Here is a 144,179-nt window from a genome sequence, read left to right as displayed (position 1 = left end):
AAGAGAGAGTTACAAACGAATAACACTACTAACTTTAAAGCTGCGGACAGGTACTCTTACATTCTTGGTTAAAACCCTCAATAGCATTTATTGGTCCAACCGAGGACTCAAATCCGGGTCTTCATGCGCCACTAGACCAACGAGGAACTTAATATAGACGTAACGTTGTAAGGTTAATGTAAAACAAACGACTCGCGGAACGCTTTTGTAATTTATTTTCAAATGGCACGACACGACACGATTTAGCCGTCACGACACAATAAGTATAGAAATGAGAAATGCATTGTATGAGAATTCTTTTATTGCTCTGACGACGATAACGTCCTGATGTCCACGCCATCAGTATGCTCCGTTATGATATTACTCCCAGGCTCCTTGTCGTATAGTCGTGGAAATGTGAAACGCCCGAACGCGTTAATCGTGTAACCAAAGTCCTTATGACGACTTTTGCTAGCGATTATATTATAATCATTTTTAAAAATATATTTTTTTTTTTTTCAATGAATCATAATCCAACTTATTATGATCAGTATATTTAATGTTAAAAATGAATAAATACATCTTATGAATGAAGATAAAATTAATCTCCTAATACTTCTACAAAACGTAGCGGCGGTGGTTGATGTATTTGTTTTAGTTTTTTATATGAAATTATAATTTAACTACGTTTAAAAAAGTATCGTAATATGTTTCTTAGATTGGATAAATATAGATGTGTTCGTTCTAGCATTTCTTCGCCTCGGTATAAAAAAATTGCGTTAACGTCCACGATATGTAAATCATAAAAGCACTCCCTGGTGCGACATATCGCTGATGTCCGTCAGTGTCGCGCCGTAAATTTTCCGTAGGTATTTTAAAAATAGCAAATAACCTAAGTTTTACTGTCATAATGATAATATTAACTACATATATTTATTCTTTGCACGTGTTTTACATACATTTGTGATTGTTCTACATTTAGATATATCCTTTTAAGTTTGTTTTTTTTTGTAAGGACAATTCTAGCAGTAAAAGCCTTCCATTGATTTCCATTCGGTTTTTAGCTTGTCTTTTCCACGTATTATCGAGAATGTCATCGTTCCACGTGTGGATCGCCTTGTCGTCTCTCCTTTTTTATATAATAGGTAGGCGCAGGTGGGCCACAGAAATATTAACCATTCCTTACATCGCCAATGCGCCACTATCCTCCGGAACTAAGATGTTATCTCCCTTGTGCCTGTAGTTACACTTACCCTTCAAACTTAATAATACTTAGTATCGCTGTTTGGCGGTAGAATAGTTGATGAGTGGTAGTTCAACCCAGACGGGCTTGCACAAAGGGCTACCACCAAATAAAAGTATTAAAGTACCTTGTATGTATCGGATTCAATTTGTGACTGTTTCGGACAATCAGTCTGTAGTTATATATTTGATTGAGAAGGTGTCATGTAATTCTGTTATTGATTCTATTTAACTCGAACTAATTGTACGCAATTTAACAACTTTTATTTTAACAAAATTCCCTTAAGATGCAATCAAATCGGATTTTCCTCAAAATATTTTTTTATCACCATCTATAATCGTAAGCGTGTTAATTTGTCGTAATTAAAATTGTTATTTTATAGCTACACATAGACCCGTTTGTTATATTACAAACGTGGCGACAGCAAATATATTAAAAATAAAAAATATGTAATTCTTGTAAAAACATTTTAATATGGTAATAAAGCAACATATTTCTTTCTCGCTTTAATTATATATTTACTCACAAAAAATGCAAATTTTAATAGAAACGACGTTTATTACAATATTATTTTAATACCGGTCTCGCCTACGACGCCATGAAAAATACTTCTTTACGGATTATGACTTCAAATTTATTAAGTCAAGAAACAAAATAGCAAGTGGAACGCGGTTCGGAGCGTTCAGCAAATTGGTTAATAAATTAAAAGCGGCAGTCTCAGTGCCGTCGCCGACAGATGGCGCTTGAAATACGACAGGTATTTAGCATGTTGCAACACGGTCCACGATCCAAATTTTAATTTTATGCTTTACGGGCAATTTTTATATCAATTTTTCCGCGGCGTACTTTACATAATTCGAGCGCCGCTCGCGACTGCTCAATCCTCGAGGTCGATGAAGCAATTTTCGGCGAGTACATACGTGCTTTGATAGGCATGTGCCGGAGTTGTTGTGAAAGGAAATTGCTGATATTTATGTCAAACTAGAGGTTATTCGGCTTCTCCGTTGTTAATCAAATTTTCGATAATATTTTATCTTTGAATAATGTAAAAGTACCATGAATACTTGTATATCATATTAAGTTATAAAATTATTTAAGTTGATGTTATCTTTATCTATTCTCAGAATATTTTATATACAAATAGACATTATTTCATCACGTGGTTCCACTCCAACCTTAGAATTCTAAGAATTGTATATATATATATTTTTATAAATAAATCATATTTTTCTTCTCTCCGACTCCACAGGTAACTGATTGGGTATTGTAAACAATTAATTATAATTATTATTAACTAATTTATATGTCGCAGGCAACTAGCTTAACTAGCCTTCCAATTAAACGCCTAGCCATTTTACTAAACTAGTCTGTTCAACCATCGGCCTGAATGATATGACTCCTAAGTAAATAAAAATATTCATATTGATAGTTTAGATCTGACCCCTAACCTAAAATGCGCGATTCGTGAGATATTGGCAAAATGAATATTGTAATTCTAATCTTAAAATAAGGTTGTTTATCAACAATTTCCAAACTATGTAAGTAGCCTTCGGCGTTACAGGATGCGCAGCACAGTCGCCTTGTGGTATACGCTGATTTTTTTTATTAGGTTTTTTTTTAAGATATTTTAAATGTTCTAAAATCGTTTTTAATTTAATAATTTGTGTAAAAAAATAACGATTATTTGTACAAGCCAAAATAAATATACTGTTGTACATTTTATAATAACGCTAAAAAATTTATATATTATATTTTTTAAGTATGAATTAATTACAGTGAGTTGTTTCACACAGTTTCATGATAAGACACGCCAGGATTTATCGTTGAATGTACACCCAGATAGCCTTAGGATGTACGTGATGAGCAAAACCGGAGATACAAGAAAACTGTAAATGATAAAGTGCAAACTCCTCAAATATAAAGTTAATTTCATATGCTATAGGGCTCATTTTCGTCTGGACACTTGAATTGATTTTTTTCTTAAATATTTAAAGAACATTGTATTATATTACATTTTACAAACTTTCATTTTAACGTTGCCGGAAAATCATACTCAATATTTTAAAAATAATTATATTATTATGTTAAAAAGTATCTTTTGTATTGTTACTTATAAAAAGTCAATGTATTGTTAATAGAGATTGAAAATTTAAGGTAAATAAATTTAATCCTACCTATAATTTTTATTGCAAGAGTGACTTTTGTTTGTTTGTTACGCTTTTATGCCCTAACTACTAAAACGATCACCGTGAATATTTTCATACACATTCATAATATTTTTACACATGCCATAAAATATTTTTTTATTTTTTTTCTAGACAACAATTTTTTCGGTTACTAAGCTATTACTTATGTCAAGTCTGATCATATGTTTCTGAAAAGAATATTTATATATTTAAAATCTCGAAACTGAATTATGATTGATTTCCCTCCCATTAATATATATAATAAAAACTCACATAACTTTAACTATGATGAAAGAAATATTCTATATGCTTCCTTTTTGTAACATACATGGTTATTGGTAATTCGACGAATTTCCGTTAGGAGGTGATAGGGGTAACTATTTGCAATAATTTTAACCCCATATGCATAATGCAAAAGTGAACCATTTTTGAATTATCACGTTTTTAGATTTTTTCAAAATAAGTCAAAAATGCAACTTCAAAATTTTATTTAAAAAAATGTATCAATTAAAATCTTTTTTTTCTTCTGATTTATAAAAACGAATAACACTAGTTATTTGTTAATATTAAAATAATAATTATCGGTCCAAATTTAAAAATGCGAGACGGAAAAAGATATTATTTCAATATTTTTTTGATTTTTTTTCCACAAACATGCCTTAAAAACAAAAAAAATCGTTATTAAACTTGTCCTGCTGATTATTTTAAAAACATAACCGTTTTATCAGCTCTCCAAAAATGTATAACAACTAGGAACTTATTTCAAAACAACCGAAAAAAAATGACCACCAAGGACGCTGGTGGAAATTCGTATTCGACCAAAACTTAAATTCGCTCTTTGAATGTCTCGCAAATAAGTTATGTATTAAGACCTAACCAATGCAAGATTATTCACGTCAGACGTTCAGAGACGACAAATTAATGTCGAAAGATTCCCAGTCCATGTTGTTAATTACTGAGAGGATAAGAATTTATCGATGAACCATTCGAACCATTTCGACAAACACCTTTTTTTGACTTATTTTGAAAAAATCTAAAAAACCTGATAACTCAAAAATGGTTCACTTTTGCATTATGCATATGGGGGTTAAAATTATTGCAAATAGTTGCCCCTATTACCTCCTAACGGGAATACGTCGAATTACCAATAACCCTGTATATTATTTATAATAAATATACCTTGATGTATACATAAATAATAAAAATATATATAAAAATAAACGGAAAATAACCGAGACTTTAGGTTCTATGGGGGGCGCTGTCACGTAGTGTTTTGTCACGTTTTTGGTTGACACATCGATCGTGACAACATAGGACGCGACGTCACGTGCTTTCTGATTTATGAAAGAATAGGTGACCCCGATGTGATCGCTTGTAGAATGTTACGCGTGATAGCTCTCGGAGAGTTGACGGACCCCAACGACAAATGGACGACCCGCTTCTATTTTGTTACTTTCAAGTAATCGAACAGTTTTTGCGAGTGATGATGATGATGACAGACTGATTTTAGTACTGTGATATTTAAGTTATTTACATAATGAGACGGTTCAGTGATTAGAAGACGAGTATCATAATCGATGATTGCGAGTTCGAACCTGGTTGTGCACCACTAAAATTTGATGTGTTTAATCCGTTTCCATAATAATTAATCTCGTGAAAATAACATGTAGGTACCCCTCATTCGTTAATACGTATAATAATTTTCTCTTCCATAGTAAAACTTTAGCCCAGCAATTGGCTATTTACAGAATGTGACGATGTATGAGATAAGGAATTAGGTTTATTGTAATCATTTTGATCTTCCCAAATTCGTAATGACGTGGTTTAATTAGATTTGTAGCGAAATAAGCTTATAATTAGAGAATGAAGAAACCTACAAAGGGAGGGCATTAGTGAAGCTTACCACTTAATCAAGATCAGACAAGACGTTCCCGCACCGGAAAAACAATTTATGCTGTTAATGACAAAAGAACCTCAGCTTTATGCAAAGGGAAATTGTCAATGTATTTAAGATAATTTTGTTGCGATTTGGGAGGAATCGCCTTTCTTCAGGGCGCATCGAATTGTAAGCGAGTGAATCGAAAACGTTCTGAATACGTCGCTACAGTTTGTACAGCTAAGCTCTGTGATTTATTAAAAACTAGCAACCCGCCCGGCTTCGCAAAGGTGCAATGCTGATACTAAATATGTAGTATATTTAGTATCAGAATGTCTTTATATACAACGTTCACAACTTTTTGTCATTAGACAATACAAAACGCTATTAAGTACCATAAATACATTGTGCATTTCATATAAATCAATATTGCCCTTTACAGCATGTAATTTAAACGGATATTTTCAAAGATATTACCGATTTAAAATGCAGGGACAAAGCGGTTTTTTATCGTCTAATGACAAAAAATCTGTGAACGTTGTATATAAACACATTCTATAGTATATTTAGTATAAGCATTGCACACGTGCGAAGCCGGGGCGGGTCGCTAGTGTCTAATATAAAGGCCATCACATAAAGCACCATTCGCACAAAGAGTACTAGATAACATTCAATATATTTTCCGATCAAACTAAAAAAGTTTAATTTCAATGTATAAAATAATATTATTTCAAACGTTACTAAGATTTCTTTGTTTCGAATAAATGGAATGAGGAAAAATGGAGTTCTTTTCCACATTGTGATTGTTCTATTCACACTGGACTGAGATTAACATTCAGCAGCGCGCTGGTGACGCTCTTTAATGGCTTCAATTGTGAAGAAAATTTTATTGCATTGAATGGGGCTGCGGAGAAATTTGCTACGAATGAAACCTTTTAAACCGCACCTCTCTATTGATTTTGTGGCCGCATATTATAACACTTTACGTCTATTTCTTTGCGAATACAGAACATTTCGTTTTTAATATATATATTATATTTAGTTTTGTTATAAAAAAGTATTATTATAAATGCGATTGTGTGTTTGTTTGTTTGTATGCTTTTATGTATATTATTAGAGTGCCCAAAACCCCCTCTTCACTCCATGTAGGTGAAGTCGAGTGCTGGACCTAGTTATGAATAAATGTTTGTCTTGCTCAAAAGCAAATATATTGCAAAAAGCTTAATTTGTATTTAGACAGCGAAGGCAATATAACTTGTCCAATTACCGGATATACACAACAGTTACTTTACTTTTAATTAAAGCTGCCGAAGATAGGATAGCCAATATCACTCCTAGTTTCAAATTCCTAAGGACATCTGTTTATTTTAATTTATTTGCTTACAACGGAATTGCTATTGCATTAATGTAATTCAATTTTAAATATCGAACTCTACGTGAGTTCGTCATTCAAAATACCACTAAATAGGAGAACGTTTTTTTAATCTGTTAATAAATACAGATAAAAAATATTTTATATTATGTATGTAATAAATTCTATCACGGTAGTTATAAAATTGAAAAACTGAATCAATTAACGTTTATAAACTAAATATAAAAGACAGTTTCCTTTAGCCCATTTCCCGTGTTTTGTTCCGTTGTTCTAAAGTTTTAATTGTTTTAAACTAAACATAAAGCTTAAGCACTGAACACTGAGACAAAACTACAAGCCGTTTGAAATTCCTACGCAGCGACTGCCCGGAAGCATTTCACTATTACTAAAGGCACGTTAATGAGGCTTGGACTCGCTCTTGGATTTTTTTTCTCCGCTCCTTAGCATCAAAAGTTTCCCTTTGCAAAATGCTAATGAGAATTCCTATGTTAATTGCCTCGCGCTGTTGGAATATATAATTGCATATATTGTTTCCCTCGTTTTAACGACGGGAAGTGGGACGAGATTTCGTGATAATTTGTGTTCCAATTAGTGTTCAAATAAGATGTCAAATCGTGAACAAAGCAAATAATAAGATATGTTTGTTACGACTATACGTAACAAACATATATAAGCACTTGATACATTATACGAAACTATTTCATATTTATATTAGACTTGAGGTAGGGCTTTGTACAAGCCCGTCTGGGTAGGTACCACGAACCTGTCACATATTCTACCACCAAACAACAATACTTAGTATTGTTGTGTTCCAGTCGAAAGGGCGAGTAAGCCAGTGTAACTGCAGGCACATGCGACATAACATATTATATCCAAGGATAGTGGTGCATTCGTGATCTAACTGATGGTTAATATTTTTATATCAGTTGACCCAGTCTGTCTATTTAATAGCAATAAAACATGTATTATGTATTTGTACGTTAATTCTAACTAAGCAATACTGATCTCTCCTCGATTCTTCTTGGATGTTCTGATTTATAATTTGTTATTATAAACACACATTATAACTTGTGCTTATGAACATATGAGAACTAGCCAAGTCAGACCTTAGGCCACAGTATACTCTCCTAAGTTATAAAAAGAAATGATATTTTATGTAGTTATAAATAAAATTCAGGACTAACCATTGAACTTGGCACCCATTTAAATCTCACTTCTTTTGTCGTTGAAGTCAACAACCAAGGCCTTCATCATAATATTGAACTTGGCTCTCATTTCACTTTTATGTTTTGATTGGATATCATTACTTTTTGTACATAAATTATTAGAAAGTACTTATTTATAACAACATTAATACCAAATGTTTTTTGTTAAATATTGTATTTTCCTACGTTTACGGGGTATAATTATTGTCTTTTTTGTGTTCCATACTTGCCAACATTGCAGTATTAAACTGGGTACATATACTTTGAGTGGGAAATAAAAATCTTGTATCATCGTACAGCAGTCTAAAATAAGATATGATTTCTTTAAGCCGTTCCTTTTTATTCTTAGTGGTTAAATTGAGGAGTCGATTAGATAAAATACAACTGCCTTGACTTGTTAGTATACCCATTCTAAAACGATTCAACATTTCGCCCCACCCCGCTGCTCCGGCGTCGCATCGCGCGCCGTGTACCGAAATGCCTATTATTTAATTATTTATTATAATAATGATCTTACTCTAACGATGTGCGCTAAATATTGAAGCAATAATTAATACTAAATCCCAGTTAATAACGTAATATATACGAAAGTCGACTATACTCTTAATTATAACTACTAAATCGCAAATATTAGAATAAAAAAATTAATGATGATATTCTACTCGTTATATATTCACGTGAAGACCTTAAAATCCAAATAAAGATTGAGTGTCATAAGTTTTGATTGTTGATATACATTATTTTTTTTATACAGCTATCATAGAGATTAAGTATATAAGTGTTCCTAATAGAATCAATGAAGTAAAAAAATATAAGAAAATGATAAAAATTTACCAGTTTCAGATTTTTTCCTTTCACGTGATTACCTCTCTGCATGCCAAATTTGAAATTTCTAGGTCACCTGGAACTGGGTTAGAGTTTTGATTTATAAGTCAGTAAGTGATAAAAATGACGATTTTTGGACATTAATATCTAAATAACCGTTTGAGATTTGTTAATCAAATTTAAAGCACATATGTATCTCGCGAGTCTCAATATATGAGACAAATTTGACAAGTTTATGTGATATAGATTTTGAGTTATGAGGGGGTAAAAAGTGGCTCCAAATGGTGTCGCCAGTTCTTTTACTTGAACTTGGCTTGACTCGCTACCGTGTGTCTAGACAAGTGCTTATTGCTATGCTTTATTTATGATTATATCACATGTGATTCTACTCTACTTAAAAGTTAAAAACCAGCTATTTGTACGTTACGTTAATATGTCCGGTTTGAATGGTGAGTGAGCCCGTGTAATTACGAATCTTTATACTTTAGATATCTTGTATGACGGCTCAGTGACTGTTTAAAAAATTTACTTACTATCAGGTGACACACTCGCTCAAGAATATAAATATAAACATTAAAATATATTTTTTTATAAATCTCGAATTTAATCAAATAATTGTGGCCCTTCGATTTCCTACTGGAAATCTATTAAAATACAATAAATTAGCAAAATGTATTACATTCGATCAGTTGTCTCGGTAATTAATATTGCGGAACAGTAACAAGGCACATATTGCGCCAGATGTTTCGAGTACCAGTATCGGAACATCTAATAAAGGATATACATTGCAGTCTTACACAATACAATTGAAATTAACAAGTTAAATTGGAATTAATTGAATTGTATACCAAAGATGGTACCGACAAGCTTTAAATGTCTTTTCACTGAACAAGAACCCTGTTCTAGTTATTTGGTTTATTCTACCGTATTATTTATATAATTAATTTTGTCTTATTGCTGCGTTCCGGTTTGAAAGTTGAGTGAGCCAATGTAACTAAAAACACAAGGGATATAATATATAGTTTCCAAAGATGGCGTCGTATAGTCGATGTGATATGGTCAATATTTCTCTGAGCGCCAATGTCTATGGTGGTGGTGGTTACCATTAGGTAGCTTATTTAGCAGAGGGTACATATTTTATATAAAGGAATACAAAATTATAATAACTTTTTTTTTATTTTTTCGTTGGAATAAGATTGTTTTAATTAATTGTCTTTGAATAGAAATATTAATAACAGTAGTCTAGTGAAACTGCTAAAATTTATTTTTTCTGCCTGTTAAAATATATATTTGTTATATATTCAATTATGTAAATACATCAAGCTGTTACACTGACTCGCAAGTAGACGAACGAACGACCTATTTGTTATATTAATAAATTCACCAATGCTACGTCGTAGCATGTCGTAGCGCAAGTTGTTGTGGTGGGTAAATTTAGATGTAGGTATCATAATGAACATTTTCGCTTGCTTGGAATGTAACTCTACAACCAAAATACATAATTGTAGTGTACTATTATTACACTATTAAACGTTGAAATTATAGATAAGCTAAAATTACATCATTAATAAATTATTAATTAAATTAATAATATTTTTTTATTACTTGATATTTTTTATCCAGCCACTCAATTTATTTTATTCATAGCTTAGCATAGGCCTCTTCTAAAAGCTTCCACTTCTTCACATTCCACCAGTCAGTTTCTCCCACGCTAAGGTCACAGGTTCACTTGGGTTAGGTCACCTTTGACAAGCCGCGGTCTTTAAACATCCAGAATAAGTCACATAGAAAAGGTTAAAAAGAAAAATATTTGATTTGGATGTTCCTTTGAATTGTTACCGCTCGTGATTTATTTATTTATATATATATAAAACGATGAATATTCCAATTGACATTTTTGAATAAAAGCATAAGGTTATTTATGAAAAGGGAACCTAAATACATAAGGACGTCGTAAACAGGTGCGATGTTATAAAATATTATACTGTTTCAGATTATGTGAATAATAAGTTGAAGAGTAACACAAGGGTGGAGTTAGTAAACGTTGATTTTAGACAGGTTACCCATACTGTTACCGACTGCTGACACATTTTTCATTTGTTAGAAAATAAAATCACCTATCGGGTCCAATCTAAACTACGCAAGACCTCCTGAAAAACTGAAACTTATGTATAAATATTTAGCTGCAGATTTTGTTTGTTTTTTTATTTGTAAGCGCTTTTCTCTGGAGCAGGTGGAACCGCGTGGAGCAGCTAATATAATATATATGAAAAAAAATAAAAAATTAATATTTTTTATTCAAGTAGGCTTTTAGATGCACTTTTTACTAATCATTATTTTAGAGAACTGGGTTAAGCTACCACTGGTTCTGAACAAGTGGTAGCTTAACTAGCTTTTGCTAGTTTTTGTAGCTTTGTGGAATCCATACATTAACATTAAAGATACATTATGTCAGTTAAATACAATTAAATATATAATAAATCCTGGCTGAAAGTGAACAAGTATTAGCTGTACGCTTTTTTTTTTCATTTAAATAATCTTGTGTTAAAATTATCTGAACTTATGAATCGACAAGGTTAAAAATATCTGCGGAATTTTATCGTAGGAACAAATACTTGCCCCGAGAAGAAATTTTGCGGAATCGCGTAAACTTCGCGTATTAAGCTTATCGTGTTCAAACAATAATTATCACTGATCGTATAAAAGTGATCAACGTTACTTTAAATATAGATAACATTGTTGTAAATATATTTTGACGCGATTGTGAGTATTCCTACTTTGTTAAAAACTTCGAAGGGTGTGTCTAGCTTCAAGTTTATAAATACATCGGAGTGATCTTTTTTTAAAATAACCACAGACTCAATATCTGTAGCGTTAGCCCAAAATAATGTACTGTATGACGTCATACTATGAAAATAACCAAAATATACTAGAAGAGCGGTATCAATACCAGTTAGTTAAATCGTCATAGTTAGTTTATTTCCTGTATACTTTAAAAAATCAGTGATATATCGTCAACAAACAACACAATAACACAAATACCTTTTATATCGAAAGGAAGATCATTTATATATATGTACTAGAAATAGAAAAGACACTCACTTTTAGAACACTCCTTTTTAGCATAGATCCAGAAGAATTTATTCCATTAATGACTCTTTGACCTAAGTAAGACGTACTATTTGAGCACCGTAATATTTGATCTTATGTAATGTATGTGATGTTGTCCAATATTTATTTATTTATTTATTATTTAATAGCGTCTCATGTTCTCCACAGTCAAATGCTTTAGACAAGACACAAAATACTCCGATAGCATTCTGAATTTTTTCCCAAATAAATATTTTTGAGAAGTGCTATTGCCGCATCAGTTATCGAGTAACCTCTCGTAAAACCGAATTGCTAGCTATGAATAATAGCATTTGTACCAAAATTGACGAGAAGTAGATTTAAAATGTTTTATTCAAATATTTGACATAAAGATGGAAGATTGGAAATAGCCTATAATTACTGGGATCGCTTGTGTTTTCAGTCATAAAAGTTTACTTAATCTTAACAAGTTACGAAGCGAATCCGTGTCGAACCTCTTGTTAAAAATTAATGCTATATACGTAGTAATAACATACATAATCTAATTAATAAATGTTACAAAAATACCATATGTCATTAGTTTTTCAATATTGAGTGTGAGTGTTTTAAATACTTTTATGATATCTATTGTAGATACTGTTCCAAATGAAAAATCAATGACACGTTTAGAAACATTATTATTTAATAAACTAGCTACATCTGATAAAGATGATTTTAAATGAAATGTTATTAAAAAACTTTATTTGTAAATCCACGACGTGTGTTCAAATTGATTTCCTTTTTAGGTTTTCCGTAAACACTACTAATAACATCTAATGTGGCATTCATTGTATCCTCAATATAATATAATTTAAGATTTAGTTCTTTTTCTATAAATACTTAGCATAGATGCATACTGTTTTAAAAAAATAGGAATATTGGTTAATATATTCTAAAAAGGCTAAGTTACGATTCCAATGCTTCATACTATATATGTATATCATATAATTTGTTTCTACTTTTATTTATACAAATAGTATGTAATTGTATTTAAATAACATACCTATATAGAAGAAAACTGCCGAGTCATTTGCTTCTAGAAGCTGTTTGATATATATAGAGTAATGATCATGAGCATAGAGGGAGGGAGGGCAAGACGACGATCTAAGAAAACATGGATGGAATGTGTGAGGAGGGACATGAGAGTGATGAATGTGAACGAATGAATGATGACGAATAATAGCCGAGAATTGATGAAAAAGACATACTACGCAGAACCAAAATGGATTGGGACACGGGCGGGGAAAAGACAACTTTACGAGCTTTGTTTTCAACAAAGTCACAATTTGGTTACAATGAAAAACTGTTCCTCTCTTGTCATTTATATTACCCTCAGATACAAATTCAATATTCACTATTCAAATTATATACTTAAAAGAAATGCCAACGATTGCTTGTTTAAAATTGATATAATGACATCTTGCATTGAATTAAAAAAAAAACACATTTTCACATCAGTCAATTAGCTAGTCGCTTTTGATTTAAAACAATCCTGTGTAATGATTCAAACGTGACTCTAAAAGTCTACTTGAATATTTTGTATTTAAATTGAATTAAATAATATTTTTAAATGATAAATTTTAAAGAAACGTCTTTTAAAAAATAAATAACTTTTTTTAATATTAAAATCGAAGCCTCAAACAAGTCGTTAAACGTTGCCTAAGAAGCTTAACGCTTATCATTCAAATTTAATATTAAACATAATTTATAAATTTAGTATTTAAATAATCAAAATTTCAATAAATAATAAAACACATTCATTATTTCTCCACGACTAATAATAGTAACACCAAATAACATACGATGTAATATTTAACATGTATTATTTTATTAACATTACATCCCCTAATATATACCGTATTTCGTATAAGGTGTCTCATATGGAACGAGACTAATCTCTTTGATGCATATTTAAGCGTCACACAAACAGAAGCGAAGCATTTACGTTTTTCTTAATAAACGTTATTGTAATGGGCTTATGAGGCAATGTTTCGTAAATCCAGCGAGGGCTAAATGGCCCATTGCGGAACGAATGCGGGTTGCGACTGAATTAGTGTAACAGACCTCTCTTTTAATTTACATATAATGTAAATTTTAAATAATGTTATTTAATTTTGTTTGTGTTATATTTCGAACTGTGGCCCAGTGGCTAGGGCATGTGAATCTTAGACGAAGATTACGGTTCAAATCCCGACATGCAGTTTTAAGTTTCATTTCGTTCTTGTTATGTAGAAAGTTAGAATTAGAATCCTGCCATCTGTATTCACAAACACGTACATTAAACCTTAACTCAACAGTAGGATGAATGTCCTACTATTGAGTAAATATGACTACATGAAATCAAAACTAAAATATTATTTATTCAAATAGGCTCATAAAACTTGTCAATCGTGTTCTTACAGTGTTGAATTAAATTTAAAGCTACCACCGGTTCGGAAAGTAAATTCTAAGAAGAACCGGGAGGAACCTCAGTAGTTACTGTTTTTTACCATTTTTAATTACAGATAATACTAGATCCGTATAAACGTTTTGTTTATTTTTTATTAAATCTTAATATGCCTTGTTTATCGACGTTTTTTTTTAATTGCCAAGTTAACAAGAACACAGATTTATATTATATGATCATAATAGTTTAATTATATTCAGTAAAATAACGTCAAGTTCTAACTGTAATTAATATTGCTATGTTCCAGTTTCCAGGGCAAATGAGCGATATATTTGATTCAATGTAAGAAGCGGTTTACACTTCTTGCAGTGCTGGTGTCGAGGAGAAACTGGCCACTAACCATATGTTGACCCGTTTACTTATCAGCATCGAAGCTAAAATCATACTATTAATATTATAATAATATATGTTGTTTTTTTTTACGTAAAAACTTCTAAACATATTGATATAAAAAATTCAAATTATTTCAGCTTAGAGTTCTAGACGACATAGGCTATATCGTATGTTAACATGCTGTATATTTCTTGAGATATAGCTCATTATGACGATGTTCGGAGAGAAAATTGTCGGTCCAAGCGTTTTATAAGCGCACGTTGCCGAAACTATTACAGATACACACAATCCATATTAGTTGGCGTCTACTATGCCGAGAGAAAAGTTAGCAACCGCACATATCTATCTTTTATTAGATAATGCACAGCAACCATTTTTAGGTTTGGAAATGAAAATAAGGAAATAAAGACAATTTCACTAATAATTTAACAGCTACAAACTCCATCTTTGATTTTAGATAGCATTAATATAACGCGTTTATGTATTTTTACAGCAGTAACTTTATAAATATTACGAGGTAAGTAAACACGTTTAACATACGCGGGACGTGTTATACGTTTCAGTACCACAGTATGGACGAATTGCTTGTTGGCGAATCAGATATAACATACATATCTAATTGGTTAAAATATCACGGTTTCAATATATTTTTATGTCAGCTGTATGAAGTCAAGAAGGGTTATTAGTAAATTAATAATAATACATACTTAAACTTGGTGCGTGTACTTTTTATACGTTTTTTTTATTAAATATATAACGTAATCTTATATATCGCATGCCATTCCTAGAAAAAGCTTCAATATCGATTCACGTGACCTTTCTTTCCTGCTAGAGACAGACGTGTATAGATAATAATATGAACGTTTATGCTGACCAGATAGAAGTAGATCATTATTGTACGGGAAACGATAAAAAAATAATAACTATTTTAAATTGAGACCACAACCGGAAGTCTCAAAAACATAAACGACACGATAACTATAAGAGATCATGTTTCTTTGGATGTATGTATTTATTAATATATTTTTTTTTAATATTTAGAGGTTCTGATATGTTTTTTTTTTTAATTTATTTTACTTTTGTTCTTTGTTTGTTGTTGTACAGGTTGAGTGATTGTGTATTGTTTTAAATATTTATTTTTGTATATAATCTTACATATATATCATTATTAAATTGGTCCTAATTGTTATTAAACCTATACCAATAAATTTAAATTTGGAATCGCTGCCGTTAAACCTTGATGATCATGTGAAAGGATTTTCTTGTTCAATGGTTTTGTGTCAGTAGCCAGTATCATTAAGTTTTCTTAATATAAAAAAATGTATGTTGTGTTGATGAATAAAAGTAATACGCTCATAAAACCTGTCTAGACGCGGAGCCCAATTCTCCTGAGTACCTTCTGTGTTCAGCGCTTTTTACGAGGTGCTAGTACGATTGCGCTAACAAGCTACTAAATCATTAACTGGGCCTTAATGAGGCCTGACTGCGATACACGTCATAATACTTACGAGGGCTAATACTTGTGTAGGGTCTCGTACTAGTACGGCCATTCCTTCCCGTGTTATATCTTCATACAATTTGTGTATGAAACATAATATAAAAGTCTTTTGTTTAGTTAATAATAATGCTACAATATTAAAACGTTACTATTTATTTAAAATTGATACTACAAGATAGTCTTTTGTTTTCGGGTTTAGTAATAGAATCTTTTTTTATTTTTATTTGTGTCAACAAAAGACACGGCGTAAATTGAAATCGCTTTATTGAACTATTATTGAGCTTTATCGTCGAAGTTGCTTCAGCACGTTATAACTATAAAACATAAAGATATTTGGTTATATTTGTTTCCATGTAGCTGATACGTTTCGAATAGTCTTTTGATAAATGAGGTAACGTTAGAGACCTACGTCATAAGGCTTATTTTTTAACACAACATTACTAAGCATTGTAGGCGGTTGAATTTATTATGAGTGGGTGTCCCAGATGTCAAGATTTGTGTTAGATCAAATGCAACGTCGATAAGGACTGGTGAATAAAATACCCACGTGACAGGTGCCTAAAATAGCCCACAATTATTAATTCGAGTCGAAACATTGTGTTTATAGATCGTCGTTTTAGAACCGGTAAATAAATGAGGTTACCGAATACATATAGTACTGGCCGTACACTAGTTTCATATAATCCGTTTGGATATCTGCTGCCAAATTTCCAAGTAAACTATTCTGATCGATGTCGCCGCAATCTGCCACGGTGACATACGAGCTATTGATCGTGCGAATTAACAAGCCGACATTGCCGAATACATATGCGAGAAGAATTTATTTCATCTTTAATTCGACGAGTTATAGCATTATTTAAAAATGGAATTATTATTTATTTCGAATAACTGTCCTGTATCTTTACCGATATGGTTATATTGTTTAATGACAAATTATAATTTAATAGAAACTAAAATTAGAGTTACAATATAGGTGGATCGTTTTGTGCAAGCCTGCTGGGTAGGTACCACCCCCTCATATTCCACCGTCAAACAGTAATAATTAGTATTGTTGTTTCAGTGCTAGTCGCAAGTGTCATTAGAGGCACAGGATCCTAATATGTGTAGTATCATTGTCCCAATTTAATTTTTATTATAATATTTACATTTATATTTAATAATAGTATTTATTTTAGTTTATATATATATCACACATACACAGTACACAGTCCGCTAATTATTTATTTAATATTTATTCTATACGTAAAAATTCATTTAAACGTAAATATTTAATATTTTATAAATGTCATATTGAGTGTACGGTGTAGAATTTATTAAGGCAATATACTTTCAATTATCTTAAGATCTGATTTTCTAATATCATTGCCTACTCATCTACCCCCAAATATGTTAATTTCCGAAGTTGGTAGTACTTAGCGATGTAAGAGATCGTTAATATGTTTACAGGGCCAATATCTATGGGTGGTGACCGCTTACCATCAGGTAGCCCATTTGTTAGTCCGTCTGTTTAGTAGCAATAAAAACATGTATTATGTTTAAGAAAGTTTTTGATTACCAAGCGAAATAGATGTATACTGCTTTTCTGAAGAGGCTCAGATTATTTATGGAACTAAGGTGTTATTTATATCACTCGAGTTTATTAAATTCTTCGTATACCTTCTGTAAAGTTTAACATAAAGTCGATTTGATTATGAAATGTGTTGCCATATTAAAGAAAATACTTTTTTATAAATTATTATTTACCATATAATATAAAATTATCTTTAATTATTGCATGATTTTTCACAGTAGAACATCTTTTGCCACGGCATGAAGAAAACTTGGTTACGCGTTAAATGTGTATGTGTGAATATGTTATTGCAGTATTGCTATCTGGCAACAAACTGCAAGGTTAACGAAATACAAATGTTACCTATTATAACTGTTACGCGTTAAATCCGAATGCGTCGGGTATTCCCCGTTTGTCACAAAATTAAAAGCTCTGTCTTGGGTAAAGTGACAGACGGTCATATTGAATATTTCGTGTTTGTAGTTTAAACTTATTAATGAATCCAACCAAACAGAAGCATCGTTAAAGGTAACATAATTACTCGCGATTCATTTTGTCATTACTGTTGTATTTTTATTATTGTTTAATATTCTTGGAACTCGAGTTTGCCTTCGGGATGTTTTTAACTAAATAGCCAACCCTTACAGTTGCGTCGCAATATTATTAATATTGAAAAGTTTAAAGAATGGAAAGAGTTCATTAATTCAATACCCAAAAAAAGATACGATTTTTGCAATCTTAAAATGATACTGTCACCTGTTTGTCTATTATAAAAATAAATTGTTAAGGATTGAAAAGGGAGCATCGTATCCTCCAATCGTCTGTATACTCGTATGTATTATATATATTATATTTACTTTTTTCTGGTATGACGTTTACCGGCATAACGCTTAGTAACGATTTCGAGGCGTCTTTGTGTTGCGTTCAGTATTTCTTCGAACTGGACTGATTGAGCCATTAACGTGAAACGCTTCCCAATTTCATCGGTATTGAAATTAATTAAGTTTTCCTTTAAGCATTTATTACATAAGGATAATAAACATTAAGTCCTCACTTATATATTATTTTTTAATAATTAAGTATTAATTATTTTTTGTTTACAATCAGACAAATTGTTTGAGTCGATTATTTTTGTAAATTTATTTTTCTAAATAAGTGTTAGTAAAGCGTTCTATTCACTCCGAGGAGTTCTCAAATAAAACTATATCATAAAGGTATTTGATTTGTATCTTTGTGAAGATCTTAAGACTTGTCATACCCATATCAGCTTTGTGGAACCTTCGACAGAAAAACGAGAGTATACAAGAAAATACATTTATTTTTATTGTGAAATTGGTTTATTATTTCCTTCTACTCTGAACTTATTTCGTCTTGTATTCAAAAAAAAAATTTTTTTTATGATGTAGGTGGGCGGATGAGCAAATGGGCCACCTGATGGTCAGTGGTCACGAGAAATATTAACCATTCCTTACGTCACTAATGCGCCATCAACCTTGGAAACTAAGATGTTATGTCCCTTGTGCCTGTAGTCAAACTGGCTCCCTCAACCTTCCGGAGGATTGAAGGGTGAGTGTGTATTCCGACACAACAATACTGACTATTGCTGTTTGGCGGTAGAATATCTGATGAGTGTAAATAAAAATTGTTGATAAATCTTTCATTTTTTGTTCTTAAGCAACTGTTACTTCTGAATGCAAGATGACTTAGTAACGATATTTGTGCAAGACCTATGGGATTGGGACCACCCGTTCTTCAGATACTCTAAAGCGAAGAGCAATATCCAGCAGCAGTATTCTTTGAAGGAAGAGTGGGCACGTGTAACAACAGATCCAAGGGTAGCGCATTGAAGATGTAAGCAGTACCAATGGTGACAGTGGTGACCACTTACCTGACTAACTTACACTCTTACTGCTATTGGTACTAAACAAATTGATTACAATACGAATATATATTGGCAACTGTGAAAACCTCTCTTATCACATACAATTTTATAGTAAAGCTTTATAGCAAATTGATAAATTATACAAGAGATTTAACATCGTAATACTTTGTACGTTTGTCGATCAGACTAGACAATGAAATTGCATCCCTTTGCATAAGAATATACCGATCATTCAACAGTTTTCAACTTCATGGAATGTTTTTATTTTTCATATAATTTCTAGTTTGATTTTATTTGCGATTAGAAAAAATCTTTTGAACCAAATGAAATGTCCCACGACGTTTCTCATTTTTGTAACGAAGTTCGGTGTACAGTACGGTGAACTGGCTGAAATCGTCACGTAAGAATAAGGCGTTATGCCTCTCTTTCTTTTTTCCCCGTCTCTATCTTTAATATATGGTTTTATTTGAACGTATTATTTGTTATTATATGTTTATAACTGATTCTCTTGAAACACTTTTTAGTTGGAAACGATTAGTTAAACGGTATTATTAATTGCCCACACAATTATGATAACCATGATCAGTTTCAATAAAGGCCACCCTGGGCTTTTATATAAATATATTTTAAAATCAGTTCAGATGGCCCAGTGGTTCTACCACTTAGACCTTTAGCGATGACCGCGGGTTCCTTAATCTTAAGAATCTTTCCTTAACGTTCATTCATCTTTCATTTCATATTAAGATTTGAAAAAGGAAAATAAAAATGTTATTAAATAAAAAAGTGCCATGCTTTTGTAATATTATGTAACGGGTAAAATTAATTATACCTTTGATTATTATTTATATGATACATTTTCAAAGATGAGAACGCTTCGAAAAACTAGTCGCCGACAGTTGTCCATTAAGCACACGCACACCACTAAAGTAGTATGGCGATTGGCGAGTGTCAAGCGTAGTTATCACGCACACAGACATAATAAAGTCGGCACGTATAAACGTGATTCTCTGTTTTGTATTTTATAAACTTTTAATAGTTTTACTTTGGGTTGGAATATCTCCTGACAACACTATTCATCTCGGGTTTCGGAACCCGTGGTAGTGTTTAATTTGGCAGCAGAAGCAGCTGAAGCAAAACATATCAGTTAACTTGCATATATTGAATAAAGTCTTGATGCTTGTATAATCCACCAATTCCCGGTTGAACAGCGCGGTGCGAAAAGCTCTAAGCCTTCTCTTGAAGATAAGCCCTATTCCCTGAGGTGCGATGTGTTAAATTCATGTATTTAACTGTATCCGTTTAGCTACTTATCAAATTTTGACGGTTAGAAGTAGCTTTGCCTTAGACTCTCACGTCTCATAGACTGTGGGACTTTATATTAAATCCTACATGGCGGATACGAACTGCATTTTTACCTAAGCAAGAATAATATTAATTTCACAATTGTATCGAATTCTTTATTCAATTAAAAGTTTTCATTTAATTAAAATGTTTTTATGAATTAAAAACATAATTAGTGGAATTAATTTAATTTCACAAATTTACTGTCTACATCCGGTTTTGACTTGTAGTAGTTGGATACGGTTTAGAAGGAGTGTTGATCGCTCAACACGTTAGTCGAAGAATAAATAGTTTATAAATAGAAATGAGACTATTATTATGCTACAGACTAAAAAAAATTGTATTTTAAAATTGTTCAAAACCGAATATTACTACAGAGGGGGGGGGGGGGGGGTTGAGTCTGGTAAACGTTTAAAATAAGTGAGCACATAATTGGTCACTCCTACTTCAATAGCGAAGGTGAAAGGATCGAGCAAATACAATTCTTGCATCGGTTTTGATTACGAAATCACTTCATGGTGAATAAATTGTTTCATTGGAACAGTAGGTATGTAAAATGTTACGATTTTACATATCTAAGAACTGAAATACAAACGCAAATCTCGGTTATGCCTTAGCTGTAGAGTTGAATAAATAATTCAATGAACAGGAGTGATTACGCTGAATGAATATTTAGCCAATTCATTTAAAATTTATCCTTTGCGAGCGTTCAGAAAATTAGAAATAATCTTATTTTCATCTCGAGACGAGGCGGAGAGCACTGTGACGCAGGTAAACGTAAGGCTTTCGAATATTCGCCAAAGAGTGGATATCTCCTTTGATTTGAATACTATAATGAGAACTTGTAGTATTTCCCTATTTCATTCAGTTTTGTTCGTTTTCCTTGAAGATCATAGCGTCATGGAATTGAATGTTTTATTGAAAAAGTGTACATTATATTTCGTTGGTTTTTCGTGATATGCTATTCAAATCTAAATATATTTTATCCACTTACGCTCGCATAAACACTTTTAGATCTTTAATTTACTTTACTGATGTAAAATGTCATAAGTCAACAAAAATTGATCAAAAGTCAATTTTTTTCATAGAAAAATCGACGATGAAAATTATATTGTGTTATTTAATAGAAATAACGAATTCTAACGTTAAGATCTGTTATCATCTGCATAATCTCGCATAATTCATAAACTGAAATCTAGCTGCCTCGTTGGTCTAGTGAGGATAAGGCCAGAGATCCCCAGTAATTGAACCCATATCCTCGGTCCAATAAAAAGTTATTGTGTTTTTCTGTCGAAAAATTCTCAGAAACAGAACGGTGTCTGATCGTGGCGGATTTACCGTCCCGATTTATACCCAGATTATGATACTATTGGAATAGAGAGTGCGTCTGAGATTGCGCACAGTTGGCCACTATAATAGGGTATATTACAGTTGGCTGGTCTCCTGTGACCGAAATCGGTCAGGACGCCTTCGATACATTGATTTTGTTACTAAGGACTTGTATAATAACAGCTCTATTACTTTACTCAACACAAGACTAAATAGATGATACTTTTATATCACCGTAAAAATAGTTACATTTAAAAAATATAATTTTATGTTTTAAATGTTTGAAAAGAGTAACCACTGAGTTTCTTGCCGGTTCTTCTCGGTAGAATCTACGTTCAGAACCAGTGGTTCATTAAATTTAAGCTTGTAATATTCAAATGTGCTAGTACTTTTTTCAAGGGAGTGCCTTATTGAGTCTATTCGAAAAAGTATTTTTTTCTATTTGATTTTAAATTACACTGGCTCACTCATCTTTTACACAGAAACATATAGGTTGAACCCGGACGCAATTGAACAATCCAACGCCATGTGTAATAAATGCTTTATAAAAAAAATTGTATAACCATATAATGTTAAAATTTTCACTGGTCAAATTAATTCGAGCAACACAAATAGGGTTTGTCATTTTCGGTCCCGACAAAACAAGATTATGAGCGGAGCTGCATTGTTTTGAACATTAACTAATTGGGTTAATTACAAAAAGAACGCTGAACGATATTGCGTCCGCATTGTTTATACTTTTTTATTTAATCTCTGTATTTCAAGAAAGCAATAAAATAAAAAAAATCTATATAAATTCTTGTTCGTTAATTAATTATTGAAATTTGCATCGAATTAAATTTAATCGTAAATTGTACCAGCTTTGTTGTTATTGTTTAAAACGTTGAAACGTTTACATCTTATATTCAAATTTACAGTTAAAAATATCTATTTGCTATTGAATACACTCATAAAATTATAACTTCGTTCGGTTTCGTGTAAACCTTGTTTAAGGACCACCCTCCTGACATATATTTTACCGCTATTAAGCAGAAATATTTGCTATGTTTTGTTCTGGTTTAAAGTATGAATAATATTTCAACATGTATATGTATATTACTACTTTAAATTTACTTTTTTTATAACATAGGTAGGCGGTAAGAAATATTAAGTATTACATCACCTACCTATTAACCTGGGAAACTAAGATGTTATGTCAAACTAGAACACAACAATACTGGGACTGCTGTTTGCCGGTAGAATAACCATAAGGTAATTGGTACCTACCCAGACGGTTAGTCTGTAGTAGTAGTAGTCTGGGTCACGGGTTGTCGGCGTGTTTTCAAATCAATTAATTACTGGACGTTGACTGCGACACTACGTGCATAGGAACTGCTCAGTGTTTGTACGCTCAGTGTCGAGGGACTTATTGTGATTTGGTGTTATCTGTGACTATTCGAAAATATAGTGTTGTTCTCTTAAACTTGCCTCATGAGCGCGGTACCGACGTACATCCGCCTCACGATTTCATCCAAAGACTTAGGTTTCCATTTCAGACTTCCTAAAAATTATATATAGTAACGAATATACTCACCACGCATACGCACAGCATCAGAGAGCGGTGGCGGCGAGGGAGCGCGAGGGTGTCGAGATCGTTATACCATTTGGCGTCATGTCATATGAGTCTTGCACGGGAGTCGCGCTAAAAACCGTTTTTCAAAGATCTAATAGGTACCTGTTCACACAATTCTTTCGTTAAATGTAATATTACCTCGGGTAAGGTATTTTATTCTAAACACACAAAATAAAATCCTGTAGTATTTACAAAAAATCACCTTTAATAACAATTTATATAAATAATAAGTAAATATTGAGTCGTCTGATTTTGTTCGGCAGAATTTACGTCCAAACTCGTGTTAGTATCGCATTTCATTTATCTCGCGAGATGACGATTAATTACTTTTAAAAGGTCATTTAAACGAAGTACATTTACCCTAGAACTAGTTGGTACCCTTCTGACGATCACCGTCCTCCTGCCCTTATCCCAATTTTGCTCGGGGTCGGGGCAGCATGTCTTCTTCTTCCATACTTCTCTGTCGGACGTCATCTCACTAGTAACATTCTTTCTAACCATATCGTCTTTCACACAATCCATCCATCGTTTCTTTGGTCCCCTTCCTCTATATAATATACATACTATATATATACTGAAATAGATAAATTAATTCTAGAATACTCTGGTATTCAACTATTTTGATTTTAATGTCGATAGTGAAACTTTTGTAATTAAAAGTCGACATCACGTTTGTCGAGTCTCATAGAAAAACAATGTGGTGGGAGGCCTTAGAGTGGAATGCTATGTAGGCGGCAGACTATTGTCAAAACTTCGCCGACATCTAATGCAAAGGAAATGCTACTAAATTTCAATAAGGGTATTCTTGGTGATATATTTTACTTAATATAATATCACTTTTTTTCTTAATTTACCACGCAATAAGTTAACGATAAACAGATGAATTAAAATAAAGAAATAGTAATAGTTCAAAAGCTCTACGTACTGCAGATTAATACAGAATTCTCTTCGTATCTTAGTCGAGAAATGTTGACCACCAATTTACGATGATTAATTGCATTTGACATTTGACATTTGACACGTGTAATGTATACATTGTATATTTATTATAATCAATGTCGCATATCACATTCTGACATTTTGCAATCGTGTTTCCGACTCTACTGATTTCCGACTATATTAATGACTTTTTTTACGGCATATGTTGGAGGAGCATATGGGCCACTTGATAGTAAGTGGTCAACACCGCCCATAGAAAATGGCGCTGTAAGAAATATTAACCATTCTTTACATCGCCAATGCACCACCAACCATTGGAACTAAGATGTTATGTCCCTTGTTCCTGTAGTGTTTTTTTTTGTTAGTTACACTGGCATTCTCACCCTTTAAACCGGAACACACCAATACTGAGTACTGTTATTTGGTGGTAGAATATCTGATGAGTGGGTGGTACATTTCCAGGCGGGCTTGCACGAAGCCCTACCACCAAGTAAATTTATTAGCTATAGGTCACGTTATAAACTATTAGCTTTGAACCCGTTGTATATTGGTGTTTTGTTAAAGCGAATACACTAGAAAACAGCTCGTCCCGAAACATGACACGCAACACTCAATCCACGTGACGCTGCAATGTTGCACAATGTCTCGCAACATGTCCAGCAACATTTTATATAACGCGAAAAATGTTGCTGGCGCCCACGTGTCCCGCGCGTTACCACGCCATTTGTGACCAGGTGTAGTCATGTACGTAACATGCCTTTCTCTATCCCACGCAAAGTGGTTCCGTTTCTTTACTGCCGAAATAAGTGCACACGTAGCACTGATTAGTAATAGAAATTAGTAGTACACAATGTTCCGCGGCATTTTTATCGGGGATATTCCACGTTATTATTTGGGGGTATGTCACGCAGTACGTTGATCTATTTGTTCCTTAGTGTATCCGAGGCTTAAATATTCAAACTTCTTTCTGTCAACATAGACTTGAAAAAGACACAGAATATAAAATAAAAATTAAAAAAAAGTGTGTATCTCGGGACGTCCGACAGAAGTGATAACTTAAAAAAAACTTCGATCCGAAAGACGGCTAGCACTGTAGGTTAGAGTGAGAGAGAAGGAGCCTGTCTACCGCTGCCGGATGCGTAAGAGAAAGGGAAGCCAGACAGACTGGCGCCGTAACGCGTTACGTAACAAAGCGGCAAACCCTCCCATAAGAAATTATCACTTCAATAAAAACAGTTAATCAGAAATCCTATCGTAACACAAAATTAATGAAATAATAAATAATTAACGAACAACAAATTTACAAAACAACATGTTATAACAATAATCTGACGTTGAAAAGCAATGTGACGCAACGAACTGGCTATAATTCACCTCGATGTCGTTGAGCATGAAATATCAGCTCAGTTTTGCAGTAGCCATCAGAAGTAAAATTGGCAATTATAAAAAATACTATAATAATAAATAAAACTATAATTCCATAACAATATGTAACATTTTGGTACGTCTTATTTTGAGCGCGATGGTGTATTTGAGAAGTTTATTTTAAGTTATTTTAAAATGGTGATGTAATCGGCCATCTACCTTTGCCCAGACAAACTCAGACCTGGAAGTAGCTTTCCCTATCAACATGCCTGCAGATATTCCATTGGCGATAACACTTTGTGATTATAATTACACTGGCTCACTTATCTTTCAACGAACGCAGGAGTGAAAAATATTTATGTTTGTCTGTAGAATCGGACCGCGCCTGGCACCTATCAAACAAGTCTGCATTAAGTTTTACCACAAGCATAGAGCCACCGAACCGTACATGAAACACACCACCGGTAAAAAATCATCAATAAAATATAAAATATTCGAGATGGAACCAATTTATTTTGTTAAGCTTATTACTGTACGCACGTTTTCATGCGCACTCCCAGAAAAGGTTTTATGAGATGACTTTTATATTTCCCTGGATACGTTCGAAGAGACAATAATAGAAATCGTTACGAGGAATTGGAATGGCCTTAGGAAATCGACGTTAATGCTGGACTTAAAAGTAATAATATTGTTCTATCCTCAATACCGTTTTAAATTCTTTGAACATTCACAGTTAACTTTCCGCAGCAAATATTATAATATGTCAAATTAGGTTTCAATATTTACATTGGAAATATTTGCAGATCGACGTGTAAGAGCTGGGGTTCTTATTTAAAAATGCAAAAATGTTTAAAACCTTCTTTATTTAGTATAAAACAAACCCGGCGCCTGTGCGCTTAGATCTTTTAAACTATGCAAAGGATTTTAATGCGGGTTAGAGTAATTTATGAGTTTATATGTATAATACATGGATATTATATAAGCCGAACACTTTCCTCGCCGAAATAAAAAAAAAAAAAAATTCTTATGTTTATTTTATTTTGTGCTTCAATAAAAGTTGTATCTAGACTTTTACTATATCCATGTTAAGTCGGGGCACAGAAGAGAAAACACAACCAATTTTCAGCCTATGGACATATGACTTTAATGGCCCGATCTAGAGTTTGAACTCAGGATCAAAATCTGCGACCTTATAAGATAACCACTGCGTCAACGGTGCAGTGTTATTATTGTTATAGAAAAGTGTGATACTTCCATTTAAATTTTTACTAGTGACAACTTTACTACGTCGACGTCACGCAAAGCTTCGGATGCCCAACGTTCAGGAGGTTTTACTTACGACCGACTTGCTGCCACTTGAAGTTGTATTCATAACAATGTCCTCTTTAAAGTCACAAGCATTACAGAAAAGTTTTTAATATCAACATATTTGAATTTTCAATTTAATAATTGATCCTTCTGAAATATTGGCAAATATCTGTGGCAGCGACATCTTCGATGGGAACAGCTGAAACTTGTGACAAAACTTTAGCTCGACTTTATGCATATTTCACATCTACGTCAAAACATACTTACGAGCAAACAAGTTTTGTCATTCGAGATATTTACTGCTCTTAAATCTGCGTTCCGAGCGGAAGACGTAATATGTTGGATACGTAATTAATTAACTTGACTTTATTATTCGCTTAATTAGTAAGTCACTACGTAGTTATAATATTAATAATATTTACTTATTGTAACTGTTATCATATTTGGAGGACAATTGTGATATAGAAAGGAAAAAAAAATATAGTATAAAGTTTCCAAAGTAAAAAATATAATAACGAATAAGACGTAATTAAAGAATTAAATTTAGGTTATGATTATTTTTTACATAAAAACTGTCGATATAACAGAATTCTTAGATAAACCTTAACGGGTGAAAAAACATTTTTTAAAAGAGGTGTTAGTGAAAGTACCTGTGTAATTACCATTCCTACGATTAATACAGGGATCGTTTGAAATTCGATACTATCACCCATTCCAGCTGGAGTTCCAAATTCAAATTAACGTTAGTGAAAGCAATTATATTCCTTTGAAAAAATCAGCCATTTACCGTAGATAATAAAATAATACGGATAACCTGGAATCATATGAAAATTACATTCCTCGCGCCGAAAGCTAATAAAATTTGTTAAACGTAATTATGTATGGAAAAAGAAATATCAGTTAAATTCCTGGTAGACAGGCATAAAGCTGTTGTTAGTTTTATTTAAAAAAAAAATACATGAAATGAAGTTAATGTATATATGAACCATTCTTTATTGTTCAAGATCTGGAACTTCAGTATTGCTAAAGAATACTGTCCAGAACTTCAAGTGTTACTAAATACGCTATCAATATAGCCTAAATAACGTTGTTCAACACAATACAAATCGGCCAGGCTCATATGATTTGTATTGGATTTATATTAACGACTATATAGTTTTAGTCTCTGGTGGAAACTTTCGTCCTCCCATGCTAATCAATAATATATTTTCTCATATTTATTTTTATGGAATTTATAAACTTTAGCAAAAAATTATACACCGTGGTAACGGAATTTTTCGATTGTCGTCCTTTGGATTTCACAGGTTTGGATTATCTCTTATCAGAATGGCAAACATGCTGTAATATCTGACATGTTACATACATTTTTCATTAAAAATATTGATTGATTAATATGACATGGGAAAAGAAAATTACTTGGTAGGGCCGTCTAATTCGGTACCACATGTGGTGATGTATCCAGGTTGGTCACATTTCGTATTCTACCGTCGAAAAGTAAAACTTAGTATATTTTAATTTTGATCTGCAATGCTATTCTATAACGACCAGATATATGACTAAGGACTCACTTCATATCTCACTCGCGAAATATTGAAAATAGGCTTACAGTGATACTTTAAGGTGACGATGTTTATTGTTTTACTTCTACATGCCTTTTTGATTTTAAGCTAAAATCATTAAAAAAAAAAAATTAAGCTATCGTGTTTCACTGTGTTATTCAAAGTTATAGAACACTGGCTTCTATGACGGCACCTATTCTCATTCAACATCATGAAGTTAGTGCCTGCGAATGTCCTACTGCTGGGGTAAGGACCTCTCCCTTTGAGGAGAAAGTTTTTATTGAATTTCACCACGCGTAATTTATTTATATTGAAAAATGGTATCTCTTTAAAAAAATCGTCGGTTCCGTTTTATTAAAGTAAACTTAATAACAAAGCGTTTCCACTTTGATCACAAATGGTTCCCCGTTATACATTAAACTACTACGCAAATAAACTGTGAGAATTTCGTGTATTTCAAATAATTAAAAAAGTTACTAATTTAAATCCTAATTTCATAATTAGGCAAAGTGTGATGAATGACCCAAACATAACTTCATTTCAATTTGTAGATTTGCTTCGAAACTTTTAGAAGTTGTCAAACTCAATAACCAAATTAATTAATTGTTTAAAATTATCAAATTAGAAAATCGTTTGAGATAAGATTAAATATTTAAATTGGTCGAACATAATTTGATTTATCAAACGAGAGTTTTGTCATTTAAATGTCGAATGCAACTCTTTAAACTTGTGAGTGGGCGTATACATCAAACGTATATACCATATGATGCAACACCAATAAATAAATGATAGGCTCATGTTCTAAATTCAAATTAAAATATATATATGAATATTGTATTGGATGGATATAAAGATAGGGGACCAAAGAAACGATGGATGGATTGTGTGAAAGAAGTTATGGTTAGATAGAATGTTACTTGTGAGATGACGTCCGACAGAGAAGTATGGGAGAAGACATGCTGCGCCGACCCCAAGTAAAATTGGGATAAGGGCAGGAGGATGAGGATGATATGAACATTGTATTATACAATAACTAGCTAGCTGCGCCTTTACCCGAAATTTATAATACTTTACCTGAATTGAAAAAGAGTTAATCAGTTTCCCCCCCGGGACTCAAACGATTCACAGGAAATTTTATCCAAATCGGTTCACCGGTTTAAGCGTGATGACGTAACAGACAGAGTTACTTTTGCATTTATAATATAGTATATATTATAAAGATAGCTAGCAGAGAGTGTTGTCATACATAGGTGCATAAGTTAATTTTGTAAATGAATGTTGCGAGTTGAGGATAGCTTCCATTTACCTTATATAAATCTAATACTACCGGGTATAACCTCGGAGATAGTGGTTTTAGTCGGTAGGAGTCCGACATAACCCTCCATAATCTCCGAGGTGTGGGATCAATAAAGATTTTCCGAAGACATTAAAAAAAAAAATTCTAGCTGTTCTATCACAAAGCCAATTATTTTCAAGCTGTTCTATCACAAAGCCAATTATTTTCTAGCTGTTCTATCAATATACTGTACTGTTCTGTTGCGATTTGAAGATCAACATCGTTGATATCATGGCTTCCATCGATTGACGGTATAAGCTGTTGTTTATACATCTAGTAGCGCCGTAGTGTGAAATGCCATAATGATTTGCTCCTTAAACACATTTAAAATGTTTTTATTTTAGTATTTCTCTGACAAATAAAAACGATTTGACAATTTAAACACAATCAGCTTCGTCCGCAACTTTGTATCTGTTTATTGACTTTTCAGCGCGTATGCGTTTATGTAAACTTCGTGTTTATCCGTGACTGGCTAATTCTCTGCGTGCGTTGCCGAATAATTATACGATCTCTCGGCCGACATCTATCGTTATGGTCAAATAAAAACTCAAGTCAAAATCTTGACCTACCATCGAAGAAAAAGCGAAACTCACGCTTGCTTATTTAGTATCAAAAATGTGTCAGTGTCAAAAGAAACTTAGTGATTTTTTTTATATTTCAAATTTACCTTTGATAAATATAGAGTTACATTTATTTAGACATACCTCACATGGATTGCAGAGATCGCTCGATCGTTTTAACAAACGCATCGTGTCCGTAGGTTTCTTGCAACAAAATGTTTATTTAGATTTATTCTAAATAAAATTCATTGAATTTAAATTCCATTTTAGGTAAGGCTTTGTTTTTACACATGAATTTTCACCATTTATGTTTTCAACACATACTAGTGATAAAGGTTTATCTGGTTACCTCAAGCTGAAAATAAAAATGTATGCAATGATGTGTTACCGTTCGTTGACCTTTTAAAGGACCGCAAATATTTACAGGCTTATAAATTTTATCGAAGGTTTAAATTGAAACGTACCGTCATAATATAGTTTGATGAGGTTGCTTTAATTTATCTCCCAATTATAATAATCGTGGCAAATTAACCTAACGACTGTATTTATTCTACGTCTTTACTAATCACTGAGAAACAATTTTCAACCCATTGAATATTTATTAACTTTGGTTGTTTTGGTGCGTCTAATTCAGTTAAATTCAATCTGATTGCTTTCTTAGTAGTAACTATTGAAGCGTCATTCGAGCTATGTTTGCATCATTTGTAATTTAAAATCAGGTTACTTAGGATTATATCCACTCACAAATCGAAATATACTTTAAGTATTTTATCTTAGATGCACAATTTTAAAAATATTAAATCTTATAATGTGCTACCACCGGTTCGGGACATAGATTCTACCGAGAATAATCTGCAAAAAACTCGTATTTTTATTCAAATAGGGTCATAAGAGAATGTTCATGTTGCAGTATAGAATTAAACTTTAAGCTACCACCTGTTCGAAAATTAGAGCCTGAGACACAGGCTCGGCCCAGTTCAGGCGTTTGTACTCATAGAATAAGTACATACAAATCGTAATATTATTCATAAGTTGTGATAAATCCATGTACATTATTTGGTTTTGGTTCCTAATAAATAAAAATAAATAAAATAATTCTATCGAGAAGGACCTGCAAGAATCTCAGTAGTCACTCTTTTCCACAATTTATAAAACAGAGTATGTCAGTAAAGTAAAATTTAATTTATGTACATCCTGGCTGGAAATCAAGAAATGCTAAGTTCACGCTTTTTTTTTTAGCATTCGCTTTAAATTTAATAATATTCCACGTTAAAATAACTGTGGAATCTTACTAAAGGAACAAAGACTGTGCCCCAGGAAGGATGTATTAAGTTTGCGAAGTCGGAAACAAGACGTTATTAGTTAACCTTTCCCCCTCGTCTCTATACATTGATTGTTATCGTTTTTTTTCTAAAAAGATTTATATTATTGTGAATATACATTATATAGTTGTACAGATATTGTGAAGCAACTGCTAGTATTCCCACTTTATTAAAAACATCCCGAAAGTAGTCTCGAGCTCCACGATTATGGTAGACCGGACAGCTCTTTTATCCAGGATAAAAATAGTTTCAATATCTGTAACGTTACAGCAATGCCGTATGACATTTCAAAGTAACCAAACTGATCGAGCAGTTTCAACATCAGTTAGTTGTCTAACTTTTCTAACCGCGTATGCTGTCACGGACGAATTTGTTAATTTTTTGAATTGTAAAAGATTACATTTATTATAGTGAAGCTAGCACTGGTTCCAGATATAGGTTCTACTGAGATTAATTTGGAAGAAACTCAGTAATGACCCTTTATCATCAATAATAATATATAAATATATATATATATATATTCTTCAGTAGTACATTATTCATATATATTTTAAACTTCTTAACAAGTTTTAAGTTTAAAAGAAGCGGTTAATGTACACCTTGATGGTATTTTTTATTTAGAGGAAAATTGTTTTTCTAAACAGTTAGTCGTAAAATATGTACCTGTATTGTAACAAAAAACGACGAAGCTCATAACAACTAAGTTTCCATAACTTACAACATCTGTAAAGGTATCATAACGTAATGAAGCATAGTCCAAATTTATAGGTCCTCTTTAATTAAACCACTTTGATTTAATATCCTGTAGCTAGCGTTGTTTGTTAGGCCCGATCGTAAGTTGTCGTAGAGCGCTATTAGAGATACGAATATGCTATTTAAGCCACCGGATATTATCAAAACTTTGGGAACATTAGTTACAAATCTATGCGGAGTAAAAGTTTTACATCAAGTTATTAAACTAAATTCTACAATTTGATATAGATGAGCCCGTAATAGTTCTCAGAAGTATAACCTTCATTTCTCAAAGAACTTCTGAAGGAAATATGGAATGAGACTCGCGAGGACGTTCAACAGTACGAGCGAAGCTTATAGTTCGGGTTAATAAATAAATATTGGACAACATCACATACATTACTCTGATCCCAATGTAAGTAGCTAAAGCACTTGTGTTATGGAAAATCAGAAGTAACGACGGTACCACATACATCCAAGACAACATAGAAAACTAATGAACTTTTTCTACATCGACTCGGCCGGGAATCGAACCCGGACCACGGAGGTCGTGTAGTTAATATTTCTTATTTAAGGAAGCAACACATGAAAAATTCCCCGTTTAATGGCTAAATTATTACGTCGAGACCCTGAAGTTCTTGATTTAAATCTCGAGACAGGTCACTAAAACGAGTCAATAGAACGTTAATACGTATTTCTGTCGGTAAACACTCATGAGTTGCTCAAAGTTTGATAGTTTGTAGTGCTTACATTTTCGTGGCTCAGTAGTCGTTGGTTCTGCACCTGAACTCGCTATATTTGTTTCGGAATGTCAGATTAAGGGAACGGGGGAATAAAGAGTATACCTGTGTTCACTGAGCACTGCAATAGAAACATCATCATCATCATCATCAGGTTTAAAACCGATTAACTGCTATGACGTCAAATGGAACTTTTGTAACTTAACAATTACATTAATTGGATTTAAACGTTTAAATATTATATAATATTAATGTCACAGAATAATAAATCGAGCAGTCGATCGTAAAAAAGCTCCCCAGAGCATCGAGAGACTCTACTTCATTGGTTTGGAGCTTATACCATTGTCCTCATACACACTTCGAGAAAAGGCCAATTTCTAAGATTTCCGAAGGGCTTAGCTTCATTTCCTTTTATGTCTCCCCAGATACTAAATTCATCCAAGCAGTAATAAAAAATTGTTAGGGACAATCTAAATGGAATGGACATAGAATTTCATTTTAATTTCTCTCGTCCGAGATAAAGATCGATTTCGTTCGAATGTAATCAATTTTAAGCACCTCATTTTGAGCATGTTATTCATATTTTTTGAATGAATGAATATATTTGAATATAATTGCTTATGTTTATTTTCTTGTATCAATATTTAAACATAATTTTACCGTAGCGTATTTATTTAATTGAAAAACAGATCTTTATAACCGTTCAAAAATATATACATATTGTAGCAGAAACTGATTAATAGTTTCTGTTTAAAATAACTAACAAAGCTAAGGAACAAAACAACAGGTGCTGAAAACTAAGACTCGCATCTTTTGAAAGAGTCATGCATATTAATTTTAAAATTAAATCTTGTGTTAATTTTTTTATTTTATTTTTTATGATATTGGTAGGCGGACGAGTAAATGGGCCACCTGGTGGTAAGTGGTCACCACCGCCCATAGACATTGGCGCCGTAAGAAATTTGAACTATTCCTTGATCGCCAATGCTCCACCAACCAAGAGGCTTAAGTTGTATGTTTCTTTAGCCCACAGTTATACAGCCTCACTAATTATTGCTGCTTGGCGATATTATATATGAAAATTATCAGTGTATAAATCTAAAGACTTGTTTTTTTTTGTTTAAGACGCTTATGTCAGAATATATCAGTCTGATTTTTTTCGTTACTGTCAATTATTTAATAAACAAAATGCTAAGAATACTTTTATAGACAGGTGCATAATTCGATTAAAAGTTATAGAACGATATGTAGTTGTATTTAATAAACTTGTGTTGATAAAAAAAAAAATTGCAATAAATTTTAAACGACCTAAAATGTCATATTGTTGGATAGGAATATCTACATAAACCTGCTTTCTATGTCTTAAATTTAGCGGTAATAATTCAATTCGTCGATTTGGATTTTCATATAATTTAAAGGATAAAATAAACTAAATTTATTTTAGCGTTAAGTACAATTTTTAGTATAATTCGATCTTATAAACTAATTCGGTTACAAAATTGGCTTTGTTGTCAGATTGCATCGCTCCGGATCAATTTGTTACCTGTCATCCACCATGAAGGTTAGTATTTGTATGAAAATTGGGCGTATTATTTATTACAACGGATTAATTTTCCCTTTTAAACGGTTTACATTTAATTAATAACTTATTCTATATTTGTATCTTCAATTTTAGTATGGATTCAACTCCCACTTAAATTAGGTTAATTTTTGTATTGGTCGGTCGTGCTCTGGAAGCCTTGAAAGTTTCAAGAACTTTCATATTTGTATTATTGCATGTTTCTGCCATCGGTACAGCATCGAATTTAAATTTTATATTCAATATACGTGAGTTATTTCAATAATAGACTATTAATTCGTTGGTCCCATTTCATTATTATAATTTGTTATAATCAATTGTAATTGTTAATTTGAATAGTGTTTCAGTGCTTTAATAGCTTAACTTTTCAGAACATAAAACTCATGGAGTATTAAAATTTGCTAAAACTTATATTCCACCTGATCTTAAAAATAGTGAGTCATTAATTATTGTATTTGTTTAAATTCATGGCGTCGTCATTTACAGTTACACGAATGATTTTCCAGAGTTGAAATCGTCAGTCATTATTGTAAACAGTACCTTTAAAACTCCAGAAGATAATATCACACTTACAGCCCTCAGTAACGGTAAATATATTTCGGTTATTTGGATTATTATTGTACATTAATTTATATTTTTGGAGGTGTATACAATATGGACTAGAAATTTAAAGTTTTTCCGAGACCGGCAACACAGCTGCAAGTCTTCCGGTAGTGCATAGTCATGGCCGTGGCCGGTGGTGGTCACTTTCCCCCTGTTTGTTTGCTAAATATGTTAGGTATGGCTGGTTGAGTACATCTAATACCTAGCTGGTGCTATCGAGCCGAAGGCATTCAAGGCATATCGAAGGCAGTCGTACCTGTTCTCTGTTCGTTAGAGTTATTCAAGTATAGAAGAGTTTCTGTAATCGATTCGATTGTGTTTTCATGTTTGTTACCTCACTCTAACTCTGACATTTATGAACCCATTTGGTTTTTTTTTGTTTGAAAGGAATCGTTTGATCCTATTTAGATTATAAAAAAAATACGGAATGAAATTTATTATGGGCTCGAAATTTATTTATAATTTGCTGTCTTATATCACTAGCGACCCACCCCGGCTTCGCCCGGGTGCAATGCCGAATATACTACTATATATACTACAGAATGTCTTATTATTTCACAGTTTAAGTCATCAGACAATACAAACCGCTATGTCCCTGCGTTTTAAATCTGTTATATCTTCGAAAATATTCATTTAAATTACATTTGGTCATCAATATGGATTGATCTATATTAAATGCACAATGTCTTTAAGGTACTTAATTGGATAAGGATTAATTATGTATTCGTTCAAATCGCTTCGAAAATAAGCCATTATTTCTCGTAAATATTTAAAGTATAAAAAAATGGTTATTGTGGGTTATCCCTAAGAGATAAACATACCATCGCGGACTTTTTTGAAGACCTTTACATTAGTAGTACATTATTTTGATCTATCTCGTAGGGTTCTGGCGTTTGCCATATAAGCGCAAAAAAAGTTTTTATTGACGACATCACTTTAGAAACCTCTAAAATTATCAGTGTTTCTCTACTATATTGTAGTGTACCATAGTGTAGTGCATGTATTAGACATATAAACCTTCCTCTTGAATCTATCTACCTATTAAAAACAGCACTAAAATCCGTTGTGTAATTTTAAAGATCGAAGCACACAAAGGGACAGAAAGCGGTAAGCGACTTTGTTTACCACTACGTAACGACGTATAAGTCATATTTTTTATTTGTTGAAATTTTGTATTATTATAGTTATTAAAGTCATTGAAGCTGGGGTTCGTTAGTTATTTTTGTTCACAGCAAAATATTCCATTAGCGCTTTTAGTGTTTTTTCAATTTTTAGCCGGAAAGCTCTTGCATCCGATACCATTGTCGGGAACCATCGATGCATAAATTGAGATTTAACAATTTTACAAAAGCGAAAAATTCAATTCTAGCCCTCCCCCCTTTAGTCGAGCTAGTCGATGTAAAAATCAAATTAATGTAATTTCAAATATAAAATCATTCAAGTATACGGTGTTTTGGAATACGTTTTATTAAAAATATGCTTTTAAACATTTCGTATATTACGTAAAATATTTAGAGACGAACTTACTTGGCAGTTGTAGTGATAGGTTGGTTGGCTTTATGAAAGCTCGTCTGGGTAGGTACCACCCACTTGTTGACAGTTGAGGAGTTATTTCGTCTGAAACCAATTTTGCACAAATTCAGCTCCACTGTCGGTTTACATCAGGTATATGTGACAGAATTTCATCCCACACAAGCAGTTGTCCTCATTATATTGTTTTTTGCTGTCAAATACGTCAATTATGTGCACGAATACTTCCGTTAAACTCGGGTCTTTCAGCTCAAATCAACGTATTAACCTATTAGTTCGTGTCAGCTTATACGTATACAAAATTAATAAAAACGATTTACAATGAGCTTCAATATCTAATTCGGTTAGTTAAAATAATAGAATAGAAATGGCCACCACAGTAAAACATACTCGCATAATGCCCAATATGTAGTTACTGAGGAGTAACGAGACCAGTTACAAGTGTTTGAAACAGATGTAGTAAAAGTTTGTAAAGCGTAACGTAGACGATGAGGCTTTTAGCGGCGAAGTTTTAACTGCATGACGTTTACTCAAAATGCAAATTACAAGTCCCATATATGTAAGGCTGAGTTTACACAGCCCACAGGATGTGATACACGGGACCCCAATATTAAACCACACGATCGCGCCATAAATTCTGCTCCCCAGGCGTTATGTTGTATAATTTGTGTGATTTAAATTTTTGATAACTGATCACTTTTCATATTTATTATTCCTTTTGTTAAAAAAAAAACATGATCTTCAGCCCTTTTCACAAGTCTGGTATGAGTTATATTCGTTGTACAATGTACATCTGTTTTAGTCAAAGAGCCGTGAGAACCCAGTGGTTAGACCATTTGGTATCTTGAAGCAAGAGTGGATGTACAAATATTGAAAAAAGAAACTAAATTTTCAGTTGTTTTTTCTTTAGTGTTTATAATTCATCTCGATGAAGAATAAAGTGTAAGAAGACCTGCACGTTTTTAGTAAAATTTTGCTCCATGTGTCCTCAACACGATCTGCTCGATCCATTAAAACAGCGTGGTCGAATAAGTTCTGCAACCTTTTCCTAAAGGAACTGGCGTTTTGTTCCCACCAGAGGCACTTTATCTGTTTTGGGGCAATGTGTAAAGATTCTCATTAATAAATTTCAATATGATATTTTAGAATTCAAATGAAAATAGAAGTCCGTTTCAGACCTGAAATTTGATTTTGTAAATGTAAACCCAATCGGTTTTCAATGATTAATATACCTAAAATATTACCTATTTAAAAATTATTTTATTAAAACAGACTGAGTAATTATTTTCGTTGAAACTTTTCCTTTAAATAGAAAATATCTAGTTTCCTACGCGATATTTTGTTTTACGCGATATTGAAATAGTAATTATCATGATAGTATTAGTATTTTTATATATTCCTTTAAAAATAAACGATGATGGACTAAAATTAAACTTAAAATTACAAGACGTTAAAGTGTAATTTTTATTTATTTATTTATTTTTATTTATTGGAAAAGTTACACCATCAACATATCACTAAGCACTTAAAATTAATATCTGTTGGGTAACATACAAAGTGATACGTCATTAAAGGTGTAAACAACATTAATGTAACATTAATGTAATGTAATATTTTCATAGGTCCCATTTTTAGTTTTAAGGAATTTATAGTTCATTTTATTGTTATGAGATGTACATTATGTTTGTCAGAGCTTCTTATTTACAAGATATGTATGTCGTCGATTATGAATAATTATTAACTTAGATGATTTTGTTGTAGCTGTGGGGTGTGAACGCCGGGACATAATGAGTCACGTGATCGGAATCGTTTCAAGGGACCACTGTCACATTTTTAATTCTTTCGAGAGCGATGAGTTGGAAGCTATATATTATCATAGAGAGCGATACAGTTCGGGCCTTCCAAACGGGACCGTCGGTTCACGCAACTCGGATAGTTATAATATACCTACTTTATAATTTGTGATTGCTGATTACCTACATAAAGTACAAGAATTGTTGTACTGTGTCGTTGTGATTAATTGCCTGAGACCTACGCCATGAACCCTGCACCAGAAGCTTCTACCGATGACGGGCGTGCCGTTGATATATCGTAGTCGCCGTCATATATTGACAAAATAATAAATATATTATACGGGTCAACATTAAAAATTAGAACTGTACAAATGATGACTGCGTGGAATGGTCGCAACGATGCTAGCAGCATATACTCCTCTTCGATAACGCATAAATATTATTCAGCTCACAAATGAACTAGACTTCCTGTCGCTAAGAGATGCAATCAATATGGGATGTTGATGTGATGTTTAAGACTTTTCGAAATATTAATATTTTACTTATTAATAATATAGATGAAGCATGAGACAAAGTGAAAAGAAAAAATAATTCTAAAACACCTGTGACTTTTCTTTTTGTTGATTTTCTATTAAAATTTGATTTGATTGAAGAATATAAGAAAAACTCCCAAAGTGTGAAAATTTTTATCATCTATTCATATTAATTATAAAATCACCTTTAGTAATTTATAGATAAGTTAATGTGATAAAGTACTTCGTTTACAAAAAAACGAATTCACATTAATTTTATAAGAAGCAATTTTCGATTCATAGATTATAAATCTCAAAACTAAATATGAATACTCGTTTTTAATTGAGCATACATAGATATTTAGTAACCGACAGCGCCCGAAGAATCGCGCAATAGAAAGTGCAGAGGAACATCGCCCGCAGAACTGAAGTCGCTGGTCTCGAAAGGTTCTTGAGAAGCGATCACGAACCGGAAGACGCATTGTGGGCTTATTCGTCTATAAGGTGGATCTTGTTAGGTACGTTGGACTTGTCTGACAATCGACGTCTTCCCGCTAACATGATGATGATAAATATACAGGATTCAATAGTAACAACAGTCCCACGACTGAGCAAAAGACTCCTCACCTTCTGAGGACTAGTCAATAATAAAATCGGTGGTACTGTCCAAATCAATAAAATCCTGTATACACGTGAGTATTAAAATAATATATCGAAATAAATAAAAAAAAAAAAAATTTGGTGATATATTATTTTGTGGGTTTTACAATTACACCGAGCTCTGCCAGAATCATAATTTGTATGACTGTTTTACAACCTCGCGTAATCGTAAAGATTGTCTATTTATGATTATTGATGCGGAATAATACCGATAACTCACAATATCTAGTCGTTGGAAGTCATAAAATTGTTATTGCGAAGGAAGGAGGAGGAGGGGGGTGCGCTATTTTCATTAGAGCATTAAGTCAAGCTACCGGGAGGCAGGCGGCATTAATCTGTTTACGATATATCAGTTTGTTGGCCTACCTGACTCTACTACGTAACGACGCGACATTACACTGGGATTGACCTGGTGGATAGAACCCTGAACGAATTGAGGTCAAATCTCGGTAAATTCAACCGCCTCAGTGAATTTAATATATGCCTTTAAATATATTCTAATTCGTACATTTCGATCCGTAATGCAAAGTCCCGTCGCTTTACAGTATCATTAGTGATTGTTTTGCTTATATTTAAAAAAAAAATAAAATTTATATATATTAGTGCTAGCCCAGTAAAAAAAGACGACTCAATAAATTTAAATATATTAGTGCTAGCCCAGTAAAAAATATTGAATATTAAAGAAACGCGTACAATATGAATTTGCATGCTTCGAATTTATACCGGTATTTTTTATATTGAACACTAAAGCTCGTAAATGGCTAAAAAATAGACGATTAGTTGAAAAACAGAGGAAAAAAGATACTGAACTCCGTGGTCTTTGCTTAGCTATACATATATGTTAATCACATAATATATAACATTAACAACATAGTACAAAGATTACTGACAATTCACTCAATCAATGAAATGGAAATTTGGACCCAATAGTTCGCGTCTTCGTAATCTGATTAGTAAGTCCTCGAATATACCAATGTGGAATTTATTCATACGTAACGACATTATTTTTAAGAACTCATAATGTTAAATAAATGCAATAAGTATGTTTCGTAATAATGTTTTTTTTTTCAAGTTTATAACGGATATATTAAAATGGATAACTCACTGGAGTGACCCAGATCTTTGTATATAAGTATTCTTTTTAAAAATTTAAAAATATCCTCTTTAATACATTTTAACTTCTAATACTTTTAATGATTTTGATTTAATACCTTTAAAAGTTTGTAAGTATATGTTACTGTAAAAGCTCGAACTAAGGTAAATCTTAAGATTTTCCAGTAAAACCTAAGATTTACCGACATGAGTTCCTTTATAATAAATACTTATATTTACTATGTAAGTATTTATTATAAAGGGACGACTTTTTCGGACTTTTACCATTCCAACCTAACCTAACATGTAAATCCTAAGATTTACCAAGTGAATGATGGTAAAAGTTCGAATCCCAAAGTTTTATGGTCATTTACCATTCATAATCGGTAAATCTTAGGTTTTATTGGAAAACCTTAAGATTTACCGTAGTTCGAGCTTTTACAGTAACATATATATAAAAATTGAACGACAATACAATAAGTTGGTACCGAGCTGTTTGTTACACAGACAAAAGCGTCTTTTCATATTTTTAAACTATACTTTATACTATTAGATTTGATGTAATTAAAGAAATATTTTATAAATTAATTCCACAACTAGAAAGCGTGTACACAACATAACCACTACTTCAATGAAAAACTAAACTTTATCGCTTAACGCCGATTATAATAAAGATATTTACTAAAATGTATTGTAAATAATAAATCATATAAACTCATGAACTGAATAAATAATGTTCTACAAATTAATTATTCATTAAATTAAAGTGTCAAAAATGTTGCCATATGAAGCGTTTCGTTTAGATGTGTTGCACTCAAAATTGACCTTGAAGCTTCGCAATGGTATCCCTTTAAATATACGAGAGCGAGGTCACATTCATTACAAAAGTATATTAACATTAATAGACGTACAGACTTATATTGAACTGTATACAAATTATGGAAACCAATAATGACTGCCGATAATATTTCCTTTGTTCGTTCAATGAATGTGTTGCTTATAGCGGTTTTAAAAGTTAATTGTATTGTTTTTAAACGAAAAAGTGTGTAAAACAAGATTTTTTGTGATTATATCTGGAAATAATTTTCCTAAACGAAGTGATCTAATTATAGTATATGATTGTTATCGACACCTGACCTCATGTTTCACCTTCAAGAGGAAAGGAAGGCTTTCCTCAGCTGCGGGGCATGTTACAGCTATTTGTGTATGTGACTTTGCTTTTGACACGTGCTGCTATTCTCTAATACCACTGTGTTCACCGTAAGTTATATAAGCAAGTTACGTGATGGCATAAGGCGCTAATTAAAGGCGGATACGATTTATTTTGAAAGTTTTTTTTTTTTCAAAAGTATTTCAACCTTTTGAAACTAATTTCATTACAAAATTGTCAAATAATCTGCAAGTTTGAACTTATTTAACCTCTTAGAGTCCTGTTCGATTTATACTTTTTGGACTGATTTACGTCCCTTTAAACATTATCCATCTTTGAGTTATTTAAGTAAAAAATACATAAAAATTATGGTCTCATATTAGGTCAATTTATATTGTCTTTTATAATTTACAATCGGTCAGACACACAGATGATAATTCTTCATCTACGCAATCGACACGCATGAGAATGAATTAAATACAAAAATTTAAGCCTGTAACAAAAAATATGTACAAATATTTCTTAAGTTTTATCCGCTTTAACAATCTCGTGTCCTTTATCTTAAGGTTGTCTGGAAGAGATCGCTTTCTTAGCGATAAGACATCCCTTTGTAAGTATTTATTTTGTCTCCTTTTTTTCTCCTTATAAATATATATGTTTATGTTCAATACTATAAAGAACATTTGTAATTGTTGGCATGTTGTTTAGAAGAAAGTACTAACCAATTTATAGTCGTGGGTTTTTGTGGAGTATCTATCAGTAGAGAGTATGATTACGGGAACCCAAACCATTACATTTTTTTACACTAGCAATCTGTAAATTTCCCACTGCTGGGCTAAGGCCTCCGCTGCCTTTGAGGAGAAGGTTTGGAGCATATTGCACCACGCTGTTCCAATGCGGGTTGGTGGAATACACATGTGGCAGAATTTAGTTGAAATTAGACACATGCAGGTTTTCTCACGATGCTTTCCTTCACCGCCGAGCACGAGATGAATTATAAACACAAATTAAGCACATGAAAATTCAGTGGTGCCTGCCTCGGTTTGAACCCGAAATCATCGGTTAAGATGGTCGTGTTAGATTTTTTATAGAGAGTTGATACATGATGTCAGGATATTTTAAGAATAATTTCTATTTCTTTATTATTTTATTATATTTTAAGGTTTTAAGACAATAAAAGATTATATATGAAACACAAATATTTATTTAGCCATTATAATAGCTGTAGTAATCGTAATATTGTATCAATTAATAATTACAATAAAACCAATTACCTTATTCAAAATATACTTTTTTCGAGTAGGCTTTTACAAGCACCTCTGAATCGTCATTTAACAATCATTATTTAAAGTAAAGCTACCACCGGTTCGGAATGTAGACTCTACCGAGAAGAACCGGCAAGAAACTCAATAGTTACTCTTTTTCAATATCCAAAAATACAGTGATTTTAGTTAAATACAATTATACTAACTTTGTATATTGATAATTGCAAAAACACAATTCATATATTCATCAATAATTTAACAAGCAATAATAATTATATTATATCACAAAATTATATCGTACCTTAAATGTTAGCAGCAACTTGCTGGTCCAGGATCAAAGTGAAAAGTAAACGTAAAGTGTTCTGTACCGAGCTTCCATCACTTATATAAGCCTCACTACAAATCACGTGACTCACAATAATGAACAGAAAAGTCAAAGTACCCTCTTATTTAATATCAATGTTATCAATACAATTCAAAAATAACTTAAATTAAAATATTATTATTACAGAATTGATTAAAACATACAATACATAGTGTAAGCCTTGTTTGTAATCGTCTAATTATTTATTTATTTCTTACTTAATCTGACACACGCGTTCTAGCCATCTCGGCTCTCTCTCGGAAACTCTCGCTCTCTAGCTCTCGGAACCCAAACCGCCACCAAATTATCAAAACTGCTGAAATCTTTAATAACTTAGTTCACTCCAAATAAATGATGTAAAACGAATATATAATTACAATACGACAAATATTCGCTCGGGTTAAATTTACAAGTAAAAATGAAACCTCACTTAACAAGATCGTAAAATTATTTTTTAGTCTGTTCGTTTAAACGCAAAGATATCATTGATGCTAAAATAAAAAATAAAAATGTAGTTATTTCTTTTGTTAATTTATTTATTTATACATATTTCCTCTCTCAGCAGATCACAATATAAAAACAGTAATGAATGTAAAAACTCAATTACTTATTAAAAAATGACCGCCTTAACGAGCTTTCGGTTTTTATTCGAATTCTGAAAAGCATGACTGTTTTTTAACAAGTAAATTAAAATGATATATTATATTATATTTTAAATGAACTGTTGAAAATGTTTAGAAATATATATATAATGATCATGTTGAAAACCGACTTAAAAAAAATAGGTTCATCAATTCGGTATTTTAAACTGATTTACATTTAATTTTTTTTATTTATTGTTTATTTATTTTTGTATACATTACAAATTTGAAGAAAAAAAAAATGGCGATTGTTTTTAATAAAATATATTTTTTGTTAAATATTTATACTCCTTTTTTATGTCATATAAATAGGCGAAATAGTCAGTGGTAAGTGGTAACCACTGCCCATAGATATTGGTACTGTTGGAAATATTGGTCATTCCTCGCATCACCGATGCGCCACCAACCTTGGGAACTAAGACGTTATATCCCTTGTTCCTATAGTTACACAAGTTCACTAACCCTTTTATTATTTTAAATAGCCGAGTTATTTTTATAAATGTTCGATACCTACATTTTATATTCGCTAATATAAGCATTCTAGGACCAAGATATAATTGTATAACGATTCCACGAAAATATAACCACATTATATAGTCTTCTGGGAATATTACAATAAGGCTATCACTTGATAAGAGTTAGGTGTAAAGCAGAGCAGAACAGGTTCTTTATATTACAATTAGGAGATCAGTTCGGCTCCAGTACTTTATACGCACATAACACGCATGTTCGATACCATTACAAATTGTAAGCCGATTATGATGTTTTTTATTAGATAGGTTATATGTGAAATTTACTTGGTGTATTTACTTTACTTTGTGACACACACAGTGTGTCTGGATAGATACACTCGCTCATTACATACTCTACCGCCAATCAGCAAAACAGAGTATCGCTCTGTTCTGGTATGTGGGGTGGGTAAACCAGTGTAACTACGGACACAAGGGACTTGTCATCTTTGTTCCCAACGTTGGAGGTGCATTGGCTATGCAAGGAATGGTTAATATTTCTTACAGCGCCAATGTCGATAGGCGGTGGTGACCACTTACCATTAGATGGTCCGTTAGATGGACCGTCCACCTACGTATACCATAACAAGTGTAGTCATATCATTTGTTTTTAATAAGATTTGAAATACAAACAGTCACTGATCTTTACTTGTTGTTTTTATTTGATATATTCGCTGACTGCAATTTGGATTTAATTGTTCTGCGTTTTTGAATAAATAAAACTTTGAGTTAAATTGCTACTGTATGCAATAAAAAGAAAAAACTCTTCACTCTGTTGGCAGGAAACGAGGGGATTAATTAGTAGTTTCTATAATCCGCGCTGTCTGATTTAAACAACGTAATATATAAATATGTATTTATACTTTCTTGTTATATATATTATCTTATTTCATACATGTATAAATTATTATTTTCTTCTTAAATATACTGAAAGATTTACCAAAGGGTAAGTATGTCTTCTATACTTAGTTGTCTTTGAATTTTTTATACTTATTTTATTTCTATTGCGTTTAATAATGTCTTAAAAATACTTACCACTAAAAATTTCATAAATAATACTTACATCCATCGTGAGTTTCAAACGGAGACGAATAGAAGCGTTTACATTTTACATTCAATAAATTATACGTTTATAGAAATAAACGAGCAAAATGATGTTACTAACATTCGATATGATTTACAAACCTTTAAGCGATAACGTATTTTTACAGAGTACTATATTATCAAATTTATCTCCAACCAATGCGGGAACGCTTACAGCGGCAAAACTCACAATGGGCTTAAGGCAAAGGATTGTAAGTGCGCATGTTCGACCGCGCTACGTCGCCCGCTGGCTGGCCCACCACTCCACACTCCAGTTCGCTCGCACGGCTGGGAGGTGCTGCGACCACGACCGAGACCTCCGCGCGACTCGGTGTAAACAGATTATTTAAAAGTGAAATGGAATTGAGTGAGTGACAAAAGTGAACAAAATTAAAACAAAACAAAACTGTTTATTAAACTGTGCTCAGTGAAGTTATTTTCGTTAACGAAAAAATATACTTTTAAATTTAACTTGTGTTAACTTTAGGTAAGGTAGTATTTTTATAAGATTACAACAGATATAGTTTAACTTTGTTTGCGATTTACGCGGAGTAATTGATATTTAGTTTTGATTGTAATTTTTACGTTAGCAATGACGTTCTAAATTTAAATTCTTTTACCTAAAAGAAAATAACAGATTCAAAAATATTAACTATATAAATAACAGACTATTGAAGCTAGTTTAAAATGCACCTCATTCGTTGTAATATTTTGCAGTACAAGTCAACGAATTACAATAAAAACGTAACAACGAAAACTATATTTTCTTTTAATTAAATTCTAAAACCAACGTAATTTTGAAAATAATAAAATACAATTATAATTATACACATTTTATTAATAATATTTTCAAAAAAAAAAAATCTATAATTTTTCTTTAAATGTTAAAAAATGTAAATCAAAATATTTCTTGTTGATATAAGAACCTTTTATTCATCATTTTATAAGATTAATCTGAGTGCAATGCTACCGACGGCACTGTACATAGCATCCAAAAGAACAGACATTAAAGTTAGACTTTTCATAGAAAACTAAATACAATTAAATTGCTTTAGTGTATGGAATCAAACGAATATGAACCGCACACTTTTTATTATATATGTATATAATCGTATATCAGTAACAAGCCTTATTAATTAATATATTCTTTATTATATATTATATTTAATATATTAATAAGCAAAGTAAAATAGAAGCAAAATATATATTTCGTCCTTCAGGCGCATAAATCAGACGGTTTCATATAAATTATCTCTTTAATGTAAACCACTATGAATACATGATTCGATAAGTCTCTCATTCGTTATTCAGATGTAGAAAATAACTTTATTAAGGAGAATATATATTTATATTAATTATATCCTTTGATTGGACTTGCTGCTTTATATTGCTCATACAGTAATCAAATTATAGCAATGCTGAACAAGGTAATTTTAAATGTAATGAAATTCTATTATTCAACATTGAAGCATTAAACTTACTTATGATGATGATTGTCAAATAAAACATTACCACCGGTTCGGAAAAGAAAATACCCTGATCTGAAAAGAACCGGCGAAAGAATCTCAGCGGTTGTCTTGTTAATTTATGATTATTTACATATATTCAATACTAAAGAGAAATAGTCTGGAATTGTTTCACTCCCAAAGTGAGCTATCAACCACGAAACCACTAATTGTAATTCTCTTAATATTAAAACATTCAAATACATATGAACTTTTCTTTTAAATAGTTATTTTTCATTGTTAAATCAAATGTAATTCCTTCCGTGGCAGCGTCACCTATAAACGATAAAACTTATGTGTTCGACATGATCGTGGTAGGGCTTAGAAGCCAGGCTGGATAGATACCACTCATTCATGAGATACTCTACCGTCAAGCAGCAGTACTCGGTTTTGTTGTGTTCCGGCTAGAACAATGAGAGAGCCAGTATAACTACAGGCACAAGGGACATAACATCTTAGTCTCAAGGTTGGTGGTGCATTGGCGATGTAAGAAATGGTTAATATTTCTCAGAGTATCATAAAAAAATAAACGACTAGTAATCGTCGTAATATTAAAATATATATTTTATAATTGAAGTTGATTCGTTATACCGACAAACAGCGAATACCGTGATAGGTGGTCACATAAATACACACCCTTACACAACTGTACTATACTGTCATCATAAATAAAATATATAATCAAAGCCTCAAAAGTGGTACGGAATCCGTAATACGAAAGACTCACTTGGCTTTTAATATTACCCCAATTAAATCTTTTGCATGTTCAATATTGTATATTACATTTTAACATGAAAATTATACAGTTAACACAGTGAGGTTCTTGTGAGGCTGCCTAACACAGGCGAAACAACGTCGACTTGTCTACAATGTTGAACGTCGATTATACCTCAGTGGTGTACAATAAGCATCCATCGTATTATTATATTTTAAACATAGTTTTAGATAACTGCGATCGTAACTTGTGATTAGAGAGGCCACAAGATATTGCAAATTTGTAGATCTCTCTCTCAGCGTAGTCAGTGTCACTATACGGGTACAGCCACTCTTCATGGTGTGCATTAAAGTCCCCAAGAAACACCAACTGCGCAGATGGAAAGCGTCGATGGACCGAATCTGCAGCTTCACTTAGATGGTTAAAAAGCCTAGTCGTCTCCTGGTCCCCGCTATGCGAACGGTAGACACTGGCGTAAACTATTTGATCAAGGCCAGTATTCACAAGAACCCATAAAACAGAAAGGTCAGGAACCTCCAAGTTACGAAGACGCTGACAGCAGATCACGTCCCTGATGTATACGCACACGCCTGCATGGGCACGGAATTGGGTCTCCAGGATATACCCTGGGTAGTGCAGATACGTTGGATCGGACGGGTTACAGATCTGCGTCTCCGTTAGAAAGAGTAAGTGAGGTCTCTCAGTCTCGAGATGGTGGACATCATTGAGATTTGAGTGCAATCCTCGGATATTAGAGAAATGCACTTTAAGGGAGAGGAAGTGCAACCGCTGGTTAAACTTACTTTTCTTTTTGGTTCTTTTCATAGTTAGAGTGAATAGGGGAAGGGGAAAGAAGTTGGTAAAAAATACCAAACCAGGAGCCAAGCAGCCCGCAAGGAACAATACACCGATGGGGAACTTGTTTGGAGAGCGCGGGGACGCCCGAATCCCCCCGGGAGTCGCCATCGGGTCCTCTCCATCCGGTCGCCAACCGGCACGATGGAGCAACTCCGGGATTATGAGTGGCCGGCGGGGCAGTCTTTCACGTGAGGCTAGCACGCTAGTTGGGTCCCCTACAAACCACGGGCGGCTAGCGGAGCACCGTTTCTTCGGATCCCGCTGACCTCCAGGACAAGTGACCCAATGCATCGATAACTTGCGAGCCCAAACGGCTGTCTAATATAGCACAACCACCCAGACCAATCCCCATTTATGGGCATCCGGAACTCTCACTCACCTGACGAAACACAGCAGCATTAATATGCTGCTGTTTCACGACGGTATTCTGTGAGAGTGTGGTAATTACCCGGTTCGAGCCTGGCCCTTTTGAGCTACTGGTGGTGGTGTAGCTACCACTTAAATTTTAAAAGAAAGCCCTTTAAAGTCAATTCACTTTGAATAAAATTATGAAAATATTTTATTTTTTTCATCACACAACATTTTAAAGTCTAATACAATAAAGATACACTCTTGCTCTGCATAATACAAAAGAAAACAAACAAAAGGCCATAAAGGCGCTAAGTCTCGATATTTGCATTAAGCCCCTCAAGGCTTCCCGCTGTTTCCATCTAACCATGCGATCTTCCGCATTGCCATAAAGGAATAAAATTACGTTCCAGCACAAACAGGCGAAGTATCGGACGACTGGGTGTGGTCTATGCAATAAATTGCCTGATGCCTATCAATGAACTATAATTATAAGATGCCGTTAATGGGGAATTCCTTTAACAATCGGTCAATTGTCTGAACTTTACATTCTTGGAATGACATAGTTTTATTAAAATAATCAAATCATTAAATTATATATGAATAACAAGAAAGCAGTACAATAAACTTTGATTATTATTTAAATAATAATCTAGCAAGCAATCTCACCGATTATAAACTAAAAAACAGACATGGTTTGTATTCCCTTTAAACAGGAATACGTTATTACTTTAGTTAAGTTAAGCGTCGATAGCGCAATGTTTTATGGGCCGCCTAGCGATGAATGAAGTCGCAGGTTCGATGCTCACCCCTTGGGCTATTGTCGTCCCAACTCCTAGCGAAAGCTTTAAGCTTAATTGAATGGGTGAAGAGGAATATTAGCATTTCCTTAAATGGGCACTGCTAGTATTATTTACAATAAATAAATAATACGACGTACGATGCATGTTTCAATTGCGTTTCTAATAAAACAAGAATCGCGTGTCGTCAAAATTAGCATTTGTCGAGTATATAAAATATAGATTTTTGTAAATCCGACACTATGCAAGATATTAAAATGTTTATTAATAAGATTAATAAGATATTTTTAAATTAAAATGGTTATTTTTATTACTAACAGTATTTAAAACGGGATATTTACCATGTTTTTTATTTTTATTTGGTGGATTTCGATATTTCACGAGACCTTGTGAACAAGACATTCGTAGATAATGTCGAAGTATCGAGCTCCACCAAATAAAAATAAAAAACATGGTAAATATCCCGTTTTAAATACTGTTAGTAATTAATAAGATAATTCTTTAAATTTCAGTGTTTCGTTTCAAATCCGTGATATTCAATACAGAAATATTTTTAATTAGGAAAAAAATAATCGCATACCATTTGAAAACGTTGCCGATATCAAATATCAAATATTTGATGAATTTAGTGAAAACAGTCAAACGTTTGTACAAATCTACAAAGTGAGACGCGCAATCGACAACGGAATTTATGTATGTATGTATCTATATTGTGGGCGTCTGTCTGCATTCATGTAAAAAATTGATTACAACATGTGTGTACTATTGAAGTACGCGAAACTTTCATTAATTAAACATTTATTTTAATTAAAATGAGGATTACATTAAAATATCATAAATTAATTCATTTTTGAAATATGAACCTTTAATCGTAAGATTTTAATAATGTTCAGTAATTCAATCTAAAGATCGTTAAATCTAAACTGAAATGCTTTATAGCTTTTCCACAAAAGCTTCGAGCTTAAAGCAGCATAAATACTTTTATACCGCACGTGAAACATTGATGTAATAATACTCCGGGGGATGTTAGCCAAATGTTCTTCACGTAGAATAAAAAGTGTACTTTAATATATCAGATTTATTTTCCATCACGCTGTATAAGTAGAATGAAAAATATATAACTCAATAAAAATCACATTAATAGCGTTTCCATCTCTCGGGATGTTACGCCATTATGAACACAAAACATGGAGTCAATTATTAGTTTTTTTAAAAAGATTGAAATATGTATAGTTATTATTTAAATGTCTCAAATCATAGAAATAGTTTGATACGAAATGCAATTTTCATTCACAGGGATGAAGTAGTTGAGAATGCTCTAGAAATTATGAGTAATGGTTAAGAACTGCGTACAGTTAACTGTGAATTAAATATACGAAACTCTCGTCAAATCTATAAAAAAGTCTTACTTGGTAAAAATTTCGATGAAACTTATAATAAATAAGTATTAGTTATAAGTTATTTCCGAGTGTACCTCAGGGCATAAATTTAGGACACAAATTTTTTTTTTTTGCAAGAAATTATTCGTAAATTTAATAATTTGTGAATGATTAAATATAAAATAAAAGAAACGCGTCAATAGCGAATGTAAATTTGAATTAAACGACTTTACGGTCACAAAACACTTTAGTATCAAAATACTTATCTATTTTATAAAAATAAAATTGAACGGATGAAATTGAAATATTTATATCGCGGTCGTATATATAATATGACATATCTTTAAGAAACTCCGTAAGCCTCCAAATAAACAAGAAAATAGCAGTAAACTCTTATTGTCAAAGTATTTCGATCATTTAATTATTTTCGGTTCCCTGAATTTGTATTACTTTCACGAACGCTTTCAATTACACGTACATACGTGACATAAACATATTTATTCGTTTGGAAGGCTATACGTTGTATATAACTAATTATTATCTAGTGGTCGACTACGTTATTTGAAGCGGCATTCATTACAAACTCATTATGAACGTTATCTATAAATTGCTCGGACATTTTTCAAAGTAAATGCCTCTTATTGATTTTCTGACATGACTATCAGGACCATTAAGGAGTCAAACATCCGTTAAACGTATAATTATTTATATATCGTCGCATGCTTTAGTCTTTACATTTAAATTTATAAATGGATACAAATATTGTATATGTTTTGCAATGATCCTAAAAATAGTTCGGACGATTCTGAAACCTGCCTTAGATTCCAATTACCCGGTTGAATCGTCCTAGGAAAGGTACGAAATCTCCGAATTATCATGAGACACGTTTATACGTGTTTTGTTAACCTTTATCTAGAGATATTGTATATTATTTTTTATTACATGTCAAGTAATTTAAAAAAATATATCAAATAATTTACGTTAAATCATAGTTAGAATGCTATATGTCTCAAGTTCATAGTTCAGTCATAAAAATCATATGCTTAAAAAATACTTTATTCAGATACTTTTATTAATGTTTTTGAAATATGACTATAAAATATTAAAATATACAGTATAAAGTAACATAACCCTGACCCCTATGACCGTGAACTGACAAAAACTCAGTTAATAATAACAATTAATTCATTGTAAAAAAATATGTAATAATTTTATTATGTTCGTATTTAAAATCCCAGACAGACTTGAATTAGTATTCTATTTTTCTGTAAGAAAATATTATTATTAATAAAGTTCCAACAAATATAAACTAACGTTATTTATCTTGGAATGTTCGAAATGTTTCGGGAAGATTGACGTGTCAACGCGGAACCGTAGTCTCCTCAAACATCGAGTCGAATATTCTTCGATAAATCACAGGTCCGTAAAATCAGAACGTCATTTGTATAAAATTCATTTAGTAGTTAAATCAAAATATTATATCTCAGATTAGACGAACGATAAAAAGGTGAAATCTTAACGAATATTGAAGTATGTCCAGAGTTAGTAAACGGTGTTCCAGTGCTGTGAGATATTTGAGTACAGTGTAATAAAGACGCGATGTGATAGAACGTTCACGATGTGGGCGGCGGAGCTGAGCTGTTTCTTTATTTTATTCGGTGAGTACAGTTTTATTATATTTAAGTTAAATACACATGAATGGTCCTCTATTTAATTTACAAATGCCCTAAATATCAGAACCCATGAATTGTTCGAAGATTACGAGTAATTTTTTATTTATCTCGAGCTCGGGGGTGAAGGGAAACATCGTGAGGTATATAACATCTTCCACTCGTGTACAACCTGCATTGGAGCTTGAGGGAGTAAGCTCCAAGCATTATCCTCAAATTACAGGAGCTCTAAGACCAGCAATGACAATTTCCAAGTTTTTATTTAGGTGTGTGGATCTTACCTTGCAACCGATTTTCAAACCAGTTCTTCCTCTGCGTCCGTATACATAATAAGAATACTGGCTTTGTTAGTTATTCTGTATATTTTACACGAATTGAGTAGGGCGTTCTAAAATATATATAATATACATACATTTCAAATATAATCTTTTGACCAGTAAAAATAAAAAAATGCCATTGAAACTTTTACAACAACAAATATAACTTCAACAAAATTTAAAAATAATTCGTAAGTACTTCACCTAATTAGTTCTTATTATAATATCACATCACTAATTATAAGCGAAGCTATTTAAAGTCACTACAAAAACACTCATTCGTATCATTTACAATTATAGAGCCCTAGAATACAAGTAACCTTTTACTATTACACGATAAAGGCTTTTGTAAACGTTCTTGCGAAGGGGATAACAACGATTCTACCCTTAAAAGCCGGTCTTCAATGTAACCTAATAGTTGTTTAGAGAGCCATGTCCTTTCTGTTCCGCCATCCGGTGTATTCGACTGAAGCAGATAAAAACAATAAATATGTTTTACAGATAACTAAAACTTTATTATATGATAATGTTCTGCGTTCTTTGCTTATTGTTTGTTATTGTTATTTATGCTTATTAAAAAATCAAAACAGATTAAATATTATATTTATTTGGTTGTCAACATCTTTACATAGTAAAAAACAAAGTCGCTTTCTCTGTCCCTATGTCCCTTTGTACGCGTAAATCTTTAAAACTACGCAACGGATTTTGATGCGGTTTTTTTTAATAGATAGAGTGATTCGAGGAAGGTTTTTGTATATAATACATAGACAATATAGTTAAGTAACACTGATAATTTTAAAAGTTTCTATTGTGATGTTGTAAATTTATAAATTTTTTGCGCTTACATTGTAAACGCTGGCTGAACCCTACTAGATAAATCAAAATAATGTACTACAGAATTGTACACCTCAAAAATGTCTACAAAAAAGTCCGCGATGGTATATGTCTATCTCTTAAAGATAACCCACAATAAACATTTTTTTATCGTTTACTTTTTACGAGAAATAATGGCTTATTTTCGAAGCGATTTTAAGCAATATAGCATTAATCCTTATCCAATTAGGTACCTTAAATAAATTGTGCATTCAATATAGATCAATATGGCCTTACACAGTAGGGACACAGAAAATATTCATTTAAATTACAGCATGTAATACACACAAAATATTCAAAAGACACAGAAAATATTCATTTAAATTACAGCATGTAATTTAAATGAATATTTTCGAAGATATTACAGTTTTAAAACGCAGGGACTTAGCGGTTTGTATTTCCTAACGAGTGAAAACTGTGTACGTTGTACCTTTTTGTTATCACTACATAGTATAAAACAAGATTGCTTCCCACTGACTGTCTTTTCCTGTCTATGCTTAAATCTTTAAAACTATGCAACGGATTTTAATGAGGTTTTTTTTAATAGATAGAGTGATTTAAAGAGAATGATTTTGTATGTATAATACGTGGACAATATAGTAGTTAAACACTGATAATTTTAAAGGTTTCTAATGTGATGTCGTAAAAAGACACATTTTTTGCGCTTATATTGCAAACACTGGATGAACACTATGAGATAGATCAAAATAATGTACTACAGAATTGTACACCTTAAAAATGTCTACAAAAAAGTCTGCGATGGTATGTGTCTATCTGTAAGTGATAACCCACAATAACATTTTTTTGTCATTTATTTTTTACCACAAATATTGGCTAATTTTCGAAGCGATTTTAACCTAGACAGCATTAATCCTTATCCAATGAAATACCTTAAATACATTGCTGATTTAATATTGATCTATATGGTCCTTTACAGCATATGATTTAAATGAATATTTTCGAAGATATTACAAATTTAAAAATTGCGGAACGTAGCGTTTGCGGTGGTACCGGCCAGCCGGGGCGGCGGGAGCGTGCCTATAAATAGCGCGTGGGAGGCCGCGGTTCTCCGCCCCACCGACTACATTCTGAGCCGAGGTGCGATCTCATAGGAGACACCCTCAGGACGAACATCACTCTCGAGCCCAAAAGGGTTCACCTTAAGGCAGAGTTTTAACACTCGCCCCAACGTTCGGTGACGCTGTAAAGGCCAGTAGGGCCAACATCACTACTTCAAACATGATACAAAAAAAAAACCGCGGTTCTCCCTGTAGCACTTTGAATTTAGCAGCGATCGGACGCGGTTATTATCGGAGCTCTCTAGCGAGAGAAATAACAATCCATACTTCCATACTATATTTAATTTATTTAATATTATAAATGCGAAAGTAACTCTGTCTGTCTGTCTCGCTTTCAAGCCAAACTACTGAACCGATTTAAATTAAATTTGGTACACAAATAGTCTAGAGCCTGAGAAAGGACATAGGCTTTTTATTTGGAAAAAAGTGCTGTAAAGGGTTGAAAAGGGGGAAGAAAGGTCGTAAGTTGTTGAAAGTATTGTCATGTTTAGAATTTTTAGAACTAGAAGCATAAAACTTATATTTTAGGCTGTACACTTATAAACTAACATATCATGACACCCACTCAGGAGGGAATTTTGGATATTCTACCCCTAAATGGGTGAAATAGTGGTTGAACGTTCGTATGGATTTTTATAAGTTATAAACATGAAACTTTATTTTTGGGATACTGATTAAAAAGGAGTAAATACTTATTTAAGTGTTCCTGCATATTCTACCCCTACGGTGATATAAGGGTTGAAAGTTTGTATAGAAGTCCGTCATTTTTAAGATAGAAACATGAAACTTTATTTTTGAGATACTGATCAAAAATGAGTAGATACGTATTTAAGCGTTTCTAGATAATCTACCATTAAGGGGGTGAAATAAGGGTTGAAAGTTTTTATGGGAGTCAGTCATTTTTTAAGTTACAAACATGAAACAATTAGTCTGGAAGTCTGTAATTTTTGAAGTTAGAAGCTAGAAATTTTATTTTTGGGCTACCGATTAAAAATGAGTAGATACGTATTTAAGCGTTTCTTGATATTTTACGCCTAAAGGGAAAAAGTAGGGGTTGACATTTCGTATACAGGTTAGTCTGGAAGTCCGTCATTTTTAAGTTAGAAGCGTGAAATTTTATTTTCGGGCTACCGATTAAAAATTAGTTGATTCGCATTTAAGCGTTTTTGGATATTTTACGCATAAGGAGAGATATCGAGTTGACATTTCGTATATAGGATAGTTTGCAAGACCGTAATTTTTGAAGTTAGAAGTAGGAAACTTTATTTTTGGGCTACTGATTAAAAATCAGTCGATACATATTAAAGCGTTTCTAGATATTTTACGCCTAAGGAGAGAAATAGAGTTTGGCATTTCGTATACGGGTTAGCCTGGAAGCCTGTCATTTTGAAATTAGAAGCGTGAAATTTTATTTTTGAGCCACTGATTAAAAATGAGTTGATATGTATTTTAGCGTTTCTGGATATTTTAGGCCAAAGGGGAGAAATAGAGTTTGACATTTCGTATATAGGATAGTTTGGAAGTCCGTCATTTTGAAGTTAGAAGCTCGAAATTTTATTTTTGGGCTACCGATTAAAAGTGAGTTGATTCGCATTTAAGCGTTTCTGGATATTCTACCCTAAGGGCTGAAATACACACCAATGTGGTATACAAAGAGGTATTACATTAACGTAACATTTTAAGTTAATCTGTAAATATATTCATATTCTACGCGGGCAAAGCCGCGGGTAACAGCTAGTGTTTTATATAATATTATCTATTTCATAGACGAACAATAACATTTGATTCGATATTTAAATATTAGTAATGTTATTCTGTAAGAAGTAAGAAGTCACCCCATTGAGTGTATATTTTTTTAAATTATAATATTTATTGGGGTCACTATCGAATAATATCAATTTCTAATATATCACGGTCGTTATCCGTGGTGAGATTCGAGTTTGTTCAAACAGAATAGCTCGACGGAAGTCCATTTTAGATTCCATAATGAAATATTAAAAAAAATACAGCAGTTAACGTTCTATGAGCAGAGTATAAAAAACAACGGGACGTGACGGGAAACAAAGTACATTTTTATCGTCGCTGGGGATCGCGGTAATGGTCGGTGCTTCGGACGAACTCGGTCGACATCGGCCTGGTTAAAAAAATCAGCATTATTTAGAAAAAATGCTTATAATACATACGCGTAACGACTTGTTTATTCGTTTATTAAATTTACCTCATAGCCCTTTTTCATTGCTACGGAATTATAAAAGTAACGATAGGTATTTTCCATGCAGCTGGGAGTATTTTTCAAAAAAAAAAACGAAATTGTACTACCCGGTAAAAATAAAGTAAAATATTATTTTGTATTCAAAGAAACCAGTTAGGTACCTCGACTTCGTAGCCTTTTTTAATTTGAATTAGATATTTTTTTTATTTTTTATAAATTTTTTGGTTATTGTCAGCATTAAGTATCTCATATATCCCATATCTAGCTATGACATTGAGATACTTGGTGGTAGGGCTTTGTGCTAGCCCCTCTAGGTAGGTACCACCCACTTATCGGATATTCTACCGCTAAACAGCAGTACCTAGTATTGTTGTGTTCCGATTTGAAGGGTGAGAAAGCTACTGTAACTACAGACACAAGGGACATAACATCTTAGTTCCCAAGGTTGGTGGCGCATTGGTGGTGTGAGGAATGGTTCATATTTCTTAAAGCGCTATTGTCTATGGGCGGTGGTGACCATTTAACATCAGGTGGCCTATATGCTCGTCCGCCTACCTATATCATAAAAAAATAAAAAATAAGACTGAATCATTTGGTTAATTGCGAAGTTTTTTTAAATATAATTTCTTTTTAAACTTATTTGTGTTTTTTTTACTCTTGTGTTTGTTTTGATTTGGAGAGGATAAGTTAAAAATATAATTCTGCTTACTTTTTTTTATTGCTTATCGACGTGTGCTCATTCAAATGATCTTGTCATTCTTTCTTCCTTCGATTTGTATCCTCGCATTCGTGTCTTTCCAGCTATAACCTAATCGCACGTTTCCTTCATCATTCCATTTTCATTCGTTTATTCAAATATTTTGTAATATCTTTAAATTAATCCTAATTGCAAATTGAATGTGGCGACTTTTATTTATTGAATATTCTTAGAATTAAAACAATGTTACTGCGGTGAATATTTACGGTGCTAACAGTAAAACGGACTAAAGATAGTTTTTTTTTTTAAATAAATAGCCTCGAGTACTAATCTTTTCACAAATTGTCGTACTCATTGTATGTAGAATTACTTCTTTAATATATATTAAATACATTCAGGTTGGAAACGTCTCAGTGAAATGTGGTAATCGTGCTGGAAAACACTCAAGTGATCAAGCGGCGTAATTCGTATGATGTTCCAAATGATATTAATATTTGTAGTTGAACCTTGAAATTATTTAGTACTTTGAATTAAGATTACAAAATAACTGTTCTATCTCATGGCCATTGGATGGTGATGGGGATGCTGGTCGATTTTCCTCTCAGATTATCGAAACTGCAAAATGTCACTAGCATGAATACGAAAGTACGGGAATTATTTTGTTTATTCAAATATGTAAACATATCTATATCATAGTCGCGTGGGCTTAAAACTTCGCAAGTTTGCGCATTTCGGATGGCAATATAAACATGTGTTTAGACATCATAGCAATTACTGAGCTCATATCTGGTGTACTTATTGTCTCTAAAAACATTCAATAAAGATTCAATGTATTTACATTTTATATACAATTATATTCCAACCTTCTTCTTAATTATATTCACGATTAATTCTAAGCAGCGTTTAAGTATTCTAAAAGCGTATTGATTATTATTATTATTTATCTCAAGTAACAGTTTTTTTTTTTTATTTCAGTGTCTATCGTACTGGCAAAGGTGCATCTTATATTAAGTAATGACCATAAACTATATAACTGTTAACCTCTTCGCTTACTTAGTGTCAAGTTCAATTTTTGTTTTTTTTTTTTTGTAGTAATTTTTGTTCTTTCATTTTATTGTTCATATCTTTATTTTTATTTTAAAGACATATTAATGTAGGAGTGTACTGTTTAGTCTTTTTGTTATTTCATGTATGTATAATGTAAACGCCTATAGTGGTGTATCACACTGTACAAGAATTTTGTTTCCTGCAATGATGTATCACACTGTACAAGAATTTGTTTCCTGGAGTGGTGTATCACACTGTACAAGAATTTGTTTCCTGTAGTGGTGTATCACACTGTAATAATATTTTGTGAATATGCCGATGGTGTTTCAAAAATCTATAAATAAATAAATAGCTCTAAGAAATGTTAACTATTTCTTAAATCTCCAAAGCGCCACCAACCTTAAGAACTAAAACGTTATGTCCTTCGTGCCTGTAGGTGAAACTAGCTGATTCACAATTCAAACCGGAACAACACAATACTAAGTATATCTGTTTGGTTGTATACATTACGTTGCGTGTGTATCTACCCAAGTGGTTTGAACAAAGCCCTACCACTGGTTAAAATTTGACATGTTTAAATATCGTAAGCTGTTAATTAAAATACGTACATACTCGTAACAAGGTAATTATCATTATTTTGCGTTCATCATATATTTAGTTGTTGTGCTCATTATTCGGCTAACAATAGCAATGGGAAGTATGATTGAATTAATATTATTAACTAATTATTTCGACATCGTAGTTGAGTACGTTGATGAGATTAAACTGGGCGTTGTTTTGGGAAGTAGAATTATACGTAGAATTCATATAATCGGATTATTTGGTAATGAGTGATCGGCACTTTTTATCTAAATTCATATTTGGAAAAAAAGTGCCTCGCTGGCGTAGTGCCGACCACATAGGTACTCAGATCTCGCATTGGTTTTTAAAACTTCCGTTCCTCGGAACGCATGTAAATTGAACCTGCTAAGGTCGTGTCGGATTTCCGTCCGCCAACTCTTGTGCAAAAAACACGGACGTCACTTTGAGGGCCGCCTATGATGATAAAGTCTTGAGTCATTGGCGCCTCAGAAATCGCTTTAAAATCTTTTAAGGGGGGAGAGGGAGATATCCAATGCAAGTTACAAGCCAGTGGAAACTTCAAATTGAATTTGTAAAACGACGATTCAAAAGGACTTACAACATTCTACTTTAATGAAGAAGACATTGATTTTGTTATATTTAATATAATATATATATTTATTACACAAAAAATTACAACAATTTTTTCAAGAGAATGTAAGTGTCGTACACACAACAAGAAGTTTACATTTGTTATGGCTAACATACGGTTCGGGAAGTATTTACTCGGAGTGTTAGCGCAAGTTTATTTTACTCAGATAAAACTATTTTTCACAAAAGTTGTACTGTCAATGATAACTTACAGAGAGCAATGGAAAAGAAAAAAGCAAGAGAAAAGTTAAAATATTTACATTTACACGTTGCTGTTTGTACATGTTAAAAATACAAGCATGCTAGTTTAAGTTTAAAATCATAGCAGGCACTTGAATACACTGATTATGAATATTAGCCGAAAACATCGTGTTGTCCTCATTCCGCAATACCTAAACATAGTATCATATTACCATCTCAATAAAGTGTCATAATAATTGTTTTATGTGGATTGCGTATTCTGAAATAGCGTATAAATATAGAATTTGTGAGATGAAATCCATCGTACAGTCCCACGTGGGGATAATTTCCAACGTTTGATCGGCGGTGCCGAATTCTGCGCCAGAATCTGGTGGTACATATTCGTCATATGGCTTCAGATCTTACACCAACAAAGGAACCGCGTCTGGTTAACACCGACGTAAGTCAGAAGCTGACTCTTCGTTCTAGTTTCTAGATAGAAGTGACACTAATTAATTGGCAATCCCGTCTGGCTTTGGTACAAAAAAAGTATTACCAGCAGATCCTATTGATCTATGTCTGTCTCCGCTCGCTAATCATAAATATGTAGTTATAATAAAATAATGTCTATAAAATTTTTGTGACTAAACCATAACGGTCAAATTAAATCCTAGTGCGTACTTTAAATCCTATCCATTGGCCAAAGGCGGTCTGGACAAGATAGCTGCTTTACATCCTCCCTAGCTTTGTAAGCCAGTGAAACTACAAGCATAAGAGACGTAGCATCTTAGTTGCCAAGGATGTAAGGAATGGTTAATATTTCTTACAGCGCCATTGTCTATGGTGACCTTACTTACCATCAGGTACCCATTTGCTCATCCACTTGCCTATATTATAAAAAATAAAAATATTATGATAAAATTAAGTTTTGTTTCATCGGAAATCGCAGCAATTTTCGTTTAAAAAGCGAATAACGCTTTCAGCAACATTAATTTGTTAGCGAGGTTTCATTTCGATCAAATCAATGGTTTTAAATGATTTTATTCCACACAAAACGTTTTATTTTAACACTAACAATGTTGTTAACATTTCTGTATAAATTAACTTTTATACGGAAATAAATGCTTTCGTCGTTTATTTAATTTATTTCTTAATAACTAGTCGATGAGCGATTGGCCTGTTTGATGGTAAGTCTCCTACAATAAACGACATGGTCGAAAGGAGTAAACATATATATCCAAAGGTCGCTGGTTCAAGCCTGGGCATCACTGAAATTGCACATTATGACGAAACTAATATACATCGGAACTTCAGTCGATTCTGATCTAACTTGCTGTAGAGCAGGGAATGCTATTCGAGTCTTCTTCTAAAAGGGGAAGCCCTGTTCCCCAGAACTGGGATTCTTACAAGCTGCTCTTTGATCTCTCCAGTGTACCATAAGCGTAAGAGACATATATCACGATACAATTGGGCTTCTGTTTGCGTGGATGTTATTTACTGTTTTAACTACTCATTTAACATTTGTAAACATTTTCTGTTTCAATATAAGATATTTTGTTTAATCATGTACCAGAATTAAATCAATTTATTCATTTATTTATTAAAATAAATCTGTTTTAATCCGTTCCGTAATTCCGCCTATGGTATTTTCCAAAGCACCAACTACATTGTTCTCGAAAAAGATATATAACCTATTTTTACTTCTAAACTGCACGATATACGTTTTGGTTTTCACAATAATTTAGGTTCCATTTTCCAGATACATTGTTATCTACAAAATATTTACAAAATAGATATATAGATAGATATTTACAAAACGCTTAAATTAAATTAATTAATATTCGAGAGATTGTTGATGTTGTTTGATCGCGTTGTTAAAGATGCTTTTTGGGGCATTAAAAAGGCTTTCACTGACTTAAGATACACGACAAATTGATGTAAATTGAACTCGTATTATAAAAGCTCATGGAAGGGTCTGGTATACCCTATGCGCATACTTTTATGAGAAACTAGATGAAAACTCGGCTTCGCTTGGGTAAAATAATTAAAAAGAAACAAATACAGTTTATCCTTTACTTCTCCAATTACATATGACTTTTTTATAAGCGTCGATCTATAATTAATTGTGTATCCATAATTTAAGTTTCCATAGAGTCCACCGTAATCCTGCACGAAATTATTATTTTAAACACACTTTCTGAACGCACCCGTAAACGTCTAACATGGCCGCCCCTTGAACTGTCTTGTAATTGAATTTTACAGATTGAATATCTCAATATGTCGATTATACGAATTTAGTGGATATAAAACGACTAAAAAATTATAATTTTTTAATGACCTATAATGTGGATAGGTTTCGATCGGGTCTATCGTAGATCTGTACGAAATGATTACTATAGATTTAAAAAATATGCGATAAATTTTAATTTGTCTGAACATATTAATCCTTGTGAATACTTTTAAATCCTTCTACATGTATAACTTAAATTTAACGTTACCATCAGTTCGGAATTTAAATTCTGCCGAGAAGAACCGGCAAGAAACTCATCAGTTACTCATAATACTTTCAAACATATTTTGTTGATAAGAAAATTCCTTACACTTTGACACAAACACGCTGATCACATTTCACAATTACATTTCACAAATAAACGCTATAAAATCTTATATAAGCTTAATACATAGATTGTTTAATATAAACGTATCGTTTGATATGTTTCTTGTTATAATATTTTATGGTAATGTTGTTTTATAGCTCTCCAAGCAACACAGCATACAAATACATATATTTATTTTATGTCGCCCGTAAGACGTTTAAACGATTAATAATCTATCAAAAAATATAATCGAAAAATATATAAAGATAAAATTATATAAAAAATAGGGCGGAATGTTTCCGCGAAATTCCGATTATCTGAGCGAATGATGTTCTATTAAAATAAAATATTCTAATCGAAGTAACTTTGAGGTAAGTGACTCCATTGAAGTACCGATCGAATTACACGCGTTTTCCCGTTTTTATATAAACATATTATGATAACACTGCTATTATTAAAGATAACATAATCAGACTTCAAATTTAAGTATTAAATTCAAATATCTTTATTCAACTGAGAAGTATTAATTTTTTTATTGATTGTCAAAAACTTACCAGTTCATCGGGATATGATTTTTTTAGTCAGTTATGTTTGTTAAATACAGATTCTTTACTTTTATTAATAAGTTTAACTTATAAATAAATTGTCTAATTTATTTTCATTGATTTAAAAAGAGTCACATTGCATTATATACTACTCAATAAATAAACGTATGCGATCAAGTTTTTCTTTTAAGAATCTTATAATTTAAAACTCACTGACAAAAGTTTTAGTGCTATAGTTTTAGATGTATAGTTTGCATTTACCACAAAAGCAACAAGACCAGTAACTGTTTTAACCAGTGTATAATATAAATTACTATTTACTCATGAATAAAATGATATGGTATAAATATCACTTGATGATATAGCGTTAGCGTATATAGCCCTATAGCGTTTAGGAATAATGTAGCTTTCCACCAGCAATTTTTCTGTTCATTACTTCAGGAGATTGTCCCGTGCCTACAGACAAACAATCTCTACATCTTTATAATATTATAGTATATATATTACATTATAAAATTATCAGTAAATATATCACTGCCTCGCAAAGGCCTCCTCCAATTTGGAAGAGAAGATTAGGAGCTAATTTCAGCAGGCTTCTTTAATATGTTTTGGTGGATATACATACATGTGAGATATACATTTTATCCAAAAAATGCGTGCGTTTTCCTAAAAAGTGCATGTGCTTTTTTATATCATAAAGGTTGGCGGTTGGTATATAAGCCTTCTGATGGTGGTCACAAATGCCCAACAACATGATTACCATAAAGGAATATTAACGATTACTCATTTCACCAATGCGCGGCCTGCCTTGAACCGATATGTTATCTCTTGTGCCTGTAGTCACTGACTCACTCACCCTTCAAACCGGAACACAACGATACTAAGTATTGCAGTTTGGTGGTTGAATATATGATGAGTGGTTGGTGTTTACCAAGCACCGAATGCCAAGTGAAAAACCAGTATGTCGTGAACTTTACAGCATTCTTTTATTTTTTTTTATATGTTATTTTCTTGGTAACCAATGTGTGATTTGTGAATGATTTTCTTTAACTTTATATAGAAACGAAACATTCCTTTATGTATACCTTTGATGTTAAAAATTGTTAGGATGTTGAGTACCATAATATTATATTTTGCGAGCGAATGATACGAGAAAAGTATTCATACCAAAAAAATAATGACGTGAAATGGGAAGTTGAATTCGATATCTTTTACATGGATGGTGACAATTTACTTGGTTGCAGGGTTTTGTACATAGCCCGTCAGGGTAGATACCACCAACGCATCAGATATTTTACCGTCAAACAACAGTAGTCAGTATTGTTGCTGCAGGTACAAGGGACATAACATCTTAGATCCCAAGGTTGATGGTGCATTGGCGATGTAAGGAATAAATAATATTTCTTACAGTAACATTGTATGTGAGCGGTGGTGACCACTTACCGTGAGGTGGCCAATTTGCTCGTTCGCCAACTTATATCATAAAAATAAGTTATACAGTACTGCAATTAACATTTGGCATTATAACTATATGACAACTTCTTATAATAATGAGACTATTATACCCTCGTTTTTTAAAAATAAGGAATGGCAAAGGGGTTTAAAAAATGAGCTTAAAAATATGAACCGTTTTAAAAAATACCAGAGAAAGAACTAAAACATGAAACATAACTCAAAGTTTCGTATATACTAGGGAACTGTTTGAAGTCGTTGCCAAATCCTTGAAGAATTTTAAACATATACAAGACCAGTTCGCCACATTTTTAGAAAAAGAAAAAATAGTGAGATGGCGATCGTTTCGTTAATAAAGTTCTCGCTTGAGGCATCTTTTTCATCGTATTTATAAAAATGAGTATTTTTACCGTATTTTCTGCGTTCAAACGACGACGTTATCGTTGGCAATGGCATAAATACTATTGGCATAGTACTGTCGATGTTAAAATAACATTGAGATTAATAGTTGGCTTAAGAATTAAATATAACAATACCAGGCATTAGTTAGTTATGAATATAGTTTTATTGTGTGAATTTGCTCGCAGGCGTAACAGCCGGCGGCGGAGGATGGGAGCCTCTGGGACAGCCTTACTTCGATAACAGCACGAAGCGAGAGGCTACCGCCGCCGTGGGACAGCCTGCGTATCTACACTGCAGAGTCAGGAACCTCGCAGACAGAGCGGTAAGATATTTACTTAACACTTTATTATACACACTACGTATTAAATATTTGAATTGACTGTCTCTTCGCTCTAGTGGTCAGTTTATAAGCTCAATTTAAAGGAAATAAAATGATGTATAAGAATTAAATTTGGTAATTCTTAATTGCGAGGTGATATTTACACAAGCGCAGATGGCCCAGTGATGATTGCGGGTTCAAACCCAGGCAAGCATCACTGAATTTTCATGTGCCTAATTTATGTTTATAAATCATCTCGTGCTCGGCGGTGAATCAGAACATCGTGAGAAAACCTGTATGTGTCTAATTTCAACTAAATTTGTATCCACCAACCCGCATTGGAGCAGCGTGGTGGAATATGCTCCAAGCCTTCTCCTCAAAGAGAGAGGAGGCCTCAGCCCAGCAGTGGGAAATTTACAGGCTGTTAATGTATGTACACAATCTTAAGTTGACATAAAATCGCTCCAAGTTACTGCCTCAAGTGAAACTGCTATAGGAGTTTCCGCCCTTGCTTATATGGACATATTCCGATGTTTCGAGTTCGAAAACACAAAGGTTCCATATGATTATCATACTGAATGAGTATTAGAAAAAAAATGCTAGAGATTAATCACACTGGCTAAAGGGGTAGGAGTATAAATTGGTAACTTTGTTACGTGATAGGAGTTCGTAATGGCGAAACATTAACAATCAGATGGACGCAGGAGAATTAATCGACTTAAATTGACATGATATTGTTATTCTTATCAATCGTATATACTTATTTGTGCTCTCGGTGTAAACAATTATTTACAAAACAATAAAGAACTTTAAACTTTGTAGTGATGTCTATCATGACATTTATTACTGTTCCGAAATTAAAACTTACGTTCAAATTAAAAGTTTCCACATACAAAGACTCTGTTTTCATTAGCTCATGTAATTATTTATGTTTTACTTGATATTAAAGTGAAATTCCCTTTGTGTTCATTTGTGACGAAAGACACGAAGGCTTTTATTCGTATCAGAACTCTTTTCAAACGTTTTATTTTATCTATAAAAAAATAAGTTTACGACCAATATTTTAGGCAATAAATACATCCCTAATTGCCAATGGAACGTAAAATTTTTACATTACGGATATTTCTATTGTATTAACGTATTGTTTCAGTAAATATTTTGTATTATTATTCTTTTCTATATTGCATATATTCATGGAACCCACTAATTATTGCTTGCTTTATATTAATATTCGAAATAAGTCTTACCCATATCTTCGTAATATTATAATAAACAAACACTATACAATAATGTATTTCATGTTTTTATGTAGTAGTTTTTCATCGCCTCCATTATTTTGTTCCGTCTTGAATTTGAATATAATTGTACTAGTTCCTACTCGCAGGCTCACTAGGTACTCGTGCTATTTCTTATAACGTTATTTCTTGATAACATTAGCAACCTGTAAATTTCCCACTGCTGGGTTAAGATATCCTCTCCCTTTGAGGAGAAGGTATGGAGCAATTTCCACCACGCCGTTCCAAGACGGATTGGTAGATACATATGTGGTAGAATTTCGTTGAAATTAGACACATGCAGGTTTTTTCGCGATGTTTTCCTTCACAGCCAAGCACGAGATGAATTACAAACACAAATTAAGCACATGAAAAATCAGTGGTGCTTGCCTGGGTTTGAATCCGCAATCAACGGTTAAGATGCACGCGTTTTAACCACTGGGCCATCTCGGCTCTTATTTCTTGATAACGCGTGTGCAAAATTAAATGGTGATCATGAGTTAAGACGTAGAAGCGTAACAAATAAAGAAAATAACTTTTGCATTTATGATATTACTCAGGATGTAATGATATAAATGTATTTTTAATCAATTACCGGAAAGGTATTGCGTGCTACCTAATGACGGTTGTCCGCTTAACATAACATTAAGAGCCTCGACTGTAGCCGAAGAACAACACTAAAAATCATCTGATCGATAACCACTCGGAAGGTATCACCTTCATAATTCACTCACAAAACTCAAAAATTCCTTCATATGTCTATCTCGATAAAGCTTAAAGTCCTACCTTAGACCATCAGGTCTTATATGCCAAAATAGAATCACCCGGCAAATGGAAATGACCGACTGGTGAGATAAATCTCAAAGCCTGTACCTAAATTAACTTTGGCCAATCATGAGTCCATGCTTTACGCAAATTCCATCGACGAATTAACGAAATTTCATCTCAATGGGATGATATTCCCTATGCGATTCGTCCAATTCAGTTCAACAAAGAAACTTTAACTTATGTTTCTTAATTATATAAATCTGCTTACAATAACAGAACGAATGTGCCACAAAAATACGTTAAAATTACGTATTACGTATAAAGTGAGTTCATAAACGACCACTCATATTGTGGTGGAGGTGCAACGTAGGAAAGACGGTTGGCAATTCTATATCCTACTGGAATACACTGCGCTGATTGACACTGATGATGATGATGAGTTTTTAAAGGTCCATTATGTCCGTGAACTCCAGCGGCAGATGTAAGGCGCAAGTTATCGAGGCTTTGCGCCGTGCTAAGTTCAAGTTTCCATCTCTTGGAGACCTGGATATATCCAAGAGGTGGGAACTGGGAAGACTCCAAGACGTTTATTTTCACTACGTATGACCGTGATGAATTCGAGAAACTGCGTGATGTTCGTTATCTTACTGAAAGGTAAGGTACCGTCCCAAACATGAACCTCTTGACGAATGGAGAAAGTTTCAAACCGAGATTCAGTGTTTAGGTAGATATGCTGAACATCAATAAATAATATTATTTTTATAAAATAAGTAATAACGAAAATGCCAGAATAGTATTGATACATCACTATATACATACATATTTAGTGGTGTAGCATTTTTGCATATTAGCATTAATTGACCGACACAGCGATGTGTAGAGGACCGTCGAGATATTATTTACTTGATTTGTTCAAATACGGCAACTACCGCAAATATCAAACACATATTTTAATGCACTTATCGGTAAATGTGCGGTTATATTTACACATCAAAGGAGTCAGACAAGCTAAATATTTGCCTGATTTTGCTTGGACACGTGGTTTGCTTAGCGACATCGCTCCGCACTGGTGGATAAGCAAATGTTCTGACAAATTGTATTTTCACATATACAGCTATATTTCGAACACTTTTTTTAAACATAAAAAATAAGAAAATAAAAGAAGATCCACGGTATGTGTGGATTTAAAAAAATCACGAATGATGCATCATTTTTGATCAATCAGTTAATTAATATCATCGATCTCAATGCTAATTATGCCTAGTGTCAAGTCGATATTTAAGGGACTGAAGATCAAAGAAATATTTTATCGACCTTTTAATTACGAATACGAAAATTCTTTGGCCACATCTCCAGAAATAAGGGCCGGACCGTACGAGACTTTTGAAAGGAATATAAGAAAGACGATTGGCACGACTACGAAAAGTGAAGAAGACGTACATATATGTTTAATAAAGTTACATAATACCTTTTTTATATAATAACGACCACATACATATATATCTGCTAAATAGTGAAAAGACGAAATGTATTAAAATCACTACTTCCAATGTAACATGTCTCAAAACGAATGTACTTTTAAATTGGGAAGCATTAGATGTTGTAGAAACCACAGTATTACAATAGACTCTTAACTCCAATGGGACCCTCTTATAAATAGATTGACGAATATACTCAGCTCGCGGTATAAAAAAAAATAGACTTTTGACTGACGTTGATACGACTCTCCTAGTGTATTTTAGTTATTTTCACAGTATAATGTCTTATGGCATTCTGCTCTGGAGTAATGCAGCCGATATTAATTCCATTTTTACAAAGCAGAAGAGGGCTATTCGTGCACGTAACCTGGGCCCAAAAGTTTCGTTAAGGTGTAAATTTAAACAAATACAAATAATGACTATCGCTTCTCAATTTATTTTCGGTAATGTTATGAATGCAAAAACATAAATGATTTTTTCAGTAATTGTGACGTACATACTATTAACACTAGGAACAAGAATAAACTTGTAAGTGTCCAAGTACCCAGTACACAGGGTTAGTAACTCTTTTGTGGGGCAATGTATACGTTTGTCCAACAGGATCCAGGAAAACGTTCAAAAATATTCAATTGTAGAATTTAAAAGAATCGTTCAAGAACGTTTATGTGCTAAAGGATATTACAACACTAATGACATCTTAGTTGATTGCACACCTTGGGAATGAGATGATCGCGTCCAGTCTGTTTCAAATAACGAAAAAATATTTATTATTATTGGTCTATCTAGGTCCGAGGTTTTCAATTCCAAACCGGTGGTAGATTTTAGACTTTGACTATATTACAACCATAAACGTTACGTATATATATTTATATAGCATATAATTATGGCTCTAGTGGCCTCTTATCATTACGTACTATATTTATTTATACTATTGTATACGTAATTAATGTACATATATATTTCAACTTTTAAATACTAGATGGCGTTACGTCAAATTGTAGATAATTCTAAATCGCGATGGCAAGATTCGCTAATTGTTTGCATATAGCATTTGGGAATTTTTCGAATAAATATGGTTACCAGTGGCACCTAATAGTTTTATTAGTAAAACGTTAGTAAAGTGGAGCATCCTTGGGATTGACTGAGCTAGTTGTTCATGGTCCTTCGAGCCGGATAGTGTTTTATCAGACATAACCAGGAGGAAAGTGCAAGTCTTCGGTTACGGAGCAAGGTGGATCGCCGCTACAACCGCAAGTTTGACGGCTGAACCTTTGCTGCTGCTAGCGAGTACCTAGGAGCGGTACTGTCAAGAATACATCGACGTAGTTGCCCAGGACCTTACTGAGACCCAGTGAAGTCAACGCGCTACGAGCTACCGGGAGTGAGTGGTGGTCATCGGAGCCCTACTACTCCAAAGGGAAGCAGGAAGTTTGGAATTCACACCAATATATTGTGGATAGAGTGAAGTAAATATAAAAAGTGAAACTGTGAGTACATTTAAAATTACATTAATTTGAAAAAAGAAGATATAAACTCAGAAATATTTTATGAATTTACTTAGTATTCTTAGTATTTAATAAATTTAGAAAAAAATGTATATTTTACTTAGAATAATTTTACAAAAATATAATGTACTAGGAATCCATGTTCGATTTCAGTTTGAGCTATTGTAATACTAAAACACTTAGAAATAATTTATTTTTAGTTTATTAAAATGGAATCTCTAATCAACTTTCAATATGATTTATGTTCGCGTATGTGTAAATCAAGGTTGAATTTTAAGAAAAGCCCTAAAGACCGGTTAACAAAGGCTTATATAGAAGGAAAGTTAGAGGCTATTGATCAATTGTGGCTTGAATTCTTATGTGGTCATAAGGATTTAATGAGAAATTACGAACCTAAAATTTTAAATTCTTCAAATTATGTAACGCATGATAAATATAATGAAACTGAGGAAATTTATTTGGAATACAAATGTGAATTAAAGTCTTAGTTGGTAGAATTTAATATGACACAATGTGGAAGTGGAGCTGACAATGTAAGCACAAGAGCTGCTCAGGTGAAATTACCCAAAATTAATATTCCTACTTTTTCAGGAGTTTACTCAGAATGGGCCTCTTTTAAAGATCTTTTCAAATCATTAATAACTCAAAATGTATCCTTAGATAATGTACAAAAGTTACATTATTTAAAGGGACATCTTGCGGGTGAAGCGGAGCAACTCTTGAGGCATATGCCAATTCAAGAGTCTAATTTTGAAAGGTGCTGGCAGTTACTAGAAGAAAGGTATAACAATAAAAAATACATCTGCCACCATGTTTTGAAACGACTCTTTAGCCAAAAGAATATATCATTCGAGTCGGCGAATGCATTAAAAGATTTAGTTAATACCACTAATGATTGCCTAGTTACTCTCAAAAATCTGGGCATAAATGTAAATAGCTGGGATGTTTTAATAATTCATATCCTTACTTTGAAATTGGACCCAGAGTCTCGACGTCAGTGGGAGTTTAGTGTATCATCAAATATTTCGTCAGACGAACTTCCCACTTATACCCAATTTAAAGAATTTTTAACAAATAGATTTCGCGCTATCGAGTTTTTGGGCCCGGTTTCAAAACCAGAAAACAGATTTCAAAATAATTGTAAAGTAAAAACACTTCATGTTGCAAGTTCTGTAACATGTCCGTTCTGTTCGGAAGGTCATAAATTAAGTAAATGTAAAATGTTCCATAAAGAAACTGTTGAATCTCGTCGAAAATTTGTTTATGACAATAATGTTTGCTTCAATTGTTTGGGAAGCAATCACTCTGCCAAGGAGTGTCGGACACCTGTTAGGTGTAGTATTTGCAAGCGGACTCATCATTCGCTATTGCATCCTAAGGGTGCTAATTCATCTGAGGTAAACAAGACTGAGTGTGTTGTTAATTCTTCAGAAGGTACCACAACCTCATCTTCGAATGCCTCTCCATCATCCTTTATGGTGTCTTGTGTTGCAGCCGGTAAGAAACAACAACAAGTGCTACTTGCCACGGCTTTAGTCAAGGCTATTTGTAGGAATGGTAATGAGTACAGCATTCGGGCGCTCCTAGACCAGGGGTCGCAGGCTTCATTTGTAACCGAATCTACGGTACAATATTTGGGTTTAAAGAAAACTGTTTTCACCAGTCAGATAGCAGGGCTGGGAGGAAATAAGGCAATAGTTTCTAAGACTATGGTCACAATGGAAATAAAGTCTCGGTACAAACCAGATTTTAAAATTTTAATAAAAGCACACGTGTTAAAGAATATAACCTCTCTCTTGTCAACTAGAAGAGTGGAAGCCAAAGAATGGCAGGAACTTGAAGGTTTAATGCTAGCTGATCCGGAGTACTTTAATTCAAATCATATCGATCTTCTCTTGGGTGCGGACGTATATGGAGCAATTCTGCAGGAGGGTATGAAGAAAAATCCAGAAGGAACGCTGATAGCACAAGCAACCAGTCTCGGCTGGATTCTGTCCGGTACTGTAAGCTGCAACATCAAGCCCTCATCTCGTATAAGTGTAATGCATTGCTGCGAAAGTGAGGATTTATTGAAGAAATTTTGGGAAATTGAATCAGATGTTCCGAAACAAAAATCCAGCATGTTTACAGAGGAAGAAAGGCTTTGCGAACAACTTTTCACTCAGACCACACCACAAAAGAGATCCCAATGGGCGGTATATAGTTCGGCTGCCTTTCAAAAATGGATATCCCGAAGTCACAGGATCTAGAGACATAGCCGAAAAACGTCTTAAATCGCTAGAAGTCAAGTTCAGCAAGGACCCGATTCTGAAAACAAAATATCAGGAGGTAATAAGTGAATATCTTAAGCTGGATCACATGGAAGAAGTACCACCAGAAGATATAAATAATCCTAAGGCTATATACTTACCACATCACGCCGTTATCAGAAATGATAATGAAACTACGAAGGTCAGAATTGTTTATGATGCCTCCTGCAAAGGCAAAAACAACCTATCACTCAATGATCAGTTGTTGGTTGGACCTACCTTGCAGCCAGAGTTGCGGCATATAATCATGCAGTGGAGGTGTTCACCAATTTGTATGTCAGCTGACATCGTAAAGATGTATCGGCAGGTTAAAGTGGAAAGGCAAGATGCAGATTGTCAGAGAATACTGTGGAGAAATAATAAAAACGAGCCTATAAAATATTATAGGCATACTCGAGTTACTTTTGGCACATCTTCTGCTCCATATCTAGCAGTAAAGGCTCTTCAACAAGTTGCTCGTGATCATAGTACTGATTATCCATTGGCAGTTGAAAGAGTGTTCAACGATTTTTATGTAGATGATTTTATGACAGGAGTTCAAACCTGCGAAGAAGGTAAACAAGTATTTTTGGAAATGAACGAACTATTGGGAAAAGCAGGGTTTTCATTACAAAAGTGGAATAGCAATGATGATAGCCTAGTAATGGAGATGAATCAAAAGGAAAATAGGGAAAAGGATATAAAGGAAGAAATAAAAATAAAAGAAAATGAAATAACAAAAATTTTGGGACTTACTTGGAACCGCAGTGATGACATCTTCCGCTACGCAGTAAGCCTTCCTCATTTGCAGCAACCTGTAACGAAAAGAAAAATTATATCTGATATTTCACGACTCTACGATCCACTTGGGTGGGTAGGGCCAAGCATTATCATAGCAAAGGTAATGATACAAAAGCTGTGGTTGGCAGGATTGGATTGGGATGAGGAAATTCCAGAAAATTTATTACAAGAATGGTTAACTTACCGTGAAGAACAGATTTTATTAGGCAATATTCGCTTACCAAGATGGGTGGGGATAAAGTCAAATGATAATCTAGTTGAATTACACGGATTTTGCGACGCATCCAAAACAGCATATGCAGCAGCAGTGTATATCCGTGTAATTGACTCTGAAGGAAAGGTCAACACGTCTTTGGTTACTGCTAAAACAAAGGTGGCACCAGTAAAGCAGGTCTCAATACCTCGTTTAGAATTATGTGGAGCTGTTTTGCTTACAAGATTGATAATCGAAGTTGCAAGAGTCATGAAAATTGAAAAACACAATCTTCATGCGTGGACTGACTCCACAATTGTACTTGCGTGGCTAAATAGTCACCCAAGCAGATGGAATGTTTTTGTAGCAAATCGAGTGTCGGAAATATTAAGTAGCTTAGATCCGCAGACGTGGTGTCATGTGACTTCGAAGGAAAATCCAGCTGATTATGCATCTCGAGGAATTAAACCATCTGATCTGGTGAATAATGAGTTATGGTTTCATGGGCCGAAATTCATTTCTTGTGAACCCATTATTTATCATAAACCAAAAGATTTTGAAACTGAATTAGAAACTGTAAAAGTGCATCATGCTACTGAAGAGAACTTGGGCTGGACTAAGTTTTCGTCCCTTACCAGAACAATCAGAGTAGTCGCTTATTGTAGGCGATTTATAAATAACTCCAAGGCATCAAATTATAAATTAAATACGTCGTATCTGACAGCTAAAGAAATAAAAGAAGCTTTGAAAATATGCATTATAACATGTCAAATCAGCAATTTTAATAAAGAAATAAGCATTATAAGAGAGAAAAAGAACTTACCTAAGAACTGCAAAATCCGAATGTTGAACCCATTTCTGGACAACGAGGGCATATTAAGAGTGGGAGGAAGGCTGAAATTTTCGTCGTTAACTTTCGACAGGAAACACCCTATCTTAATTCCAAAGGAGTCTCATTTGGCGCAACTTATAATAGCAGACGCTCATAGACAGACGCTGCATGGTGGGCCACAAATAACATTAAGTTATATACAGTCAAAATACTGGATATTATGAGTCAAACAGCTTGTAAAATCGTATTATCGCAAATGTGTAATATGTGTTAAAAACTCAGCCGTTACCAAACAGCCTTTAATGGGTCAGGTACCAGCAGCGCGAGTAACACCAACTCGACCTTTCAAAAATTGCGGCGTAGATTACGCAGGTCCGATCCTAATAAGAACGAACAAGGGTAGAGGTCATAAATCGCGCAAAGGATATATTTGTTTATTCGTTTGTATGGCAACACGGGCTATACATTTAGAGTTAGTAAGTGATCTTACATCCGAAGCGTTTCTACAAGCATTCAAGAGATTCGTGGCAAGACGTGGCCAGTGTACGCATCTATGGAGTGATAACGGAACGAACTTTACTGGAGCGTCAATCGAGTTAAAGAAATGTGGCATATTTGAGAAAAAACATATGGGAGAAGTCGCTGAATCATTAGCACACAATAACTGCGAATGGCATTTTATACCGCCTCACTCACCTAACTTTGGAGGACTGTGGGAGGCCGGTATTAAATCGGTAAAATATCACCTAAAACGAGTTATTGGGAACTCAACATTAACTTTTGAAGAAATGATAACAGTGTTAACACAAGTGGAGGCGTGTCTTAATTCTCGACCAATGTCAAGTATCAGCGACGATGTTAATGATTTTGAAGTGCTAACACCTGGACATTTTCTAATCGGAGAACCTTTATTGACTGCACCGGATTACAATTTCGAAGAACTATCTATAAGCAGTCTGAGAAGATGGCAACACACTCAAAGAATGTTGCAAACCTTTTGGCGAAAGTGGTCAAAAGAGTATTTAAATCGGTTCTTACAACGCTATAAATGGGCTGTTAATAACAATCCTCAAACTAATATCGGGGACATCGTTATAATAAAGGAGGATAATTTACCTCCATGTCGCTGGCTCTATGGTAGAGTCATAGCTACTCATTCTGGTGCAGACAATATTGTCAGAGTAGTTAGGCTTAAAACTAAAAATGGAATATTAAAAAGACCAATATCAAAGTTGTGTTTCTTGCCTGTAACAAAGAACTAAAATTCTAACATTATCATTTTTATTAGTTCTGTTTGTTTTATTATTAAATATTATTATTAATATATGTTATGTTAAAGGACAAAGTTGCACTTTGCCCTTGGGGGGCGATGTATGTATACGTAATTAATGTACATATATATTTCAACTTATAAATACTAGATGGCGTTACGTCAAATTGTAGATAATTCTAAATCGCGATGGCAAGATTCGCTAATTGTTTGCATATAGCATTTGGGAATTTTTCGAATAAATATGGTTACCAGTGGCACCTAATAGTTTTATTAGTAAAACGTTAGTAAAGTGGAGCATCCTTGGGATTGACTGAGCTAGTTGTTCAACTATATTTGCTTTTTTATAAATGTATTTTTTTAATTACTTGGCGTAGAATGAGGTATACATCTATTGTACAATATTTTTAATATTTGGTATAATAAATTAAGTGGCTGTTTGACCTGCCTTCTTATATAATCCATTTTCACGTTACGACCTCTATAACTATTAATTAAATATGATAACGTTTGACGTTTGATTTTGACTTCAGTTTATGACAGCCACAGTTTATATTTCAATTGAATTTGAAAGGTATTGAGTTCGCCTAGGGTAAAGGGGATCATTATAAAAGGGATATCAAAGATATATCGTACATATTATGTTAATTTTAAACCGTATGTACCTCAAACCGTTACGCAAAACTTTTCGAAGAACGAAACAAATCACCTCGATCGTCTCGATCATGCTTAAATTGGGTTGTGTAATTCTCATTAACATATATCTCTTTGAATATGATAACCCTCTAAAAGCCGACGGATTAAGTCTACTTAAATGCAATAGGTCGATTTTAATGGCACCAATAAAACCAGTCTTGTGTCCAGCGGTTTCTTACCATTTTAATTCATCAATTCGCCTAGTATCCTTTTAGTTAAAAACCAGTTGCAGCTACCGGTTGTGCATTTTAGGTGAGTAACATAACGATGGTCACTTGATTAGTGAAGATCTGAAATCTTTATAAGATGTTCGCTTTTAATATTCGTTTACTGAAAAGTTACCTTTAAAAATAGGGAATATTGCATTCAAAGACTGAAAAACCATGTATCAAATATAAACTTTAATTATTCTGTGAATTAACGGCAAAAATAATATGAAAATTTGAACCACATTGACGATACTGTGAATAGATAAAATGGTGTTTCAAAGGAGCTAGTAAGATATTGATTAAGAGTAGCTTAAATCTAACTTATTAATAACCAAAGCCAACATTCATATACATAGCGGTTACATTATCTATTTACATGTTCATCGTAACGACCCATTGAATTAAGGCTTCGACACCAAAAACACACGTGTAGAATATTATATGGGATATCGATCAAAAAACCAGGCCGGAGATTGAATACTATCTTTAGCAATAAATTCATATATTATTTTTCAATACTTCTCTTTACCTTTTGTACTCGTATTGTTATAAGACTAACATGGACATTACTACTTTGTACTTATATGTTATTATATTTAATAACACATAATTTAAGAATATTATTTTTAATTTGAATTAATCTTATATATATATATATATAATACCGAGCAGCCTCGCAAAAAGCCGTGCCTTTGGTTAACAGGGCACGTTCGTTGCAAATACCTTACGTAGATATAACCTCGCGTAATTTTGAAGAGTTTTCAAGCCTTAATCATAGCCACAAATAACAAACTGTGCATAAGCGTAACAGCCGCTTGTAAGTATAGAGTCTTTTGCCCAGCCGTGGGAAATTTACAGTCTACTAAAAAGAGAAGGTTTGAATCTTAATCCTCCACGCTGATCCTATACAACTTACCTGACACCTACAGATTTTCCGCACCGCTGAGCACGAGGCGCATTCCAAGCATAATTTAATATTCTGATCCAAAAATATCAAGTTATAAAACCGTTGAAGATTTTTAATAAAAAAGTTCGAAGAAGATGAATTGTATACTGTAAAATGAATCGTCTCTTTATTAATTTTTTCAAAAATATACGACGGATTTGATATCAACTTAGGCTGATATACATGTTAGGTGTTACTGTGTTTATTGTTTTTGTCAACCGTAATACGAAAACATTTCTAAACGGATGAGTTTCAGCTACTCCTGTTTGAAATAATTAAACATCCTCATTGGATTCTGATACGCTGAAAATTTTAATCTTTATATAATATATATAATAGTTGGCGCGTCCGCGTAGTGATAGTACTCATGCTGGGCGGACTGATCAATTGGGGTCATATTAACTCAACAAATTTGTTTTGTTATGAGGATGGAGGATATCTAGGTGAGGCTCTGATACACGGCGCTAGAGTCAATATCAAATTTTATATTTATCAACCGAAATACCTCCCATTCCCAGTATACGTTGGCTTATTGACATAAAAACACCAAACCTTGTTTGGTTTGCTCGCAGACGGTTTGTTGAACTGCGGTCGAATGTTTCAAAAGTTTTGTTATTCTTATAAATAACATTTTAAAATGATCGACTGAGATAAAATGCACCTAAACCAGTTGGTCTATAAAGATGAAATTTTGCTCAGGATATCCTATTGGAACCGAAGTGAGCAGTAACAAAGGACTTGGGTGTGCATCCGTTTCGTCGATTGATCTGAATTCTGGCATACATACATATATATTTCGACGCGCTTATATATTATGACGCATGTGAGGCAATATACCCGACTTTTGAAGTCAAATCAAGAATAAATATATCTATGTTTCTCACATTTATGTTATAAATATTGATCTTAGACTGGCTGCTAATGCCTCCCCCTTGCTCTCAACTGCTTCCGCCCATCTATGAGTAAGGTAAACTAGAAGATCACCGGCTGAGCGACCCCGACGGAAACCGTACTGACGGTCGCTAATCAGCTGGTACTCCTCTAGGTACCGCAGGAGCTGGCAATTTATAATGGACTACATTACCTTGGAGAACAAGGAGGTGATGGCTATAGGCCTATAATTGGACGGGTCTGTGCGGTTGCCCTTTTTAGGGATCGGATGCAACAAGGCAGTCTTCCAGGAGTTCAGAATGACGCCGAATGCATAGGATTGCCGGAAAAGACGCGTTAATACCGGCGCCAACTCGGGAGCTCAAGTCCGTAGCACGATTGGAGGGATGCCATCGGGTCCACTCGATTTATGAATATCCAAGGAAAGAAGTGCTTTACGAACTGCATTTTGCCGGAATTTAACCTCCGGCATCGTGGTATCACACCGCGGGATTGTTGGTGGTGACTTTCCTCGGTCATCCAGAGTCGAGTTCGCCGCGAAGAAAGAGCCTAAAAGATCAGCTTTCTCCTTCGCTGTATGGGCCAATGACTCACCGTCTCTGTGCAAAGATGGAAAAGAGGGCTGACAGAAATTCCCTAAGGCAGCCTTAGCGAGAGACCAGAACGCATGTGTTCCTGAAGGGAGGCGCACCAATCTCTCGCCAATTCTACCAATGTACTCTGTCTTTGCCTTAGCAATCAAGTTTTTGAAGGATCTAGAGGCAGAGTTATATTCCTTTCTGAATGCGCTGGTATTTACATCACGAGACGCCGATGCGTTAGCCCAGTCTTAGTAACGTTCCCATTTTCGACGTGAAGCCGTTTTGCAGAAACGACCAAACCAGGGCTGGGACTTGCCACCGATGGGGACCGCAGAATACGGAATGAACAGTTCCATACCCTGAAGTACCACATCGGCGACAGAGTCAGCAACAACGCTCGGATCATCCGGCGAGAAACAAACCTGCCCCCATGGGTAGGATGCAAAGAAGGACCGCATCCCATCCCAATTTGCTGACTTGTAGTGCCAGACTCTGCGGAAGCCCACGAAACGAGGTCGTAAGTACCGCGCAACCGGCACTGTACTCCGGACGAGACAGTGGTCCGACGAGCCCAGAGGGGGATCGACGATAACCTGGTAGCCATCCGGATGGGAAGTCAGCAGAAGGTCCAACAGGGAGGGTATATGATCCTCCACATCTGGTATTTGCGTTGGCGAGGTGACCAGTTGTGTCAAATCATATGCTAAAGCGAAGTCGAGAACAGATCTACCCCCATGATCAGTAGTGCGTGATCCAAGCCATTCGGCATGGTGGGCATTAAAATCGCCAAGAATCTGCGGATGGGATCTGCTACAGCACGGAATCTGTAGTCATTTGGATGTGCTCAACCAGTCGGTCGGTTTCGGCATTACCGCTATCCTTCAAGGCTGCCGAGGCGTCGAGAGCAGATATCATCTCTGACGTAAACGCACACCCCAGCTCATGGTACAAAGGAATGTTCCAATTTGTACCCGGGGTAAGAAAGAAAAGTCGTATCGGCAGTAGAGGATATCTGGGTCTCGGTAAAAAAGAGCAAAGCCGGCTTCGCCATCTCAAGGTGAAAGTGAACGGCGTTCAAGTTGGAGTTGAGTCCCCTTATGTTGCAGAAGTCCACAGTGTGGGTGGTAGGGGTTGCCTTATGATGCCTGCTCCGCTTGCCCCGAACAGTGGCGAGCGCAAAATTGCTCCCCCCAGAATTTGGAGGGCAGCCTGGGCATCTCTGCTCAGGTGGTGTACGTCCTGAACATGGATGCCCAGAGAGGGATTCTCCACTGCAGTCGCTGATGGTACCCTCCTGGGGTAATGAAACCAAATTCAGCACAACCATTATGTTTTGGGGGAGAGGGAGATCGGGCCTCCGGGACTCTCACATACCGGACGAAACGCGGTAGCATAGCTACCACTTTACGCTGATTTTAAGTGAGATAGTGGTACTTCCCCGGGCGTGCCGGCCCATTCGGCTGCAACCCTAAGGTATGCGGTGTGGCACTACCACTAGGAAAGTATCTTAGAGTAATGCTCAAATAATGGAATAGGTTAAAAAAACTGCCATTTATATATGGTTTACTTGTTCACAGGGCTCTGTGTAAGCCCGTCTGTGGAAGTACCACCAACTCTTCAAATATTCTACCGCCAAACAGAAATATCTAGTATAATTGTGACTTACCCTAATGAGCTAGTAGTAAATACATGCACAAAGGACATAACATCACAAAACAGGTTGCGCATACGTTAATATTTCTTTGACGTAAGGAATTGTCAACATTTCTAACAGTGCCAATGATAATGAGCAGTGGTGACCACTTACTATCAAGGTGCCTTTGTTACCTCAATTTGCCCGTCCTATCTATATATCATATAAATTAAACAATAGAACCGAATAGACCAACAATTGGCCGACTCCACAATTAAGGCAGAATTATAATTGCACAGGTAGCACAAAATAAATTTTACACGTATTTTGAATGACGTATTCGTTAACAATCAGAGCTGTGGGCTAAATTGAAACTTCAATATTCATCTTAGAAGAGAGTTAAGTGGGAGATGACATTTTGTTATTTCTGATATTAGAAATATGTAAATCGGTATTTAGGCTTATTTTAATAAGTTAAAACAGTTGTTAAGCTTTTGCTAAATTCGGTATTAAAATGGGTAAATTTAGGGATGAGTTACACAGAGAGTGTGCATCTACAAGGTTAAATATTACACATTAATTGATTTTAAGAATTTTCTGTACTATATTCTAGTGCACCATAAAGTATAATAAAATGATGTAGGTAGGTGATGGAAGTGGTGGTGGTGGTTAATATTTCTGACGGGATTTGCCAACGGGTAGTCGGTTAATCATAATATATTTGCAACTGTAATGAAGAAGTTTCTTCTTTATAACATAAAGTATACGCGCGAAGTGTCTCGCTTCATAAATCCTCAGTGCACTGTCATATATTAAGAGGCTCTTTTATGTAAACATAAAAACAAAGTTGATGACGATATAAAATCCCCGCCTTAATTTATGCTCATACTCATGCCTCGCTCGATCGCAAACTTCTGTATTTAGCATAAGATAATACTGAGCTGGCTATGAATTGAGGTCACGATGAACTCCTTGAGGCACAGCAAAATGAGCTTGGTGAAATATTGTGAGAATTGTACAATAAATAAAATTCATGCGACATAATTCTTTTCTTAAGTGTATTCATGTTTTGAAATCATATGAGAACGCGATGTGATTGCAACTTTTCTATTTTCTTCCATAAATGGTGCCATTTTATTTACTATCATTACATTCCCTATTTATTCATATATTACATAGTATAAAACGAAGTCACTTACCGCTGTCTGTCCCTAAGTATGCTTAAGTATATCTCTAAAATTACGCAACGGATTTTTTAATAGATAGATTTATTCAAGAGGAATGTTTATATGTAAAAAACATGCACAACAAAGTAGAGGAACACTGATATTTTTTTTTGCGCTTACATTGCAAACGCTGGCTGAGCCCTACGAGATAGATCCAAATAATGTACTACAGTATTGTACACCTTAAGAAGGTCTTTAAAAAAGTCCACGATGGTATATGGTTATCTCTTTATCCCTAAACCCACAATGGCCATTTTTTTCCTTTAATTTTTAATAATTAATTGCTTATTTTCGAAGCGATTTTAAGCAATACAACATTAATCCTTATCCAATTAAGTACCTTAAATATTGTGCGTTTAATATAGATTAATATGGCCATTTACAGCATGTAATTTAAATGAATATTTTCGTAGATATTACAGATTTAAAACGCAGGGATATAGCGGTTTGTATTGTCTAATGACTGAAAAATTGTAAACGTTGCAAGACATTCTGTAGTATATTTAGTATCAGCATTACATCCGTGCGAAGCCGGGGCGTATTGCTAGTAAATTATATCCTACTCTCTACTTTGATGGTAGGGCTTTGTACAAGACCGTCTTGGTTGGTACCACCTACTCATCAGATATTCTACCGCCAAACAACAGCACTCAGTATTGTTGTGTTCCGGTTTGAAGGGTGAGTGAGCCAGTGTAACTACAGGCACAAGGGACATAATATCTTGGTTCCCAATGTTGATGGTGCATTGGCAATGTAGGAATGATAAATATTTCTAACAGTGGCATTGACTATGGGTGGTGGTAACCACTTAGAATCAGGTAGCCCATTTGCTCCTCCACCAATCTACATAATAAAAAAGAAAAAAAAATCATCCATCCATTTGGTGGTCCGTTTTGTTATAGTCTTTGGCTGCCGTGTATGCATAGAGGGGTTCTCAGATTTTAAGGCTCTAGGTTTTACGTCTAGGAAGTAGATCCTGATTAAAAATGAATAGACATATATTTAAGCGTTTCTAGATATTCTACCCCTAAGGGGGTGCATTAACGGTTGAAAGTTTTTATGGAAGTCCGTCATTTTTAAAGTTAGAAGCTAGTTGGTATTTATCATTCTTTTTTACTTATAATGGGGTTTTCGATGAACTAAAATTAAATGATCCGCCTTTAATAAAATGGGTTGTATAGAAATATTTTAATTAAAAAAAAAACACATATATTGCGGTAATCGATCAAACAGTGTCACAGTCCATTAACCTGAAACAGATTTACCAACATCAATAGTATTTATCAACAGTAGAGGCGTTAAAGTGAGGCGGATCTATGTCCTATGCGGTTTACATTAACGTCACTTTCTTTATTTAGCTAACTGTATTCCACTGTTAGACACAGCTGTCGGTTCTTTGTCGGTCCATACTCAGAAACAACGGGGTATAGTAAACAAAATAACGTTTAACCGTCAAATGTCCCACTGATGGGTTGAAGTCCTTTCCCATTTTTTGGAGAGAACGGTTAGATTTTATTCCATGCTTTACACATGCTTTATACAAGTGGCAAATCATCCGACGCTTATTAAGCATATGAATATTAATCGGATTTGGATCCACAGTCTTCGGTTAAGATTCCAATACTCTAACCACTGTACCATTCCGGCGCTTGTGATTGAAACGAACGATTAATGATGAATATTGATTCAAATTAACAACGAACTACTAGAATTAATCTGTATAATTACATTAAATAGTACAACAAAGTACTGGACCGTACTGTAGCAGTTTTTATCAGTCAAAAACATCAGACATTAAAAGCTTTAAGCTAACCACTAAAAGTCACGAATTCCAACCATTCGTTAAATTCCAAAATAGATTAAACACAAACATGAAAGCCTTATATAGCTGTAAATACGCCCATTATTACACCGAATAAAGAAACTAATTTAAAATATAATGTGGTATTTCAATTGCGACTTTACTACGGGGAATTACGAAATAATTTACTATTTTCATTTAAAAATTTATTATACTTATTTATAGAATTTATTATAATAAATTTATATTATTTCTTTTTAAATTTATTGCGCATACAATATATAATCGTAGCACAGGTTGATAAAGTTGCATTTGAAAGCCACAAATGAAACTTTATTTAGTGGATATACAGGTTTCCTCACGATCATTTCCTTCACCACAAGCACAAGTCAACGGTACCTAGACTCGAACCCATAAATTTGGGTTAAAACTCAAATGACTAAGTTGTATTACCTTCCGGGCAACTAAATATTAAATTAAAAACATATTTTTATCCAATCGATGAAAAATAAATGCGATCTACTTTAAACGATACGAATTCTTTATTATACGGTGAAGCATTGTAAGCTTCAAATTGACAATATTATAGTTTTACTGCCAAAAACGGAAATCGAAAACCTCAAGACCATTAGAATGTCAGACATTGCGCTGTGGTCGAACAATTAATACACTTTACCAATCTTATAATTTCGCAGACGAAGCGCAATGTGTGTTTTTTTATTTTTTATTACAATTTACGATTTGAAATTTTTACTACTCAACGCGTACTTCGATTCTTTGGCCACGTGGCTAGGTAGGAGGATAGCCTGGAAATACTTATAATGGTTAGCCACGTGGAGGGGAAGAGAGGTAGAGGAAGAGGGCCTTCCGGTGAAAAGACACAGTAGAGGCGTCTACAGGATCCTACGAATGACACAGAATAGGAATGCCTGGAGGAAGGTGGAGCGAAGTGTACAGGAGAGCCACACGCATGGTGGTCCCGACCCTCAGAAATGAGGAAACGACTAGGAAGAAGACGATTTGAACTCCACAACCTTAAGACATACCTCATGAACATATATTAATAGATAAAAAGACCAAAAATATTTGTTAAACAAATGTAAATATATTATAGGCATAATTTTGCAACCGACAAAACAACGGAATATAAGTTAAAAGCAAAAAGCTTGAGAAACTTTTACGACAATGATACAAGTTTAATGAAACAACATTATCATCCCTTTCAAGATAAAGAACCTCAAGTAGGGTTGCGAAGTTAAAGTTTAATATGTCATGTTTGTCTGCGATGTGTTCCGTGTGATACAAAATATATATCTGTGGGAATGAAACATTTTCGTCGCATGAAAAGGATAGAACGATAGGTCAATAGAACGAGCGAAAGAGAAAATCAATGTTCGATTCATTTGTCAGTTATAATATAAATTTAGTAAAAGAATTAAAAAATGTGCTGAAAAAAATGTCGCATCCCACAAACATGCAAATACATATAAAACGGATAAGTTTATTTATTTTTGAATTTGTCGATTTACGTCGTATCGCTTAATGTTACAATTATAATAATTTTATTAGTTAAATAAATTGTATGATACTAACGATTGTACCGCCTTTTGCTTGTTTATTTTAAAATACATTAATTTAAAACATTTATTTCCAACTAACTTTGACAAATTTATTTCATAAATAATTGTACATTTATGAAATAAATTAAAATTAATGACAAATATATTACAACTAGTATAGCGTGTTATTATTATTGTTGATTTATTTTTGTGCCAAACTATTGTACGATTTATTTAGAATTATAGAACGCCTTCCTTCATGATACTTATGAAAATTTTCGATGTTGACGAAAAGACGGTATGTCCCTTGATCTAGTGAAAAACTCATAGTGGACAGACATATTGCTGTCCATGAGGTCAGACAAAACCGAGCAATCGTGTCGCTAATGCTTCTCAGAGAGTCGGTGTGATGTGCCTCCTTCTATGAGAAGATCGATCGTTTGAAGCGGCGCTGAGGAGAACGGTAGCCGAGATAGCCTTGCATTGTCGTACGCACTTCCGAGGACTGAGTGAAGCTCGTATTAGGGGCTGAAGATAATCCAAAATGCATGAGTCGCAGTTGCAATATGTGGACGCGATCCCACCGCCTCTCCGATCCGTATCCGACGGTCTTTGTGGTGATTTTAGTGGGTAAAAAACCCATATAGCCCGTTTCCTGTTCCAGGTTGCCATAATGAACATTTCAAATGTGCGAAAAATAAGAGAGAGCTTATAGAGCTGCATAGCCCAAAGTTCAGTGTTCAAATCCCGAGGCTGTCTAAAAGTAATAGATTTGATACTCTGATCTGAATTTTAGAGACACCCCTACAGCCTCACCTATAAATGGATTCCGACTTTTTTCAATTATAATAATTAAACTTATAGGTTTGAAAAATGCACATATTTTGAAGCTTCTCATTTTTCTCAGAAACGACGGCTCCACACGAAAATCATATTAAATAAAAAATATATATCTTCTCATGCCTTACAACTTTCGTACGAAACCTTTTCCTCTGAGCACAGTAATATTTGTTCCAAAAAATGTGAAAAACTAGTATTCTAAATGTATCCGTTAAAATGAAATTTGCGGCAATTGTAGTATCACATTCGTGTTCAGCGAAAATAAGTGGGAATACCAGAAGGTAGTACAGGCTTTTATGTAACTATATACATAAGTATTAAGTTCTTCTGCCATAAATTTAAGTAGCCGGAAGTTAAAAAATCTGCAACGTTACAATCCCGTGACTAAGAAAGCGCGTAAGAGTTCAGGCCTTACGCCTCCTCCTCTAGTCGAATTGCCTTCTCATCGAATAAGACTTGGCGACACATTTGCGGATGAACGAATGGATATTTCATGTAATGTCATGCCAAAAAAGTGTTATAATAATATTTTTAACATTAAAGTAGAATCGAGTCAAAATTGTTTTAGTCATTAGAGAAAAATATTTATCTCTATGAAACGAGACTGAGTCGTGGGTACAGACTCAATGAGATTGTACCCACGACTGGTTTCAGTGTTATAAAAGCTTTTAAAATCATTTAAATAATAAGATAATACGATTCTAAAAGTATATTTAGACTGATATTTAGTTCATAAATATAAGTAAGTAACTTAAGCATTTAAACAATATTTTCTAAAGAAATAACTACTTCAGTTTAGTTGCGAGAAAGGATAATTTTTCTAGGGGTTTCCGGTGTGAGCGTTGACTGAATAGTGTCTAAATTGCTATTGAAGGGTTCGCCTTGCTGACTCATCTGAGCCGAAGATTGCGCCGATTCATACTAGAACCATTCATAATTTGAAGGATTGGGAATTAAAAATAGTAAATAAATACAAAAATATATATATTATTATATATGAGCCATCTGATGGGAATTCGTCACCAACACAGATGAACATTGGCGCTGTAAGAAATATTAAGCATTCCTCACATCGCCAAAGCGCCATCAACCTTGGGAACTAAGATATTATGATCCTTGTGATTGTAGTTACACTGGCACACTCACCCTTTAAGTATACCTATTTCGAGATAGAATTTAAGATGAGTGGTTGCTACTGTTAAACAAAATCAATTTAAATTGGACTATGTTATCGTAAAGACTCGTCGGCAATTGGTTTAATATTTTAACATAGTTCCGAAGGTCAAGTAAACAGTTCAAAAATTGATTTCGAAAGTCTATTTATATTCAACATTACGGCGAAAACAGCTGGCCTCGAACTGGCTTCCAAAATCATTAAGCCTAAGTTATTATATAACGTTCAATTATTTTTATTGAAAATTAACAGAACGGAAAATATTTATAGAAATAAAATGAAGTTGAAACGTAATTATCTTCGTTTGAGGTATTAAATCTAAAGTCAGCAATTGGTTTTCGGCTTTCTGCCTCACGCCGACATTTTTAAAGTCTTGTTTGTCGTCTTTTGTCTCTTTTCCTGCTGCTGACATCAGTAGTAGCTGCTGTATCAGTATATACAGTAACTTAATGTTTAAGGCAGAGATATTCCTCTAAATTCTTACTAAGCCTAAATGGTCCAATGGTAAAGATACCTGAATTTTAACAGAAGATTGTTGGTTCAAGCCACTGTATCTTCTTTTTGTTTTTCTTCTTGTTCGTCTGTGAAGGAAAACATCGATAGGAAACCTGCATGTATTAAAAACCTATTATCAAGAAGATTCCCTTTCAATAGTCCAGCTGTGTATATTGTTAAAAGTCGTTCTTTTATGTACTATTAACGGTTTACCCGAAACTGTACAACAATAATAAAAACATATTTCAACAATATCAATAAGTTATAGAAGGAATAATGTTGTTGGTTTAATAAAATCAGCAAGTGGTATTAGCATAAACATCATTACCAACACAAAAACTTCACTCATCTATTGAATGGGTTAAATGAGCCAGTTGCCATTGTTTTGAGAGTGGCCGCTGCTGTTGTAACTGGCTACGAGGATATTAAATAGTTGTATATCATACATTTACTTGTGTTTATGTTTTCCAACATTTTTGTAAAACTGACAATAAATAAGAATTTAACAATGCAATTGCAATTATTTGTCTCAGAAAATAAATTCGAAATGTCACAAAACATCGTTGCAGTTACTTTCTTTAGCACAACGAGCTTAATGCTGCTTGATCTAGGCTTGACCCATAAAAACTTTTGCTCGGAGCGAAAGAATAGTTTGTGAATATGCAGTTATACCCGGTTAGTTCACTTAGTTTCGTCGCCACGGAGCTTTTAAACGCGCCACGGCGAAGGAAGTTTTAAAAACTCGGGCTGAACCAACCGAATACAAATTCAAATAAAACTTCCGATACCGCCAATCCGAAGTGCCGCGAAGAGAATACATCACGAATTGTTGTATAGCCGCTCTCATGAAACCTGTTACTGTTTTTCATTCTTTAGGCTTTAGGCTTCTTTAGGCTTCAGGGCTTTAGAACTATTTCGAGATGTAGACATATTTTGTGATCCCTTTTATACTATATTCAAACAATTCTATATATTCCAGAATTTTAAAGACACAGCACTTCTACCATGAGTATTGTTGGATAATATGTCGTAATCGTGGGTATTTATTTAAGATAACAAATTTCAATCTTAATAAAAATATTTCTCTCATAAATCAATGTACTGAATTGAATATAATTAAGTTAAACAATTGAATTTTCCCATACCAGCAATATTACGAATGAAGCTCATAAAACAGGCTCGAGTGATTTTGTAATTGTCTGATGTTCGTTAAAGTACATTTGTTTGCTTTCCGGTTGATCTGAATTTCCTCGCATGACTGACAGTCCGTGCGAATTTCTTTCATATATTTGTTCTATTGCGAATCAATCACGCCTACAGCGAGTAGGTAATCCCTTTACTCAATCGAATGAACACACAGAGGTTTGGGCGTCGTGTGAGGAATTACTACACAATTGCCATGTTCTATACGTGAATGATTAACGGTAAATTTAAGGAGCCTAAAGTAAATGTAATCTTAGTAAACAAACAGATCACTTACCCAAATTCACTTCGTTCCAGATTTTATCCAATTAAGACGTTTAGAGCTGTCTTTATTGTCTTACGAGAAACTTTCAATCCGAGGACTAATTCCATTGTGCGCCGTCCAAGTCCCGTCTTAAGTGTGCCAGATTTTAAGGTGCTCTTAGGTACAACACGAGAGGTTCTAAACAACTTTACAATTACTTGTAATTGGTTCTTAGTCCCCGAGCTGACGTTGTTTCGTCCTGCCGGCTATTAAAATACTGAAAATTATTTATAAAACCGTTTATATTCTTATACGAGGCAATTTGGGTCTTTTGGATGACTTCAGCGTATAGCACATTTAAAAAATCTCTTTTTTTTTATTATAATGGCTTTACGTGTACCGTTAGTGTGAAACGTCTCAATCGTCTGTCTCGCTCACATTATGTGAACTGATAACAACTGACTGTTTTCAGTTCAAGTATTGATGCAATGTGTGTGTTATGCAAGTGTTTCAAGTTATGCTGATTTACATACTGCTTTACACTTACATTTAATATAGTAAGTGGTCACCACCACCACCGCCCATAGACAATGGCGCTGTAAGAAATATTAACCATTCCTTACATCACCAATGCGCCACCAACCTTGGGAACTAAGATGTTTTGTCTCTTGTGGCAGTAGTTTGGCGGTAGAATATCTAATGTGTGAGGAGTGAGTTGTACCTACCCAGACGGGCTTGAACAAAGCCCTGCCACCAAGTAATAATGAGAAACATGCTCAACTAAGTAACACGTTCGAAATAGAAAAAAAAATAAGAAATCAATTTATACAAGTCATTATTATTATTCTTCATAAGATTAACTAGATGATAGAAAATAAAATGTGCAGTTAATATTCAGTACCTAGCCTGCAGGATATATTGATTAATTGTAAAAAGTTAAATGAAAAAGAGTAACTACTGAGGGTGTTGCTGGTTCTTCACGGTAGATTCTAAATTCAAAATATCTAGGAGCCTTCTTAAATGTTTTGATTTGATTTAAATATGTAATTTCAATCTATATCTTACTTGATTTTTTCTAAAATTGAATGAAAATTGAACCATCGATTTGGTTATAATCTCGTTGCTATCTTTATGTTACTTTACGTAAACTTCTACGCCGAGAAGGTACATCTATAAAAGCGCGTGAATTTCAACCTAAGATTCACACGGGTTCAAAGCAAAACATACACGAATGAGATTAACACACTCCAACTGTATCCACGTTAAGAAAATAGACCTCAGACTGGCGGTGGGACATATATAAACTGTTACTTTATAGATTATATTAGGACCTACAGTTTGATTACTATATGGAAAATGGATTTGGTAAAATTTCACGGGTGGTTGCTTGCTCTAAGATAATATATAAATAAATAAAATAATATTCGAAATGTTTTTAGTACTATAGTTCCCCCTGTGGGTGGATGAGTTGCTAACATGCCTGATTGATACCAACATAACATGGATAGATTACCAAAAATACCAATCAATTTTGACGATACAGGTTAAGATAAATCATTTGGCGTGCGACGGCCAATGAGTCAACAGATAAACTCTCTTTTGTCGTACCTTTATGAATAAAATCAATTGGATGTAAAATCGGACGTTACCGAAGAGACATCGGGCGCAGCGTTTCTTGTTTTCGTTCTAGTAAACCATTATAATTATAAATATTGTTGCAGGTATCATGGATTCGTAAGCGAGACTTGCATATTCTCACCGTGGGAGTACACACATACAGCAGTGACGCGCGGTTCGCGGCCCTACACGCAGACGGCTCTGACGAGTGGACGCTGCGCGTGGCTCCGGCGCAGCCTCGCGACTCCGGCGTCTACGAGTGTCAAGTGTCTACTGAACCTAAGATCAGTTTATCGTTTCGACTCACCGTCGTTGGTGAGTATATTTTACAATCAAAAATAAAATGTTTTTTTTTTTAATTATAAATTATAATTCAAATAATACTTTGTAGATACAAATTCCAAAAAATGCAGACGTTTTTTTTTCAATTGGACTTTAAATGGGCACTTTCTTTCATTTTTTACACAGTAATAAATATAATAAATCCTTTCATTAAAATCTGAGGTTTGAACAAAGTCAAAAGACATATTTTAAAATAATTTGTAAGAGCTTTTAAGGGATAATACTATTATAAATCAGTTTAAGTTAATGTAAAGTAATTGAAGCTATTTTAAATCGACTTACACCGAAAGTGTTTACAATTTAAGAAAAGCCTTTCAGCGTCTTATCTGTATTTAAAAAGAGAAACGTAAATATTGTTTATAAATATTGTTAGATTTTGATTCAATAACAATAAATTAATGAAAAGATTTATATTCGTACTTTTTATTACGATTATTATTATATAGTAGTTTACTACTAAGAATTTAGACTAAAAGTATTGTGACAGAACAGAACACATGCTTAGTGATTAATGATCATATGTCTAATAGTGAGAAGAGTCACGCGTTTAACAAAGTATTCTGTAATCAAATAAGTATAGAAACAGCAAAACTCTTATTTGGTGCTTAAATAGTTTATAATGATGGCAATAAATAATAAAGCAGGAAATTTATAGTATGACTAATATATCTGCCGATATGGTCACCTCGGCACGTATTCTTTGCTTTTGTAAATAGTATTAACCACGTGATCTAAAGTTCCGTGTGTGGCAATAACTCTGTTATAATAAAATTTTAATACTAATAATTTGTATCAATTAGTTTGTTTGTCTCATTTACTTTTATCAAGCAACTGTCAACCTCCTCCAACAAGATCACAATTCAATTATATTTTGACAACTGTCTAAACTCTAAACCTCACTCCTCTCCTCACCTCCCTTCGTCTTACCGCAACACGCCTCTTCACTCCGCTTACAGCCTCTTTTCTGCTCACCTCATTATCACACTGAAGATTTAGACGCTGCTTATAGATTGATGTATTGTCTTTAGATTGACTACGGTATCGTATATCTGTATTTTATATATGTAGGAATGTTTTCGTACTCCCACTTAGGTTAACAGTTTTAACCGCAAACGATTCAAGTATATACCTTGGAATTATAGACATATATTTGCGCTGTACATTTGCATCAGTATTTTAGCTGCGACTTCGGGCTTAACAATAAAATTATATAATAATAATAAAATTTTATGTGTCTTTATTTTTTTTAACCAAAACAAAGTACCTGTACAGCTATTCTGTAAGATTAAACAGGCTCATGGTAGAATATGATCTTAAAATTCCAGCAATTGATTTGCGATATTGATTTTAATAATTACAACAATGAAAGTAAGTTGATTTTTCACGACTGAAATACGAAGTGACTTACAGAATAACTCTGCTGTTCAGCTATTATCACAGTTTTCAAATTCAGATATATTTGACTTAGAGACTTAAGAAAAATCTTTTAAAATAAAATGATTTCGATGTCAACAGTGTCGAAGGCGGAAATTTTATCCGGGCCGGAATTGTTCGTGAGAGCGGGCTCTGATATTAATCTCACTTGCGTCGCTAAGCACGCTCCCGATCCTCCCAGGTGAGTGAGAATTTCATTTATCAACACCCCACAGAAAAACATTTATTTTAAAATTTTTAGCAGCCGTCTTATAATGCCAAACAGCGATGTAAGCAAAAGTCATCGAACATTTAATTGTTCGGTTTATTTTGGGTAATTCTTGAGTTAAAGCAATTTTATTTACACAACTCATACGAGTACAACGGAAGAGAATTTTCGAGGCAAGCTAATTAAACTCATTAAAGTTTTGTTAAGAGTTGTTTTGTTCTTCGAATGTTACATTTCCGATGTTCCTTAACTTTGTACAACTTGAAAATTACTTTATAGAGTCAGTATAGCGATTTCAAATATTTTTTATTGCATTGAAATAGCATTCAAGTTTAACAAAACATTATCTTTCGTTGCTGTATGTCGTATGTTGTTAAATAAAAAATATACGTATATGTTAAAGTTTTTTTTTTTATTTTATAATATAAAATAATATGATAAAGAGTAGTAACGATTTTTTTTTAAATTTTTATTGTATTTGTGTCCAGTCATCTGATAAAAGCTAAGTGGTTGATTTTTAATACAATTTAATTACATATTACTAAGCTACGATTAATAAATTATTCGTCATAAAATATGTTTAAAAATATTTTTTATATACAATTATATTAATAATACATATACATTTTAAACATACACGCATTTAACAAGTAACACTTCGTTCTTCTGTTATTGTATAATAAGTCAATTAAAAGAGACCCGGCTTAACACCGAGGCTCGTATAAACACATCTATTTTTATAAAAACCCTCGCATTCTATCATTGGATTACATATTCGTGAGCTGAATTATCTCATCAGACTAAAAGGGTAGGCCTGCATCAGATATAGCTTTCGCGTAATGAAGGGGTGGAGACGAGCGCAGACAAATTGTACAGCTGTCTTAAGTTGCTTTGATATTAGATTTTATAATTAAAATCAAAGTAACGCAATAAATATTCGTATAAATAATTTAATTATTTTTGACAGAGATGTTATTATTATTATATCAATAATATAGACTTGTAAGATTTATTGCAATGTATTTTACGCCAGTAATATAACTGTAAAACGTTTGTTATTCAACTAATAATAATGTTATAGACTGTATTAACAAAGAAACACGCCAAATACCTTAGAAAATTATACACAACTAGATAGTATCATTGACGGAAATAAGTTTTGTTTATTAAGATCTCACATCTTTACTACTGAATCGACCTTCATAAAAGTTTGCAAGCGGGGAAATAAAAAAGGATACTGATCCCCACACCTGAGGGCCAGGTGTCTGGATAGTATCTCAATTAAATCAACAACATTATTATTTTAATATATTATTAACTCGCAATAAAATATTATGTCTACTTTGACCTTAGAATTTTATGCAGATAAATGACAAAATATTTTAGGTTTTTTTTTAATAATTATGATAACAGCCGGCCATTTAAATAATGGTATTTGATTATAATTTACGAATGGAGAAAATGTTATATTTTATCTAAAATTTCGGATTAAATTTACATTTTTAAATAATTATTAAATGTATAGAATTTCATAATTGTATGTTTAAATCATTAATCTAAACATGACGCTTTGGTTTTGCTGAACGAAGGTGTGACGAGTTTATTCTTTAATTTATAAATAATAAATAAATATGTGTGTTTGTTTAGTTCTTTATATGATGTTTTCTTCAATCACGCTTTAAAGGATGAAAGATGGTGGTTTTAGCTTGGGCCATTAAAATATTTGAAACTAATCTCAAAATCATTGATAAATTAAACATATTACTCGATACAAGATTATATTAAAGATAAAAATGCGTGGACTTAGTATTTATTGATTTCTAGGCGGGATATATTATATATTTAATTGTATAATAGTTTACTGGACATACTCTGTGATTAAAATTGTGGAAAAGAGTAAACTACTGAGTTTCTTGCCGGTTCTTCTCGTTAGAATGTATTCACCGAGTCGGTAGTTGCATTACATTTAATTTAACACTGTAACATGACGATTCAAAGGTAATTTCGACCCTAGTAGGTAGGTGTCCTGCCCAGATGGGTCAAAGTTAAAGGCAATGCCAACTGATGAAGTAAGTAGTGTCACCTACACTACCCTTGGCATCAAATCTCTCACGCTTTATACAGCTTTTTTTTTAATACATTTACATTAAATATTAATTATCAATTAGTTAAGTTAGATGAATGTGAAATCACTAAATAAAGACTATTCAAATTAATCAATTCAACAGAGAAAAGACTGTCCTTAGAGAATATTTAAGTTTCTCTTTGTATCTATTCTCTGAAGCTTAGTCTTAATTTGTTTAAGACGAAGAAATAGACTGTAGTAAATAAAATAGTATTTGCAGTAGCCGACGTCAGCCGTGGAAACTAAGATGCTATATGCCTTTTTCTTGTTAAGACACTGACACACTCTGAGTATTACTGCTTCACGGTAGAACAATGATGGAGGAGGTGGTATCCTTCCATTCAAGACGTCAAAAAGCCGTTTATGTATTCTGCCACGTTTAATAAGTACAGAAGATTCTATTAGTACTGAAATCTCCCAAATATGTAACCGTCATACGTATTAAATTATTAAACATATTCAAACGAGACAGAAATAAAAAATAAATCTGGGACCGCCATCAATAACTTTAGCGGTTTCGTTTTAATAAACTTAATGTATTTTTTCACACGACCTAAATATTTCCACATCCATAAACATGATAAGCTTATTTTCTGATAAAAGGGTCGGTCGAGGTCCCTAAGTGAGGCATTCTTCGCCTATCACCATTTAATGGTACCATGTGCCTGAGATCTTTCAGCGAGGGACGTTCAATTTGAATATTGATAGGGTGATACGCCCTATAAGACTCTTGGATGTCGAATATTTTATTCTGGACCGTGATGGAATGTATCGACAGTGTTTATGTATTTATTAAAATGTATATTTAAATATAAGTGTCTATTAATAAATATTTTTGACGGGTTTATTCAATTTTATATTCTCTCTTCAAAGCTGGTCTGAAACAGACAAGACAGCCTCGTGTAAACGTTTTCGTAAATTATTTTATTTTTGTATGATCGTTTGTTTTTTTTGATGTAGAATTAAACATTATATATTTATTTTATAATATAACCATTTGAACTATTTACACTCAATGTTCTCTTCTCAACATCATTATGAACTCTCTTTCAGTTAGTATTTGGGCATCTTTCGGGCTGACATGAGACGTTTTTTATAGGGATTTTATAGGGATTGTACATCCCTATATAACAGGCAGTAATGTGGTCATCAACTGTTTCCGTATTTTAAAAGTACTATTAACTATGCATGTCTAAATATGATTGGTTTAAATATTTAGTTAAAAAGTATACTTATCGTTACTGAGTATATTTAACGATCACAGACGATGCTTTGCATTGAATTTCATGTTTTCTCTTATGTAATAGCTTAATAGGTCAAATAATATATTTATCAAAATCAGTTTTCATAAAAGCCGTTGAAAAATAAAAAGGTTCTTAATTCTGTAATAACTTTAAAAAAATACCTAACAAGTCTCTGCACATACGCTTCGATTACTTATGTACTTAACATGGTATAATAAAAAAGAGATATTCAACTCTGAGTTATGTGAAACGTAATAAAAAAAAAACATAAAAATCGGATCATAAACAAGGAAGTTGCAGCCGATCATACATAAAGAACCTCCTTCTTGAATTCGAATAAAGATACCGGATATAAAAATTAATTTTAAACTAATTTCAATGAAAAGTCAAAATCAATGTAACAGCTGCTAGCGAATTACGTATTCATATAATCTGAAATACTCGAAATTCAATGGTGGAAATGGCTGGAGCTCATCCAACACCTGGGATCAGCTCATTAAAGATTAAAACAGTATCAGTCCAAAATACTGTAAGAACCTTCTGTACGCTTCCGATCGTTACTCAAAATATACCCTCGGGAACTGTTCGCTGTACTTTAAAATGAAATACAACCTACTGCAGTACGCGTAGGATGTTCGAAATAATCTTTACTGAGATATTAAATTCTGCTATAAGAGTAATACTACTTTAAGCGTTTTACTGCTAACCTTACTTTATGAGTGAAGTTTTGCTGATGGAAGAGTAAATTGTTGTAGTTTATTGTAATAGTAGCAAAGATAATCTCCTACATTACATCTTGTAACAATGATATGTTCGTTAAAATAACTAGACAATATGACATATATAATTATTTTGCAGAACACCTCGCCTTATTACCTCCACTGGTGACATTTTTGCCCAGAGGATTGGTATTGCGATTCAACTTTGAAATGCTACTAGCATTCTTGCCACCATTCCACGCGGTCATGATTTATAGAGTAACTATTTTTAATTGTTGTTTGTATACAATTAAGGTCTTAATATTATGTTAATTCTTGTATAAATAAAATTATTGGAAACATACATTGCTGTTTGGAGACCCACAATGATATTTTTTTCATATTAACGCACTACGTATAATGTCGAAGAAAACCCGCGTTTGATTGTTAAAATGATCGGTTTAACGGTTTAGGATTTACACTTATTTGAGTTACAACAAATAGACACACCAACCGAGAGTCAAACGGTATCGACGTTTTTATATATCTCTCTATCTATGTTTATATATATATATATATGTATTTATATATTATAGAAAAATATCTGACCTTGTTTGCCGACGCATTGGAGCTGGCCAATTTTCTTGTTTGCTTTCTAAAAAAATTAAAAACAAAAGTAGAGCATATTCTAGACACAGGTACGCCGCAATATTACAATGTGTAGCGGACAATACGTTGGGTAATTCAAGAGTTTGCTGTTCAATGTTTAAAGCAAAGTCAACTTCGCTTTTAGATTTGTGGTGGGTACATCCGTTCGCTCGCTGGTTACGAACCGACATTGAATATAATATGAATTAAATTTACATTAATTTGTATTAACATTTCTATTTATAACTAGACTTACTACTAATATTATTATGCAGGGCTTCATTACAAACGGACGGGAAGTTTGACGGGAGGACGCAAAAATATATGGTTTAAATTTTCTTCTTAAGAATATTCCCGAGTCAAATACGTTTTACCTTTCATTCTTTTTTACTCCTAGTATTAGTTTTTTAAAGCTTCACTACAAAGCAGATTAAAGGAAATAAAAGTTTTGACTGTCACTTCTCAATATATATTTGAAAAAAAAAAAATACACCTATTGATATTATTTTAATATTTAACAACCTTAATTATGAATATATTTCTCGTTTTCCAAATATTCCGGCATTTATAAATATTTTAGTAGTTACTATCAAAATATTTTACTCGTGTATTGTGTATATAATAATTATCTATCCAAATATGTCCTATTAGATTTAATATACGCTTAGGACAATCCATGTACAGACCACGAGTAAAATATTTATTACGACATGCTGTACTTTTATTTATAATAAACAGGCGAAAATTTCAAGAACAAGCTGAAACTTCGGCTTTAAACACACAATATTTGTAAAACTTAAACAGCACACAGTATTCACCCCCGATTCGACCTCCTCGACGGGTCAATTAGTAAAAGTATTCTATGTCCTTTTTGGAGCTTAAGATTACTGCGTACCGAGTTTTATCAGAATTAATTCAGTGGTTTTTGCATTTATAATATTAGTATAGATAAACATACTAATTGTAACTTAAAATATTTACTTATAAAGTTACGTAAATAGTATTTTTATTTTTTTTAATTTCCAGTGTAAGTCATACGTAAAGATTTCGAGTTTATATTTTATATTTTATTCGAAATGTTAACCATAACAAAATAAACGCGAGATACAGCCCTGCCCGATTTCCAAATAACAATGTGTATTTTTTACAGCTTTATATACTGGTACAGAGGGGAGCAAGTGGTCAATTATGCTCAACGCGGAGGCATAAGCGTTGAAACCGAACAGCGCACGCGCACCAGTCGCTTACTCATAGCGCGGGCAGCTCCCCATGATTCTGGAAACTATACGTGCGCCCCCAGCAGTTCAGGTCAGTTTATAACATTACATTTAAAACGGAAAATAAATATTGAATAAACCTATGAAGGTACCCTTATTTAAGTTCATTATTAGATTGTGTTTTTGTATCGAAGTTCTTTTACGCGGCTTATGGTAGAGTGAATTGGTAGGAATCGTCGCGTAAGGGAAAAGTTATGTTATGATTCCAGGCAACGTTTTCCTCGATTTGTTTTGTACACGGTTTTATCTAAACTGGAAAGTGTGAATGTGAATTGGGTCACAACTCGGTTTTTTATTTAATTGGTCACGGCTATTTCAAAATAATAACAAAGTGTTCATTACATACATAAATAAATAAAATAAATAGCCAATAGTACTTTCTGAGATAATTTCGTCGACAATTCTACTATCCGTTAGCGAAACGAATCGTTTCTTAAATAAGGTAAATGCTCATGATTACTTTAAAAATTCATTAAACAAAAAGTGGCAAAAATTGGATCTTGAAATTATCAAAATTTCGTCCAAAGAAGTTAAATATTTTTAAACATGCATAACATAATTCCGAAACATGCTCATTGATGTTTACATTTTCGACAAATTTTCAATGATGATCATGGTGTCTTCGGACCACTTCCCGTACACCAATATAACAAAATATGTATTATATAGCCTTTCTGTGTGCATTGCACATAAGGAGCTTAAATGGCAGTGAGCGCATTGCGGATACAACATACGGAGACTAAATTAGGCTAACTTTACTGACTAACCAGAGTAACTTGTTCTGAAAATATGGGTAGTAACTTATTATTCGGTATCGTATACGTATACGGGTTTTAGTTTCTAAGCAAACTTTCGGTTAAAGCGAAGTGATCAGCATCCATGTAATATAACCTTGGAACTTCGTCATATCGGCGAAATACCTCATGCAAATAAAATAAAATTGATCACTAAAGGAAGCTGTCTGTACGTGTTATCTTGTACTTAGTTGAGTTCATTATTTTGTAATAGTTATTGTTACAATTTTGATAAAGGATTTTTTGGCAGCGTATGTATTTTGTACCTGCATGTGTGCGTATGCGTTTGTATGGTGTTAGTGTTTTGCTGATTCCTCAGCCAGTATATATTCAAGTAGGTATACATTTATAGAAACCGCATCCTGATTACAATCGAGGAAATGATATTACGCCTTATTGTTTAACTTAATGACCACTGGGCTCTTAGTGCTGCTAATCTCCCCTTATAATACTAACAAAGTTATGAAAATAAAATCTTATTACACACTAACAAAGATTGGATAAAGATATTTTTATCTGTTAAACTTTTAATGGTTCAATCTGAAATAAAATATTTATTATGATGTTATTCAGGTGTATCAAACACTTGAATTTCAAGTGTCTTTCAAATTTGTGAGAGTGGCTACCGTGTGATAAATAAGTAGAATCTTGGCCACCTGAGACTTTAACGAGTTTGTACTTTAAATATTATGAAACCATTATTTTGTTGTTTTGTATATAATGCAATATGTCGCAAATGTGAGAGTAAATATTAAAATTTATCTTTTGAAATTAACGTTTAAATGCTTTCGATTTTGTGTTTATTAAGTACCAAGTGGAAGATAGTGTATATTAAAAAGCTAAAAAATCTACCAAGAAGTAAACTTTACTTATTTGATTATGGTACTCTTCAAGTTCGAGCAATATAAATAAAAAATATACATCAAAACTCGGTCGTGTTTGACCGGAATTTGAATCCGGAATCTTCGGTTAATATTCACGTATTCTCGTCACTGATCATCTCGGTAATATACACTGATGATATTCTATCTTAGTCTCCGTAATAAAAAATACGACGTTATTTTTTTATAAACAAATTGACAATCGAAAATTGACTGAAACATTTTTTAATAAAACCTTACAATATTATTTAGAACTAGCAGTACAAAATATTGCCAAAAAAAATACAAAGCGGCTTTAATATTTATACCAATATTCGATCCGTATTTAAATTCTAATAGTGTGCAACGATATTGGCAGCGCTTGCCACATCGCTGGCTGATACGCTCTCCGTAATAAAAATATATTAGATTTTTAATATTATGAATATTTCATGCAGAGTCCGCTTCGGTGATTGTTCACGTGTTGAGCGGGGAGAGGCCGGCCGCGATGCAGAGCTCCGGGCCGCCGCCGCCGCGCGTCTCCCCCGCAGTCCTGGCTACCATAGCTACCGCCTCGACTGTCCAGCGACGAAGACCCTGGCTACCCGTCACTATATCCCTCCTCGTCTACCAACTTACCTCAACATTCATAGTCATGTTTATCGTCTTCACCAATGTAGTTATTCAATTTTTCATTCATAAAACTCACGGCTATTCAAACCTACATGCTTCGAGATGACCAACTCAATACGAATAATAATTAAAAAGGGGTGTAATTAATACAATTATTTATAAACTGCTTTGTGTAAATTGAAACTGTTATATGAAACTACGTTGAACACGATGTGTATTTGAAATACAACGATTTTATAAAATATATTGTGACTTTCAAGGGTCAATAAATTATTTTATGAATAAAACTATACTATAATATTATGCGGATTCGTTTAACTTATCAAATTAACATCCTACTTTAAAGACTAAATTAGACAGTTAAAGTATAATAGCACAATAAGTGTCTCATAAAAATGGAGGCTTTAAAATATTATTTCGATGATAATCGTCGTTAAGGATATTATCGTTTCGTATTTACGTCGGCCGGCTTAGGTATTTAAGAGATTACTCGTCGCTTATTCTCTTACGTTTTTCCAGCTAAATACGCCCATTTTTAATCCTGTAGCAAGATTAAGAGGGAACCGATTTCATTATTCCGATCCGCTATGAGCTTAGATTCAATATGAGCAGAGCTTAAGTCAATGGTGTTACTTATTTAAGACGACGGTCGGTCAATTAACCACATATATTTTCATCAATACATTCAAGAAACACAAAATAAATTGACTTATTGATTTCATATTTATGAATTTTCTGTACATTTTGACGACAATAAAAAGCAGTCAAAACATTTAAAGTACATTGTTGGGAGTACAGTGAAGATACTAAACACATCAGGTACAAGGAACGGAGTATGGTACGTCAAAAATACTCCGTGAAAATTGCTACGTGAATAATTTTCAGTGAAATTGCTTCCAGTATGGAGCACAGTGTGTTGATCACACGGAGTACTGAACGGTCTATACAATAATGTTGCCTGCTTGAGAGCTGTGTCAAGCTACCTTTACTCCTGAATAAAATTTACACTATCATTAAAACTTGGTATACATTATAGACTACACGATCGAAAATTTATTGCTTATCAATTACTCTTTCAATTTACCATCTTTAATATTGATGAGAACCGAGAGAAAAGCTGACGAACGAATCACTGGCACTCATGAAAACTGACGCTTTAAAAAGTATAATCTATTTTTTGTTTAATGCCCTGTCATGTTTATAAGATCAAAGTTATTGAGGAGCGACGAGCTGGCTGCAAACTAAGCAGAGATACCAGGGATGCCAAGTCGTTCATCGTATAGACGTTTGGAACTTTTCTCACCAGAACCGAACAATTTCTCTTCTTATTTTTACCTTTTATTTATTCTCACCGCTCGGTATCGGCGAAAAGTAAATTTACGAGACAGTGTTAACGGTTTGGAAAAACAAAAATACACCTGCAAGTTTTGATAGTTGATAAATTTATCAACTACCAAGACTTATTTTTTATTATTGAATGTTAAATTATATTTAAGTTAGACAGTTTTTAGAAAAGACTTGAAAACTTACTTTATTTGCTTTAAGTTATAAATTTTATTATTAATCTTTGGAGATATAACTTATTATCATAGATTTTGTTACAATGTTGGAATTGTCAAAGACATAGATCTCGTTTTTAATTTGATGTTTTATCGTATTAATAACTATTAATATTTGTGAATAATTTAAAAATAAATTATACTCATACAATTAGCGATGTATGCACTTTGTAAATATTAATTAAGGTTTTGTAAATAGCTCTATGTAAATAGTGGTAACATACTGTAAACATTATAATTTTCAACGGCTGAACGTAAATTTCATATAAATTTTTACACGTTTGTGTAAACGTCGCAGCCGTCATTTAATATAAGTAGAAAACAAAAGGGTTGTGTAATAAACTATCAAATGTAGATGTATTTAAACATGTTACTTATAATTTGTAAGAATAATCATAGAAGTAAATTATTGACGAATAACTTTACTTTTATTGAATTGTATCCCGACTCTGACGCAAACTTCGCCTTGATGCTATTGATTCAATTGCGCAGAATAAATTATACTTCGTTTACAAGTATGTGAGCGATATCAAGTGCGCTCGATATTCCCTTCGGCCGGAGAGGAATCACCTCAACTCAGGGCCACGTTTACGTTACAAGCTGGTCGCGAGACCAGTGGAGAGTTTATAATTGTAAAGATTATCTAAGTATTTTAAAATCCTTTAATTGTGACTCTCATCGTCCTCAAAAGTTTAAATTATACTCATCAAAGTCGAATATTTTTTGTCGTTCAATGGACAGACAAATATTTTTCAAGAGTGAAAAATGTTTTTTTTTTTTTTATGGCATAGGTTAGCGACCCATAGACAATAGCGCTGTAAGAAATATTAACCATTCCTTACATCGCCAATTCGCCACCATACTTGGGAACTACAATAGAGTACTGTCGTTTGGCGGTAGAATATCTGATAAGTAGGTGGTACTTAAACAGACGGGCTTGCACGAAGCCTTACCATCAAGTATAAGATACTGAAAACTTTTATGAATTAATAATTATTTATTATATTTACTACTAAATAAACTGTGAGAAAATTAATTGAATATATGTGTTTAATCAGTGTGCAGGTAAAATTTATCCCCATTACTTATTTATTAGTTAACTCAAACCGCAATCTAGAATATTATTATTTATAATGGGACTTAAAAATTCTGTACGATAATTTATATACAAGTTATCAAAGTACTTTTATGTTAAATTTTGTGAATTGCTTCGAGCGTGCAAGTTTGATTTACAGCCAAGCCGTTTTATACAATTAACTTACAAAAAATACTTATTCGCCTTTATTAATTATAACAAATAAAACCGCTACTTCAAGCAAGAGATCGATTCAATTATTTTCAAAAGGTAAGGAACTTTTATTATTAATATACATATTTAAAGAAGCTGAGACGGCGCAGTGGTTAGAACGTGTTCATATTAACCAATGATTGCGGCTTCAAACCCAGACAAGCAACACTGAATTGTGGCTATAATTCATCTCGTGCACGGTGGTGAATGAGCACATCGTGACGAAACCCGTATGTCGAATTTCAACGAAATCCTACCACATGTGTATTTACCCCCATTGGGGCAGCGTGGTGAAATAACCTCCAAACCTTCTACTCGAACGGAAATTAGGCTGTTACTATATTATAAAAAAAGTTTTCTCGGTTGTTTTTGATTCAGATAATAACTACTGAACCGATAATGCAAGTGTCACACAGATTCAGGTCAGGTAAGGGCTATATGGTATGTTTATATGTAAACAATTTGTGATGCAGCTTATTAGGTCAAAGTCGGAGAGAATTTAATAATATATAGATCAAATATATAACAGATAATTATAAATATATTCACTCACGAATATCGACCCCCTCCGCCTTCAGTTAAATTATTATCAACGTGCATTTGTATGAGTAATTTTACTGAATTTAACCTTCGGACATCTCGACAAAATTCTAAGTTTCACCTGCACCACCTAGATGTCCGAAAGTGTTTGTATAGCTGATTGATGTTATATTTTGGTATTAAGGTTATGTAATTAAATGGGAACATCAGTTTGTATTTTTGTTATGTTATAAAATTATTTAATAAAGTGTAAGATTATTATTTTTTTTCTATAATTTCTGCTTAAACTCCTAAATATATAATAATTTAAATCACTTTTTATAAATAAACTAGCTACCAGACTTTGGATGGGTCTACTCAAAAACGTTCATAGTATACAACTCTATCAGTCGACATGAGTTTTTCTGACATATTCAACAACCGTCAATAAATTTCAGCCTGTTTCCAAAAAAAAAAAAATTATACACCTTATCCTTCTTTACGAATCACTACGTCCATTGGTTTTTGAGTTCAGATAGACACGACGACTTTATGTTATAATGACATTAGTAAACATATCAGGCTATGTAGTATTAGAGAAATATTATTTAAAAATATATAAAAGTTTAAGTTCGGCAAGAGGTTAGTTGATCAGCGCAGCACACGGCTAGATATAATATGTAAATCTACAATCATTGTACTATATTTCTTTATGTGTTTTTATTTTGTAACATTTTGTGGGCTAAGACTCTATTACTCACTTAAAATTATACAAAGTCAAGAATAGTGCCTCGTTAATTCATGTTCTAACTAACTCCACGTCAAGTATTATTCTCCCAAAAATCCCATCATTTACATGCAGTAATATCTTATCCAGGTCCCAAAGAATCTAACCGATTTATCGATTTCAGAAATTTAGTCGTGATGTTACAAATACAGGACAGAATTACTTCAAATACATAATTTTTTCATTTAAAGCTTAGGTATTCTATGATGTTTCATACCTTCAATGCTATTAGCGTCTCGGAGCAGCGCCAACATTATATTCAATCTCATTAAAAATTCCACGACTGCAGACGCAGAAGAGTTCAAATCCCAGTCATTAGAGATGCTCAAAGACTAAAGATATCATTATATTAAGCAATGCGGGACCGCAAAGATTCGCAGTTGAAAAAGTCAAAGGTCGTACGTCAGATCCGCAAGTGCAAAGTAATGTGTCCTCTATATCGTTTGTGGAAGGTATTTAATTAATTAATTTAACATTATCAATATAAGAGTGTACAAAGTATTCGGTGAGCCGAAATGAGTGGATATCATACGTATATATGACCAAAGATTAGTGGTTCACATCTCCGTCAACCTAAATCTGAAACTTAATATAAGCCTACAATTCATGTCGTCTTGAAGGTAAATTGCAAAATAAATTAAATAAACCTAATTGTACAAGCTTTCCAACTCCGAATTTTTTTCTGAGAATGTCTCAGCAAAACAATCTATTATAGAAATAAAATCAAATACATAGACTCAACCAGCATTCAAATCCGATCATGACCTGCATGACCTGCAGCAGAACAGGCTAGCCGCTAAACCAAAATTCAAACAAACATTCTAAGTTAACAATGCACACACAATATAAAAATACAAGTTTTTATACTACGACAGAAAACATGTATCACCATATTTTTTTAATATATCGATAATTTAACTAAATCCTTAACATCATAAACAAAAATACAACCAAATAACGAACGTTGTGGAATAAAATATTTGTTCTGATTGGAACCAATATATTTGGACAAGGCGTGTATTGCGGGCGTATAGAATTTGCAAATGCATTCATGAATTCGGAACGTTTTTTTCATTTGCGAAACGAATTAACCACACGTGGCCGCCATAAAAATGGCTAAGCTATGTTTAAAATTATTGTATTAGTTTAACGCTTATGATAAAATAAAGCACTTTAATTATTTAATACGAGATTTTGAACGTCTTAAAAAACTAGTAGATTTATGTACATGTCGTCGATTACGAATAATTAATAGTTCAGTTGATTTTGTAGTACATATATACACATATGTATGTGGGGTGTTAACGCCTTGACGTATTGAGTCACGTGATCGGAATACTTTGAAGGGACAACTGTCACATTTTGAATTCTTTTTGAGTCGGAAGCTAAATATTATTATAAAGCGCGATACGATTCGGGCCTTCCAAACGGTACCGTTGGTTCACGCAATTCTGATAATTATAATATAAAGTACAATAATTGTCATATTGTATCGTTGTGGTTAATTGCCTGCGACCTACGCCATGAACCCTGTACCAGAAGGTCCTGCCGATGACGGGCGTGCCACTGATCTATTGCAATCGCCGTCGTATATATTATATAAAGTATTTTTTATATATAATCCTATATATTAAGTAAGCCGATTTTTGTCCCAGTGATTAAAGGCCGATAGCTGCACATAAATAATCATTTCTTATTTTCTGCTCATTTTGAGAGCTCTAGCCGTAGAATAAACTTGGTTAATCAAGTCTTTGTTACGAAAGGTTATGTTATGAAATAATTCAATTATAATTATTGTATATTACACAAAAATCAGGGGAGTGGACCGTTGACGGTATCTGGTCATGAAGGGTACTAACTAAGTATAGCATCAATACACAATGGAATGTATATCAACCGCTTTTGCTCGCACTATGTACTATTTTAAATAAGCATTTAAATAATTATGAATTAAGCAAACGAACTAAATGATATGAGTAATGGTATAAGTTTGCGTGCGTTTAAACTTCGAATTTAGTAAAAAATAAATATACAGGATAGTGCAAACCCTAAACGCAACGTCCACAAATGAAATTAAACTGTTGTTTCAATGCAAGAACAAAAATAGTGCAAAGCGGCAGTCAACGGCAGCAGCAGCAGAAGCAGCGGCAGCAAATCAAATCCAATAAAATCAAAATATACTTTATTCAAGTAGGCTTTTACAAGCACTTTTGAATCGTCATTTAACAAACTATTTAAAATAAAGCTACCACCGGTTCGGAATGTAGATTCTACTGAGAAAAACTGGCAAGAAACTCAGTAGTTACTCTTTTTCAACATCTAAAAATACAGTCATGTTAGTTAAATACAATTATATATGTATGTTATGTCTCCTGCCTGGAAGTCAGCAAGTATTAACTGCACGCTTTTTTATCATCAATGTAATCTTGTATCGAATAATAGGGTGATTTCGCCTATTTTCGGCCATTTAAGCAGATGTATGACTGCGAAATTATTTTTTTAAAGGTATATTAGTCCCAGATCAGTAGCTTATTTTTATTTGAAGTCAAGAAATAATATCAAATCCTTTATATTTTTCAACCAAAATCATACAAATTGTACTCTATACCAGTGCATACTAAAACATTTGTATCAACTAAACAAGAAACAATTTTGCAACTTACCTTGCGAATAAATTGAGCATGCTATTTTTTTGTTATTTTAGACACACACATGCACAGCTTGAATTTCGAAGGCCTACTGCCAATACAATCGAGTCATTACTATGCTACAAATTTTAGAAGGTGTAGGGTTTATTTAAAAAATGCAGTAGGCATGGTTTTTTTAAATGAGTTATGTATAGTTTTATTATAATTGTGATATAACTCCGTACTGGCCGAAAACCAAAGGTGGCCGGCAAACCAGCTAAACCACCCTATGCCTTCTTTACCAATGTATTTTTTCAAATGATTTGAATTTATGAAACGGCAAAGTTAAAAATGTCTGCGGAATTTTATTATAGAAGCGGATACCTTGCCCCAAGAATGATTTATTGATTTTGCGTGTCGGAAACTTGACGTTCTAAGCTTATCCTTACTTCTTGTGCACATATAATGATTATCACTGATTTTATCAAAGTGATCAATTCTACTGTGAATATACATAATATTGTTGTAAATATATTGTGACGCAACAGTGAGTATTCCTACTTTGTTAAAAACATCCCGAAGAGAGTCTCTAACTCCAAGATTATAAATAGACCGGATTGGTCTCTTTTGTAAAATAAAACCAGATTCAATATCTGCAGCATTACCCCAAAGTAATATGCCATATGACATAATACTGTAAAAATAAACAAAATATACTAGACGAGCGGTATCAATATCAGTTAGTTGTCTAACTTTTCTAACACGAACGATAAATGAGAACTCCACTGAAGTTTGGAATCGAATGCTATTCCCAAAAAAACCGTAGTATCGGCTACATCAAGACGGCCACCATTTAAAGATACATTATAATTTTGCTTTCTAACATTGGGTAGGGTAAAAACTACACATTTTGTTTTTTGAGTATTCAAAACTAAATTATTTACTGTAAACCAATCGTGTATCTGTGATAATTCACCGATCACATCGTCATAGGCAGTTTTTTTCCTGTCTACCTTAAAAATCAGTGAATTATCGTCGACAAACAACACTATATCACAAATACTTTTAACATAGAAAGGAAGATCATTTATATATACTAGAAATATAAAGGGACCCAAAATTGATCCCTAAGCAGCAGAGAACTGGACAATCGTCCACAAAACAGCAGCTCCAACACAACAAAAACTCTTTAGTTAAGTCCACCAAGCAATATTATAATACTTTGAAAAATAATTTTCATAGTATAAATAAAAAAACACTTATACACAAACACACACTACTTGCGGTTTAGTACCTAACTAAATATCATCATACTAACGATGACGTAGGTAACCCTCCGCTACATATAAAATTTGAATATAATATGAAATGAATGTAAAAACCAATATACTAAATATAAAAACAATATTATATTCACAGAAAATACTTACGGATTGCTAATGATTTCATCGTTTTAAACTAACGAGTGTCGGTAGGTGCCGGCGCCTGCACAACGATAACATGAATGACGTAGACAACGCAGTGCTGCCATCGCACAAAACGAACAGATAATAAATATTAAGACGATGACGATTCAAAAATCGAAGTTTTGTTAATAAACCGATAAATGTTTACAATGATAAATACAATGTTTTTGTTAAAATTAAAACATTGCAAAAATTAAATTTTTAGGCTTACAATGTGTAGAAAAATAAAGAGGATTCTTGATCGAAATTTAGTAAATTGTAGAGAGTGGGGCTATGGCAGTATATATAAAAACTAAAAACGAATGTAAAACATGCTAACAGATGTCGTCAGTTCTTCGTCGTCAGAAATTAAATCAAAATGAAACCTGCCAAAACCAATTGAAGGCGTAAATAAGAATGTCAGTAATTCCTGAGAAAGAATTGGTACTATTCTTTAAAAATATAAGTAGCTGCGTTTCACTGGCTTTAATTTTAGATATTCATGTTCTTGTGTATAAATTGCATATATCATATATAACGCCGAGTGTATCAATCATAAAAAATTGTGTATTGTTTAGAATTTTAAAGTTTGTGCCATCCGGTGGGTCAATAGATAGGTTTTTCCTTTGTATTTGTCATGTCCGGGCGACGGGCTCCCCTGGGCCGCGCAAGTAACGGTCGGGCATAACAAATTTATTTCACTGTGCGCTTTGTGACATAACATTCGGGCCTCTTATCTAAATTGGAAAGTCTTTCAGCTACACAAAGATATATTAAATTCAATTTTAAACATAGCTGAAATTATTTAACTTTTCAAAATAAGTCAAAAATAACGCATTGAAAAAAAATCTACTCAATAATAAGGCGCTATATTTCACGATAAATACAAAAATCCCTTTATGACTAGTAACACTAATTGTTATTGCAGATTTCATTAGATTAAAAAATGATTAATTTATATCAAAAACTTTTCTAATTGTATTTGGTTTGGAATAAAAATAATTTAAATACGTGAGTTTTCTGAACTTCGATTCCGTTGGGGGAGCGAAGTTGTTTGCGGTAGCTATCTCCCTCATCGCACACACCGGACTATATTTGAATTTTATTATATTTTCAAATTTATTCTCGGAAAGCAGACGAACAAATGAGCCACCTGATGATCTGAACCTTCCCCATTATACATTCGAAGGACGCTGTAAGAAATATAAAAGAACTTTTTACACAGTCAATAATGCCAAGTCCATTAATTACTGTAGCTCATTAACCCTTGAAAAGGCCGCTACCAGTTGCTTCATATAAAGACTTGGACTCAACTACAATTACATCATAAGAATTTCAACACGAAGCAAAGACTAGATGGTCATGGAAGTTCTTACATTAAATGTCTTTACATATGGTTCCTTAACCATTTTGGTCAGTCCAGCTCTCAATTTACGGTATTAAATCCAAACATTGTTAATCCAAGCCGAGTCTAAGAGCCGAGATAGGCTAGTGGTTACAACACGTACATCTTAACCGATGATTGCGGGTCCCTATTACTATCCCCCAAAACTTAAACGCAATTATCAACTGTTCAAAGTACATCCAACTCAAGGATGAACAATATGGGACCGCATACGGAACAAACGAAGAAACAATATCGACGTACACATTATCCATCCGCCAAGAGTACAAACCAAGGCAGGCACCACTGAATTTTCACGTGCTTAATAATAAATAATAATAAATAAATAATAAATAAATATTGGACAACATCACATACATTACTCTGATCCCAATGTAAGTAGCTAAAGCACTTGTGTTATGGAAAATCAGAAGTAACGACGGTACCACAAACACCCAGACCCAAGACAACATAGAAAACTAATGAACTTTTTCTGAATCGACTCGGCCGGGAATCGAACCCGGGACCTCGGAGTGGCGTACCCATGAAAACCGGTGTACACACTACTCGACCACGGAGGTCGTCAAGTTAATTTGTGTTTATAATTCATCTCGTGCTCGGCCGTGAAGGAAAACATCGCGAGGAAACCTGCATGTGTCTAATTTCAACGAAATTGTGCCACATGTGAAACCACCAACACGCATTGGAGCAGCGTGGTGAAATATGCTCCTATTCGAGGAGAACCTCGAAGCGAGAGGAGGCCTTAGACCAGCAGTGGAAAATTTACAGACTGTACGCGTGTGTGTGTGTATTGTTAATCTAAATAAAAAGTATTTATGCTCTTAGTAACAGTGTCGTAGTTAATCAATCACAGTATTCATCACATATACGTAAAATAAGTTAAATAAAATGTATAAATCCAATACACGAATATACAATTGCTCTTTGGCGGTCGAATAAATGGGGGCTGTAGTGTTCACCCAGACGTGACTGCACGAAGCCGAGTTAATAATAATAATAATTTCAAAATCAATCAGTAAAATGTCATTCGCATATAACTTTAAGCATTAAGAATAACAAGGGTTTAATGTGTTGACTAATCATAGTATTACTTAGAATCTAAAAGCTAAAATGTCTTAATATCAAAACATCGTATCATTTTAGACATCGTTTATGAAATAAACAAAGTACAAACTTCAAATATCCCACAGCACTTATCTTGATTTCTTTTCCCTTTAAAAAAACATTTGTATTTTTTCATCTAGAGTGTTTAAGCGCGCCATTTTATTTTCGGATACGCGCTTTCAATTTTTATATAAAAAGTACCGAAATGTGAAACAATGTAAGCAAGACGCGGCGAAATTGAAGATACATATTTAATCCTATCAGAAGAGAACTAACCAGAGCCTCTCTAGTTTCATTTATATTTGTCAAGACCGGACGAATCGTTCCCGTGAGCAGCGTTCGGTCACGTTTAGGATATGAATTATTTTATTCGGTCTGTCGACCGTGTAGTCGGAATTGAATTATTCTTTTTTATATTATATTAACCAAAAGTCATATATATATAAATTGATTTATATTCAATGCAATAACTACTGTCTTGGACAGCAATTATTGCGAGCGGGGTATGGTATGGGGTATCTTACCAATGGAATTTCCAATTGATTTTATCACTTTATACGTTGATCTGTCAATAGAAGCGGTTTTATTAGCTTGAGTTGCCTGAAGAACAGCATATATAGACTAAAAGTAAGCACTAACTGATATGACTATGCGAGCAAAATATTTAAATAGATATTTAAAAAATGAGTATCAGCATCTATATGTCATACTGCTAGTTAAAGGCCTCCTCTGAAGACGAAGCTTATTTCATTCTTAGAATTTCATCTAAAATGCAGGTCTCGTCACGATTTTACCTTCACGAGCATCGGGTGAATTACTAATACAAATTATGCACTTTGAAACTTTTTGCCCTTATTTGAACCTGCAGTCTTTTCGTTGAGACGTGTTCTAACCAGTGGATTACGTCAGCTCAATAATTGTAATGGTATTTTACAAATATATATTTATAATTATAAAAAAAAGTAAAAATCCGTTCACGTCCCACTAATGGGTAAAAGTTGAACCTTTTTAATAACAAAAGTGGTCTTAACCGATGATATGTCCAAATTAATTTTATTTTATATGTTTTAATTTTGTTTAAATTTAATTGGTAGAAAATCTTTTCTGTAGTAGTAGTTAGCTTTATTTTTAGCATCCAAATTCGGGATGCAGTTAATATAATTCTTAACTACGACTACATTCCGAACCGGTGTTAGCTTAACATTAAATATCTCGAGAATTGACCATTCAAAAGTGCTTTTAAGAGCCTACTTGAACAAAGTATATTTTGAATCTCGCCAAGCACCACTTAGTCTTGGTGTTCCTTAAGAGCAGAATTGTAAATGGAGAATTAAAAAATTAAACCCAATAAGCCAACCAGTCAAAAAAAACAACCCCAGCTTTATACTTATAATAAGACTAGCTGATCCTCTGGCTTTACCCTCGCGAAATGTATAAAACTTTACCTTTATAGTAATAATAAAAGTGCCAATGTCTCAGGACTCAAACTATTTTATTTCCACCAAATCGGTTCAGCGATTTAAGCGTGAAGAGTTAACAGACAGAGTTGTTTTCACATTCATTATATATTACAAGCGTAAGCCGATTTTTGTCCCAGTGATTATGGGACGATGGCTGCCCATAAATAATCGGTTATGGTCTCAGTTTGAAGAGCTCCAGCTATAGATGTGCAGAAAAATAAAGAGGATTCTTGATTGCAATTTATTAAAAAGTTACGATTTAACAAAGAATTAATTTTAGAGAGCGGAGAAAAGTTACTGGCCGGTTAGAGAGCGGTACTACGGCTGTATAATAATAAAATAACAATAATTAACATTATAACTGAACTAATGTTATACTATTTGATATTAAAAACTTAATTTAAAAGACGTTTCTTCATTTCGACACCAATTGTAGATGAGTGACTTACAGTTTACAATGTCCTGACTTTCTCTATCCTAAATTCCGAAACCTGTCCCGCGTCCCGTGTCCCGTAAATATCTTATGAGTAAAAGCGAAGTTTGCCGGGAGAACGACTTGTATTAAATAATTGTCTGATACAACTCGTTGTGTCAGAGTTGATTTGTCATTAAGAAGACATAAGCTTATTGAAGCATTCTATAAATTACATTCTGTAAACTTTATTCGCTCTCCAATTAAATGTTTAATAATTGATACGAAATAATAAGTATCCCCGGCAAGCTATCACACTGAGTGACGTTCTGTTTGTTGTCTTTTATATATAAATGTATTAACGTTAGGAACACATCATGTGTCAAATACTAATGTATTTAAACTTCGGTATAAAGTTATCCTTTCGTTTTACATTTCACTGGAACCATATTAATTTATTTGTTAATAATCCTTAAAACCGATATTACAAATTTACAAGATTAATTTAACTACCGATCGGAAACTTTGAATATTAATATTTATCATAACTTGTTTCATACATCTTGTATATTATTGTATTTGTAAGCGGACGGACAAATGATAATGATGAGTGCTCACCACCGCCCATAGAAGTTGGCGCTGTCTGAAACATTTACCGTTTTTAACGTAGCCAATGCTCCACCCACCTTGAGAGCTAAGCTGGTATGTCCTTTGTGCCTGTAATAACACTAACTTACTCGGGCGAGTAAGTTAGTGTTACTACTTCGAACCGGAACACAATAATACAAATGACTGAGTGAATGGTGCCAGACGGGCTTGAACAATTTGCAATTTAACTTGAGCCAATAGCAGGCTATTAACCTTTTCGTATGATGTTCAAGTCTTCCTGACAAGTCTAAACTTGTCCTGAGGCCTAAGCCTTAACGGCCATTTTGAAAGGACTAACCAACGCAGGAAATAGTATGGAGAAGAAGTAAGTGTAAGTCCACTTTCTATTCTCTCACTCTAAGAATCTGATGAACCATAAAGAGTTCAGGCGCAGATTCTTTCGTGTCTTCTCAAGCACGGGACTGTAATCATTGCCAGCCTCCGAATTCCAGAATTGTACAAACAGACTAACCTTACAATTTTTTATAGCTCTCACTCAAGGACTGTACCCAGGACCTCTGGATTTGCTTTCAAACAAGCCACCAGACAAGCGAAGACAGTTAGTTTTTTATAACCTTTAAAAAATATCTTCACTTATCCATAACACTTCAGTTGAAAACTAAACAAAAAACAGAATGGCGACTGTCGCTTGAAATGCCTACACGGCGTCAAAATCAGCAATTGTTATGAGAGACAAGACCCTGGGTGGAAAATTTAAAGAAAACAAATATGAATATTTCTGTTTTTCTTCAAAATACTAATAATACTTACATATAACAAGGCTAGTAAATAGCTAACAAAGAAATAATCAGATGATGATCTGTTTTGTCGTTGTATATTTAGCGTACAGAAGTGAAATAGATTATAAAAAAAAACAAAGGATTTAAAATACTTAAAACAATTTACTAAAAAACCAAAAATAGTTTTAAACTTCGCATTTATCGTAACATAAAATATCACCAAATCATACATATTGAAGTAAATTACCTACTCAGTTACAGCTTACATGTCCAGAATAAAACACAACGAATAAATTACAAGTCGCGCCAATATCGACCTTACTATCGGCGCCCAAAAAGAAACATTAATGGCGGCTTAATTCAGTTTCGCGCGCTTTTTTTTTTTTTATTTCTTCCTAGCCATTTATATAGATAAAGGAATCTCCTAAATATATAGGGATTATAATTTCAACGATTGCTTCATAAAGACTATGTTGTTATTACTAATAATAACAAAAAATAATTACATCAAACGCTATTAGATCACAAATTGAACAGATACCGACACATGTGTAACGGATCGAACAGATGACCGATAGCTTTCCGTCAACTGCCCCTCTGCCGACCGCAGAGAGAGGACCGGCCGTGTGTGCAGTGAAACATTTATTTAGAACTAGTTTTCCATCCCGGCTTCGTTTTAACCACTCGATATTTTAATGTTATTATGAAAGCATGTTACTTTAGGGTAATGCTACAAATTATGTGATTTCCATTTAATATATTCCTGTAAGATTTTTAATTTTATCTTGTAATCTTCAGATATTGTTCGTGCTTTTGGTGTATTGGTGTAGTTTGGTAGTGTTATGTACTGGCATGTTTTTGTTTTACAGCAGAATCACCATCAAAATTGTAGTTTGAATCGTTAAACTGACTCATAACAAGAATGTTATTATCAGTTTACTTTCTTGAGTTGTCGTCGGTTGATCTTAGTGGATCTATTTATAGCTTCGCATTCGAGCCTCTCTCGTAGATATATTTAAGAAAGTACGGATACTTTATTACATTATTAGTATTGTTTAGTATTATTACACCATTTACGAGTCGCTACTAAATAAAAAGTGGTTAAGTACATGCGCAATCCTCTTATCAAATTCAAGGAACTATAATCCCGATTGACTTGAAATTAAAAATAGTTAGCCTTTAGCGAGTTCACAAAAAAATGATTTTTGGAAATGTCAACTTCAAATCAGGGATGGAAATGGGATAGGATATTTTGTGTTAATTTTACTTCAACGAAGTCGAAAAATACAGCATTTATAATCTATATAGTTATCAAAGAACATAAAATACTCTACTCTCATCACCTACGTAACCTTTATCGAATATTACGCCTATTTAATGTTAAACTATATATAATATATTTTTAAATATTTAATCTTATTAATTTGTAAATTTAAAAGTTCCTTAGAAATTTTATTACACATTTTACTTAGTGGACTATGTGTACCACCTTCTCATCAGATATTCTACCACCAAGCAGCAGTGCATAGTATTATTATGTTCCGGTTTGAAATATAAGCGAATCAAAATCAAAATCAAATCAAAATCAATTTAATCAAATAAACTTCACAATGAAGCGTTTTTGAATCGACGATATTTAAATACTACCACCTTTCCGAAAGGAAAGCAGCCTCCAGCGAGAAGAAACAGCAAGAAACTCGCATTAGTATGCTGTTTTTTATAATAATTAATGTCCTGTGATGGAACCCGAGCTTCCATTCAGAGGTTTCATCACAGGCGTTTTTTTCTAAAAAGTATTCTTTTAATGAATAATAAGATTTATAAATCAGTGTAACTACAGGCACAAGGGACATAACATCTTAGTTCCCAAAGTTGTTGGCGCATTGGTGATGTAATGAATGGTTAATATTTCTTACAGCGCCATTGTCTATGGGCGGTGGTGACCACTTACCATCAGGTGGCCCATTTGCTCGTCCGCCTACCGATAACATAAAAAAAAGGAGGATGATGATTATGGATATGAATAATATTGTTTTCAATATATAGATTATATAATTTAAACGACGGAGACGAAGCCGTACAAACGTACAAAAGCGAATCAATAATCTGCTTTTGTAATTAATGACGTCTTAATGACTATTACCAGATTCATGTTATAATTGCTGATTGCTCTTCGTAGAATACAAACGACGGATGTACACGTGTGATTGATGTACGTATATACGGGTAGCTGTCGATCAGTCATACAATGTCATCTTATCGCTTAACTACTGTATATATGTACGTATACTATATGCATGTATAAGACTAACTAACGACTATTAACTAATTACTTTATTCAAGTATATAAAGTGTTTCTGCATTTTCAATATTTTAACTCTACTGTCATCTTAGAGAGAAGACTCTTTAGAGATACCATTATAAGCAATACGCGTAGATGCTCTTTTAAAATAAATCAGTTTTACAACATGGTCAGAATTATCTCGTGACTTATTCTTAATCGGTCCTCTCTTAAAACTCGAGCTTCTTGTCCAAAAAGTATGTGTTTCATAAATGATAGTCTAGTTTTATTGATGGTTGAAAGTAACAATTCAGCGGCTCGGGAATTATTGTACTTACAAGTAAATAAACTTTGAATGACATTAATCCAATTTGAAGAGATTTTTTACCTATTTGCACCTTCGCCTAATTATATAATTAAAAAAAAAAACTAGTATCTATCATTTTTAATCATATACTGTTTATTACGAGATTTGTAGGTGGGTTCCTATGGTATGTAATCTTGAAATGTTGACAACTGACTTACGCCATTTTGATAATGTGTATCCTATAAATGTTATCATTATTTTATTAAGTGTCGCATACCACATTCTGACAGTTGCGATTCTTCCTACAGAATACCTCTACAGACATAAGCCATACAGGATTTATTGAATTGATGTATAGTATTTGCGAAAAAACTTAAGCAGTATATGATATTTTTTATATTACAGTAATGTTTGAATTACATCGCACAATACCAGATTTGTTATTTAACATGAAAAGGCAAACTCATAAATGACCAACTGAAGGCATTGTCATTTTCTTCGTATTTCTTACATCGTCAATTTCCAAAATTCTTGAAAGTAAAATATGATAAATTAAACAAAACCAAGCCCTGAGCAAATAGAATTTTAACACATTAATTTTTTTTTCTGTAAATGTCACTGCTGGACAACGGCCGCCTACTATTAAGGAATTTATTTGGAGATTCTTTCACCACACTGCACTACTGCAGGTTGAATGTACAGATGTTAGAATTGTATGCACGTCTCCCCACAATACTTTACAGCTGGGTACTAGATCGCATTAAAACTAAATTTTAGTTATTTCATAATGAAGCTTACTTTGTGTCAAAAACATTTAAGTATAAAGATTTTAATTTTTTTATTTTGTAAATACAATATTGTGATAAAAATGGAGTTGATCATTGGTTTGAGTGAAAATAAAAAACCAATTAAGTTTGCACTGGAATCCCCGAGGGTTCGACGGTACATCTTATTCTTAATTTTCTGCAGAGTCACGATTCTCATTTGTCATTCGCTTCCTATTCTACAAATTCTGGAGATCACCGAGACCCCTAACATTATTATTAAGAAATTCGGGGTATACCACTGACTTGTTTATTTAACCGTTCAAAATATGATTTTTAAAATTAGTTTACATTTCACCATAAATTACACATTGGGCAATAAAAAATCAAGTTATCTTACAAGAACCAAGCACATTCTTAGTAGGCAGCGCGACCTAATTGGACTATATTCTTAATTCGCGATCGATGCTCGGACTCGCCAGTGATCACTGCAACGGAAGACACACTAAGAACCAGCGATACCCACGCCGTCTCTTGAGTTGACTCCAGTATCCAAACCAGGTCCCGAAGTGAACCAGGGCTACCAATACCCAACTCGCCTAGATCCAGCAAATCTCAAGGCGAACAAAAATTTTCTGCTCACTATATTTATATTTATACATTATACTCATTTTTATACATGTTTAGAGAAAAATCGTTCAGTAAATTTTTATAGAATGTATTTATAAATTATTAATGAGGTTTACCATCGTTATAGTTTGTACGCTTGTTAATCAAATTAGACTATGAAACTGCGTCCCTTTGAATAATAATAATTCATTGCCGATGGTGATTATTCACAATTAAGTGGTTCATTTGAAAATTCGCCTATCTATTTAAAATAATCATAAAAATGTAGTATTTTTGGATACACAAAGCAGAAGAAAATATGTTATAAGTTCGTTACGACCGGACAGCAACAGGAAATTCATACATACGCATAAGTTCTAGGTAAATTATTAGTTTTGCCACGAATTTATCTTTCAAAGCAAAAGGCTGTTAGATTTATGGCATATGTTGGGTTACCTTTTTCATTCGGGGCCTCATATATGTAACACAACGAACGTCCTTACTTGAATATTAATGGTTCAAAAGATCGACGATGAAATTTATCCACGTTATCTAGATCAGATTTCTTAAGCTGCCTGTTGTCGAATTGATGTGTTATTTTAAAAGGAAAATGATTTTTTATTCATTCACCAAATATATATTATGGTAATTTTATTGTAATTATACTCGAAAATTAATTAATATATGCACATACGTACAAGTTGTTATATTATAATTTTATTGAAACACAAAACATATGTTTCAACAAAAGATAGCATATTATGTTTGTATTAAATTGTTTCTCGTTCAGTCCTTTCTGATTTCATTCTTTAAAGTAAAAATAAGTATTTGCACTGTGTGAGTTGTATCATATGTAAAGGTTGTGTGACTATCAGGGTTACCATGATCCCGCTCGACAGAACGGTCGTGCAGACCCTTCCACAGTGGAGACCCTGAAATCTCGACTACGGAGCGTGAGGTGGGGTTGCATATTCAGATGGATGAAATAGTTGCCAGCCGGGTGGTTTGCGCTGCCGTACGCACTAGCGCGGCGTGCAAGAGACCAACTCATATGGAGTGTCTGTTTTGTAATATTAAAATAACCGCTTTCAACTAAATGCATATGTATGTATAAATACACGGTACAAATACCAAAATAACATTTTTTAAATTTTTGTCTGTCTATCTGTCTGTTTGTTCCGGCTTATCTCTGAAACGGCTGGACCTGTTTCGGGACTTTCACTGTCAGATAGCTGATCTAATAAGGAGTGACTTAGGCTACAATAATAACTTATTTGTTAAATTCAAACGCACACACAGGTAGCTAGATAGAATATATTTACTAAATCGCCTTTACGCTTACAAACTCGGCTCATATGACTGTGTAATTATCACTTTTGATTAGTCTCGTTTAGTTATTATTAGCACTATGTAGTTATTATTTTGACAGAGTCCACCGGCATGGAACTTACTCTAACATAGCTTACTGACAAATATTATATATAATATTTAATATAAGATAATATCTAATCAGAGACAATGAGATTTAGATATAGACGATTTTATAAATTTTTACTAATATAATATATTCCTAACAATGTCATCCACGCTTGTTATAATGGAATGGGTCTTTTTGACTCCGTCTACTTTGTAAATAAATCTTTCCTTAAGTATAAATCGCACAAAGAGAAAAATAGGAAATCAGAACATGGACTCAAAGCTGAAAAGATATTGATCCCTCCTCAAAAGACTCACTTTTTAACTACGAAATCTAAATTTATTATGTTTTGCACCCATCAATGTATTTTTGACTTTTAGACCAAATGGGACTGAGGCCAAGAGGAAAGTGTTATTAGAAAAGTTGCGGGAGCGACAAAACTATGAATACCCCACCGCTCTACAACCCCTTTGTCTATCAACCAATGTATTGGAATTTTATTTATACTTCGAAAATTCTGTAAATAAAAAAAGACATATAAAATGATATAGCATATTTTATTGTTTTTTTTTTTTAATTTATTTACTTAAATGGATAAATTAAAAAAAACATATTTAATAATAGTTACATTACAAATCATGGAATGGTGGCAAGTATATTCTTGATTATATGTTTTTTTTCTGATTTGTTACCCTCTAGTACCTAAAGTTTTTATAGGTTTAAGTGTTTTATAGTGACCTCTTCATCACTAGGAAGAAAAGGCTAGGCTATGAAGGAGTTTTACAGGAATATCAGCGTCCAAGAGCGAACTGCAAAATTATAAATATTTGAAGGACGAATTTATTTGAGAGGATTTAAAATCAGACTTAGCCTGAAATCATAATTCCATTGAAACGTACTTGAACGTTACTAAGTTATAACTCCGACGAAACGGATTTGTAACGGCTAATTAAATATATATTAAAAACTAAAACTAGATTGAGGTTATCGTCATGAACCGTTATTAATTATTTATTGTACTTTGGTGGTAGCTCTTTCTCGAAGTCCGTACGAGTGAGTACTATCAATTCATCAGCTATTCTACCAGATTGGCAAACTGGCAAATAGATGCTTGATGTGATAATTGAGTGGTACCTACCTATCTCGACGGCACAAAGTGCTACCTCCAAAAATATATTAGTATATATTATGTTATGAAAACTGAATAAATGAAACTACGTAACAGGTACTTTGCTTATTTTTTCAAAGAAATGAAAATGTACTCGGTGCAGAAGAAGTAGACAAATTCACTGTATAATTAAAACTTTCCGAAGTTCCGTGTCCCGTTTAATTTTATTTTTTCCAATATAAAAGTTAGCAACTTTTAAACGAGGCTGACTCTAACAAAGTTCATTTTACTGAATAAGACTTTCTGTAAATTAACGTGAACGTACACAAGAAATATGTTTATAATTTTACTATTACCTGTAACCGACTCGTGCCTTATTCTTGACGAGACGTTAATTACGTTGAATTCGTGCCGAATTAGAATATAATAAGTTTAATTCGCATTTTGCTTATTAAGTATTTTAATGATAATCAATAAACAATTGTCACATAAAACAGTTGCATATTTAATTAAATTCCTAATAATTATGCTTACTTTATAATAATATAAAATATTCAATTTATTCAATAGGTTTTCTATAATTTAAAGGCCGGCGACGCACCAGAAAGCCCCCCGGCGCTACAGATGTCCATGGGCGGTGGTAGTCACTTTCCACCAGGTGAGCCTCCTGCGTTTGCCAGCTATATCAATAAATATATATTTAAATACCTCCTTAATACTACTTCACCGATAAACATTAACAGCCTGTAAATTGCCTTCTGCTGGGCTAAGGCCTCCTCTTCGTTTGAGAAGAAGATTTAAAGCATATTCCACCACGTCGCTCCAATGCGGGTTGGTGGAATACACATGTGGCAGAATTTCGTTGAAATTAGACACATGCAGGTTTCCTCACGATGTTTTTCTTCAACGTCGAGCACGAGATGAATTATAAACACAAATTAAGCACATGAAAATACAGTGGTGCTTTGAACCCGCAATCATCGGTTAAGATGCATGCGTTCTAACCACTGGGCCATCTCGGCTTTCTTTACTTTACTTAATATCATAATATATAACAACATTAGCCAGTCACAAATATCTGCACTATTCAGATAGACCGGAAAAATAGATCGATAGATACCTTATAACATAATTCGGTATTCTCAAGCTCGAATTCCTTACACGTAGAGAATTTGGACCCGTGCAAACACGCTGTCGTGACAAACATTTTATTTACGTACATACCCTAACACCACCGCAGAGCAAACACAAGACAGTGAAGAGGATCGTCGATGCTTGAGCCCCTCGACGATTTATTGTATTTTAACATCTGCCCACTGACACTGTTACACAGAAAATTAGGCAGATGTCGAGAAGTGATCTCAACAACAATACATCTTGGTAAGATTAAAATGAAATTAATTGTTATTTAAGTATAGTATTTTGATTTTTCTAATTTATCGAATCGACGAACGAAAAAAATGAGGAATTCGTCGGTTTCGTTGATAATTCGAAATTTTCGAGAATTATGAGAAGGTTTTTGCCCGACTGACTGTGGCTGAGCACAGGAGCCGATTGTATGTTCTTCTCATTTACGTACTAACACTGTCTATCTGTCTGTCTATATATATGAAATTAGGTATGAAGCGAACTCAAATTCCAAGTAAAGACTTACTTTTTTGCCTAATGCCTAATTATCATCGCCTAAAATGCGAGCGAAGCTGCGGCGACAACTAGTATGTTTTTATATTAAGCGGCAACGATTATAATATAAGATTCAGCAGTAAAAATGTACTCATTATACAAATACTATCATAATTTTTTATAGCTAACAATCTATGTTTGTTGTTTAAAGATTTAAAATATTCAACATTTATATGTATAGAAATTTGTTAAAATGAAACAATTCCTTTAGTAGAATTTCTTTACCGCAAGGGAAAATATTTTTATCGAAACACTTTACTATCGAGCTTTTATTGCGCATAAAATTTTCATACGTTTCAATTTGTTCCAGAGGTTCACACACTTGTTTATTATAATCATTACAAATTTTAAAATCAACCGATAACACTTAAAACTATTCATTTAAACTTGCGAAGTCAGGACGGTTAGCGAGTGAATAATAGTCGTAACAACCAATTTGAATGACTTAATAAAATTATTTTAAATCAATTAATGAACTGTTTAATCACACAAAAACGCGCTCACACGAATGCACGTACGCTACACTACACGCATACGCTCACGAACATACACGCAAACTTCAAATAGCATACACAAACCCATACTATTGAAAATAAAATTTTCAAAGAATGATGTGTGTATTCTTAAGGCTCGAGGGGAGTTTTTGTAATGTGAACGTGACATTCTCCGCCCATTTACAGCAACGTCGAGTGTTTTACAGGTGCGTTTCCGGCGAGTTAATCCATTCATTTGGGTAAAACAAAAGATTGTTATAAATAAATAAATATACGTATTGTAAGATGTAACAGTAAATATCATTCATAGTTATTACTTAAGAAAACCTGCATGAACCATGCAGAAAAACAGCATTTTATTCCACTGAACCTCAGTAGTGCAGCGTGTTGGAATAAGCTGCAACCAGGTTTATTCAGAAGAGAGAACTTGACTTTACAATATACACACGTATAAAAACAGTTTTATCAATTCCATTTCGCTTTACGTTAATCTTTTTACTTTATTAAAGTTTGATCACGTTTCCTAAAACCGTTATATAGAAAATACTCAAAAGTTTAACGAGTGAAAACTCATTCCATTTCAAAAGATTTGCTTCTACAAACTCCGTTCCAGATGGATAAGTTTATTGTTTATTGTTTTCTCCGACCCATAAAAGTAACCTCGATAAATCAAACAAAACAAAATCACCACGTTGATTACAATCTCGTACTTGTACTACAGTAAATATATATTGAATTTATATAATATATAAAGGAAAACCTCTGACGCACCAGACACGTTAAACTTTAGACGCTTTACGAGACGTTATCTGACGTCTATTTAGATGAAATTTGGTATGGACATAGTTTGAGTCCCGGGGTAGATTATAGATAGTTTTTATCACGAAAGCGTGGTCATCACTCCTTAAGGGTATGAAAAGGTGGGTGGAAGTTTGTATCGGGAATCAACCAATCTAGTATAAAAGGGGGGTGAAGGTTTGTGTGCTATAGTTTTATAAATTCCGTGCGAGTAAAGCTTCCTGAAGCAATAAACTACTATATATGTTAACAATTTCAGTCATTCACATATAACAATATCAGACAAATGTTGTATACATAACATATTCAACTTTGCTATTCAAAAATTCAATTATTATAAAAAAAAAACATTAATAAATAAATATTACTCAACACAAGATTATACAGATTATATAAAAACGCGGAGCTAGTACTTGTTTATTTGTTCTTTGTATTTCAAATAATATAACGTTTACATTTAATACAATTCACAAAATCACGATTCTAAAGTGTCTGTAAAAGCCTACTCGAATAGAGTATATTTTGATTTTGATTTTCCACCTAAAACTTAAAATATCATGGTTGATAAATACCGCCGGCAATGTGTTCGCAATCTCCCACGTATATATACGCTGGCACGTATCACACGATTCAATGCGACGAGGTTGACGTATATTCTTTATGTTATTTCATCACAAACTCAACACAAAACACGCGGGAAATGGAAGACTGATGACTTAAGAACGCCCGTCCGATCTATCCTTACGGGAGTGACCATCGCGACACAAGTCACGAAATACTAATACGAATCGGTATAAACGGCGCATAGTCTGATACAATTTTTTTGCTTAATTTGATTCTCATTAATGTAACGTCCGTTCACAATGGATATGCAGAATAATAAGGAATAGCAGCAATCATTAGTCATGGTTTTGCCGGTTAATTAGTGTATGTAAATTAATTATTAGTAATTATTGTGAGGCTTATTGATCAGGAGTATGTTAAGCAGATTGTAATAGAATACTCTCTTGAATATAATATCTACATATACAAACATAACTATACTCTATTCATTCGTCACAGGATTTATATTAATATCAGTTTCTACTATGATCATTATTAAAGAATATTTATGTGTCACTGACCATGTTCCTATAAAAACACTGGTTCAATCAATCACCCTTCAAACTGTAACACAGATATGCATTGCAATTTTGCAGTAAAATAAGTAGGAATATTCACACTTAAACATTATAAAATTTAGTTTAAATATCACCTACATAAATATTATTTTCACTCTGCAGCACTTAAAATGTATTCGTGGTAATTAGTAACTGTCATCAACATTTTTGACGTCATCAACAATATTTGCTAAGCGAAGATTCTTCGTTTAAGTTTAAAAGGAAGTTGATCGAAATAAGAATATTGTTTTGGTGCATCGTTATATATACTATATAGAGAAAGATATTAAAGACATATATAATACTCAATCGGTATTTTTTTTCAAAATTTTTATTTAACTAATCCCAACACAAGAATGTGTCTTGTTCTTGACAACAATAATCTAGTCTGCAGTGCGTCACGTTTCAAACTTATTTGCCCATAATAATTTGTCTCACTGTGATAATTACTAGAATGTACGAAGTTGAAAAGAAAAGGGGCAAACGCCACAATTAAAATTAAAATTTAACAAAAGCCTTTCTCGTGCAAAGGTTAAAGGTATACATTATAAAACAAGTCCCTTCCGTTCTTCAAGTTCTATCTTAAGTTTAAGCGGGTCTTAAATATGGAATATATTATACCTCTATCATTACTTGATTTGAAAATAAATAGTGTGCTGCATGATCGTATATGGCGCATCACACCCTGAGGAAGTGTGCCCTATGGGGGAGTATTCCCTGGCGGCTATCGTAAGCGGAAACCTCTCGATCTTATGTGTGCTAAACGTAATGCTCGGTAGCGTGAAGTCTGATTTCCGGTTTCCTTCTTCCTCGGAAGAGGTGGAATAGGAACCTAGGTAGAGTACACCTACTGACATAATAGTGACCGGAAAGACGACGTCGGCGCTATGCTTACCTAATTTACCCATCATAAATGTCGCTAGAATTAGGGGGCTTTTAATAACCCTATGAATTGGGGGTCCACACATGCGAGCTAACCAAGCTAAAAAGTTGCGGCGTCACAGTCACGGTTCACGAAAGCTATCTCGCGACGCCTCCCGAAGAGTCGGACGGTTTACCAGAGCTTTAGAGGGATTTCTGGTGCAGTCGGAGCTGGTGCCATATACAATCCCACTCACGGTGGTAGGTAAAGCGTACCTAAATTCTTTTTGAAGCGAGATAAAAATGGTAGCTATATATTTTAAAGTTTATATTTAGACGACACTTTCTCACAAAGTATGAGCTTAAATTTTTTGAAACAAAAATGTATTTGTTTGTGATTTAAAATCAAAGAGTCCATTAAGGCCACATGATATTTTTTAATACTAAAATTTGGACAAAGTTGTTAAATATTTTTTTCATGTAGATTTTCATAATAGAATTTATTTCTTTTATTTTATTATTTAAAGTGCTTCGTGGTAAATTCAGATTGCAGATTTTACCTCTGCAAATATCTTTGTTTTTTTTTGTTCCTTGTCAATCTAGTGCCTAGTGTAGAAGATCTCTCTATATCCCGTTCTGTTGGATTTGTCATCCCATCGTCTCCATTATGAGTCAGGGAATGGAGAACCTGTGTTTGCACACACACACTTATTACTGTAATATGTTTAGCGTAATTGGCTCTTGGAAATGCCTATCATTATCATCACAACTGCACTTATTCTGATTCATTAAGTTGCAAAAGGTGTTAACATATTTTCATAGTTTCATTTAGATTTGGAACTCTCTGAATATCAAATCCATTCAAAAAAACAAGACATTTAAAAATGATTCTATTGAATCGATATATTCACTTCTGCGGTATATTTTTCTTACTTTTAAGATACCTGCAAAAAAATTAAATCATTTTCAGTTCGGTCGCGTATCTTTGGTATAATATTTTCATTAATATTGTTCAGGAGTCCGTGATTGCTCCGTTTATAATTTGTTTCTGACGTTTTGTAACCGCGTGTCAGTCTTTTTAATATAATACTTTTCCCTATCAAGTGCGAGTCGTCGGTCGTAATTTTTATTCTATCCTGTAGCCAAATGAAAACCTCAAATATTTTTTATTTTTAATTTATTGCATAAGTAGACTGACGATAAAATAGGCCACCTAATGGTAAGAGAATGTCCATAGACATTTACTTATTTATTTTATTTGGGAAACAAACAGTAACATAATACACAAACATATGATTAAAAAAGGTAATACAGATACCAATTAAGTTTCCACTTACAAATAATACAGAATTAGAGCAATTTGAATACAATGATATGAATTTAATTTAATATATTAATTATCTAATCTAACCTAATATAAAATCTGAACACATAAGCATTTAATTAAAATAAAGTAATGTTAACAATAATAAATTAGTAAAAATACATCAAATTACATCTTCTTTAAAAGTAACTTTAATTACGATTATCTAAAGCATTTTTAATTAAATTTTTAAAATAATTTAGTGTGGTTACAAATAAGTCAACATTAGAAAAATATTTGTTATAATTCCTACAACTACATTGGTGCTGTAATAATTTTTAACCATTCCCTACATCGCCAATGCGATTGCGCCACCAACCTTGGGAACTGAGATGTTATGTCCCTTATTCCTGGCTCACTCACCATTCAAAACCGAACACAGCAATACGAAGCACTGCTGCTTACCGGTAGAATATGATGACTGATGAAAGACTGGTACCTACCCAAACAAGCGTGCACAAAGCCCTACCTTTTCAATTACTTTTTATTTAAAAATTACGTTAAATTAAATAACAAACTATGGTTTATAAGGTTTGTTAAATTTTACCAGAGATCCTAGAAATGTGGAACACTCGTCTACATCACATACATATGACAAAGCATCATCCGATATATGAAATGCGGATAGTTTCATCAAAAAACAAAAAAAAGCGCATGACACCTCAATTGTAGGTAATTATTTAAGATAACTCATAGAACTCTTCTAGTAAGGTCACACTCAATCACCTAATCATCTATTCTACCGTCAAAATATTCGGACCCGATTAAAATGCGGCAGTGTTATAATGACTGGTGACGTATTGGTTTTACTAGGAATGTGAATACTTTTCCAGGCCAAATTCCGAGCAGCGGTGACTGCGAATTGGCCCAAGCGCTCGTCTACCTTCCCATCTGATACAAATAAAACGCTCTTCAGTTTAACTACGCTGTACATTATTCTCTCTCTTTACATGCTGGATAAAGGTAAACTTAAAAACCGCTAGAGGATTGCTAATTGTTCCAGCGCGCACAAAGGCTTCATTACACCACGTCATAACGTTAGAACGGCTAGCATGTATGTGTTAGACCCACTAACTTTGTGGTTTCTAATTACTTGCTGTGTAATTGAAATTGTAGGCAACATTGCCGCAATCGTTTTGTCTAATTATATTAAAGAGAAATATCTGGCACGACACTAATCCAAAATATATAAGAACCGGTATGTGATAGGTATATTATTTAGACATTAACTAATAAATAATTTTGCTCGAATCGACATTTTAGGGCATAAACTTCTAGATAACGTTCACCTTGGAACGAAGAAGCCCGCCGACGTAAAAGGACTTCTTTTTCGGAAGAGCTCAATATATGCCAACATCCAAACTTCGGTTGGTCCAAAATAAATAATGTCAAAAATACGCAATAATAATTTAACTTGGTCTTGGGATTTTTTTTAATTCGAAGAAGGATAATAATAAACAAAATTTGGAATGATAAAATGATACTTATTACTGTTTAGATATCTGTTGATTTTATTTATCTCAATTTTTGCGGTGAAGGAAAACTATTTAGAACGAATAATCTGACTGGACGTAGCAAACCAAATTACGTAGAGCCAAATATGCTCCAACCACGTAAGTATATTATGAGTCCACTTCTCGTCGTTTATTTCAAATATTAATGTAATTTTTAAATAACATTCTAAAATCTATTACACAAGAACTATTTGCGACCACGCTAAAATTATATGAAGCTTAAGCAAGCACCATTCCACTTACATTTGATAAATGTATTTGAGGAGATTTAAATATATTTAAACTAAAAGTAGACGAAATTTTTGAGTTTTAATTCGTATGGTTTATTTTATTTTTTACGCATAAATGTAAAATAAACATCAGTTGTTTTAACTGTTTATAATAAAAATCAAATTATAAACTAGGAATTAGTATTTTGAAGAAGGTACATAATTTATTTTAATTAATTTAATATTTTAATAAAGATATACGAGAGTTTTCTTCAAATTTTAATAGTATCAAACTGGAAATATTTCCTAAAAAAAGATTTTTTCAAATCGTTTCTAAAGTTGACTCTAGTAACAAAAAACGTATTGAAGTTACAAAAAAATACAACCAAATTAATAACCTTTTTTTTTTAAGTTGGTTAAAAATATGTAAATTTGTAATATTTTTTTGTGTTTGTTGTACTATCATCAGTTCTGAAAATCTACCTGGGTTAAAAATTTCAAATCAAAATCGTATTACGTAAATTCTTACACACGGTTTTCTATGTTGATGTTCTTGAACAATTTCAGCCTTGATGGAACTGCGTAGGATATAGTTTACAAGTTCACTACCTACTCCCAAATCTCCGACGGGTCGGCCATCCGATACGGCCCAGATCTGGCGCCAGTTTAACGAGTTTATACACGTGGGAGAACGAAGCATGGGAGTGCGAAGCTAAAGTTAAATTTATAATATTTGTATAACATCGTATTGCATTGTTTTTTCCCGAAAATATTTAAAGCTTCTGGCGTTATCTGCAGAATAATAAATGTAGAAGTTTTTTGCCCATCTAAGGTGCTCGAGCGGTTAAGCGTATTGTAATGAAAAGAAGAGACGATGGGGACAGGCTACTTTTCTGGGCAAGATGATTAGAAGCGGATTCCACCACTATGCATCACTCGCAGTTCCCTCACGACGTTTTCATATCGCATTTTATCATCGAAGGGTCAATTAGAAAATTTAGCCTATGCCGCAGAACTCAAAAAACTCCAAACCAAAAATTCGTCTAAAAAGGTGAGTGGTTTCAGCGTAAATAGGTAACAAACAGGTTTTTTTATAATATTAAATATAGAGTATGGATTAACACGTCACAAATATAATTTGTAATATTATTAAAATATTTTTTTAAAACAGCCGAACCAAAGGTCATATACTAGGACTATCTTAAAATAATCACCATCTCTGGCTATTCCGATACCTGTATTATTTAAATGTTCTTAATATTATTATAGTGAGAGCCGAGATGGCCCAGTGGTTAGAACGCGTGCATCTTAACCGATGATTTCGGGTTCAAACCCAGGCAGGCACCACTGAATTTTCATGTGCTTAATTTGTGTTTATAATTCATCTCGTGCTCGGCGGTGAAGGAATACATCGTGAGGAAACCTGCATGTGTCTAATTTCAACGAAATTCTGCCACATGTGTATTCCACCAACCCGCATTGGAGCAGCGTGGTGGAATATGCTTCAAGCCTTCTCCTCAAGGGAGAGAAGGCCTTAGCCCAGCAGTGGAAAATTTACAGGCTGATGTAAATGTAATTATTATAGTCAATGTCCGTATCACTTTCTGACATTTAACAATCGTGTTCTGCGGTGACTTTCGAGTTTGTTCTTACAGAATAGCTGTACACATACTACAAGAGCGCTGCGCTTTACTCAAACAAATTGGGTGAAAGCGAGTGGTGTTAACGTGGTATATATAACCGTATGTACTGAAATTCAGAAAATACGAGCGTATATTGACGACCTCCGTGGTCGAGTAGTGTGTACTCCGGTTTTCATGGGTACGCCACTCCGAGGTCCCGGGTTCGATTCGCAGCCGAATCGATGTAGAAACAGTTCATTAGTTTTCTGTATTGTCTGGGTCTGGGTGTATGTGGTACCGTCATTACTACGTTTCCATAACACAAATGCTTTAGCTACTTACATTGGGATCAGAGTAATGTACGTGATGTTGTCCAATATTTATTATTATTATTATATCAGAAACAAATGGACATAACTTAGACAAATATCTGAACAACACGTGCCGTTAGCTCCAGTTCATAGTTTGATTAATCAAATCAAAACGAGAATCGAAGTAGATCATGTCGATAAAAACTGGTGCAAACTCAGTAGTTACACCTTTTCTTAAATAAAACACATATTCGATTTTGATATGGACGAGATATGGCACGTGACAAAATCAACCTTCCTTGGCGGTAGGGTCTAAGCAAGCCCGTCTGGCTAGGTACAACCCCCTCATTATATATTCTAAGCCACAATAAAAAAAATCGAAATATACTTTATTCAATATGTGCTTTTAAATCGTCATTTAACAAACTATATTAAGTGAAGCTACCTTCGGTTCGGAATTTAGATTCTACCGAGAACCGGCAAGAAACTCAGTAGTTACTCTTTCTCAACGTTTAAAAATACAGTCATGTTAGTTAAATACAATTATATTTGTATGTATGTAATATATCCTGCTTGAAAATCAACAAGTCTTAACTCCACGGTTTTTTATCATCTGTATAATCTTGTATTGAATAGCATGCCTTCTTGATCAATGTATTTTTTACAAATTATTTAAATTTATTAAACGGCAGAGTTAAAAATATCTGCGGATATTTATTATGGAAACGGATACCTTGCACCAAGACGGTTTTATTGACTTTGCGGAGTCGGAAACTTGGCGTTATAAGCTTATCCTTACGCCACATTTATATACAATGATTATCACTGATTTCATCAAAGTGATTTGTGTTACAATACTTAGTACTGTTGTGTTCTGCTTTGAAGGATGAGTCAGCCAGTACAGCTTAAGACACAAGGGACGTAATACCTTAGTTCCTAGGAGCGGTGGCGCATTGATGATGTAAGGAATTTCTTCCATTTGTTCGTCTAGCAACGAATTAAAAAAAACTAATACGAGCTCCACGTTTTTTATCATCTATATATTCTATTCCTGTATAATAATTCAGATCAATAAAGTTCTCTCTTTAGATGATTTAAATATTTTAATACGCAACATAAAAATATATCTTCTGACATAGATCAAAAGCGAAGGTCCTGGACGTTGTTAATAAATAAATAAAAATAGCAACGGACTCCTCTTTTTCATTAAAAAAAATAGTTTGTGAATTTGATTCAGTTATTTCATTTTAGATACGCTTTTGTTCCGTACTGAGTCCTCCCGTTTGTATTGACGTGATACCTTTATTTGGAAAAATCGTTAGCTCAACCGCAAAGCAATTATATCGTGTCGTCATGTGAAATGTATTAGATAGATACATTTGGATGAATACACACGCTGGACCATATACCTCGTCCTATAGGTAAAGTTTTATAAATTTGGGTAAAGTCGAAGGTTCAGCTTGTTATGAATAATACTTTTTCCAACACAGTTTTTCACGAGTCCAAGATTTTCAACAATACCATGAATAATTAAAATTACTTTTTTATATCACAATATTTATATATATTTTTTTATTTTATATAACTTTCGGGAAACAAACAGCACAATAGAACATTAATATTATAATGAAGTTTCCAGCAATGTCAAAACAGGAAGTAATGGAGGGACACAAGAATAGCTAAAATCAGAATTTAAACAATGATTACATGAGACAAATAAACATTCGTTGATTTAACAAGTCATTAATCTTCCTTATATAACTTAAAAAGGTATGTGAAAACATAATCAACATATACATTTACACGGTACAATAATAGCACCATGATTAAACAAGCTAAATTTTCGTATTATTTAGACACAAAAGGCCCATACTGAGTACACACTAAATTTTATTCAACATAAAATGTGTTATAGCCATAGAACACATTTCCGAGCGTTAAATATAAAAAGGGAGTAAACGAAGTATTCACTTTGAAGTAAGAGGCGGTACACGAGCTGATTACCTACTTTCACGGTATTTCGAACGAGACCCTCATCACTCGTTTTTGCGTTTTTTGCTTGTACATTTACGAATGCAAACGAATAGGCAGCGCCCGATGCTTACAATTTTATGCGAAGCAAAGATGAAGGTTTTCTTTAGTAAAAATTTCAATTGATATTTTATACGTGAATGTGTCCAGGCGGCTTAGTGGATACATCACCCGAAGCGTAACATAACAGCGCAGGATTGAATATGAACAAGCGTCATTTCTATGTGCTTTCCTTGTGTTAATTCATATTGTGTTCAGCGCTGAAGAATAACGCTAAGAGAAAATCCGTATCTGTCTAGTGGATATTTCATACGTTACTACCAGAAGTCTGGTGGAGTTCCAAACGCTATATAACCTTTACCTAACTTTAGGATATTTATTGGCTGTCGTTTTTATACAATAGCTATTTAAGCAAAACAGAGTTACATTACATTTTTCATACTAAATTAGGGGTGTCTGAATTGGACAGTCGCTTGTTGTATAAAGTAGATCCTGTATGCTAGTGGAAATTGTTCGTCGTCATGGTTGAGGCTAGGTTGAGTAGGTAAACTGTCACAGAACGCAAATTGAAACCGCGTGCTACGATGCGGTGGTACAGATATACAACATTGACTTCACCTTCTTGGCATCTGCAAAAATAACAAATGCTACGAAACAAGCAAGGCATATTGATTGTTCGAAATTATTAGTTCACTGCGATAACGCTCCCTACTACACCGCGCGACGGATCCTTAAAATAGTCGCTTTGACTGGAAATTCTCCGGTAACGGGTTTTGCATTTCTCCTAAGGTAGACCTTTTTGATTTGAATTGATTTATTTTTTACCAAAATAAAGATCTCAGAATCAGTTTATTAATTTCTTAAAGTTAAGAGTGAATGGTTTCGAAAGTGAGGAGCATGTTCATGCCCCACTCTTCTGTCTCCTCACGAGGTCTTTCTTTATTTACGGGGTACTTTTATACTTAGCATAAATGAAGCACACGAAAATTAGGGTAGTGCTTGCAAGTTTGCACCTCCTCGCAAATGGTCAAGTTTTAACCTTCGGGGAATCACTCTAGATGGTATCTTTAAATTTTTTTTCTTGGAAATTCCTTCTGCTGACTTTCCATCCGGACGGCTACCATGTTAACGTCGATCTCCCTTTGGGATCGTCGGACCACTGTGTCGTCCGGAGTGCAGTGTCAGTCGCGCGGTCCTGACGGCTTCGCTTCATCGGCATTACAGGTCAGTGGATTGGGATGGGATGCGGTCCTTCTTTGCGGTTCAATGGATTTAATTGTCACTATATGATCTAAACGTTGTTGCTGACTCTGTCGCCGATGTTTTGATTCTCCAGTACGTGTGCGGTACCACTCTGTGAAATTGCCTTTCACCGGCGGTTTTTTCGAACCAATACTTAATAAATACTTATTTATTTCGAAAATAACTACTTGGGAACCTTTAAAGGTTCTTAAGAAAAGAGTGTACACATTTCTTACAAGGCGGCAACGCAGCTTTAAGCCCCCTGGTGCTGCGGATGTCCATGTGCGGTAATTTTCACTTTCCATCAGGTGAGCTTTTTTTTGGTTCGCCACGTGTGCCAAAACAAAAAAAAGTTAGTATGACCCAGAAATTTTTTTTTAGACAACAACTTACATGTAATAATGATATTCACAACCAATCAGCTGTAATTACTGGTTCCTATTAGCATAATTTGTTTAATCCATTATATCTCTAACATAATTGCAGTTCTAATTACTCTTATATAATATCATATGTTATAATTCCGCAAATCAAAGTTGTACTGTCTGAGAGCACCGTCGATTCGCGCCGAACAAATAATTTGAAGTAATTAATATGTATTACTCGTAAGTTTATATTTGTCCAAAGTTTCAAATTTAAACGAAGTCTAAGAGAATAGTTAATATAACGGGCTTTGTCTTGTTATTTAATAGGATTCAGATTGCAGTCGAAATTAATATGTATAAAAAAAACCTTCAAAACAAATGAAAACCTGACAAAGGTCTTTGAAAAGGTTGCTACTAATTACTCAAAATCTAAATGATAGGAGTTCGCTAACACAATTCCGACAAGATTAAATTACAATTTATAAAATGTTCGACTCGAGATAGCTTTGAGGAAAATTTCCAGGAAAACTTGGAGAAAGGCATTTTAGCCGAACACAGTCTAACATTGTTAAAAATGACAGTTGGGCTCAATTTTCTTTTTCAGGGACAGTACAAAAAAACATTAACAAATTCTATTTAATAAATATAAGTACAATAACATGTTCGCTATTACAAACATTTGGACGATCATTTAAATTTAATTTCGAATAGATACAGTTATATTTTTGGTCCTGCAAATCAACGAGTACTAACTGCACAGATTTTTATAATCCAAATATTTTTAACCCTTCGTATTTATACAATATTTGTGACTATTTATATTAAAGTAATTAGCATTACTGTGGATAAGCACCTGAATTCTGAAATCGTAAATAGCACGAACAACTATTAAACGAATACATAAATAATACTAACATTAAACTATTACACAATGATTCTAAATCCTTTTTTAATTTGTAAACAGATCTTCCCGTTCGGTAATGAATTACTATAACATTGAATTTATTTATTACTGCAAAAAAAACTCTAATGCCGATGAGAAAATCAAAACCAAAAATTAAGTATGACATCACCCTATTTATATTATTAGTGAGACTATTTTGTTTCACAAACCAATATTTACTGGAAACTATAAATAACGTTTATATATAAAGTATAAGTAAGTCGGTGGTAATGAAATTAGCTTCTAATTAGACAAGCGCAGGAGCGAAGGAGCTTAAGTAATGAACGCTGTACAATGACAAATTACGCGCAGCGCGCAGCGGCAGACGGGCGGTTGCCTGACGTTATACAATTCACACTGGCACGTTGGATATTAAAAATACGATAATATTTTATAGTGACAATAGACATGGGTGAGAAATTATTTTAGATTTTTTATTTATATATATTTATTCCATTTTTAAAATGGACGCCGATTCGTTTTGACTGGAGAAAAACTGTTGTAATAACTTGGTGTTTTTCTTTCATTTTCGTAGTTTTACAGTTTATGATTTTGTGAAACGGAGCCTGAAGGTTCGTCGACGTACTACAATTTACTTTTTACTAAGTACTTGGAAGCAACAATTCAAACCATTAGAGATCAACCCACTGGGCAACTATAAAAGGTGAGAATAAAGTCAAATTTGAGCTAAAATTAGCATAACCATTTATTTTATATATATTATGTGATACATAGTGTATTCGGTAATTCTGGTTGCAAAAGTAGAATCTATTTATTTTTGAAATATTATTCTATAATAATATAATACTTTAAATAAATAATTACTTGTAGCCTAAACTTATATACTTATGTACCTTTACTTTAATTAAGATTAATTATTTTATTCATATCTGCAAACTCATATAATAATAGTTATTATTATTTATTGATTCGATTATTTAATATTATAAATGCAATAGTATCTCTGTCTATCTGCCTGTCTACTGTCTGTTGCTCTTTCAAGGCCACATACTGAACCGAATTTGATGAAATTTAGTTTGTTCCAAATTCATTAAGGTATTACTAGTATTCCTATTACACCCTCCTTTTAAGCCTACCACTTGTGTTAGGAGTAAGGACGATAATAACCCAAGGGGTCAGGATCGATCCTGCGACTTTTTACATCGCTAGGCGACTCGTACACCATCGCGCTATTGACGCTTAAATACATATGCAACTTTTTATGCCTCACAACTGACGGAGACTGAGATTGAGAGATTTATAGTTTTATTTTTGTTACTAGTTTCTTTTTTATTTGTCTTGTTTTCTCGAGAGTACAAGCTTAAGCCCAGCGTTGAGAGACATTTGGAGACTAATATACCGGTTCTAACAGGTATTCAATTCTGATTCACGTATATCCATCAAATCACGGTGTAGCGGGTGTTATAAGCTTAAAAAACTTCAGTTTTAAATATTCATATTTATATTCAGTACTTAAATTGTTTTATATGTTCGCATAAATCGTTGAGAGTATACCGTCATGGTATTATATCAATAGCGACACGTAAATTGTAAGAAAGCGTGTCTTTATTATGTGATAAAAAGTTACATCGTTGAAAAAGTTCGAGAAACACCTGGCGAACGTTTCAATTCGATGGCTCCGTAACTATTTTCGTAGATATCGAGAGCTATAACTTTTTCAATCACAATAACTACGCTTCAAACGATACAAACAGACAACATCTACATACGTGAAAAAGTTTTGCCGAATATTACGTTCAAGTGAAATCGAACTTTTTCTTTTCGTTTTTTTTTTGTTAATCAATGATTTATTTATAAAGGCGAATGTTTGAAATCGTGTAATCATATAACTTTCTTTCGATATTTCAACGATATATAAACTTCATTATCTAACTTATCCAAAGAACTATCAATATGATATATTATAAATACAATAGTATAAAATAATACTTACTATATATTTTTGAAATGTGCTGATTTAGTCTTATCATTTGACACACAAAACAGTACTTTTTGTTAAATAAGCTGCATTTTATCCCCTAGATGGTTCCATATTGAATTTAGAGTTCCGTCACGTGGTCTATAAATGTATGACGATCAAAAAGCTTGTAACGATACCTCAATAACATTTCATTAACATTCAAACAGATAATTTTATTATTTTTCACCAGGATTGAGTTGCTTGAGATAGCAGGGCTTTTAATAGCATACAAAAAGTACTTACTAACTTTAAAATATTTTTATTTAACGTTATATTCTACCGTCAAACCGCAGTACTCAGTATTGCTGTGTTCGGGTTTGAAGGGTGAGTGAGCCAGTGTAACTACAGGCACAAGGGACATAACATCTTATTTCACAAAGTTGTCACCGCCATTGTCTATGGGCGGTGGTGGCCGCTTACCATCAGGTAGCCCTTGTCTCGTCCGCCTACCTGTATTAAAAAAAAGAAAAACCTTTGGATATTACAATTTTGAATTCAAAGTCAAAATTTTGACATTTATTTACTATCTTTTAAACTTTTCCGACGCTTGCCGAGATTTGATTTTATAAATATGAGACATAGTTCAAACCGTTTCATACGAAACATGGAGGAGTGGAGATAATTAAAACCCCTATCAACCTTTGTTCATCCCGTAACATCGAGTGACGCTGAACTCGAGTGCTGGCAAAAATATAAACTGCCACATATTCAGTAATTAACAACTCCGAACGTTTCCTCGAAACGAGTTCGAAAAACGTTTTCATGTCAACAATTATTACTGATTTTATGATCGTTTTATTATTAAAATTGACAATCAGTTATGAAATGCACCCTTGTGTAAATTTCAAGCGGGTCAATGTCAAAGTCAAAATCAAAAATATTTATCTGTATTAATAATTTCGTTCCATCGCACGTGACATTGGTAAAATAATCTGTGCCCGCTCGGCACAAATAAAAGCCACAAATAAAATTTTAAAAAATAAAAATGTTTCGTGCAGGTCTACGATAGACCTGATCGAAACAAATTCACAAGTACAGATCGTTAAAAAATAATGATTTTTATTCGACAACATATATCCGAAGAATTCGTATAATCGAGATATTTCGATATGAAATCCATGAAATTCAATGGCATGACGATTCAACGGTCGGCCATTTTTGACGTTTACGGGTGCGTTCAGAAAGCTGGTTATCTAATTAGAAAATATAGATTTTTGATAATCGCAACGGTTATAAAAAAGTTTTATGAAAAGTAACCGATAAACCGTATTTGTTTTCATTTACTTCAATATAAAAGTGGTATCTACACTTGCTTATTGATAGTCACCGGTTCGGAAATAAATACCTCAGACTTGAAAAATACCGGCGAAAGAAACTCAGCGGGTTTTTTTTAGTTTTTTTTTTACAACTATTGTTTTTATATAATAACAATAATATATTTTCATTATTAGAAACAGCCTGGAAGCGGTCATATTATTCCCAAGTTGTGCAATCAACTAAGAAGTCACTAGTTTTGTAATATCCTTTAAAACAAAAACGATCCTTAACAATTGAATATTTTGGAAAGTGTTCTAGGATCGTGTTGTAAAAACGTATACATTGCTCATAAAAGAGTTACTAACCCTGTGTAATCGGGTACTTGGAGTAAAAAGTTTATGCTTGTTCCTAGTATTAATAGTATGTAAGTCACAGTTATGTTTTGCGTACATACATAACAATATCAAAAACAAATTGAAAAGCGACAGACATTATTTTAATTTCCATAAATGATCATACATCTTAACGTATCTTTTATCTTTTGGCTTAAAGATTACAGGGTGAAACTGCAAAATGTATTTTATATAATCAAATATTATAAATGCGAAAGTTTAAATGGATGAATGGATGTTTGTTACTTAATTACATTAAAACGCCTGAACGGATCTGAATAAATTTTTGGCACAGATACTCACACGCAGGCGAAACTGCGAGCGAAAACTAAGCGAATACTAAAATATTCTCCAAAACGCGCCGCTCCCTAAGGTTGTCCTAAGGTTGTGGTGATGGTTGTTTTTCTACTTCTCTTCTTGGCTTGTGCCTATGTGAAGCGGTCTACGATAAACATCTAAATAAATAAATATATAATAAAAAAATGCCATACTATTTGCGTATTTGGCCATGTCGAGGCAGACTAGCCAACTACGAAAGACATAGTATGGTGCAAAAATGTGTGCTCAAATACTGATGCACTCTCCCTTCCATCAGTCTCATAATTCGATGGAACAGCGTGACCTTAAGAGTTCAGACGTCAGACTTTACGGCTCAACGGACTCATGTGCTTTCTGAGGCACGGGATTGTAAACACTTCCAACTTCCAGACTCCGGGATCCTACTGAGAATATCTCGAAATTAAAACCCAACAACCCAGGACCTCGGGATATGTCAGTTGCATTCTTGATGAATTTGATAATATATTGTTGATATACCTATAACTAAAACATAGATTATCAGTGTCCGTCAATTTTATTTTAAATGTTTAATAAATGGTCGATTATAATACATATTTTTTCGACCCAATGGTAGTACTCAGTAGTACTCGAACGACGTATTTCAAGTGAGTTAGGGTATTTAAAAAAATCACCCTCTAAGATTCTGGATAAAGTCAAAGCCGTTTTATGTAAGACGACTACGTTATAAGATGCCTTAAGCGAAAAAAGACGGCAAGTAAGATAATGTCAGGCAGGATTAGCTTCTAATTAGGCTTTGCGCGCCATCGTGCAGACGGTGGAGCGCAGCGGCTCACATAATGAACGGTGTACAATGACAAATTACGCTCCGCGCAACGCACGACTTGCAAGCTCTGCAATCCTGTTGTTTTATATTTTAATATTCCTGCTAAAATTGTTTTCATTTAGCTGGCGTTTGTATTTATTTACATTAATAAAATATTTTCACAGTACAATATGCACCGTTATTATAAATACAACGACGTTGTATGTACAAACATTGAGAACGAACCATTAAAATGCAGGAACGTCGATAGATAAAATATTTGTAGAACTGAACAATTTTATAACACTGATCTATTTTAGTAGCAGTTTACCTATAGGTTAGTTTTGAAATAATTTCACTTGGGGAATTAAAATATTGTGCGACACAGTTAGTATACTTATTGAAATTTATGATTATTTAAATACAATCTTAATAGAAGATTAGAGAGAAGGTAGTTCTATATAGGTAGGAAGTATTCTAGTATACGTTCTCTTTGCCCTTTTCTTCATTGCCTTGCTCTCATAATCCAATAGTACGATCCTCGATCATCAACCCAACACAACCCGAGCGACATTAAGTGTCCTAATAGATTTACGTGTTTTCCGAAGCACAGGCGTTTAAAACTTTTAACTTTTTACTTCTAGTAGCTACTTAGAATATCTTAACGGGCAAATAATATAGAAGCTATAACTGATCACCTGATCAGGGTAGGTACCACCCAATCATTTTTCAGATTTTGTACCGCCAAACTGAAATACTTAGTGTTATGTTCCCGGTAGAAAGGTGAGTGAGCCAGTATAACTACATGCAAAGGTTTATAGCATCTAAATTTTCAAGGTCGCAGGCGCTTTAACTATGTAAGAAATGTTTAATATTTTTGTACTGAGCCGATATCTATGAATGGACAATCAGGTGGTACATTAACTAGTCCACCTTTGGTTTATATTAAAAACAATATAAAGAACAATAGGGGAATGTCCACATACGAGACACGTCTGTGTAATATGTGTATATCAATTTTATTCCAATAGTGAAACGAAACTCAATTCCATGACGCAATAAACAGTGATTTCGGGTAAACAGTAAATTATCCGTAACCGGACATTGAGTCCGATTTATGAAGTACGGCGGGAAATAAAGACCCGCAATAAAGACATGATGTACCGGAAACCGGTGGAGCGAACATGTAATCGAAAAGTTTCAACTGTCATAATAAAATATAAATAAAATCGTGACCATAGAATCCCGTTTAATTTTAACAGACATATTGAAACATATTCAATTTCGTTGACATACATATATTGTTGGTGGTGGTACCATTTACTATTATTTTTCTGGCAAATATGAGTCAGTGTTACTAATAACAAGCAAAAATGATATATATAATTAATTAACTTTTACAAGAAATACATTTAAACCTTTATTACAAAAATATATGTATATTAAAGAGGACACAGTTAATATTCAGACTGGACATTTAAATTTAAATATTTAAACACATTAGCATACCGATGGTATTCAATTGGTCAAGTCAAGTCCAAGTCAAAAATCTTTATTCAATATAGAAGTGTTTACACTTGCTTATTGATAGTCAAAAATCTACCACCGGTTCGGAATTTAACGCCTCGGACCTGAGAAAAACCGGCGAAAGAAACTCAGCGGGATTTTTTTTTTTTCATTTTCATGTTACAATAATAAACATATTTTTGATTTGAAGCAGCCTGGAGGCGATCATCTCATTCCCAAGGTGTGCAGTCAACTAAAAAGTCATTAGTGTTGTAATATCCTTTAGCTCACAAACGCTCTTTAACGATTCTTCTGAATTTTGTAATTGAATAATTTTGAACGTTTTCACCAGAAAACCAGAAACTTTCTTGCCTATACTTCTCGGTAGAATCTGGATTCCAAACTAGAAGTAGCCTTTCCAAAA

The 144,179-nt window shown here is 33.4% G+C and overlaps 1 protein-coding gene across 1 annotated transcript; it reads left to right on the top strand.

Annotated features, from left to right (window-relative positions):
- Nucleotides 1–53,515: 53,515 nt before the first annotated feature.
- Nucleotides 53,516–104,420, top strand: LOC113398714 (hemicentin-2-like). Its single transcript, XM_026637603.2, has 6 exons — nt 53,516–53,710; nt 66,521–66,657; nt 92,283–92,493; nt 94,036–94,135; nt 100,028–100,185; nt 102,267–104,420. The coding sequence occupies exons 1-6, from the start codon at nt 53,671–53,673 to the stop codon at nt 102,545–102,547; spliced, it is 927 nt and encodes a 308-aa protein (XP_026493388.1). The 5' UTR covers nt 53,516–53,670; the 3' UTR covers nt 102,548–104,420.
- Nucleotides 104,421–144,179: the final 39,759 nt, after the last annotated feature.

The sequence above is a fragment of the Vanessa tameamea genome, chromosome 14 (assembly GCF_037043105.1).
Source record: "Vanessa tameamea isolate UH-Manoa-2023 chromosome 14, ilVanTame1 primary haplotype, whole genome shotgun sequence".
NCBI lineage: Eukaryota > Metazoa > Arthropoda > Insecta > Lepidoptera > Nymphalidae > Vanessa > Vanessa tameamea.
Note: the sequence above shows the minus strand (reverse complement) of the source record. Positions and strands in the feature narration are given on the sequence as shown.

Excerpts from the sequence above, each read along its gene's own strand:
- LOC113398714 (XM_026637603.2), top strand. The coding sequence starts at position 53,671 with ATGTGGGCGGCGGAGCTGAGCTGTTTCTTTATTTTATTCG. Across the intron at positions 53,711-66,520 it reads CTGTTTCTTTATTTTATTCG|GCGTAACAGCCGGCGGCGGA; the intron begins GTGAGTACAGTT and ends ATTTGCTCGCAG. Across the intron at positions 100,186-102,266 it reads GTGCGCCCCCAGCAGTTCAG|AGTCCGCTTCGGTGATTGTT; the intron begins GTCAGTTTATAA and ends TATTTCATGCAG.